The 144,179-nt window shown below is 40.6% G+C and overlaps 3 protein-coding genes across 6 annotated transcripts; 2 read left to right on the top strand and 1 right to left on the bottom strand.

The window, feature by feature from the left end:
• The first annotated feature begins 32,156 nt into the window (after nucleotides 1–32,156).
• GPCPD1 (glycerophosphocholine phosphodiesterase 1) lies at nucleotides 32,157–93,428 on the top strand. Of its 4 annotated transcripts, none has more exons than XM_082600686.1 (20): nucleotides 32,157–32,291; nucleotides 38,105–38,181; nucleotides 41,419–41,515; nucleotides 46,043–46,127; nucleotides 52,117–52,192; nucleotides 54,066–54,107; nucleotides 56,111–56,234; nucleotides 59,579–59,810; nucleotides 62,175–62,337; nucleotides 62,648–62,780; nucleotides 63,548–63,602; nucleotides 68,036–68,128; nucleotides 71,983–72,060; nucleotides 72,764–72,803; nucleotides 74,464–74,525; nucleotides 76,940–77,005; nucleotides 78,253–78,389; nucleotides 78,860–78,995; nucleotides 79,648–79,808; nucleotides 92,220–93,428. In XM_082600686.1, the coding sequence occupies exons 2-20, from the start codon at nucleotides 38,133–38,135 to the stop codon at nucleotides 92,407–92,409; spliced, it is 2,019 nt and encodes a 672-aa protein (XP_082456812.1). In that variant the 5' UTR covers nucleotides 32,157–32,291; nucleotides 38,105–38,132; the 3' UTR covers nucleotides 92,410–93,428. The 4 variants fall into 4 exon arrangements, with proteins under 4 accessions (XP_082456812.1, XP_082456813.1, XP_082456814.1 ...); XM_082600687.1 differs by lacking the exon at nucleotides 32,157–32,291 and adding an exon at nucleotides 32,334–32,479; XM_082600688.1 differs by lacking the exons at nucleotides 32,157–32,291; nucleotides 38,105–38,181; nucleotides 46,043–46,127; nucleotides 52,117–52,192 and having other exon boundaries at nucleotides 41,436–41,515.
• Nucleotides 93,429–124,503: 31,075 nt separating this feature from the next.
• Nucleotides 124,504–126,845, bottom strand: LOC309816774 (cytohesin-3-like; the record flags this gene model as incomplete). Its single annotated transcript, XM_082644547.1, has 6 exons — nucleotides 124,504–125,121; nucleotides 125,270–125,424; nucleotides 125,551–125,622; nucleotides 125,723–125,949; nucleotides 126,499–126,670; nucleotides 126,777–126,845. The coding sequence occupies 6 exons, from the start codon at nucleotides 126,843–126,845 to the stop codon at nucleotides 125,049–125,051; spliced, it is 768 nt and encodes a 255-aa protein (XP_082500673.1). The 3' UTR covers nucleotides 124,504–125,048.
• A 2,147-nt stretch (nucleotides 126,846–128,992) lies between these two features.
• LOC309816773 (ubiquitin carboxyl-terminal hydrolase 42-like) lies at nucleotides 128,993–138,255 on the top strand (the record flags this gene model as incomplete). The annotated part of the gene is made up of 5 exons (XM_082644546.1): nucleotides 128,993–129,022; nucleotides 133,450–133,590; nucleotides 137,032–137,757; nucleotides 137,877–137,971; nucleotides 138,177–138,255. 5 exons carry the CDS (start codon nucleotides 128,993–128,995, stop codon nucleotides 138,253–138,255), a joined length of 1,071 nt encoding a protein of 356 aa, XP_082500672.1.
• Nucleotides 138,256–144,179: the final 5,924 nt, after the last annotated feature.

Below are 144,179 nucleotides of genomic sequence, written 5' to 3'. Positions count from 1 at the left end.
TGGGAGGATCTACAAGTTCCTGCCTATACGCAGAGCTCTTCGGATGTGCCATCTTGGAGATGGATCTTTCAGCCCCAGCCAAGCCTTCAGAAGACCACTGCCCCAGACAGCATCTTGCTGCAGCCCTCTATGAGACCTGGAGTCAGAACCATTCAGCTAAGCTGCTTCTAAGTTACCCACCCACAAAACTGTGGTATAAAATTGTTTTGCAACACTAAGTTTTGAGTTTATGTAGGAATAGATAACTAACACATCACTGAAACTGAATTACTGACAAGAGTTCCACAACCTTCCAGAAAAGTTTACATATTCTAAAGAGGATAGTTTAAAACCCAAATCTATAATTGATAACTTTCAGACAACAGAAAAAGTGCAATGAAAGACTCAAGGCAAGGAAAAAGGAGAGAAGGTAATTTTCTGGGCATATGTATGTTTGGGGATATAGGAGAGGGCAGAAGATACTAATATATAGTTAAGTAGGTCCTGATAACCTGCTTTTAGATCAAACCTCTAATAAAACCTGTACTTCTTGTCAGAGCTTCTTTCCTTCCTTCCCTTTAAAAAAATATTTCATTGAAGTAGATTATCATGGTAGATTAAACATAGTCTTTTCTAGGGAAGCCAGCTACCATGTAAGGTGTCTGACTACCCTTAGACCACCATGCTGGGAGGAAGCTCAAGCTATCTATCTGGAGAAGCACTTGAAAAGACAGAGGTGCCTGAGCTGTTCAGTCGTCCCAGCTAAGGTGCCAGACAAGCGAGTAGAGAAGTCATCTCGGATATCTGGTCCAGTCATCCTTTCAGCCAACTCCAGCCCCAGCTGCCAACTGACTGCAACTGCATGAGAAACTCTGAGCAAGAACCTCCAAGCTGAGCCCAGTCAGCCTACAGAACTAGAGAGATAATAAAATGGTTGTTTTAAGCCACCAAATTTTGGAATGGTTTGTTCCGCAGCAAAAATAATTAGAACACTGAAAGAGGAAATTGATCAGAGAACACTAGGAATGCCTGTTTATGCTGGTGATCATTAGTTTATAATGATGCCATTTGTCTGGCTGTGTTACTTTCTCTAGCTCAGCTTCTTAGTTTCAGGAAGAGGGAATGGATAGTAGCACTTATGCAAGATGATGATGATAATGATGGTAAAGATGATGATGATTTAGTGACTAAAACAACAATTTATTATTATCTTCTAGAATTTTGGGCCTGACGTGCTCAGCAGGGCAGTTCTTACTTGGAGTGTCTCAGATGGTGGCAGTCAGAGGGCTTCTTTTTCTACCCAATCTCTCCACATGGCTAGCTTGGGCTTCCTCACAGCATAGTGTTTCAGGGTACTCAGATTTCTTACATAGCAGCTAGCATCCCTCAGAGCAAACATTCTATGAGACACAGGCAGAAGCTGCAAAGCTTTGCAAGATTACTATTTTGCCAATGGCATGAAGAGACATTAAACACCGAAGGACTGATAAATGGGCATATAACAAGACTCGGTTTGATTTTAAAAGGAGAAAAGGAGTCCAGAACATGGAGCTCTGGTGCCCAAAGACTTGTTGTCTAGAGCCAGTGTTGCCCAAAGAATTAAGTTATTAAAAAAAAAAGTACACACTGCTATATTTTAAAAATAAATAAAACTGTGCTGAAAGTAAAAAAAAAAAATTAATAAATAAAATAAAATCTTACAAGATTTACAGGAAAAAAAAAAAAGCTAGTCACAGACCATTAGCATTTCTCTTCTGAACTCTTGGTCACCTTGTTTTATCCACACTTCTGTGTCTTCTATTATAGTTACTTGAGCACTTGAGTTATCCCAGCTATGACATGGTGACATCCAATAGGACAAAGCCCATCTTATTCTTTTGAACATCATAGTAGCTTCATGCCTTATGCTTTAAACAGGTCTTCAACAAAAGTTTGTAGTGCTGCTAGGTATTTGGTCTTTAAGAAGAAACATCAACATCCTCTTGTTAATATTTCTCTTGATCATGAAGCAGAATGCTGGAAGCTTTCAAAACAACTAAAGATATGCTTTTCATCACTGTCGTTGGTCACTATGATGACTTTTCTTAGTCAGGTTAACCTCCTCAGTCCTGAGGTAGCTCTTGACTTTGGTGCAGGCTTTTAATGGAAAATACTTCAGACTCGGATGTAAAGTATACCATTTAATAATGAAAATGCTTATTCTTCAGGGAGGTAGGGAAAGGCAGGATGATTTTTATCAATATGAGCCTTTGGCAGGGCCTCTGGCTGGCAACAGGATGGCACCTGAGAGGTTAGAGAAGGAATTTTGGAGCTAAGTGTCCCTAGGCTTATCAAGTGCATATTTCTACTGGATAGTCAAGAATAAGGGGGGTTATTATCAGAACATGCATGGACATGCTATTGAGAGAGTCCATAGGACCAAAATTTATTTTCTTGACTTGTACCACCCACTATTTTGAGGGTGTTCTACTTGGAGAACAAAGTGTGAGATTTATTGTCTAGTGTTTCTGTAGAAGCAGTCTCAGTGTTGGCAAATAAGTTACAAACTCCACAACAACCACTCCCAAATGATTAAAACAGGCCTAAACCTGTCCTATCTGGCAAGTAGCTACAATTTCACAAAACAAAAGTGAGAAAAGTAAATTCAGACCAAGCCCAAGATTTCATCCCATGCCTGTGTTGACTGGGCATAAAATAAGTACTACAGATACCTACAGAGCTGGATTTTTAATCTCACTAAATACCCAGAAACTCAGAAAAGATTTGGAGCAGAAACAATCAAATGTAAATACCCTACCACATCCACCAAGAGCTTAGGGGTAGGGAAAACTGGCTTTCATTTCATTAAAAAGGTAAAAGACAAAAGTTATTTTCTACACACCTTGAAAAAAGTTTTCATAGATAACTTATCTTGAAAACCAAATCAACCATAATTCTATAATCTCAGATAAAATAAATGTGTAGGATATTTTGTGAATCTCTCATTCAACTCAGAAAACTTTGTTTTTTGTCATTTAAAGAACACTTTAAAGAGGTACCAATATGTCTCTTCCATATGTAGTTTTTAGTAGCTTTTAATCCTTTTGTTATTGAAAAAAGTGGCATTGTGAAATTAAAACAGGTAGATTTTTATGGTGTGGGGAAGGAAAAATAATTTTCCCTCTACCCTTCTACATTCTTGGTTGAGACATCCCCTGTAATAAAAGAGAGATTAAGAGGAGAAAAACAGATTTAATTTAACTTTGTACATAGGGGGAACCCAAAGGTAAGAGACCTTCCGACAGTCAGGCTATTCAGGTTTACATGCCATCCTGAGCTAAGGAGAAGGACGTAGGGGTCTGGGACTTCAAAAGGGAAGAAAACAATTCACAGAAATATGGGAAGAGCAAAGGTTTGGTAAACCACCATCCATGCATTTAAGTCTATTTTTAAATTTTTTCTTCCAGTTTTATTGAGATATATTTGACATACAGCACTGTATAAGTTTAAGGTGGACAGCATAATGATTTGTCACACATACATCATGAAGTGATTATCACAATAAGTTTAGTGAACACCCATTATCTCATATAGATAAAAAATCAATGAAATAGAATTTTCCTGTGATGAGAACTCTTAGAATTCACTTTTAACTTTCATGTATAACGTACAGCAATGTTAATTATATTTTCATGATGTACATTATATCCCTAGTACTTATTTATCTTCTAACTGGAAGTTTGTACCTTTGACTGCCTTCATCCAATTCCCTCTCCCCCCAACCCCACCTCTGGTAACCACAAAGCTGATCTCTTTTTCTATGAGTTTGTTTGTTTTTGAAGTATAATTGACCTAAAACATTATGTTACACAACATAGTGATTTGGTATTTCTATACATTTCAAACTGATGACCACTGTAAGTCTAGTTATGTCTGTTACTATACAAAGATCTTACACAATTATTGACGATATTCCCCATACTGTACATTTCATACTTGTGACTTACTTATTTTGCAGCTTGAATTTTGTACGCTTAATCTCCCTCACCTATTTCTTTCTTCTCCTCTCACCCCTTTCGTCTGGCAACCACCTGTTTGAATTCTGTATCTATAACTCTGTTTCTATTTTGTTTTATTTTTTAGATTCCACATTAAGTGACACTCATACATTATTTGTCTTTCTCTGTCTGACGTATTTCACTTAGCATAATACCTTCTAGGTCCATCCATATTGTCACAAATGGCAAGACTTCATTCTTTTTCATCTCTGAGTAATATTCCTGTGTGTGTGTGTGTGTGTGTGTGTGTGTGTGTATCACATCTTCTTTATCCATTCATCTGTTGATGGGCATTTAGGTTGCTTCCATATCTTGCCTATTATGAATAATGCTACAATGAGCTATCTTTTCTCATTTTCATTTTCTTCAGATAAATACCCAGGAGTGGAATTGATGGATCATTATGGTAGTTCTAGTTTTAATTTTTTGAAGAATCTCCATACTGTTTCCCATAGTGGCTGCACTAATTTATATTCCCACCAACAGTGCATGAGGGTACCCTTTTCTCCATATCCTTGCAAACACTTGTTATCTCTTGTCTTTTTATAATAGCCATTCTGACAGGTGTGAGATGATATCCCATAGTGACTTTGATTTTCATTTCCTTGAATGCAAGGAAAGGAAGTGATGCTGAGCATCTTTCCATATGCCTGTATGTTTTCTTTGGAAAAAATATTTATTCAGATCCTCTGCTCATTTTTTAATCAGGTTGGTTGTTTTTTCTATTAATTTTTTTGTTTTTAAATTTGTATGAGTTCTTATGTATTTTGAATATTAACCACTAATCAAACATAAAGTTTGCAAATATCTTCTCCCATTCAGTAGGCAGCCTCTTCATTTTGTTTAGTTTCCTTAGCTGTGCAAAGGCTTTCCAGTTTTATGTAGTCCCATTTGTTTATTTTTGCTTTGTTTCCCTTGCCTGAGGAGACATATCCAAAAACTATTACTAAGACCAGTGTCAAAGAGTGTTCTTCCTATGTCTTCTTCTAGAAGTTTATTGTTTCAGGTCTTATATTTAAGTATTTAATCCATTTCAAATTTATTTTTGTGCATGGTGTGAGAGATTAGTCCAGTTTGATTCTTTTTCATGTAGCTGTCCAGTTTTCCCAACAACATTTATTGAACAAGATGTCTTTTCCCCATTGTATATTCTTGCCTCCTTTGTCATAGATTAATTGCCCAAATAAGTGTGAGTTCATTTCTGGGCTATCTATTCTGTTCCATTCATCTATGTATCTGTTTTTGTGCTGGTACCATACTGTTTTAGTTGCTGTAGCTTTGTAGTATAGTTCCAAGTTGGGGAGCATGATATCTCCAGCTTTCTTCTTCTTTCTCAAGATTGTTTGGCTATTCTGGATCTTTTGTGTTTCCATACAAATTTTAAATTATTTGTTATAGTTCTGTGAAAAATGCCCTTGGTATTTTGATAGGAATTGCACTGAATCTGTAGATTGCCTTGGGTAGTGTGTTCATTTTGACAATATTAATTCTTTCATTCCATGAGCACAGTATATCTTTCCAACTGTTTGTGTCATCTTCAATTTCTTTCATCAGTGCCTTAGAGTTTTCTGAGTAGAGGTCTTTTACCTCCTTAGTTAGATTTATTCCTAGGTATTTTATTCTTTTTGATGTGATAGTAACTGGAATTATTTTCTTTATTTCTCTTTCTGATAGCTCATTGTTAGTGTACAGAAATGAAACAGTCAGGATCTAATAAAAGAAAAAATGCAACAGATTTCTGTGTATTAATTTTGTGTCTTGCAACTTTACCAAATTTAATGATGAGTTCTAGTAGTCATTTGGTGGCATTTTTAGGTTTTTTTATGTGTAGTATAATGTCATCTGCAAATAGTCACAGTTTTACTTCTTCCTTTCCAATTTTGATTTCTTTTGTTTATTTTTCTTGTCTGCAGTGGCTAGAACTTCCAATACTATGTTGAATAAAAGTGGTGAGAATGGGCATCCTTGTGTTTTTCCTGATCTTAGAGGAAATGCTTTTAGCTTTTCACCATTGAGTGTGATGTTGGCTCTGGGCTTATCATATATGGCCTTTATTGTGTTGAGGCTTGTTTCCTCTATACCCACTTTCTTGAGGGTTTTTATCATAAATGGATGTTGAATTTTGTCAAAAGTTTTTGTGCATCTATTGAGATTATCATATGATTTTTTATTCTTCAATTTGTTAATGTGGTGTATCACATTGATTGGCAGTTATTAAACTATCCTTGCATCCCTAGGATAAATCCCACTTGATAATGGTTTATTCTCCTTTTAATGTATTGTTGGATTCAATTTGTGAATATTTTGTTGAAAATTGTTGCATCTATATTCATCAGTGATATTGGCCTATCTTTTTTTGTGATATCTTTGTCTGATTTTGATATCAGGGCAATGCTGGCATTTAGAATGAGTTCAGAAGCATTCCTTCCTCTGCAGTTTTTTGGAAGTTTGAGAAGGATAGGTGCTAACTCTTTTCTAAATGTTTGGTAGAATTCACTTGTAGAGTCATCTGGTCCTGGAATTTTGTTTGTTGGGCTTTTCTTTTTTTTTTCTAATTCAGTTTCTTTACTGGTCATATTTTTTATTTCTTCATGGTTCAGTCTTGGGAGATTGTACATTTCTAGGAATTTGTCTATTTCTTCTAGGTTGTCTATTTTATTGGCATACAATTGTTTGTAGTATTCAATGTAGTATTTCATTGTTGATTTTATTGATTTGGACCCCCTATCATTTTTTTCTTGATGAGTCTGGATAAAAGTTTATCAATTTTGTTTATATTTTCAAAGAAGCAGATCTTTGTTTCATTGCTCTTTTCTATTGCTTTTTAAGTCTCTATTTCATTTATTTCTGCTCTGATCTTTATGATTTCTTTCCTTTTACTAATTTTGGGTTTTGTTTGTTCTTCTTTTTCTAGTTCCTTTAGGTATAAGGATAGGTTGTTTATTTGAGATGTTTCTTGTTTCCTGACGTAGGCTTGTATCACAATAAACTTCCCCCTTAGAACCTCTTATGTTGCATCCCATTGATTTTGAATAGTTGTATTTTTATTTTCATTTGTCTCAGGTATTTTAAAATTTCTTCTTTGATTTAGTCAGTGATCCATTTTGTAGTTTAGTAGCATATTGTTTAGCCTCCACATGTTTGTGTTCTTTGCAGTTTTTTTTCCTGTAGTTGATTTCTAGTATCATAGCATTGTGGTCAGAAATGATGCTTGATATGATTTCAGTTTTCTTAAATTTACCTAGACTTGTTTTGTGGCCTAAGATGTAACCTATCCTGGAGAATGTTCTATGGGCACTTGAAAAGAATTATATATACATATATATAAAATCTCCATCTAGGCCAGTGTTTTACTGTTTCCTTATTGGTTTTCTGTCTGAATGATCTGTCCATTGATGTAAGTGGGGTGTTAAAGTCAGCTACTATTATTGTGTTACTGTCAATTTCTCCCTTTTTGTCTGTTAATATTTGCTTTATGTATTTAGATGCCCCTATGTTGGGTGCATATATATTTACAATTGTTATATCTTCTTGGATTGATCCTTTGATCATTATGTAATGTCCTTCTTTGTCTCTTGTCACAGTCTTTGTTTTAAAAGTCTATTTTGTCTGGTACAAGTATTGCTACCCCAGTGTTCTTTTCATTTCCATTTGTATAGAATACTGTCTTCCATCCTCTCACTTTCAGTTCTTGTGTGTCTTTAGATCTGAAGTGAGTCTTGTAGGCAGGTCTTGTTTTTTATCCATTCAGATACTCTATGAGTCTTCTGATTGGAACATTAATTCATCATTTACATTTAAAGTAATTATTGATGAGTATGTACTTATTGTTCTGTGAACTATTTGGGGATTCTTTTTTTTTTTCCTTCTTCTTTTGTTCTCTTCCCTTGTGATTTGATGACTATCTTTTTTTTTTTTTTTTTTTTCCTGCACTGCGCAGCATGTGGAACTTCCTCGGCCAGGGATCAAACCTTTGCCCCCTGCAGTGAAATTGTGGAGTCTTAACCACTGGACCACCAGGGAAGTCCTTGATGACTATCTTTAGTGTTATGTTTGGATTCCTTTCTCTTTTTGTGTGTGTATCTACTATAGATTTTTGGTTTGTGGTTACCATGAGGTTTATATATAACAATCTCTATGTATACATGATTATTTTAAGTTGCTAATCTCTGAGTTCAAATGCATTTTAACAAGACTGCATTTTTACTTTCCCCTTCCACATTTACTGTTTTTGACCTAATATTTTATATTTTTTTTGTTTTGTGTATCCCTTAACTACTTATTGAGAATACAGATGATTTATTCCTTTTGTCTTTTAACCTTCCTACTAACTTTATATGTGTATGATTTACTACATTTACTGTATATTTGCCTTTACCAGTGAGATTTTTTTCCTTTCATAATGTTCATATTTCTAGCTGTAGCCCTTTCTTTTTTGCTTAGAGAGGCCTTTTAACTTTTCTTTTAAAGCTGGTTTGGTGGTGCTGAACTCTTTTAGCTTTTGCTTGTCTGTAAAAATATTGATCTCTCCATCAAATCTGAATGAAATCTTTGCCAAGTATAGTAGTCTTGCTTGTAGATTTTTCCCTTTTATCACTTTAAATACACCATGCTAGTCCCTTCTGACCAGCAGAGTTTCTGCTGAAAAGTCAAGTGCTTCTGGGGGTTTTTTAGATTTAAAAAAATATATTTATTTATTTATTTGGTTGAGCTGGGTCTTAGTTGCAGCAGGCAGGCTCCTTAGTTGTGGCTCACTGGCTCCTTAGTTGCAGCAGGTGGACTCCTTAGATGTGGCTCACAGGCTCCTTAGTTTTGGCATGTGAACTCTTGGTTGTTGCAAGTTCCCTGACCAGGGAATCTGGGCCCTCTGCATTGGGAGCATGGAGTCTTATCCACTGCACCACCAGGGAAGTCCCTCCCTTGCTGGCTTTTAATATTCCCTCTTCATTTTTAAATTTGCCATTTTAATTACCATGTGCCTTGTTGTGTTCCTATTTGGGTTAATCCTGTATGGAACTGTCTGTGATCCCTGGACCTGGATGTGTGTGTCCTTTCTCAGGTTAGGAAAGTTTTCAGCTATTATGTCTTCAGATATGTTCTCTGCCATTTTTTCTCTCTCATCTCCTTCTGGGACCCCTATAATGTGAATGTTAGTATGCTTGATCTTGTCCCAGGGGTCTTTTAAACAGTCCTTATTTCATTTTATTCTCTTTTCTGTTTTCTGTTCAGCTTGAGTGGTTTCCACTACTCTGTCTTCCAGCTCACTGATCTGTTCCTCTGTATCATCCAATCTACTGCTGATTCCTTCCAATGTATTTTTTTATTTCAGTTACTGTATTTTTCATCTCTGTCTGGACCTTCTTTATATTTTGTAACTCTTTGTTAAAAATTTCTAACTTCTCACTCTGTTCATCCAATCTTCTTCTGAATTCTTTCAGCATCTTTAGAATCATTACATTGAACTCTTTATTGAGTAGATTGCTTATCACCACTTCCCTTTGTTCTTCTTCTTGGGTTTTATCTTGTTCCTTCATTTAGAACATATTCCTCTGTTGTCTCATTTTGCCTAATTTGCTGTTTTTATTTCTATGTATTTGAGAAGTTGGTTACATTTCCCATCCTTGGAGACACCTTATGCATCTCTGTAGCACACTCCCCTCTAGTCACTAGAGCTGTATGCTCTAGGGGTGCCTCTTATGTGGACAGCATAGATCCTTTTGTTGGGGTGGGTTTACTTTTGTGGGTGGCCTGGTAATTGTGACTGGCCCTTGGTCTGATTGGTTGGCAGGTCCCGCCTTCTGCGGGGGCTGCCAAACACTGGTGGGCAGGGCTGGGTTATGAGACAGTTGGTTGCAGAGCCCGGGGGTGGGGGCGTGTCCTGGGGCTAGTGCTGGCCCACTGGTGGGCAGAGCCAAGTTCTGGGGTGGGTGGTTGTCGGACTGGGTTTCTGGATCTAGTGTCAGCCTGCTGGTGGGCAGGGCTGGTTCCTGGGGGCACTGACTGAGAGGTCAAAGTTTTCCCAGAGCTGGTATTGGCCTGCTAGTGGGTAGGCTTGGTCCTGATAGGGCAGGCCGTGGGGCTGCTGTTGTCATGGTGAGTGTGGACGGGTCCTCGGGCTAGTGCCAGCCCACTGTGAGCAGAGCTAGGTTCTGGGTTCTCTGCTTAGAGGGCTCAGGGGTTCTGGAGCTTGTGCCAGCCTGCTGGTGGTCAGGGCCAATTCCCAGGGACTCCTGGGGCTAGTGCCAGCTCACTGGTGTATAAGTCTAGTCTCAGGGCTAGCTCCAACCCACTGGTGGGCAGAGCTGGGTCCCAGGATCTCTGGATGCTGGGCCCTAGGTATTCTGAAATTGATGTATTTATTCACTGGTGCATGGGGCCTGGGGCTGGTGCATGCCCACTGGTGGGTGATACTGGTTCCAGGGCTAGTTCTGGTCCACTGCTGGGTGGAGCTGGGTCCTGGGATCTCTAACTCTAGGGCCCTGGGTGTCCAAGAGTTGGTATTGGCCAAGTGGTTCATGGGACAGGGTCCCAATGGCTGGCTGAAGGATCCTGGGGGAGTGCCAAGGATAGTGCCAGAGGACTGGTGTGTGGAGCTGGGTCCTGGACCCTCTGGTACACAGGGCCAGGTCCTGGGGTGCTTGTGGTTTCAGGGGGTCTTAAAGCAACCAACCTACATTAATGGGTTAATGGGTGGGTAGTGCTGTGTCCCTGTCCAGCTATCTGCTTGACCTAAGGCATCCCAGTACTGGTGCTGACAAGTTGGTGCATGGGGTTGTGTCCAGATACTAATAAGCTAGAGGGAGGATTCCAAAATGGTGTTTCTCAGCACCAGTGTCCTTTTGGTAGAAAGAGTTCCCAACAATGACTGCCACCTGTGTTCATGTCCCCAATGTGAGTTCCAGTGTGAACTCCAGAAGGCATGTGCTCCAATATCAGCAGGTGGGTCTGACCCAGGTCCTTTCAAATTATTGTTTATGACCTGGGTTTCAGAGTGTGTGAGTTTTGTGTGTGCCTTTAAGATGGAGTCTCTATTTCCATAGCCCTCTGGCTCTTCTAAAAGTAAGCCCTGCTGGTCTTCAAAGCCAAATATTCTGGGGACTTGTCTTCCCTGTTCAGGACTCCTAGGCCCAATGAGGGACTTAGACCTCTCACTCCTTGGGGAGAACCTCTGCAATTATAATTATCCCTCCATTTGTGGGTCACCCACCCAGGGTTATGGGTCTTGACTATACGATGCCTCTGCTCTCCTACCTGTCTCATTGTGGTTCCTTCTTTAAATCTTTAGTGTTAGAAGATCTTTTCTGTTAGTCTTCTGGTCTTTCTTATCAATAGCTGCTCTATAAATAGTTATAAGTTTGGTGTGCTCATGGAAGGAAGGACGCTCAAGGTCTTCCCACTCTGCCATCTTGGCCGCTCTCTACAGTTAAGTCTTTATGATGAAAAAATGAAAAAGTTATGTTTGGTAATAACACTCTTCCTGGTACAGGCTCTCTATCTAAAGTCTTTTACGCAATTAAGGAAAGGTATAAAGCTGTTCTTGAGTCTGCTGGGCCTTGATTGCCTTCAGATCGAAATAATCCATATGCCAAAGTGGCATATTTTGGAGTGGCCTGCCCTGAACCACATCAATGGCAAAAAGCACAAAGCAGATAAATACCTCTGGAAGCTGAATATCCTCATTAATTAAAATGAATCTTAATAGTTATGAACTAAATATTCAAATAAAACTTCACCTAATTAGCTTTCCATTTGTTTGATCAATAATATTTTTAATACATCACATTGCAATTGTTTAGATTCTAAGCTATGGTTATACATTTTTTTACTGTATATAAAATCTTATATTTTCTTTTTTTATTAAAGTATAGTTGATTTACAATATTATCTTAGTCTCAAGTGTATAACATAGAAATTTTTTATAGATTATACTCTCTTTAAAGTTATCTTTAAATATTGGCTATATTCCCTATGCTGTACAATATATCCTTGTAGCTTATTTGTTTTATCATAGTAGTTTGTACCTTTTATCCTCTACCCTTATCTTGCCCCCCATCATCCCTCTCTTTTCCGGTAACTACTAGTTTGTTCTCTATATCTGTGAGTCTGTTGTTATTTTGTTATATTCACTCATTTGTTTTATATTTTAGATTCTGCATATAAGTGATCACATACAGTATTTGTCTTTCTCTGTACAACTTATTTCATTAAGCATAATGCCCTCCTGGTCCATCTGTGTTGTTGCAAATAGTAAATTTTCAATTTTTTTTATGGCTGAGTAGTATTCCATTTTGTGTGTATATATGTATACCACATCTTCTTTATCCATTCATCTGTTAATGGGCACTTAGATTGCATCCATATCTTGGCTGTTGTAAATAATGCTGCTATGAACATTGCGTAGCATATATCTTTCCAAATTAGTGTTTTGATTATACATATTTAATGCAAATTGCTATCCTTTTTAGCAACTGAGATTGTAAATAGGAGGACATTTTCCCCAAATAAGCAAGATGTATGGGATCTGCAAGCTCATATCAAAGATTTGTGTAGGGGCTTCCCTGGTGGTGCAGTGGTTGAGAGTCCGCCTGCTGATGCAGGGGACGCAGGTTCGTGCCCCGGTCCGGGAAGATCCCACATGCCACAGAGCGGTTGGGCCCATGAGCTATGGCTGCTGAGCCTGCATGTCTGGAGCCTGTGCTCTGCAACGGGAGAGGCCACAACAGTGAGAGGCCCGCGTACTACAAAAAAAAAAAAAAAAGATTTGTGTAGGTAAAAATGACATGGTATAATTTAGTTCACCCTAATTTCTACTTGACTTGGGAAATTTATAGAATTTATCTCTGAATTTGTGACTTCTGCATCCAGCTTTTACAATTTTTTTTTTTTGGTGGGGGAGGGAGAGCACACAACCCACTTGCTTCCAACATCTTTGATGGGTTGTAAATATTATTTTCTCTGCTTACTAGCTATAGGAATAACATAAGAAGTTAGGTGATTTATCTAAGCTCTCCACAAATGTAATGTGGGAAAAAGTAAATGAAATTGGAAGCAAAGATATTAAATACAGTCCTAATATTTGTTATTTACCTTCTGTGTAAATATTTTCCCACATTTTGTTTGCTTTCATGAGTCATTATGCTAAGGTAACTGCATAACAGTGGGGTGTGAATTATCAGTTAGTCTCTGCCTGCAGGGAGGAAATTTAAACTCAGTATTGCAGCACCAGGTCATGTGCAGTGACTAATTGTTTTGTTTAAGAAATGACCCTACTTTTTTAAGTGCATGTAATTTTTGATAACTTGTCTTGGTTTCGCCTTCAAGTTTGGTTAATGTTCTACCATCTATTGACAGAACTCCTGAAAATATATGAACTAACCCAAGAGCATCAGATGAGAGATGGATCACAGATGCCAAAAGCCTGCAGAATGATGTATTCTTTGAGCATTGATCCACTGTGTCTAGACTGTGGTGAGCCCTGCTGATCAAAGAGTACTTGCTACTCAAAGAGACTGGTAACATCAGCATCCCGTGGGAGCTTGTTAGAAATTCAGAATCTCAGACCCCAGACCTGCTGAATTAGAATCTGCACTTTAACAAGATCCCCAGTGATTCAAGGGTAAGTTAAAGTTTGAGAGACACTCACTGCTCTAGGTCCTAGATTCTAGGGCATTCCATAATTATATTTGATTTCTGCAAATTATCCAGGTGACCCATGACAACCCTCTCTCTCTCCCTTCCACTCACTTCTCTTTTGTTCTCTCCATCTCTTCTTCTTCTACCTCTCTCTCCTCCATCTTCTTTTCCTCCTCTTCCTTCTTCTCTTCCTCCTCCCTCTTCTCCTCCTCCCTCTCTTTCTCTCTCTTCCCCCTGCCACCCCCATCTTCTTTCTCCTCTTTCTCTCATCTATAGAATATATGCTAGGAAAATAGAGACTTTTAACTCACGCATAAATATGCATATACACAAAACCAAATAACTCAGCTTACATGGAACATGAATCTGTAAAGGAGCTGAGACTGGGTCTTGGAACAGTGGTGAAGAATGTGGGGTTATAGTTCTTACCCCTGAGTTTGAGATGCTCTCTCTTCAGTGCAACAGAGTGAGGATGGAGAATGACAGGTGGAAGCCAGAAAGTGTGGGGTTTGCCTCCCTTCTTTCCCAGCCCTGAGGTAGAAAAAAAGTGGGCTTCAGGCTGGACTCTTACAACTAGCCTCCTGTTTGCCTTTCCTGAGACAGGAGATAGGTGGGCTCCAGGTTGGGCATTTACAATCAGCCTCCTGTTTGCTCTCCGAAATGGAAGTAACAACAGAAACAGGGTAAATAGCCAGCCTTTGTCTCCTATGGACATCTTAAGATAGCAGTCATGGCAAGAACAAAGAGGGGCAAAACCTTGTTTGAATAAAGGATCAAGGGATCTCTACTTCCCCCCTCCTTGAGGCAAGGGAGACACTACACATGTACAGAAAGGCTCCCTGGGGGTCAAAAGTCAGGGGACAATGCCAGGCCATAGTGAGTCTTGTTTCCCCCCAGACGCCTTCATGTCAAGATCCATCTTGGCTGAGAGGTGCGTGTGCACCTAAGGGGAGGGTCCTGAGACAAATTAGCAGGGGGTGGGTGCATGGGGGGAAACAAAATGATTGGCCAGAAGGAAGACAAAGACCCGGAAAAGTGCCTCTTTATAAAGGATTTAAACTTCCTAAAGGCACAACTCTCTCTCAGGGTTAACCCATGCGTCTTTCCACACGTACACTGTTTTTCCAATAAATTTTTACTTTTCTCATTACTTTCTGCCTCCTCGCCTGAATTCTTTCCCGACAAGCCGGGAAAGGACTGGGGGTTTAGGCCCTGGCCGGTGGCCTCCGTGGTCTAGCAGTTAGGACTCCCTGTCCAGGAACTAAGATCTTGCTTCCAGCTACTTCTCACTGCTGCTTTCTGCAAGCTGCCGCTTACTGCTGCATGCGTCTAAAATCAGCCTGAGGTCGGTCACTGAGGTCTCATCACTTACTCAAGCTTTTGAAGAGGAGGCTAGACATTGTGACTCTTCCCCCTTGCTTTCTTTTGTTACCATTTTATTTTGAAATAATTTCAAACATAAGGGAAATTGTAAAAATGATTCAAAGGACTCCTATACATCCTTTATTCAGATTCACTATTTTTAACATTTTGCCACATTTGCATGCTCTCTCTCTTTCCACACACATACACATATATGCAAATGATTATTATCTGAACCATTTGTTAGCAGGCTGAATCCATCATGCCTCTTACCTTTTTATACTTCCATGTATATTTCCTAAGAACAGGGAGATTCTCTTCAATTTGGCTTAAATAAAATTTTTCATTTGTTTCCTACATGGACTGATTAATTTTTTTGTCAACACTACATATGGGAGCCCCACAAAGATATGAGACTCAAAGAAGTGACCAGAGCAGGACTACCTTTTAGACAAAGAAACAACAAATTTGTGAAGAATTGACAAGACAAAGGGGTTTGGGCTTGGGTAGTAAATCGGTGAAGAAGTAACATTTTTTTTTAATATAGGCTTTCAGCCCTAAATTCCCTATCTCTGCTGATAAGGATGCCATCTACCCTCCTGATAGAGGGAAGGCGTCTTTCACAGGGGAGATTCATCTCTTGCTTTCAGGGGGATAAAGAAGGGTCAGAGTCTCCTCCTTGCACCACCGTTTCTCAAGTACCTTTAATTCAAAATAAAGCGGCATATTTTGGGGTGCATATACTATTATATTTGCATGGTGGAAATACTGTATAATGTCCTCAGTTATGCATCTCATCCCAACTCAACATTCAGTCATGTTGCACAGGTAGATGAAAAATGGCCATGGAGAGAGTATTTGTACCATGGAAACTGGCGAACGCTACAAATTGGAATTTTTTTTGGAGAGTCAACTGTTAAAGCACTGACTTATATATTCTTTATTGGCTTTTCTCCCTCCCCTGTCCCCTTCCCCCTCCCTCACAATACTTTCTGAGATCACCTTGCAAATAAGCCATTCGCACACAATTCTTTGTCTCAGAGAAATGCAAACTAAATCAGTAGGAAAGAAAAATCAGGTGATTCCAAGCTGACACTGCTGTTGGAACAATGAGCTATAGTCAGGGAGGCTGGCCTCTTAGCACAGAGCTGGCCACTGAATATCCACCCTTATAGATGAGTGCAGTTTCTAAGCAGCAAAGAACTGTCATGAGCCCTATAGTCACTGCAAGGGAACCTGAAGTAACTCTCAGCCTGGTGAAAATTTATATGAAATGAGACATTTTTGGGGAAAGAAGCTGATGTGGAATTCATCAGAGAAAGGAATTGAATCTCATACTCAGCAAAGCTTGTGGATGTTGTGTGTTTGAACCTCACGGGCTTCAGTGTGCTTTAGGTCAGTGCTTATCAGACTTTTAGAAATTTTGATCTAACAAAGTAAATTTTAAAAAATTCTGGATCTAGACATAGGATTGCCACTTTTTCATTTTGCCCCAAAGAGAACTTTATAAAATGAAACAAAGTCCGTTATTTTAAAGGATGTTTTAACCTTTAAAAAATAGATATAAATGTCATTCATCATAGGATATGTTTTTATGAGATAAACTTGGCTTCATGAAGAACTAATGACATTTCCTTTGCATTTCTCACTTTTCTTGTGGCTGGTAAACATGTCTTCAGGAATCATTACCCATTCCACATGGACTCTGGGGCAATCTCTCTTCTCATCAAGGTTCTGATGGTTTACAGTATAGAAAAAGAAAGTCTCTCAAGTGAACAAAAACAAAGGAGGGGGGACTTCCCTGGTGGCGCCGTGGTTAAGAATCTGCCTGCCAATGCAGGAGACACGTGTTCAAGCCCTGGTCCGGGAAGATCCCACACGACACGGAGCAACTAAGCCCATGAGCCACAACTACTGACCCCGCGTTCCACGGCTACTGAAGCCCGCATGCCTAGAGCCCGTGCTCCACAACAAGAGAAGCCACTGCAATGGGAAGCATGTGCACTGCAATGAAGAGTAGCCCCCACTCGCCGCAACTAGAGAAAGCCAGCGTGCAGCAACAAAGACCCAACACAGCCAAAAATAAATAAGTAAATAAAAAAACCAAAACAAAACCAAAGGAGGGAATGAATGAGTTAATGGAAGGGATGCAGTGGAGGCCATACTGTCCATCTTTCAGAGATTGTTTCCTTTGTTTCCTTCTTTATATCTGTTCTGCCTGTGTCTTCCTCTTCCCATTGCCTTCCCCTGTTGACTCATCTCGACTTGGCCTGGTTATTTACAAACTCCTGGCCTATAGAGCACTCACTGAGGACTTCCTTCTTAGTATCTGTTATTGGATAAACTGTGTCCCACAGAAAGATATGTTCAAGTCCAATCCCTGTATCTCTGAACATGACCTTATTTGGAAATAGGGGCTTTGCAGATACATCCAACCTAAGATGAGGTCATTAGGGTGGGAAATCCAATATGACTGATGTCCTTAGAAGAGGAGAAGAAATACAGAGAGGGAAGACAATGTAAAGACAGACACACAGGGTTAGGATGATGGCAGCAGAGATTGGAGTAATGCATCTACAAGTTAAAGAATGCCAAGGATTGGGACTTCCCTGGTGGTCCAGTGGCTAAGACTCCACACTCCCACTGCAGGGGGCCTGGGTTCGATCCCTGGTCAGGGAAGTAAATCCCACGTGCTGCAACTAAAGATCCCATATGCCGCAACTGAAAAAAAAAAAAAAAGATCCCGCATGCCGTATCTAAAGATCCTGCATGCCTCAACGAAGATCCAGCACGCGGTAATGAAGATCTCGTGTGTCACAACTAAGACCTGACACAGCCAAAAAAAAAAAAAAGAAAAGAAAAGAATGGCAAGGATTGCTGGCAACACCAGAAGCTAAGAGAAAGTCATGGAACAGATTCTCTCCTAGTACCTTTAGAGGGAGCATGGCTCTGCTGGCACCTTGATTTTGCACTTCTGACCTCCAGAACTGTGACAGAATAAATTTCTGTTGTTTTAAGTCACTAAGTTTGTGGTACTTTGTTACAGTAGACCTAGGAAACGTGTGGCATCCTAACTGAAGTTGCTGAGAGAAGCTTCCCTCTGATTGGGTGCCTTACCCTAGTCCAGTCAGAGGCCAGCCTAGCTTTGCCTCCCAGCCTAGGTAACTATGAGTGGGACACTTTGACCTACATGTCTAATACAGGAAAGCTGGCAGGACCCATGGGAGAAAGGCCAGTGAAGTTGGCCATTGCTGGATGACATAGAGGGGGAAGCAGGACTTACCTTCAGTAACCCCTTGGGTTGAAGCTTGAGTTTCAGGAGGGCACAGTGAACTCCAACAGAAAGTTTCCCATTTCTTCAGCCATGATAAAGTCGTCTCATTATTTTATCCTGGAGGAAAGGGAAGCTTTCTGGGGTCGAACACCAACCACTGAAATAATGTTGACCAATACTGCCTTATTTTGACAAAATATCTCAGTTTCTCCATGCCAACCATTCTTGCAAGATATGGTTCTACAGAGGAAGAAACACTGGTTAATGAGCTAACTACTAACTACCACAAGACACAAGTATGCCAAACAAAATGGGTTATTCATAAAATTATTAATCTGGGCCCTTTATGGTAGTAATAAACAGGATAGAGATTTAAAAAACCCAAAAAAACCCACATCAACACCCAAAGATGTGTCTGGCATATTGTGTTTTCCTAATCAGATAGAAACAGCTGAAATGGGAAAAATCACTGTCTGGGGATTTTTTGCCTTTCTTGGAATTCCTTCACACTGCAGCTGGGAAAATAGGCCTCATGAGTTGCAAGTCCAAGTTATGAATCATTCCCCCTACATAAATAAATAAACCCTGAATTTGAGCCAGACCAGTAACTCCATTTTCTTTCAATCTGGGAGCTGTGGTGTGCTGGTAAATACCCCAAAACCAGTTCTCCTGGAAGAAAGGCCCTGATTTGCAGCCTTTGCTGGTTTCAGACTCCCACCATGGCTGATTTCAAGTCACCAACCTGAAGACAGTGAACTTGACGTTGGGAGATGTGTACCACCTACACACAACTAGCTCCTGCACAGGATTCCTTAGGGGCTTGTTTAATAGTTGTACCTGACATCTTTAGAGAACTTAAAATAATTTGTTTTCTTTCCTTTTTTTAAAAAAGTATTTATTTATTTATTTTGGCTGCGCCAGGTCTTAGTTGCAGCACATGGGATCTTTTAGTTGTGGCATGTGGACTCTTAGTTGCAGCATGCATGCAGGATCTAGTTCCCTTTCCAGGGATCAAACCCAGTACCCCTGCATTGGGAGCGTGGAGTCTTACCCACTGGACCACCAGGAAACTCCCAGAATTTGTTTTCTTTATACCAGGTGTCTCACATAAGAACTCCTTCACAGTTGTCATTCTTTTTAAATTCTTATACTTGATGAGGTAGATACTATCTTAGTTTTATAGGCTATAAAATTGAAAGCCTAAGAGAATGAGTGGTTTGTATAAAGTCATGTAGTGGAGCTGAACTAGGCAAGTTAGTTAACCTCAGTGGCTTTTGTTTCCTTTTCTGCAATGTGGGTTAATAATAGTACCTCAAACACGGTTGGGAGGATTTTCTAAGATGATGCATGTAAAATTCTTAGCACATTGCCTGCTGTGCAGTCATTCTCTATTTCAAATGCAATAAATATTCAGTGTGGAACATTAAAAAGTACCAATATGCAAAAAAGAAGAAAATTTAAAATACTTCTCACTGTTAACAATCTTGGTGCAGAATTTTGGTTCTGGCTTAATATGATTTATGAAGGGCAATCCAGGCATACAAAATACTTTTTCAATAATGAACATTTGAGCAATTATTAAGTGCAATTCTGTTTGGATCATGATGGAATCTTAAGTTGCATATGAATGTATGCAAATTACTTCTAAAAATAAATTAGAGCAAGAACAATAATGTCATTGTCACTCTGAGTATGATATGATGTTCTCTCTGGAGTAGGAGTCCTAAGAAATAACATGAAGCCAAGGTCCAGGGCATGTAATAACTATGGATGGGACATCCATGGGTGCACATGGTGGCTGTAAATTATATCCCTGGTGAATGCTGCAAGAAAGATGGGGAGAGAACTGAGTCAGACAGATTCACAGTTAGGGAGAGCTAATGTGTTTCTTCCAAGCCGAGTCATTTGTAAGAGCTCCCTGGAGCACTGTGTTGGAAAGGATAGTGGAGCCTCTCCTCTGGGGGTGGGGGCGGGGAGTGGGTGCAGGGGGGCTGTGGGATATTTTCAAATCACAGTTCTCTTCCTGATTTGACTGAGGATTTTCAGTGGATTTTAGGGGAAACAAGAAATGATTTTTTTTTTTTTTTTTTTTTTGGCTGCACCGCAGCAGCATGAGGAACTTCCCAACCAGGGATCTAACCCGTGCCCACTGCAGTGGAAGTGTGGAGTCTTAACCACTGGACTGCCAAGGAAGTCCAGAAAGTGATACCTTTTTTTGTACTGATAATTTCACAATTTTTTTTGTGTTCAAAACAAATTTCTTGGGACTTCCCTGGCTGTCCAGTGGTTAGGACTCTGTGCTCTCACTGCTGAGGGCATGGGTTCAATCCCTGTTTGGGGAACTAAGATCCCGCAAGCCATGTGGTGTGGCCAAAAAACAAATCAAAACAAATTTCTTGTTTTATCTGTGTTACCACAATTTGTTTCTGTAATTCAGTAGAAGATGAGCTGGAGTTTACTTTGCTTGTTTATTTCTTTTCTGTTGTTCTCAGGCATGATTTAAAAATTGACACATATTCACATAGAATATTTGAAAAACTGAGAAACACACAAAAAAGCAACAACCTCACATATTTCCACTACCTTTTTGTACATTCACTCAGCCTTTTAAAAGTAGTATACCAAAAATATATTTCTATAAACACATATATACATACATCAACAAATACTTTTATTAAAAAGTGGGCTCATACTATATAACCTACCACTTGCTTTTTTTACTTAACAATAAACTATGAGGAACTTCCCTGGTGGTGCAGTGGTTAAGAATCCGCCTGCCAACGCAGGGGACACTGTTTCGATCCCTGGTCCAGGAAGATGCCACATGCCGCGGAGCAACTAAGCCCGTGTGCCACAACTACTGAGCCTGTGCTCTAGAGCCTGCGAGCCACAACTACTGAAGCCCGCACACCTAGAGCCTGTGCTCCACAATGAGAGAAGCCACCGCAGTGAGAAGCCCGCACACCGCAACGAAGAGTAGCCCCTGCTCGCCGCAACTAGAGAAAGCCCTCACGCAGCAACAAAGACCCAAACGCAGCCAAATAAATAAATAAACAAAAAACCACAATAAACTGCGGACATCTTTTTAAGTGGGTACATAAGGAATAATCAAATGCTTTTCGTGGCTGTTTATTTCTCATGTAAATAAATGAGCATTGTTTGTGTAACCATTGCCCAACATCCCATTGAGGGATGTTTACTTTGTTTCTACTTTTTAAATTTTTGTTTGTTTGTTTGTTTTTGTGGATTTGTGTGTGTGTGTGTGTGTGACAATTTCAAGCTATGTTACATGAATCCTGTTGGTATATCTTTATGTGCCTGTAAATATATATTTCTAGAAATATAAATTCTGGGTTGGTAGCTATGCACACAAATTTTTCACAGCTATGATTCAAATACTCTCCAAGAGTGTTATCAATGAACACCCTTAGCATTAATGTGCCAGATTATTCATTTTCTCACATCCTTCCAAAACTGGGTGTTATAAATTCTTACTTCTATTATTGATAAGTTCCATGGTTTCTCCTTGTTAAGGATTCTTGGAAACCCAGGAGGCTGAAGGTCACAGAACTAGATGTGGTGGAATGGATTGCTCTGTTGGCTGCTAGGAGAGTTTTGGCTTTAGAGTCAAAGAGGGCCATTCTGGGGTCTGGGCAGGAAGAGACTCATGCTTGCCCTTAGACCAAAGGATTACACAGAGTGTAAGCCTGTGGTGGCATAGTAAGATGGCAGACCCCTTCATTTTGGCTCAGGGCAGCATCCTTTCTACTAGAAACAGGATGAGGAGGGGTTGCATCTCTAAGAATAATTTAGGGCCAAATTTAAAAAGTCATGTGAGATTAAAGATGTGTGATTCTGAAATCCCTTCAAACTCTACTAAGGATTAGATGGCCCTTCAGGTGGCTGAGTCTAATTACAAGAAAGAGTGGACTTTAGAAGTCAATTATTTATTTACTCAGGCAACAGAAGTTTCAAGTCCATTTGATAGGCATCGTTCTAGACACTGGGCTTCCAAATAGAATAAGGTAAGATTCAGTAAATTCAAGGAGTTTACAAATTAGTTGGGGAGGTTGGGGGAGACTGAAAACCAAAAGCTATACCAAGCAAGGTGTGGTTGACATTTGCCTATGCAAATTTACCCACATAAATTTTTGTCACACCCACAAAAAAAATAACTAAGATGAAAGCAGGAGGAAAGAAAAGGCTTGTAAGGAAAGGCTTCCAAGATAAGGTGCAGATAACTTGATGGCTTCTTGGAGCTAATTTTACAGTGGTTCAAGTGGGTGGGGATGGGCAGAGGAGAAGGCTTCTCTGGAGCAGATCTTCTCAAACTTTGTGTTCAGTGAACCCCTAGTAATCTTGTTAAAATGCAGATTCTGGTTCAGCAGGTCTGGGGTGGGGCCTCGAGACTCAGCAGTTCTAGCATGCTCCCAGGAAACATCAGTGCTGCTGGTTCAAGGACCACACTTAGAATGGCAAATTTCTAGGCTGAGGTGGCCCTAAATCCTTTGGTATAAGTGGGAGGGAAGGGGGTGGCTTGTATCAGAGATAAAGCTTTAGTGTTAGGTAGGATCCAGCTAATTGTGGAGAGCCATTGGGATACTAAAAAGGGGAGTGCTTAATTGGGGGTGGTGGTGAAATCTAATCCAGAGAGGCAGAGTATGAGAATACATCTCCTACCCTTTCCCTTTCTTTGTCTTCTCCTCCCCCTCTTCCTCCTCATCTTGCATTTAAGTCATAAAAGTGGAGAATTACATGAAGCAAGCAAAGAGGAAGGTTCCTCTGTTTTGAAGACAAACAGAAATTTCTGGCTATTACAGAATTCTTAGGTCTCTGAATTCCTTAACATTTCCAAGATGAGTTTTAATCTCCTACAAAAGGAATTTTGGCTGTTTGCCTTATACAGTGGGTGCCTGCTTTGGCATTAATGTTACTGAACTCATATTCGGCTGTTCACTGCTTGAAAGCCAGTATGCAAGAGACAACTTGTCAAGAGACAAGTGTTGGTTGGAAAGGAAAGTTTGCTTTATTCAGGGGGCTAGCAACCTGGGGAGAAGGCAGACTCATGTCCAAGAACCAACTCTGAAGATTCTGGTTGACCATGCAAGTTTCTTAAAGGGAGAAATGGGAAGTTAATCATTTAGGGAAGGTGTCAAGAGTCTTTTTATCTTCCACTGTGTGCAGAGTTTCTTCTGATTGGTTAGTGGTGAGGTAACAGGGTGGTGTTCCAGGAATCTTGTGCTCAGCCTGAAGTTACCATCCTCCACCTGGGTGGGGCCCTTAGTTCCTACAGAAGAACTCAAAGATATATTGTTATGTATATTCCTTAAGGAGGAACCAGGAACCTGCCCCATCCCTGCACTATTGTTTCTTGATTGCCCTTCCTTTGTTCCTGCACTCCCTCCCTTAAATGGACACAGGACTTCCCTGGACACAGGTTCAAGCCCTGGTCCAGGAAGATCCCACGTGCCACTGAGCAACTAAGCCCGTGCACCACAACTACTGAGCCCACGTGCCACAACTACTGAAGCCCGTGTGCCTAGAGCCCATTCTCTGCAGTACGAGAAGCCACCGCAATGACAAGCCCACGCACCACAACGAAGAGTAGTCCCCACTCGCCGTAGCTAGAGAAAGCCCGCATACAGCAGTGAAGACCCAATGCAGCCATAAATAAATAAATAAATAAATAAATAAAATTTAAAAAGGGACATGGAAAGGATTTGTACCTGGGAGTACCCCACAGGGTCCTGCTCAATTCTATGATTTGAAACATGAATTGGTGACTTGACAGTGGATTCTCTGGACAGGGATCTGGGATCTAAAAAAAATAATCACTTATTTTAATAAGTTTTATGAGACCATGATGCCATTTTCTTAAAGAACCTTTCTGTAATAATTACCCAACTGGGAACTTCTCTCCCCAAATCCAGTAAAATAAACACCTCTAAAACCAACTAATTAGTTTTATTTACTAATGCTCATTTCTGTAGTTGGCTGGGTAATAAAATAATTTGGGAGATGATTTCCATTTCTGACAGACTTTGGTTGACTCCACACATTATAACTGAGTCCTCTAACCATGAATCATAGATATAATATTTGTGTTAAAGGTCATTTATTCAGATTTTTAAAAAAATGCCTGGTAGTTAACTAAATCTGGTGAAAAAAAGATGGCCTCAGAATTCTACCATCATTTTCATAGGTCCTTGGGGTTTTCTTCTTTTCCTTAGGAAAATATTTTGATTACTTTTATTTTTCTTATTATGTTTTGATTTATTTTTGATGTCTTAGCATTTTTATGTATAATCACATTAATTGATTGCATGGCCATGTTGATGAATTCCAAGAGGATGATCTCCACCCTCTCTCCGTGCCCCGTGGGTTGGGATTTACATTTGTTCTTTTAGCAGGAAAATGCAGTAAGGAGCATAGCTATGGCATCCGGCTATTTTCATAAAAGGAAAATAAGGAAAATAAGGCTCTGTTTAACCCAGCAGGACTAGGATAATCAGTAGTTTGTTTTGTTTTGTTGTTTGTTTGTTTTGTTGCCCTGGAACCCAGACTCCAGGCCTATCTGGGCCAGGCAGGACATATGACATGTCTGATTAGTACAGTGGGTGAGTAAAAGGGAGTTGGCTCCGTGTTGGTTTAGGGTGTGCATTCAAAATTAAATTTAAAAAAATCACTATATATCTACAGTTGTGGGTCAAATATATCATATGACTAAATGTCATTACTGGTAACTGGACACAGTGATATGGTTGCATGGGGAGGCCATGCTATGGAACATGTAGCAGTGAGTTCCTACTTCTCCAATGGGTACACGTGACATTGTTTATTATTAAATATTGACATCTGCATTGACAAACTACTTAATATTTTTTCCTGAACTTTTCAGTTATTCCTACAAGCACGTTTATACCTGCTATGTGCCAGGCACTATGCTGGGATCAATAATTCTTGCTCTTGAAGGCCTGATTACAGGAGGGCAAAACAGAAATGTAACAGGTAAAAGCAATGAAGTGTGAGTTCTCAGGCTTGTTTTCATTTTATAGGTAAAATAACAAAGGTATGGTGCGAGACAGCACAACAGAGAGTAGAATCATCTCCTCTAAATCACTCACATAATGAATGAACCACCAATGCCAAGGACCTCTGCCTTCCTGACTCCAGCGCCAGCATTCTTTGGCCTGTTGCCAGCCTGAAGTGAGCATCTGGGCTTGTGAGCCTGGTGTGCGGTAGCAGTACTCCTAGTGTTCTTTTGTTCAGAGTAAGAACATGCCCTGAAAACAGCAGCTCATTCTGTGGAGAGTCATCAATATTTTCACTAAAATGGTGAAATGATGATAGCCAGTCAAACGTGGAACAATTTGAGCAGTAAAGGGAACTCCTTTGGGGAATTCATTTTAGTGCCAAATGCACAAGACTGAGAGTCATTTGGAAAGACAAAAAATAGTAATAAGTGGAACAGGCTGAGGACAAAATGTTCAGTGCTTTCTGATCTAACTTTTTTTGTGTGTATGAAAAAAATTGAGGGACTTCCCTGGTGGCGCAGTGGTTAGGAGTCTGCCTGCCAATGCAGGGGATGCGGGTTCAAGCCCTGGTGCGCGAAGATCCCACATGCCGCAGAGGAATTAGGCCCGCGTGCCACAACTACTGAGGCCCACACGCCTAGAGCCCATGCTCCGCAACGGGAGATGCCACTGCAATGAGAAGCCCGCACACCGCAACAAAGACCCAACGCAGCCAGAAAATAAATGAATAAATAATTTTTTAAAAAATGGAAATACAGTGTTAGTTCAGATGTAATACATAGTGATTTGACATTTGCATACATTATGAAATGATCACCATAATAAATCTAGTAACCATCATCCCCATACAAAGTTATTACAGTATTATTGACCATATTCCTTATACTATACATTAATATCCCCATGACATATTTATTTTATAACTTGAAGTTTGTACTTCTTAATTCCCTTCACCTATTTCATCCCCACCCTCTCCCCTTCTGAATCTGTGAGTCTGTTTTTGTTTTTGTTTCCTTAGTTTTTTAGATTCCACGTATAAGTGAGGTCATATGGTATTTGTCTTTCTCTGTCTGACTTATTTCACTTAGCATATTACCCTCCAGGTCCATCCATGTTGCCGCAAATGGCAAGATTTCTTTTTTCTGTTTTTAAATGGCTGAGTAATATTCTGTTACCACATCATCTTTATCTGTTCCTCTTTTTTTAATTTTATTTATTTACTTTTATTTTTGGCTATGTTGGGTCTTCTTTGCTGTGCATAGGCTTTCTCTAGTTGTGGCGAGTGGGGGCTACTCTTCATTGCGGTGCACAAGCTTCTCATTGCAGTGGCTTCTCTTGTTGGGAAGCATGGGCTCTAGGTGTGCGGGCTTCAGTAGTTGTGGCATGCAGGCTCCATAGTTGTGGCTCACAGGCTCTAGAGCGCAGGCTCACTAGTTGTGGCACGTGGGCTTAGTTGCTCCATGGCATGTGGGATCTTCCCGGGCCAGGGCTTGAATGTGTGTCTCCTGCATTGGCAGGCAGATTCTTAACCACTGTGCCACCAGGGAAGCCCCTGTCTGTCCCTCTCTCGAAGAATGCTTAGGTTGCTTCCATATCTTGGCTATTGTAAATAATGCTGCTATGAACATAGGAGTGCATGTATCTTTTTGAATTAGTATTTTTTGTTTTCTTCAGGTAAATACCTAGAAGTGGAATTGCTGGATCATATGGTAGTTCTATTTTTAATTTTTGAGAAACCTCCATACTGTTTTACACCAACTTACATTCCCACCAATAGTGCACAATGGTTTCCCTCTTTCCATATCCTAGCCAAGATTTACCTCTTGTCTTTTTGATAATAGCCATTCTGACAGGTGTGATGCACTATCTCATTGTGGTTTTGCATTTCCCTGATGATTAGTGATGTTGAACATCTTTTCATGTGTCTGTTGGCCATCTGTATGTCTTCTTTGGAAAAATGTCTAGTCATGTCTTCTTCCTGCTATTTAATCGGGTTGTCTGTTTGTTTTGTTTTGATGTTGAGTCATATGAGTTCTTTATGTATTTCAGATATTAACCCCTTATCAGATATATCATTTACAAATATCTTCTCCCAGTCAGTAGGTGGCCTTTTTTGTTGATAGTTTCCTTTACTGTGCAAAAACTCTTTAGTGTGATGTAGTCCTGTTTGTTTATTCTTGCTTTTGTTTCCCTTGCCTGAGGAGATAGATCAAAAAAATATTGCTAAGACATATGTCAGAGGTACTGCCTATTTTCTTCTAGGAGTTTTGTGGTTTCAATCTGATGTAACTTTTGCTACTGAGTTTTACAAGGTATTAACTCCTAAAGAGTCCATAGGACAGAGGACTTCCAGAATTACAATTATGTTAAATTACGTTACACATGGTAATTTTTCTTTAGAGATTGCTTCATTATATCCAGTTTTACCAATATGCTAGTCACTTACAAACCGTACTTCACTACTCAGGATGTTTCTGTAGCATGCTACAGTAGCTAAACATGAAAATTTGAACTAATCCTTGAATGGGGCTGCTGGTCCACAGATGACTTATTTATGGATGAAAAGTTAATTTAGTCAAAATCGAATGAAAGACTTTCCCAGTCATTCATGAAAAAATGGTTATTCTACTGTCCCTTTTTGTGGAGGAGACTCTGTATAGTAATTGACAAATCTTTCTAGATTATTCTTCCATTAAATTAAAAAAATTTTTTTGAAGCTCTCCCTTTTTGATTACATACATTTAAAATATGGATAAGGAAAGTTAATGGGTAAATAACTATCTATCTAAACAATTAGCTAAATTGCCACAATTCTGTGAGTTAGGGTGGACATTACCTTATTTCATCCATTGTACCGTCCCCTTTTTAAAATATAACCTCTCAAATCACTGATGGCCAGGCAGCAGCCCTGACATAGTTGTCATGCCTTAGACACACTTGAATGCAGTTGTTTTCCCTGAAGACCATTTGTAGATGGAGTAGGTGTCCAGGCTATTATCTGTAGACCTTTGTTGATAACTTCTCTTAGGATAAAAAATAACAATGGCATCAAAACTTGCCCAATGGCTATCAGTGGTTTACATCCTAGAGATAATATCTGAGCACTTAGAAAAATGTTTTGTCACTAATATATTGTTTAGAAAACAAGGGCATTACAATTATTTATGGTTGAACTATAAATGTGAAGAAGTTTGAAAAATACCTAAACCATTTATTTCACTTATATTTTCCTTCTCGTATATATGCACAAGAATAATATGTAATAAAATTTATGTCTAAATAGGTATAAAAGAGCCAGGTGGTGGCTGTGGGCCAAGATCTTTGTTGACAGGACAGTACCCAACTATCTTGTGGCAATGTGAAAGCAGCCACAGGCAAAAAAAAAAAAAAAAAAAAAGGTACAAAAGAACACTTTCAGTAAGTAAAATGAAACATTATAAAATATAAGTATTTTGGCATAGTTTAAAGGGCAGCACTTTTTGATTCTTAGTATTGTCTTACAAATCAACTTTTTAGGTTTGATGAAATTGGTAGTTCTTTCATAGAGTAGAGGCACAGGGAAAGTCTAGGAGGGACACAGGCATTAGGTAGCAGCAGGTATTGTGTGCTGGGTGCTGGGTGCCTTCTCAAACTTCATTTGAAATAACCTATGGTACTTAAATTTCCACTTCATTGATGAAAAAACAGGTCAAGGAAGGCATTTTGAGCTCCCCATTTGAATCTTTCCCACTACAGACATTTTGATCTAATGGTACAGTTGAGAGCTTGGAAAGTATACACCACAAAAGCTGCAGCCAATTTGAAATTGGTTTAAAGGTTCACATTTGCAGCACTTAAATTTCTTTGGAAATCAGCAATTTCCTTGGTTTCCTCCATGTAGAGTTGATCTCATATGAAAGAAAAATTAACAGCAAAAATGAACTATAACAATTGTGTCACTTATATGATGAATAAGTGGCACCTCCTATAACGGGAATTGCTCATGGACTCATATAGAGGGAATGAAAGGCATGGACCTTACCTTCGAGGAACAGGGCCACTGGTGAGGTGAATGAAACACAAAATTGATAGCCTTTTGAGTCTGTAAAAAGATTCTGACAGTACAGCAATTGTGAAGTATCTCAGGAGAATACTCATAATATTTTCATGGGTTGATCAAGAGATAAGTACAAATGATCAGTCTTTTATCCAACTCATAATGAGTATTTCTGGGAGAAGACTCAGCACAAAACAAAGCTGTTTAAAATCGCCAAAATGTGCTTTAATGTAAATATTGTTGGAGGAACCAATACTTTGTGACAAAAATATAGGCTTGCAAAAAACTAGACTTGGTAAAATAAGGGCCACAAAAGTAAACTCACAATGGTAGAAGCTATAGCTGGTTAAAAAAAAAAAAGAAAATGATACCAACATAAAGCATTTTTTTTGCAGTAAAATTTACATGAAAAAAACTGAACCCAGTGCTTCCCTGGTCGCGCAGTGGTTGAGAGTCTGCCTGCCGATGCAGGGGATGCGGGTTCGTGCCCCGGTCCAGGAGGATCCCACATGCCGCGGAGTGGCTGGGCCCGTGAGCCATGGCCGCCGAGCCTGCGCGTCCGGAGCCTGTGCTCCGCAACGGGAGAGGCCACAACAGTGAGAGGCCCGCGTACTGCAAAAAAAAAAAAAAAATATATATATATATATATATATATATATATATATATATATATATACCTGAACCCAATACAAATAATTTCAATAAAATAAAAATGGAGCAAACTACCAACAACTTAACTCTACCTTCTAGAAAATTTAAGTAAGAAAGTAAATGGGTTTAATAGAGTTTTCTCCAGAATAAAGCCTCAAAATTCAATAGTGGTAAAAATTTTTCCAAAGACATATTTAATCACAGATAGTGAGGGGTAGGATTTACGTTCAAGTCTGGGACCTAAGTCTAGAGGTTTTTCCACCAATGCCACTCACCTTTAAAAAAATGAAGGTATAAAGTGAGATCATGCAGCTGATTTTAGACAAACGAGATAACATGTTTCATTATTTAATCAAATAAGATAATGTAAAATATTTTTAAATGAGGTAAGATCCAATTTAATCTCATTAAACATTTCTCGGAATAGTTATAACATTCCACAGAGGTAGGAGGAAGGAATTTATTGTTTATATTTTACTCCAATATCTCAATCAGAACAGGGTATACATGATATAATCTAAACTATATTGCATTATTAAAGAGTTTTAAAGTAAGGCTGTGTAAAGTGGCAGCTCCAGGAGTCCCTTCTTCCCCTGCATGGGTCCAGGTTTCTCTGTTCTCATTTTTTCAATTATCCAATGCTGCTGGCTTGTTTTATATCTTCTAGAAATTCCTCAGTTTCTGGCCCACTGATAGCAACTTTCAAATATGTGTAATTCTTCTGCTATTTCAATAGGATTTGGGGAAGGAGCATGGATTAGATCATCAACTTGGACTATAAACATTAGGCAAATAATAGCTTGATTAAATGGTGATTATAGGAAAATAAAGATCTACTATAAACATTTAAAATAAGCAAACTCATGTGAAAGAAATTCATCACTGAAGTGTGACTAACAGCAGAAGAATGAAATCAACTCCAAGCTCTTATGAAATGTACAACAGACTTTATAGTACATAATTGGGAGGAATTTTTAATTCCTTAAGAAATTTGGGATTAAAACGAGTGCCATCAAGAAACCATTGCATTCTGTGCCTCGCACAAAGCAGGCACTTAGTAATTATTTATTAACTGAATGGATAACAGACATGCTCTGGGATCTAATCCAAGCTCAAATATCAAATTCCGTCATGAACAATCCGATTTATAAAACTAGAAGCTGTCTAAAAGCTAGAGCTTATCTAACTCAAACGCCTTTTCAATAGGACCACAACTTGCTGCTCGAGCTATCTCTTAGAGTCCTTCAACATCTCTTTTTAAATTTTCAGTATCTCACTCGATTTAAAGGAAATCTGATAACAATTTTCTATTACGGGTGAACCAGCGGTTAACCTTGATGCTGGAAAGTAACAGTTTAATTTGGGTGAGTAGCAAATGCTGATTAATTTTTTTGGAACCGTCAAAGGAGAGAACATCTCTTGCCTTTTTTTTTTTCTTGGTATGGCCAATTTTTTTTTCCAGAAAATAAATGACTACAACTTTTGCAGAGTGGTTCTTTCTAGCTTCCAGAAAGCTTCCTTCAAACTTTACGTACAAATAACCTGGGGATCTTGTTAAACGCAATTCCAATAGGCAGGTATGAGAGGGTCCCCAGAGAGCAAATCTGATAGCCTTCAGGTGATACTGCCGGTCCGAACACCATGCTTTGCTTAGCAGAGGTATAAACTCTCAACCATCTTAGGTCACCTAATTCTCCTTCTTAACGCTAAAGATTTGATCCAAGTGTGCTTGTTATTTTGTAACGAAAGAAAGTTTCCACAGAACGTCAGGCCTGTTAATTTCCCTTGTTTTCCAATGGGAAAAAAACGCAGTTCAGGATCGCAGCTCCACCTTCCATCCTAGGTTGTCCTAAGACGGCTTAGGGGACCAAGGTAGGCATCTATGAACCCAGGCCAGGTCTCTGCGGCGGCTCCCACCCAGCAGAAAAACCCAGCACCGGGTACCGCGGGGAGGCCCGACCGCCCTCGGCCACGGACGCAGGCCCTTTCCAGGAACGCGCGGGCCCGCCCCCTGCACGCGGCCGCCCATTGGCCCGACGGCGCCGGGCGTGACGTCAGGCCCCGCCCCACCACTTCTCCGGCCCCGCCCCGCGGAGTGGCCTGGCGGTTTGGTCTGGAGCAGCTGAAACCGGTTTGAGCGGAGCTGCTTCCTGCCGCTCGGCGCCGCGGTTGGCCGCCTGGGGGAGCGCTGGCGAGGCGCGGACGGCGGGCGCCCGGCACCTCGGCCCGCGGCACTGCTTCTCGGGCGCGGCGTCGGTGGCGGCGCGTACCCGCGGACCCGGCAGGTGAGGCGGGAGGCCGGGGGGCCGGGCGCGCGGTGCGGGGGCAGTGGCGGCCGCTCACGTGGCTGCCGAGTTGTCAGGGCGACCCGGCTGGGGGACGCGGGCGGAGCGCGGGGCGAGGCATGGGCAGGGTCCCCCAGCCCGGGCGGGCTCTGCCCGTCGGGGAAACAGCGGCCTGGACGTTCGCCCCGGTAAGTCGGTGGGTGACACATGTTTATTGTATTTATCCTTTGCTGCCGCGATTCCTCTGGGCTGCTGGTGCTTCGTTCCCCTCCGAAAATTTTGCAGCGTTTTCGATATACGAGAATGCATAAACCGTAGGACCACCATGAGTATTCAAAGAAACAAGTCTCGCTCACCACCACTCTCTGGCTTTATCCTTAAGTAATTCATAGTGTTTTGACAACTGCTTATTTTCTGAAATTGCCTAACCAAGTAGTCTAGGGTGTGCTTGTATAATTCAGTTATTCCAAGAAACCGAAGTGCCTTAGTCTCTTAGGAAAAGGTTCCAGGAACAGTCATCAGTGCCCTTGATACAATTTTAAGACAGTTTCCCCTTCTTATAAAGCTCTACTTTTTCCAAAGCTCTTCAAATTGCCTTGATGACTTCTGGGAGAAAGCCTTCATCAGTTAGGTGCTTCATCGGCCCCCTCTTATCCCACTGCCCGGTTATAAAGGAAATTAGGCGTGAATTCAGCCACGAATTGTAGAGAAATCTTTCACCATTGAGGCAGCTGCCTAGTCTGTAACACGTAGAGGAACTGATAAAACGAAGCAGGATGTTTGGACTTGATGTTTTCTTCATACTCTTCTTTAGCCCTTCCTATTTCTGCCCAGTTCCTATCCACTACTCCCCCCGCCCCCCGCCTTGTGTGTCTTGCTACGTTTCTGACAGTTGTGACTTAGCTAAGAAATAAATACAAATTATCAGTCCTTTTTCCAACTCCTAACATTCTGGATACAAATAACACAAGATAAAACAAACAGGTAAAACTACACGGTGGTTCAGTGGTTCTCAACTTCACTAGGGAGAACCAATATTCTAGACAAAATAAGATTAGGAAAGTTGGACTCCAATAATGACCACAAAGGAAATCTCAGTGGCAGAGTGACTAAAATTTGATATGTACAAAAAGGAAGCTGATGAATCAAATCTTTGTGTATAACTTAACCAGGAAAAATAAATGAAATGCATATGAAAATAATATCAAGATGAAATGGAAAAAATTTGGAAGTTTTATGGCATTGTTTAGAAAGGTGATTAAAGAATTAACCGGCTTAATGAAATCTCCAGAACTGCTTTCTTAATAAAAATCCATTCATGTCTGTGTACATTTGATTAAAATACTGGCTCAGAATATACTGGGGTCTGAATAGTGGGGTCATAATGATCCTCCAACAGGATGAGCAGGAATTAACTCAGGAAAATACAGGCATTTCATATATTGTTTTCCTGTAGTCAGTTGGAGCCTAGGAAAGAGCAAGGAGAATTGGAAACAGCTTTTTTCTTTGAAAAAGTATTTGAAGGAAAACAGTGAAATTTTTTTGGCTAGAAAAAAACCACATTTTAGCTGAAAATATCTGTGACTTCAGTTTAGCTCTAAAGTAAATGTTCCTGTACCTTTGTTTGCTTAAATCTCCCTTTTGTTCCCCAAGCTGGCAAACCAGTAAAGGAATGTGTTGGGATAGTTTGTTTGACAAAAAGAATAGAGTAAAACTTATTTCAGGTAGTGTAAACTCTGAAATATTTTTTAAATGTAAATTACAATGTCACTTTGCAAATTACCTGAGTCCTTAAAAAAGTTAAAGTGTAAAATGCTACTCAAAGTCCCAGATGAGAATGCTGTTTAATGCTTATCTTCAAAAAGTACAAAGTGGAGGCTATGTTTAAGAACCAGACCAAACCAAAAACCTGCCTCAGAAAGTCTGTAAGTGAGGTTATAGGTGAATTGGTTAATTACATGTGCAGTCAGCTCATGTATGTAAAAATGACTAGCATTTTTCATCTTATTCTTGTTGTATGTATATCTAGAAGACCTCCCCCGTCCAAGGTGAGATTTTCTTTGCTTGTTTGGAAGAAGAGGAAGTGTTGGTTGTATACATTTTTCGTTCCACAACAGAACAGTATTTTACTTTGGTTGGTAGCAGGGTGCCAAAATTGTACGCTTCAGTTCTGCACCAGAATTTTGGCCTCTGTCCACGATCAAGTAAACTGCTGTAGGAGCAGCTCTGCAGGCTCTTACTTGGTACGGTATTAAATTTGGGCAAGGGCGGGGGGAATGGAAATTAACCAGATTATATGACTTAAGGCAATCCAAGTTGGAGATGATGCTTTGTTGACACCTGGGGAGGCTGGGGGGGGGTAATTTTGTGCTTGTGTATGTAGCTTTGGTGTAGTAAATACTGGATACTGCAGCTGGTTCAGTCAAGTTACTATAGCCACTTTCACAAGCAACCTTAAGAATGAGAAGCTCAGTTTTAATCAGTTGATTTACTTTTCATTAAATTTACATGTTTCACATTTAACACAGTAGAAATTTAGAGATAATTTTGTACTAGGTGTTGATTTTAATACATAGGAATAATTACATCTGATTTCCCTAAAATTGGTTAAAATATTTACTTAAAATTGATCAACAAATAACTGAACACCAACTTTTAATTATGTAGATAAGATTGTTCTTAGTAACTGGCAGTAAACACTGGGTGAAAGTACAGGTTATATGTTGAGATGGTGGTTGGTTATTCAGCAATTTGCTGGATGATGGGGCTTTTTGCTATGTCTCAAAATTAATTCAGTAACTTAAAAAGCCAAGCTTTTTTGCTAGCCTTAAGGTTTCTTCTTGATACGATTGATACAGATAAATTAAATGTAAGATATAGATAAATGTAAGATTTTAGTACTTCAATGAATCATTTGATTTATTAGGAAAGGAAATAGTCTTATTATCTTAGGGTTATACTCAGATTCATATCAGATGTCATATTAAAAGACAACTATTAAGATATTTGGGTTAAATAGGTAAAAGGTGAGGTAACAATCTAGAGCTAATTTTAGATTTGGAACATTCTTTGGCCATGCTACAACTGGATGTATATGCTTTAAATAGATCATGTTTACTCTTAGACACAGAAAGTAGATTAAGGTATCAAGGACAGGTGTTTTTTCCTCCAGTGTGGAATCTTGGGTTTTCTAACTGAAGTGGTAGAGTTGCCAGATACGGAATTCTTTAGCCAAGTGACATGAAACCACATTGACTGGTGTTCTTGCTTAGTATATATACTGTATTTACATTTTGTAATTGATGTAGGTGGGATGATGCATAGTTTATAGCTAACATTGGCTATAAACTATGATCCTCATTGCAGCTCCCCTGTGGTTAGATATTAGAGATTCCTCATCCTCAGCCCTCTTGATATTTGGAGCTGGACAATTATTTGTGGAGAGCTGTTCTGTGTATTGTATGGTGTAGAGCATCACTCCTGGCTTCTACCCACTAGATGCCAGGAGCATCACCCACAGTTGTGGCAACCAAAAATGTCTCCTGACATTGCCAGATGTCCTTTAGAGGACAAAGTTGCCTCCAGTGGCAACTGCTGCTATCGATCTGTCTGCCTTGACTTGGAAGCGTGGTTAAGTGTGGGTATTAGTGTTCATTAAATGACCATTGCAGAGTTGTGCGTGTGTTCACAGGGAGGGGAACATACTGAAAATGGAAGAAAGAATAGCTAGGAAAGGTGCTTGAGGATTTTTTTTTTTGAATAAAATAATGTGCAAATGAAGATAAGCAATTTCAGTTGGTAAATTAAAGGAAATGATGTAAAGACATCATTGGAATTATTTTAGGAACATTGATGGATTGGGGGTACAAAAGTTTTTTTGGAGGTGTTGGAGAAGTTATGTACAATATGATGTGGCCTTGTGTGGAGTATGTGTTCTTTCTATATTTAAATTCTATAAACTGCGTGAGAATTGATGTACATTAAAATTGTTAAAAAATTTCCTATCTTGGGACTTCCTTGCTGGTCCAGTGGTTAGGACTCCGTGCTTCCACTACAGGGGACATGGGATTCCATCCTGGGTGGGAGAACTAAGTTCCCGCCTGCTGCGGCAATCAATCAATCAATTAAAAACAATTTTAAATTTCCTATCTTAAGTACTTAAATTAAGGGATAGTAAGGTGAATAGGTTGGTTAGGCTGGGAAAAACAGTGAAGAAATGAAAAGTAAGCTGGAGAGAAAATGTGGATAAGGAATAAAGGACATCAAAGACTTCAGGATTTAGATTTCTATAAGTAATGGAAGTGATTCCAAGCCAGGGATGTGAGGGATATTCTAATTGACATAAAATGTATTGTTGGGAAGCGATCGAGAAGCCAAAATATAAGTAGGAAACTTAGGGTTTTTAATGAAGTTTAAACTTAGAAAGAAAGGCATGTATGTAAGATCAATTAAAATCTACAGGTTTGGGCTTCCCTGGTGGCGCAGTGGTTGAGAGTCCGCCTGCCGATGCAGGGGACACGGGTTCATGCCCCAGTCCAGGAAGATCCCACATGCCGCGGAGCGGCTAGGCCCGTGAGCCATGGCCGCTGAGCCTGCGCGTCCGGAGCCTGTGCTCCGCAACAGGAGAGGCCACAACAGTGAGAGGCCCGCGTACCGCAAAAAGAAAAAAAAAAAAAAAAAAAAAAATCTACAGGTTTTGGTAATGTTGGCTTGGCCAAAAGTTCATTCGGTTAATGAATATGTTGTTCAATAAAGTTCTTGGTGAAAATGAAAAATGGCAGACTTCCTGCTGGCGCAGTGGTTAAGAATCCTGCCAGTGCAGGAGACATGGGTTCGAGCCCTGGTCCGGGAAGATCCCACATGCCGCAGAGCAGCTAAGCCTGTGTGCTACAACTACTGAGGCTGCTCTGTAGAGCCCGTGAGCCACAACTACTGAAGCCCGCACGCCTAGAGCCCGTGCTCCTCAACAAGAGAAGCCACCTCAGTGAGAAGCCTGCACACCGCAGCGAAGAGTAGCCCCCGCTCCCAGCAACTAGAGAAAGCCCGCCCACAGCAATGAAGACCCAATGCAGCCAAAAATAACTATATTAAAAAAAAAAAAAAAAGGCTACTTAAAACCGAACGAACTTTTTGGCCAACCCAATAGATTACAGAGTTGAGACTCTAAATTCAAGTCTGCAGAACTACAGTAATGATGGGCCTGTGGTTAATAAAGAGAAACTTGAAAAGAGTGATTTTTGAGGGGGAAGGGGTTTTTGTTATTGTTTTTTTTAAGCCATTGGTTAGGTCACTTAGAAGCAGGTTCTCAAACTTGTTTCAGAACTTAACTAGTTTGTTTCAGTGGGTGGTACTTAAGTTCTTTGGTTGTTTTCTTGTTATTAAAATTGGAACCTTCTTAATTGAAGTAGAAATGCTCTCTTGAGCCAAGTTTTTTTCTGTCTCTAGTTGTTGGTGTGTGTGTTTCCCTCCACTATAAACATGAGCCTGGTCAGGAAAGATAGGTTGAGTTCAGAACAGCTGCTTATTAGAGAAGGTATATGACAAGATAATCTTGAATTCTTAAAAAAAGTTTGGACACGCTTGTTTTGCAGATTTTTCTGGTCCATACATTCTTACAGAATAGGTTTGTAACACTAGGTCCGAAAACTTGCTAGGTACTTCCTAAATAATTCAGTCTCTATATATAAGATCTCTGAAATCTTTTGCTCACAGTTGAGATTCATTTTTATTTTTGTGTTTTTTAACTTGTTTCTTGGTGGTAGCTATCTAGAGCTGATATTCATGTACTATAAATGACATCTTTTTCTTTCTAGCACGACATCCTAAAATAAATCCATCAGAATGACACCTTCTCAGGTTACCTTTGAAATAAGAGGAGCTCTTTTACCAGGTATTGTAAAACTTTACTTTTAAACATTAAAAAATAATAATAAATGAGCGTTTTTCTTATCTGGATTATCTTAAATATAGAGTTGTTACTAGAGTGAGCCTAATTATTAGATGAAAGTATCTTTAGGACATGCCTGATAACAGAAATGTGCTCAGAGCATAACAACTTCAAGAAAAAAAAGCTTCCCAAATAGTAAGTGTCTTAGTCTCATGTTTTCCAGGAAAGCTGTGAATTTTGAACAGGACAGATAATTGAACTGTGATTTTTTTTTTTTTTTTTTTTTGGCTGTACTGCACAGCTTGTGGTATCTTAGTCCCCTGACTAGGGATTGAACCTGGGCCCTCGGCAGTGAGTGTGGAGTCCTAACCACTGGACCGCCAGGGAATTCTCTGAGGTATGATTTTTAAGTCATGAAAATGAAGGAAATTTTTCTAGTGTTGAGAAGTTGGTGAAATATTTGGCGAAGGTAAATTTGTTCCTTACTTGTACATCTATTTTTTTTAAGCTTTATTATATCTTTTGCTGTCTACTGAAGCAGTGTGAAATAATTTTAGTGTAAGGTAACATATCAAAACAGTATCACACCTTGCTACTTACCTGGTGGTCCAGTGGTTAAGACTCCTCCCTTCTGCTACAGGGGACACGGGTTCGATCCCTGGTTGGGGAACGAAGATTCCACATGCCGCACAGTGCGGCCCCAAAAAACAAAAAAAAAACCCCAAAAACAAACAGTATCACACCTGGGTTAAAAATTCCTTGTTTAATACACTCTGGCTATGCTGACCAGTTCCTCAAATCCTTTGTATTCCTTTCCTCCTTTGGGGCTTTCTCAAATTGTTTCCTTTGTTTAGATCTGTGCCCCACCGCCCCACCCCAACTCTCCTTATCCCAACTTCCCGTATTCGACTAGGTTAAGGTCCCTGTGAAATTCAAGGTTCTTTTTTGTAGTACCTCTTAATGAGTTTTATGGAGTTATTTGAGTAATTTTTCTTGTGGACAGATTGTAAGCTCTATGAAAAAAAATGTGACTTTATCTTATTCATGCTGAATTCCTGTACCTAGCACAGTGCCTGGCTCAGAACAGGGGTAAGTATGTGTTCGAAAAATGAATGAATGATTCATTCTGTATGTCAGGCATCTTTGATACAGCATCCATCACAGCACCTGATGGTGTGTGTTGGTCCAAGTTCAGATTCTTAGGCAAGATGATTTTGTACAGCTCCACCTCTGGGCAACATTCTGCAGATTGAAGATTGCTAGTCAGTTGATGGGGTTGCTCCCTTGGGTCTAGTACTCACCTCTTGTCCTGTGTGTAACCTCTTCTGTGGAGAGGAGACTGCAGACCTATATCATACTTTTGTGCATAGGCAGTTTAAGCTAGAAGGAGCTGGCCACATCAGGCAAATGTGGTGACCACAGAATTAGCCACAGAAGGGTCAGCTTGACAAGGTGGAACTCCTTCTCAAGGACTAGTGGCAGATGTGAATGTAGGTGTATCTGTAGGTGGGAAGGAAAGGAGGTAGAGGGACAGGGAGGGGATGTTGGGGTGGATTCTCACCTCCCCCCCACCCCAGATCTCATGTCACCTTGATTTCCTCCCCAAAGCAAGGAGGAAGTGTTCTCTGCTGAAAGTGGAGAGGCTGCAGAGAGAAGTGAAGTAAGAGGGAACAAGTAAAAAGAATGTGTGGGGGTGCTGTTTGCAGATTCCTTTAGTTAGCATTCATGTCTTTATAATCTTCTATACATGAAATCCAATTAAAGAAATAGGTCTGTTCTGGTAAAAAGTTTCCCTTTTTTCCTCATAGAAGCCATATGCAAAGGCAATCAGCAGAAAGACAGAGTAACATTGCAGGAGGGAATTAGTAAAATGCAGGAGCACTTATGTAGAAGGAAAGTAACCACAGATTGTCCAAGTTTCACTTTTTCCATGTGGGATAACATGTTCTTTCCAGAGCAGAGAGTAGCTGCTATCTTGTATGGGGATAAGAAATAACTGACTCCATGAGAAAGGTTAATGAGACTCTCCTTTACAAAGGAAGTGTAACTGGCCTGAAGCAGTGATTTGATGGTAATCTGTACTTTGAGCTAGGAGCCACTGCGTATGCTGTACATATGCAGAGCAACATATATGATCTTGAGAATAAATATTTGTGCCTTGTATTTAGCAATAGTGTTTATCTTTTTTTAATACGAAGAGGTAGTGATAACCTAAGTTAATTGCAAAAAAAAAATCTGGTTACTTTAAAGGATTGGTGAATATTTTAACGTGAAATCTTTATACATAACCACCGTATGCTTTTACAGACATGTATTTAGAACCCTGAAAACTCCTGAATGGCTACCACATTTGGGATTTTAGTTAAGTTTTAGACAGTCCAAGCATATAAAATGCCATGCAGGTGGCTAAAACCAATTAGAACTGTAGTCTTACTATAGTAGTGTCCAGAGCTTGGAAACCAAGCTACTCTCAGAGTGTGGAGGAGTTTGTCCTGAAGTTTGTTCATTTGGGCTCAGTTCCTTGTTTTTTTCTTTAAGGATTTTAATTATAGTAATTCAGAATGTGTTGATATATAAGTTAAAGATATCTGCATACTTATATTCAAGAAGTTGTAGACTTTTGCTAAATATATGGAATTTAGCAAATATAGGTGATGGCTATATGTTGGTTTGTGTGTTGATGACAAGTGTTCAGATGAAGTGTGACAGTCTTTATTTTAGTAAGGAATATGAGATTTTTGGCTAGTTTTTCACTAGTCTTTGATCTGGAGACTTTTTTTTCTTTGTTTGTTGTTGTTACATTGCTCATGTCCCATTGATAATTTTCTTGATCTTTAGCTTCTTGGTAGCTACTGTTTGAGTTCCTGGAAAATATCAGGTACTGGTTCTGTAGGATACTTATATGCTCCTTTAAATTGGAAGCTGCCTTGAAGGCAAGGACTGCCGTTTGATCCCCTTGTCTTCTTGGTGCTCACTATTGGCTCAGTAAGTAGTTGAAACAGGAAGAAAAGTCTGTCCCTATATACCCTTCCTTTTCTCTGCCTTTGGTTCTGCAGAGGTGGGTCAGGTTAATAACGTAGGTGCTAGTGTGAGTGGCACCTGGGTCCAAACCCATTTCTCCACTGAAGCTCTTCCATCTCCACTGAAAAGGGACCTGCATCCCATTAAATTAGTGCAGTTTCCTAAAACTAAAATGAGATGTTCCTACTTAACCCACTATAACTCGTTATGTTTCTTTAGGAGAGGTTTTTGCAATATGTGGAAGCTCTGATGCTTTGGGAAACTGGAATCCTCAAAATGCCGTGACTCTTCTTCCAGAGAACGAGACAGGTGAAAGGTAAGCATGGGCATGTCATAATATTGAATAATTATGACATTCAGATTATAAACTTGGGGGTTTCTAAGATACCTTGGTATATTTTTCTTTTAATTTTTATCAAACTTATCACGTATGTATAAAGAGTGAAATCATTTTACAAAGTTTGCTGTGAAAAAACAAGTTCCTCTGTTTCTCAATTTCCACCTCGCAAAAAGTCATTTTCAACTCTTGGCTGTTGGCTGGTTCTTTTGATGCTTAATACCATATTTCTAAACAGGCTTATATTGTTATTTCTTAGTTTAAAAAACTTTTTAAGGCATTTTTTGGCTTCTCAGTACTATTCTTGATAAAAGATCTAATTTTTGCTTTAGCTTATGAAATAATTTTCTTGAGACATATATTCTTTTAAAAGTAGCAGAGGGTGGAACACGTCCTTAGAAATTTTAGCTAATGTAATGAAATGAGTTTACTACTGACATTAAATACAGCACTAAACTTATTAGCATGGGCGTGTTGGTGCATTGGAGTGGGGAGAAGAGGATCTGGGTGCCAGTTTCAGTTCCGCAGTTAGCTGTGATCTTGGGCAGATCTCATATCTCTAAGCCTATCTGCATGGTAAAGGGGTTAGGATAGAATCAGTGTTGTCAACAAAGGTGGTCCTTCTCTGTGTGGGTATTTCGAAGTGTTATGGATTGTCAAGATGTATGCATGGGGGTAGAGGAAAGATGAGATTCTAAATAGTATACAAATACATGCAGTGCCCCCAGGGAGAAACATCAGAGTAGCTGATTGTTAAGCACTGCTACTAAAAATGTGGCCTGTGGACTCAGTGCTAGACAAAAAACATTTTTTTATCAGTGCACAATGTGAGAAATACAAAAATTGAGAGCAAGCATTTAGAAATGTTTATGGCAGTTTGACATTGCTGGGATACCCATGCATGTCATGGACTTATCTCATTGAACTGGGTACATCATAGACCAGAAGTATTGGTCATGGGACAAGTAGGTAACACAAGTAAACAGAAACTGGTCCTTCACAGCAGACAGTTTGAGGAGCACTGATGGCAAAGCAGAGGGAAATAACAAGGAAAGTAAAACAATACCATAATGTACGCTCAGGAAAAGAAAACAAAAAGCATACATAGAACACCTGTTCCTCTATTTATCATTAGTGTGACACATTTTCTCAGCCAATTCTCATCTGTTTTTATAAGTTAAGTTCTGTTGACAAATGATATTGGGATCACAGAAAAACGAGATGTTTATTCTCTTCTAGTGGCTATTTTTTCCTTGATTTGTGGATTAGTCACTCCTGTCTGAAGTGAAACCACATGTCTTTCTAAACTTGTTTACCTCTGCTCTGAACTCTTGAGCTGCCCTGTTACCTGTCTTAAGTCCATTCTAGCCAACCTGGTCAAAGTGATGTGAACAGAATGAGAACAATTAACGTCTTAATTTTAAGGAAGCAGCCATTTTGACATCGCTGTACAATGAAGTATCATTGATTCATATATGGCAGATAAACAGTGCTTCACAAAGAGAAAGGACGTAGATGACACAGTTGATATAAGTAGTTGAAACAAGATGATACAAAAGGTGAACAAATCTGTTTGCCTGTATACAACAGTCTCGTGGGGGTTTTTGGTTGGTTGGTTTGTTTTTGACAGCGTGCTGGATCTTAGTTCCCGGACCAGGGATTGAACCCTTCCCCCTACAGTGGAAGCGCAGAGTCCTAACCACTGGACCACCAGGAAGTTCCTCAGGCTTGAGCTTTAGAACTCTGTTTCTTTGGGATTTCAGTGTACTCTGCATTTAAGTCCGCTGTTCCTCCTTTTCAGAGTCTCTTAAGTCTCTCTGTACCTACAGGTTTGTGGTGACAAGAGCTCTGTTGGAATTTTTTTCTTACAAACAATTTGAAGGTTGTGGTGTTATTTCCTAATAATGCAGAAAGTGTGGGTCACTTATGATTTTATTTGCCATCCTTGGAGATCTTATGGTATTTTTGTGGGGAGGATATGAGGGCAATTCAAAATCAGACAGGTGCACTAAACCTTCTCACTGCCCCTCTTTCCTGGTTTTTCTTGAGTTTCATCAGGTTACGTTCATTCTTGACGTCACTGAACAGTTCTGGTACATTCTTCTTTTAAGTAATTTTATTTATTTATTCATTCATTCATTCATTCATGACTGCGTTGGGTCTTTGTTGCTGCACTCGGGCTTTCTCTCTAGTTGCACTGAGCCGGAGCTACTCTTTGTTGCGGTGCGGTGGCTTCTCTTGTGGAGCGCAGGCTCTAGGCCCGTGGGTTCAGCAGTTGTGGCTCGCGGGCTCTAGAGCGCAGGCTCAGTAATTGTGGCGCACAGGCTTAGTTGCTCCGCGGCACGTGGGATCTTCCCGGACCAGGGATTGAACCCGTGTCCCCTGCCTTGGCAGGAGGATTCTTAACCACTGTTCCACCAGGGAAGTCCCTATGGTTCATTTATAACTTTGCTATATTTGCTTAGGGAAGTAAAGTAAAAAGACTCATTTTATTGCTCTCACCATCTGATCTTTTCATTTGGTGATTCTTAACCAGGGGATCACATTGGAATCACTTTAAAAAATGATTTAAAAAGCACTTTAACTGGTTTAAAGCACTTTAAAAGGGGGCTTTTAAACAAATGCCTAGACCCTGCTCCTGTAAGACTGATAAATAGTGCACGAGAGAGGGGCCCCAGCACATTTTTGAAGCTTCCCACTAATTCTGCTGTGCACATCTGGGGCTAGTTTCACATACTCTGGCTGGTTTTATGGGTGAAATAATACTGGAAATTTGCCTTTTTTTTTGGGGGGGGGTAGCAGAGATGGGAAATAAATTTCATCTCAGAGTTGGTAGAATCTGCCTGGAGCCCTGTGTTGAAAAGGATTCTGAGGCTTATCAGGGAGAAGTAGTCAGGACACATGTTCCGAGCATTTAGGCTGTCCTTGTTGTGCAGCAGTGTTTCTCAACCAATCACATATGTCCAGTTTATCAAACTCCACCCCAGACCTATGAAACCAGAGTTTCCTAGGGTGGAGCCAGGGCATATGTATTTTTTTATTACCAGGTTAATCTGATTGTTGAAGTTAGGACCAGGGGTGACAGCTGGTTGTGGATATTTTGTTAGAAACCAGAATTGAGTCAGAGTGAGGATAATGCCCTAAGTCCGTCTTGGCAGAGCCAGGTGGGGAGCAGTGCTAGCCATCTGGTATCATGGAAGAATATTTGGAGCTGCCGTTTAGCCACTGAACTATTCATGCTGAATTAACGTTTGGGTAATGGTCTATGACATGGGCTCTCAAACTTGTGTTCATCATCAGAGTCACCTGGACGCTTGTTAAATTACAGAGTGCTTGGGCCCTCCCCCAGAGTTTCTAATTCAATAGGTCTAGATGTGGCCTGAGATTTTTTTTTTTGATTTATTTTTGGCTGTATTAGGTTTTCATTGCTGCACACAGGCTTTCTTTAGTTGCGTTGAGTGGGAGCTACTCTTCGTTGCGGTTCTTATTGCGGTGGCTTCTCTTGCTGTGGAGCATGGGCTCTAGGCGCGTGAGCTTCAGTAGTTGTGGCATGCAGGCTCAGTAGTTGTGGCATGTGGGCTCTAGAGCACAGGCTCAGTAGTTGTGGCACATGGACTTAGTTATTTCGCTGCATGTGGGATCTTCCCAGACCAGGGCTCGAACCCGTGTCCCCTGCATTGGTAGGCGGATTCTTAACCCCTGTGCAACCAGGGAAGCCCTGGACTGAGATTTTGCATTTCTAACAAGCTCCCAGTTGATACTGATGGTCCTGGGACCACACTTTGCATACCATTGGCCTATGATTTGAAGCTAAAAATCAGTTATAATCATGAATTGTAGTGAATTCTTTCACTGTTGAGTCTAAGCTTTAGAATTAGCATTAGAATATGTAGAATGACATAGTTCAGAAGATGTTGAGTAAGATACAAGTACAAGTAAGATACAGACACTGATTGCTTGGCTAGGGAAATAGCCAGAGGCTGGGCAGGACAGAATAAGGGACAGTTGGGAACAGGCATTTAAGTTTGTGGCCTTGGCCTCAAAGCCTCTTAGCAGCCATGTAACATCCCTAGCTAAGTGGAAAGCGAGAGGAGATTCAGAGGTCTGCACTGCTTGCCTTTTCTGTTTGGAATACTACTTCTCCTGCTTCTTTGTATGGCTCATCATTTAGGTCTCAGCTCAGACAGTTCTTTCTTGTTGAGGTCTCCCTCCAAAACTTCTTGTCACCTCAGAAAGGTCAGCTAACCCTTCCTATGTATGCTGTTGGCTTATATATTTGTCTATCCACATAAGCAAGCAATCTCCGTGAAGATGGATTTCTTTCTGCCTTATTCATCACTGTGTTCCCAGTACCTGGTTCAGATTAGGCCTGGAGTAAAAGTTTGTGTAGGAATAAATAAATGGTATTGGTCACAGACCTTACTTGAGGGATTTTATGAATTAATGAAGACTTTATGCATTTTAGTTTGATACTGATGCTGCTGCTTTAATTCTTTTTTCTCACAGCATGTTATGGAAAGCAACCATTGTACTTAGTAGAGGAGTATCAGTTCAGTACCGCTACTTCAAAGGGTGCTTTTTAGAACCAAAGGTATGTTTTCTTTATCTAGTTTCCAGTTTCTTTACAAGACTTCTTTCAAAAGCAACTAACTTAAGTTTGGAAACATTAAAAGTAAAATGAGTTTGTTTAGATCAAATAAGGAAAAAAGAACTCTAGATTAATAATATTTTAGTACCAAAAAAAAAAAAGGAAGTAGCCTCTTCAGAGGCAAATAGTGTGTGCAATGGAATTTTTAAAAGACTAATAGTAAGTATGTTCTGCAATATTCTTATCATGAAATTGGTTTTAATGATAAGTGTTCTTGATAGGTGTGCATTTTGTATAACTTTTGTAAACTAGTTAGTAACCAGTAGTAAGGGTTTTTCTTTTTGTTTCATTTTTTTAATTCGTCTGTGGTAAAGATATATTTAGAGGTGTATATAGCCAGCTTTAAGTGAGTAACTTTGAAAAAATTATTTCAGTGCAGCCATCTCTTAGTGGCTGCATTAACTCCTATCAAAACTGAAGTCATTCCTTTTAGATTTTTTTCAGTGATAGTGTTGATAGACCAGGATCTTTTCTGAAGGCCTTTGGAATATCAGTTAGATCTAAATCTGCTTGCTCACTAAGATTTATTTATTATTTTGGGAACGTTTTCATATTTAGAAAAAAAAGTTGATTCTTTATTTTAAAGATACTTATTTGCTGAAAGGATTCTTTTCCTTCAGATTTTTACCTTTGAGCACACTTTGGGCTGCATGTGAACAAGGGCTTAGGCAGGAGTCTAGGAAGCAAACATGGATTAGATCTTTTTAAAAATGTATTTCCCTTTGGGGTCCTTGAATACTTGTTACGTGTAAAAAAAAAAAAAATGCAAGCAGCCACTGTTACCTCAGTCTCTTAGCCACCATTATAAAAAAGAGAAAAACTGACAAACCCACTTCAGCTGTCTTTTGCACCTATTACGTTTCTTATTCCAAGAATATATTGTGAATATACTCAGTAATTAAAATTAAATTACATTATAGTTGATCATTATGTTGGCTTATCTTGACAATAGTCTCACTTTAATGACTAAGGAAAAGGTCATTTATTTGGCATAGGGGTTGTGCATTGTGGCAGAGTTCTTTAGGATAAAGTGAACATTTGTGCAGAGTTATGTAGATCACAGCACTCATGACTTTGAAAGCATATTTGAGGATCCTGGTATGTGAAATTAACTAAATTTTACTTACGGGGGCATTTGGACAAAATCCTAATGAGTCCTTTGGGCGTAGTTTCCTAAAGTAAGACTATTGTCAACACAGGTCAAATTAAGCCAACCTACAGTATTTTCTCTTTTCATTGAAAATGTAACCAAAAGCAGCAAATCCGTCCAAAATGCCTTTTCCAAAACATTGGCACGAAGTCTGCTTACAGTAAGAAACAAGTTTTCCCCCTTGTAATACTTGCAAAAGTTTACAGTATGTGTTGGTGAGTGTGTTTCTTTAAGTAGGTGCTCTGTATCGTGTACACATGTACCGTGTGATGCAGGGGCTGCCATGGTAAGTATGTTTTTCATGGAATAGAGTAAATAGCCACATAAAATCCCATGCATATGGCTAGAGGTTTTTTTTTTTTCCCACACGCCAGCTTAAAGTGACACTTCTTTTTAAAGTTGGTGGCGCTTTTTAAATGAATCATAATTTTTAATAGAAGTAATTAGAAACTTTGTCTCAATTGTGCATTGTCAAATGATAGAACTAATGTGCAAGGAATCTTAAATCGTGAAATGACGTAAATTATTGGAGTATATATTTTATGAATATAAAGAATGATTGGAAAGCAAAATGATTATGAAAGCATTGAAAAACTGACATGGGTAATAAGGTTACTTTTACTGGGTCAAAAGTTTTAGGTTATCCAAGCAGTTGTAGAACCTAAGCTAAAAATCTTGTGATCTTGTCACTTGACCTTCAGAATTCAGCTTCCTCATCTATAAAATGAAGGGTTTGAACTATAGATTTCTTACATCCCTTCCATTGCTAAAATTTTTCTATAAATAAAAGTTTACCATTCATAGTTTCTCTTCCGTAATTTGCTCTTTCTGGCATACTCCTTTTAGTTTAGAAGTTAAAGTCTTGAAGTCCTTTTTCTCTTTAATTTCTCACAGCTGTATGTTCTTATACTTAGTAGAATTAGAATAAGGTGTTAATATATTAAATTCTAAAATAATTTTTTACAGGTGACAAATATTATCTTATTTAAGCATAGCAAACAAAGGTAGTAGATATTCCTGGAATGGAAGCATTGCTGTGAGTCTGCAGATAACCCATTAATTTCACATCTTCACCAAAGATAATTTTTGAATTAATGTGTAATTTAAACATTTTTTAATCCATGTTCACCCCTTTTTATTTGTGGCTGGAATTAGGGGTTGTTGTCTCATACTGAGATGTTAGCCACTTTTTAATTATACTGTCTTTGAAATTTTTCATTCATTTCAGTGAAATAGCTAATTTTTCAGTAACATCTGCTTTTAATTTTTACAGGTGTTAACATTCACTCATAATTAGATTCATTACAAATTCTTTTACCTTGTTCTTAATGTCCCTTGATTTTTATTAAATCCTTTAACAAAAGAATCAATCATCTGGTAGGCAGACAATTGTTTATTTTCATAATAGCCCAGGTTGTCATTTTGTACAATGGTTTCTTAATAAAATTCTTCTGGATGCTAAATACCCTCAGCTGTTAACTGTGAATTTGAACCATCTCAGAGATGTATGTCGGCCTAGCCTTCTTTGCTTTACTCACTCCTAAGTGACCGTTTTTCTTCCTGGTCTTATTAAAAATAGTGATTTTTAACTAACTGGTTCTGGCCTCTGACATAGATTAAAAATTCAGAGCATTTCACATGGGCTTTTTTTTTTTTTCCATTTTTTTCAAAATCATAGAAAGGAAACTGAAATTTTTACAGTTTACGCTTAACAGTTTTTATGATATTTGAAAGCAGTGATATTCCATGATATTGATAGTTTTGCTTGGTGGTCTGTTAAAAACCCCAGGCTACCTCTTATATAATCTTGTTTCTTTTTCTCAGTGCTTGATATAGCTGAGCGATGTCAATCAATAACTGTTTAAGAAAGCAGTCATTATGACTTTTTTGTAGAAACAGGTTTTTTGTATTTTTGTTAACATGCATGTTTGAGAAACATTCCAGCAATCATCTGATTTAATACATGCTAAAATGTGAAATAACTCTACCAGTCCTGTTAGTGGAGTACTGTCTTGGACTGATATTGTTACTTTTGTCTCCAAAGAGCCATTTTCCACTTGACTCCAAAGTGCTTAAAATTGTGGCAGTCTTTTACAGAATGGAACTCTTGTTTTTTTCCTAAGATCTTGAAGAATGACTTACTGCATTTAACATATTAAAAAGGATTGCATGTTTTGGAATCGTTACTAAGATCTTTAATTTCCCAGTGCTCAGGTGTTAAGGTTTTTTTTTGTTTTAAAGAACATTGGTAAGCTAAAATTTAAGATTACCTACCAAAGTTTAATAAACTAGTCCTAACAATTTTGGAAATTCAGTGTGTTTTAAAACTTGCTTCATTTGTCAATATTATAACATTTTATGTACCAACCATGAATTTGTAGTGTGAACGCCAGTAGACACAATTATAAGCCATCTGTTGAATTGGCCCTTTGGACTGCTCCTCAAGTCTCCATTCTGTTCAAGCCTAGTTTGCTTTATGCTATGATTAGTGGGTTTGTAAACAGTTAGGGGTGGTGTTTTAAAAATTACTACTAAAATATGTTCCCTCTCAAGTGTTTAATCCACAGGGCTATTCTTACATGATTAAGTATAGATACTGTAATCAACACTTTTTGTGAAATTCCCCTGATACCTGAATTAAAACAAAAAGTTAGGGCTTCCCTGGTGGCGCAGTTGTTGAGAGTCCGCCTGCCGATGCAGGGGACACGGGTTCGTGCCCCGGTCCGGGAAGATCCCACATGCCGCGGAGCGGCTGGGCCCGTGAGCCATGGCCGCTGAGCCTGCGCGTCCAGAGCCTGTGCTCCGCCACGGGAGAGGCCACAGCAGTGAGAGGCCCGCGTACAGCAAAAAAAAAAAAAAAAAAAAAAAAAAGTTAAAACAAAAACAAAACCTCTCCTTTCTTCTACCCACTTTTAATCCCTGCTGATGTTTACTATTATGTTCATGGCACCCTTTCAAGTCACATTTGATTAGTAACTTTTATAAGAATATAGATCTACACCACTTTTGTAGCAAAAAGGATTTTTTTTTTTTGAGGGGAGTGCAGGGGACATGGGAGGGGTGGAAGAAGGGAATAGATTAGTTATTTCTGGTTGCCCATTACTGCTAAGAAACATTCCTATTTTTATTGTATACAGTTGCATCTTTTGAGGGTTAGAAACTTTGATGTGTGAAAACAAATTCAAAAAAGTGACAGCAAAAAGTTGTAGTAAAAAACATCTAGCAGATGCAGGATCAGATGTTTCTTGTTTTTTTAGCATAATTCACCATATTTTAAGATTAGCACTTTCACATTTACATTTTTTAAAACGTCTACACAGTTTATTATCAATTCACAAGTGAACCCTTATAACAAGGATGTATTCAGCTAGAGAAAATGAGTTCCTGTATTATCCCAGGATTAAGGAATTTAATGTATACCTAATGCAATTTTAGTTTTCAAACTTCAAAAGTTTACAAGTTTTAAAAAAAGATTTTAACCTCTGGTTATTTTAAGTGACAGAATTATCTCTTGCCTAATTTGTAACATACTTATTTGTTATCATTTGACACATTTATTATTAAATAAAATCAATATTGAAATCCTATAAAATGTTATAGAAGAGTATTTAATGCTATCTACAGATGTAATAAAGAGAGAAGCTTATCTGTTCCAGACTTAAGAGTATATATATGCCTAGACAAGGGTTGAAAGATACGTGAAAATATTGATAGTGATTATCCCTAAGTAGTGTGGTAATGGGTGATTTTTGTTTCTTTTTGCTTCTCTGTATTTTACTAAATTTCTTCTTCAGAAAAAAAAATACCTTGTAAGGATATAGTTTGAAATTTTTCTTTTAAAATATGTATTTAAGGATTGTATTTTGGCACATAAGTTTAATTAGACAAGTTTAGGGTTTTTTGTTTTAAATACTTCAAGGAAAGTGAGGAAACACTTCATATACTTTAGTACTTTAGGAACACACAAGGGAATCCTTGTGATAGTTCATTCTTGCTTTTAAATTGCTGTAGACATTATCAACAATACATAAAGCTTTATTTTCTTTTTTAGTAAGAATTTGATAACAGAAGACAGTATTAAAATTTTTCACACTGAATTTATAAACTTTAAGGCATTAAGAGTAAAAACTGGATGTTCATTCTCCTTTAATCAAACTTGTTCTTTAGATTTACCCACGCATGTATCCTTTCCTAAAGGAAAGGGCTTCCTGTGCTCCTTAGAAACACTGGTTACTAAGATAGGAGAATCTGATATTCTTCCTGTTACCTACTTACTAGTTAAATATATGTAATGAAGAACTTTATTATGCCCTCTAGTTCCTTGAGTAACTTGTGATAATTGATCTTGAAGTATTCTACTCAGTTCTCAGTTTAGGCTTTTTCCGAACACTTGAGGAGTTACTTCAATCTTCCAGTAATTCTTCATTGACTTCCGACATACCAAACATAAAGTATATTTGCTGTTAACTTTAACTTATGACAGAGTATCAGTTAAAGATTACAACTGAGTGTTGTAGGCAGGTTTAAGAATGGGTTTGAAATGGTTTTATTTGCCAGTTCATCTTATTTTTGTTTACTGCTTCACCCTCATTTTCTTCCAGGATTCATCATGTTTTTTGACCTGGTACATTCCTGATTTTTCGCATATAATATTGATATTAACAAGATGAATCTCTTGGTTTCATAATTAGTATAAGACTTAGGCCACAAACATCTAATGGCATCATGGGTAGAAAATAAGATACAAGAAATTATTGCAGACGTTTAACTTTTAAATTGCAGACTATCGGTGGTCCATGTCAAGTCATAGTTCACAAGTGGGAGACTCATCTACAACCACGATCAATAACCCCTTTAGGTATGGGCATTAACTGCATCTGTTTGAGGCATATGCATAAAGTTACTAATATGCTGCACAATGGCTTAGTGGGATTTAATAAATATTTATTTTAAAGTTTAAGGTCAATGCATTGTCAGTACTACAAGTTTCACTTAGCATATCATGGGTCTTACTTTCAAAACTAAACAGTTCTTAATTGCCTTTCTTCATAAACTTTATTAGAAATGCTTACCTGGTTATTTTTTATTTCTTGAGTTAGATGGGTTTATTGTGGAATATATATTTACATTGGAGTAGTTACAGAAGTTTATAAAATAGCATTTTTTTAACTGAGCATCCATCCGTGGCTTTGATATTACTTGCTCAGAGAACTTAGAACATTTGAGGAAAGAATTAATCCAAAACAATGATTCTTACATTTTTAACTTTGAATAGTAATAGAATAAGTTATTCTGTTTGTGTGTGTTTTTTAAACTAGTAAATACTTGAATAAACTTGTATGAATGAATTCAGATTTCTTGGTTGTAGCAGACATTTTCCCCCAATACCCTGCTGGCTATGTTAAAGTTTCTATTCAGATAATTTTTGTTTGTTTGTTTGTTTAAACGTTCTTTAGTTTTCTTGTGCCTAAAAATGGCATTTCTCTTCATACAAGTATTTTTGAATCTCCTTTTCCATACTGAGATTAAAATTTGAAGTTCTTTTCACATACATTAAATTACCTACTTGGTTTCACCTATAAATTGACTTAGTTCTGAAAACTCTATTTTAGTTTCCAGAGAAAATTAGAATTTAAAGAATAAATGGCTTGTTAGTTACTAGCTTAGATTAGAAAGTAGTGAGAGATTCTGCTTTACCCTATGTATAGCAAGGACACATCTCGTTTAAACAGCTATCTCATTCCATCCTCTTTATTGGATTTTCTTTTTGTATATACATTTTTGTAATACATTTTTGATAGTATATTTAGAATTTTTATGTAGTGTACTTTAGAATTAAAAGAGTGCCATACTGAGGTTGGAAATTATTAGGAATTGAATATTTTAAAAATTGCATTTTGAAGCATCTTGCAGTTAAATATATTTTCTTATTTTGAGAAAGTAGGATGATTTTGTTTCAGGTCTTTTTAATAAATGTATTTTATACTTTTGGAAAATATAACTTCTGAACTTGAGAGCTGCGTGAAATATACCAGAGAATCTTTATTGGGAACTGTCACACTTATTTTAACAAATTCAGATTTATGTTTAAAGTAAACTGGGAAAGGAAATAGCAGGGAAGATAATTAGTATTTTACTCAGAGGGTGGGGCTTAACAGCTTTTCTCATTTAGTTGAAATTTCTGTTAGGAGGCAATGTGCAAACACTTACTTTTTGGTAATTCCTCATAGCTCTATATATACAGGTAAGTTTATGCTGTTTAAAAAGCTTTTAGCTGGCTATAGAGAATAGTTGGGGTTTGAGGAGCATTATATTTTAGGTAAGTTCAGAATACGCACTACGTAAGAATAAGCATTTTAATTGTGCCAAGATCTTTGGTTTGAAAAATCAACCAGGAGATATTGTTGTCCAGCAGCTTGTCAGTCTCATTCATTGGTTGGTATAAACATTTGTCCCAGTGCCTCTAGAGCCCCTCTCTGAGGAGTTTTCTTTCTCTTCCTTACAACATTGTGAATAATCACCATGAATATAAGAACCATTACTGTTTGATAGCCTCCTTAAAAGGGATTTCTTTATTGAGGGCTACAATAAATATGCTTATTCACTTTGGGCTGCTTTTAAATTCTAAATTAATTTTTTAAAAAATCCTTAAGGTAGGTAATTTCTCAATTGTTCATTCTGTATATACATCATGAATTTTAACTAGATTTTCTATTTTCCTTCAATTTTAGAAAGTGAAATTATTATTGACGATGGACAATTTGGAATCCACAGTAAGTGAGACTGAGTTTTGAAAATTTTTATTCACATGGTTGAGATGTTACCTTACATTTCATTAGAAACAGCACAGGGAAATATGACAGAGTATGATATTGAAAATAGAGACTAGAAGACTAGATCCAAAAAACAAATGCATTCTGTTAAATAATAGTTTCCAGTATAATTATTATTATTTTGGGCCATGCCACGTGGCTTGTGGGATCTTAGTTCCCGAATCAGGGGGATTGAACCCACACCCCCTGTAGTGGAAGCGCAGAGTCCTAACCGCTGGACCACCAGGGAATTCCTTCCAGTATACTTCTTATGCTTTAAAATTTTATTTATTTTTTAGTTTTTATTTGGCTGGTGACTTTAGGTATATGAATTAATATAATTAATTTAAAAGTATTGTACTTAACTGTTACTATATCATGACTTAACACTACTGTGTTTGAAAATGATGTTAATTGTCCTCAACATTTAAAGTGTGAAATGTTACTCATAAGCTACGTTTGTGCATTCTGTGTTTGTATGTGCATTTATAGTAAAATCAAGACTAAGTAGCAGAATGTTCTAGTAATTGTGGCTGAGTATTTTAACAATTAATTTACAGTGGAATATGCATTCATACACTTTCTGCATCAGTAAATACTTTATCCTAAGGATTCAAGTTTTTTCTTCAGTGACTGGAATTCTCACAGTGTATCAGCATTATCATGCTAAACTGCATTTTCATTTTAGATATTGTACTGTAGGAGCCAAAAGGTGTAAAGGGGGTGGACAGAACGTGTGCTCGCATTGACTGTGAACCAGAGATAATTGCTCGTAACCAGTTTGCGTTCCTGTTGAGTACAGGAAGGAATAGGGCCTGAATGTTTTGGTTGTGGTTTTACTAAGTACATATGTTTAGCCACTTTAGAAATGTACATGCTTTTGCAGTATTTGAGCAGGAATTTCACTTATTTTTCTTGATTTTGTTTGGGATTATTTCTATAACGTCATAAGGTCGTCTAACATACCCGAATAGTTTCATTTAGCGTTTTAGAGACGACACAAAATTTATGCTACATGTTTTGGAGAGCTTTTTCAATGGAGAAGTTGTTTTTTCATTTCTTCAACTGTAATGATGACATTAAATCCTTCTATTATATGTTAGTTACTATGCATGGTTATAAACACATGGCATTTCTTTCGTCATCTGTTGCTGTTGTCGTCATCTTCCTAAATTCAGCTTTAGCTGGCCTTCAGGATAGAAAGCCATTTTTCCAACTCTGTCCATTTCTGAAAACAGTTTAAAATTAAGAGATGGTAGTGGTTACTCTTCATGTATGAAATTTGATAGTTATGAAATCATAGCTAAGGAAAAAAGTTTCTTGATTTTTTGATTTTTTGAAGTCCTCTTGATGAAGAACTTAGGTCCAAAACAGTTGTCAGCTCCCTGGTAGTTATGCAAATGTTATTACCTGTGTTAGTAAGAAACTTCAGGTTAAACACTGCTCACACTGTTATCACAGTCATCTGTTTATCTGTGGCAGAATGTGCAAATGGAGAATACATTTGTTTTGTCACTGTCACCTCCTTTCTCCACTGCCAACACTAGTGGAATGACTAGTTGCAGCTGAATATGTCCTGTGAAGCTTTGGAAGCGTAGTAGTGATCCACTGCCAGTGGAACAAACGCTAGGTTAGAAGCCGTCTTGGAATATGTATTCTTTCTGAGACAGATTTGCATTACTTCAATAGCATATTCAACAAGAGTATTTTAATTTACTTTAGTGCTAAAGCTTGGCTAGTTGTTAACGTTCATTTAACTTTTCCCGCCTACTTGATATAAAAGTTCTTTGTCAGTGACAAGTAAGACTACTTATATATTTGCTTTGGAGAGAAATACCAGTGATAGCTAACCTGAGTATATTAAACTGTGAATGTGAACTGGAATTGTCAATATACATTGTACTTATTGGATTGGCTTTAAAAGTGTGTATATTAATTACTGTTCTTCATATTTACTTTGCCAGATGGTGTTGAGACTCTGGATTCTGGATGGCTGACGTGTCAGACTGAAATCAGATTACGTTTGCATTATTCTGAGAAACCTCCTGTCTCAATAACCAAGAAAAAATTAAAAAAATCTAGATTTAGGTATGACCATGTGTATTTGTTACTTAGGCTATTTATTTTCACTAATGCTGTACATTTCTGATCCATCTGGTTATATCCTTTATGTGTATAAACTAAGAAAATAGCACACAGATAATGTCAGATTTTCTAATAAATGCAGTGTCTTGTGAGAGTGAACTGCTTCCCTGCCTGAAGATGGCTACAGTTAAATGTACTTATGTTAGTCTTAATCTCCAAATTGGAAACCAGAAAATTTTGTTTTTACTTAGGTAAGTGACTTCTAGGCTTATGTATCTTTGTAGTTTCTACCATTTAAAATTTCTTAGTGTAGCAATAAATATTTTGTTTTAAAATTGACGTAACAAAATGATTTTGTGCTAAATGAGGGGAGAATGGCATGAACAAAGAAAAATGATTGTTGGAAATATACTTCAGTGTCCTAAATTTCCTGGTGGCTTGAAAACGGGAAACTTTTTCGTTAAGGAGGTCACAGTTACCATAGCAGTTCCAGATTAGTTTAATTTTAATCTTAATTTAAGAAGACTTAGATGTCAAGCTTTGTATAAATAACAAAATAGTAAGTAACTTAATTTTTCTGTAACGTCACCATGTATATCTTTGAGTGAACTGATTTCTCAACGACGGAGGCAGCCCTATCATTTGAATTTTTTAACTTTGGGACTGAGAGTTCTAAGTCTTGATACGTTATGTAGCTTTTTCTGACAAAATGTCAGGGCTGGGTTGAAAGGGCCATTTTCAGTAACTGAAGTAATTAATAGTAATACTTATTATCTTCAGAATGAAATTGATAATGATGTTGCAGTTTGTAAATCCATAAATGTGTTACAATAACTGCTGAAAATATTATAGTACTTACCTATACCGATAATAAAATACATAAGGGAAAGGGTGGGTAACACTTCACAGTCCTTTCCATTGGCTATTCTGTGAGTAAAGAGTGTTGGGTGTACCTTGCCTCTGTTCATTAACTTTTCTAGGCCTCTGCTTTGCTTCTGAAAAACCTAGGTAATTGGACCACGTGGCTGATCTGCAAGATCCGTTTGATCGCAGAGATTCTCTAACCAGTTAGTCATAAATAACTGAATATTTTATTTACATGTTAAAAGAAGCACATAAATTGTGTTAACTGCTGTAAAGTGTTTTATTAGCATAAGACCTTGAAATAAAGGTAGCAGTAGAAGATAAAGCCTTGGTTGGTTGGGCTTATTAGGATTTTTTTTTTCTTTGACTGTAATTAAGAAATTAATAGAGGGAATTCCCTGGCAGTCCAGTGGTTAGGACTCTGTGCTTCCACTGCAGGGAGAACAGGTTCGATCCTTGGTTGGGGAACTAAGATCCTGCATGCCGCGGTGTGGCCAAAAAAAAAAAAAAAATTAATAGATAATTAATGGGGTTCTGATTGGATTGTACATGCATACTGAGTCCTGTACTGTTCTTGTTTATATAGTAATTGAGTGTTTGTATATATTATTGTATTGCTTAGGCTTACACTGGAAGATTTTTATAACCATACTTAGTTGGGCTCTACAAATTAAGTGACTGATTCCTACTGAAATAATTGCACATAGCTAGAAACCGATGTTTGTTTTGACCATCTTTTTTCCCCCAAATTCATATTATTGATAGGTTAAGCCTTCATTGGCTAGAAAATAAATTTATCTGCAGGTTTATCAGGACTTTTAAAAACTTAGCAACAGCATTTAAATTTTAAATAAAACACTAGACATGATGTTTTATCTCATTACCACCACGTTTTCAACAACACAAGTTTCTCTTTCGCTTGATTCCACCAGAACTTGGAAAGCAATGTTACTTACTATAAACTGTAACATTTATATAGCTATTTGAGTAAAACCTTTAATATTTAGTTCATTTAGAACTAAATTCTTTCATAGATCCCTTTAAACTTGATTTTTTTTGGGGGGGGGATAGATGCACATTGCTATTTGTAGATTAGCCTTTTTTTTTTTTTTTTTTTTGGCTGCGGTATGTGGGATTCTAGTTCCCTGACCAGGGATCAAACCCCTGCCCACTGTGTTGGGAGCATGGAATCTTAACCACTGGACCACCAGGGAAGTCCCTAGAATAGCCATTTTTAATCTTCCATTCCTTCCTTGTTTGTTCATTACTATCCACTTGTGGTCGCTTTTCATATGTCCTGGTAGAGAATGTTTGTTCCTTCAGGCTTACCAACAAAAGCAGTTGTTCAGAACTGTTCCTAAGAGTTTGGAGAGAAGAGATGATCATTTTTGTTTGGATTATTAAAGTGGTGCTACTTTTGGTTTTACAGTATGATTACAAAACATTATTACTAATTGAATAACCTGTGTTCATATCCCCTCTGGAAGGTTTCAGAGTGTGTGCCTATGAGGCAAGTCTGCACAGTGGTTGAAGGCAGCAACGTCATTCGGAGAGAGCAGGCCTCACTGATACAGCTCTGTTACTTGTATTATTAAGTGGATCTCATTTAAATCTAGAAGGAAAAGTTTTCCTAGCGCAGCTGTATTCTATACAGTAACGTTGCTTCTACATCACTGGTATTAAAGTTGTTTAATCTATGTACATTCCAGTTGGTGCAAGAAATATTCTAGAATTGAGTTGACTGTTTGGCATTACAAGTGCTCTGTGCAACTAATCGCTTCTCATTGGGAGTAAACTAGTCTCTGTGACCCAATAGCTTGGGTAACTTGTCTTTTGTTTTCATTGCTGTGGAGTCTATAAGAGTTTTAGACTCTTGGTTTATTTTTTTTTTCATTTGTTTCATTAAAAAGGTACATACATATAAATATACACACATAAAAACCACAAACGCATGCAAATATATATATTTAATACAATAGTTTTCTTTAATGATGTACTGTTCACAAAGTACGTGGACTCACTGTGGAGAGGAGAAGAAAGAGGAAATTTAAAAATTTACAACTACCAACTCAAACAGCCTTTTAATGCACACTAACAGAACATGGTTCAAATTTGTACTTGTTTTATATATATATTTGTGAAACTTCTCATAAGAAATTGAGATAGCCAATTATAAATGGATAATAGTAAATGCCCTTTTAGATTCTTTTAAAAAACCTAAAGAATTAATGAAAACAGCCTTAGGCATAATGAGCATTTATCTCATTTTAATACTTTGCAGAAATGTGTGGGGATAAAAACATCACTATTTTATAAAATATAACTAATGCCTTAACCTGTAGCATGTGTAGTCTGTGTAATATTTTTATTTGAGGGTTTAGCATATACAAGGAGCATTTTAAAATTTAATGTTTTGGTAACATTTATATGGATTTTCCTTCTTTTTCACTTTTTGCATTTCATTATTTTTTCCTTTTATGTAGGGTAAAGCTGACACTAGAGGGTCTGGAGGAAGATGACGATGATAGGCTATCTCCCACTGTTCTTCACAAAATGTCCAATAGTCTGGAGATATCCTTAATAAGCGACAATGAGTTCAAATGCAGGCATTCACAGCCAGAGTGTGGGTATGGCTTACAGCCTGATCGTTGGACAGAGTATAGTATACAGACAATGGAACCAGATAACCTGGAACTAATATTTGATTTTTTTGAGGTGAGTGTATTTCACTGAGGGGGGTGAGAGACAATGCAGAGAAGAGCTTATTTTTACATATGTTTTGATTTTTATCATAGTTTAATTTGTGTAAATGCATGATTCATACAACTTTTTAGATGTTTACTCCTCTATACATGTTAGCAGATTTTAAAAACGCAAGAGTTGACAGATTCAGGTACTATTAAAATTATAATTGAGAACTTCAGAATTGATGTTTTCAATAATTTTTCTTTGTCTTTAATTTTTGTCAATTTGATTACTATGTGTCTCAGCGTGCTTCTCCTTGGGTTTATCCTGCCTGGGACTCTCTGTGCTTCTTGGACTTGGATGGCTATTTCCTCTCCCATGTTAGGGAAGTTTTCCACTATAATCTCTTCAGATATTTTCTCGGCTCCTTTCTTTCTCTCTTCCCTTTCTGGGACCCTGATAATGTGAATGGTGGTGCATTTAATGTTGTCCTAGAGGACTCCTGGGCTGTCTTCATTTCTTTTCATTCGTTTTTCTTTATTCTGTTCCACAACAGTGAATTCCACCATTCTGTCTTCCAGGTCACTTATCCGTTCTTCTGCCTCAGTTATTCTGCTATCGATTCCTTCTAGTGTATTTTTCATTTTAGTTATTGTATTGTTCATCTCTGTTTGTTTGTTCTTTAATCTTCTAGGTGTTTGCTCTTTAATTCTTCTAGGTCTTTATTAAACATTTCTTGCATGTTGTCGATATTTGCCTCCATTCTTTTTTCGAGGTCCTGGATCATCTTCACTATCATTATTCTGAATTCTTTTTCTGGAAGGTTTCCTGTCTCCACTTCATTTAGTTGTTTTTCTGGGGTTTTATATTGTTCCTTCATCTGGTACATAGTCCTCTGCCTTTTCATTTTGTCTGTCTTTCTGTGAATGGGGTTTTCATTCCACAAGCTGCAGAATTCAGAATTGATGGGGTTTTTTTTGTTTGTTTTTTTTTTGCGGTACGCGGGCCTCTCACTGTTGTGGCCTCTCCCGTTGCGGAGCACAGGCTCTGGACGCGCAGGCTCAGCGGCCATGGCTCACGGGCCCAGCCGCTCCACGGCATGTGGGATCTTCCCGGATCGGGGCACGAACCTGTGTCCCCTGCATCGGCAGGCGGACTCTCAACCACTGTGCCACCAGGGAAGCCCTAGAATTGATGTTTTAAATCAAGACCAGATGTCTTGATGTCTGTGTCTATTCTAAATATAAATGAATTGTATCCAGAGGGGCTTCCAAGGATAGAGGGAAGGGCAGGCTGTGTAACTCTTGGTGGCAAACTGATGTAACGGGCATGATTGAGTCCTTTATGACTGAAGTCTGTGGTTTATTGAAGCATTTTATAAGAATTCATTGTAACAGTGGACCCATTTTTGCAGCTTTACTTGATATTATAAATATGTAAGAAAAAATAGTTGCTTTTAAAGTTGTGCCAGGTTCTTCAGAATCTGTGCTGCCAACTTCCCAGAGCTGCTTGTGCCACTTCACACTAGAGCTCTCTGCTCATGGGCGGTTCAGCTGCTCCTCACGAATAACACTGTGTCCTCCCCTGAGGCCCTGGCTCTTTGGTGTTTCCACTCTTATTTCCACTAGATTAGAGTTTAGATTTCTGAGAGTAGGGAATATTCCTTGCCCAACAGTAGCACCTAGCCACTGTTTCTTAAAATAGCAAAATTCAGGATGGATTAGAATCCAGTAAGTAACACTTATAATAAGTTATAACCTTATACTTAGATCTTGTCTAACTAATAAGATCTATGAGACTTTTATTCTAAAAATATGAGGTTTTGGTTGAACATTTCCTTGTTCTTTTAGTACCTACCTCTTAATCTTTCGAGCAGCCTAACTTCCCTTTCATTTGGTTAGCAGTTTTGGAAATACAAATTTATTCATAGACTAGGCGGATGCAATATGCTGTATAATCTCAAAGTTGAGTATTCAGTGTCCTATCCCTCTGTGTCATCTGTGCAGATGCATTTTTAAAGAATAAAATATACATTAAAAGTCACTACAGGTATATCTTAGTCTTGGAATGTAAAAGTACTTAGAAAGTTTCAGTCTGAGCTTTATATTTGCCTAATACATGTTAGAGGATCAGAAGTGCACATCAACAGTTTTGATCAATAAAGTAACACATAAAATCTTAAATATACGATATACTAAATATCTTTATATACTAAAAGAAAATGTGTTACTCATTACAACAAAGCTATCTAAATTACCTGAATATAAATTTGGTTGTGTTTCTTACTGATCTTCCTCCATAGATTCTGAGTTGATTTTAAAGGGTGTCTTTTGATCTTTAAATGGAAAATACTGAAGTATAAGAATTTGGGTTATTCTTAACCTCATTTTTCAGGAAGATCTCAGTGAACACATAGTTCAGGGCGACGCTCTTCCTGGACATGTGGGTACAGCATGCCTCTTATCATCCACCATTGCAGAGAGTGGGAAGAGTGCTGGAATCCTTACTCTTCCCATCATGAGCAGAAATTCCAGAAAAACAATAGGCAAAGTGAGAGGTAAGCCTGGAGAAGCAGGGTGACCCTTTACAAATAAGCAGATTAAGTTAGGATTTTAATTAGTTTCAAATTGAGCTTTTGAGAATGGTAAAGAATTAACTTAATAAGTTGTTTTAGAATATGAACAAATACAATAACAATAAGGACATATCTAATTTTCTGGAAGCTTTAATTTGAATGTGTTTTGACTTGATTTCTTTCTATTTGATCGATTGATAAAGCTGTTTTGAGTGGTTTTTAAGTGTAATTGAGTTCGTCATAGCCTTTTTAATTGTCTTTATTTCCCTTCCCCCTTTTTTTCATATGAAAGTTGACTATATAATTATTAAGCCGTTACCAGGATATAATTGTGACATGAAATCTTCATTTTCCAAGTATTGGAAGCCAAGAACACCATTGGATGTTGGACATCGAGGTGCAGGAAATTCTACAACAACTGCTCAGTAGGTTGAATATTTGAGTAGTACTAGCATTTGGTAGCTCATGCTTGATAAGGTTAAATAGGTTTGACCAACTAAACGGTCAAACGATCCTTAAAATTATTACCCTGGGATTTAAATGTAATTTGGTAATTGGGGTTTCCAGTTCAAATTAATTAGAGACTAACTCTCTTGTAAGATTCTGGTCAGTCTTTTTAATATTCTGCTGAATTGACGAGAGAGTCATTAAAACTAGAAAGCCAGGAGGGGAGAGCTTGATGCAGTCAGCCTGATGACATCAGTGTGTCTGTGTTGTGGTCCTGACTTTCAGCATGTTGTTCTCTCAGAGTCTTACGTTTCCTCACCGGTTCTCAGTACAATTTCCATACTTTCACCCTGTTGGTATGTCTGCCTTTTTCCACCCTTCCCTGGTCTGCCAGTATCAAGTCACCTGAGGCTTCAATGCAGGGAGCAAGTTTCTCCACTACTTCATGCCCATTGCAAAGGATTGTTTTCCTTAACTGGTCACCTCACTTGGGGAGGTATGGGGTGGTATAGGATATGTCTGTATTCAGCTTGTAAATATCTAAAATTGTTAGAGCTTGATTTATGGGATGAATGCACACACCAACCAAGTGATGGTCACAGTCTTACTTTGGGGATGGCAGAGTTAGCCTCAAAATAGAGAATAAGTACTATGTCCATTGTTGAAAATGTAGTTGACATCTTTACTAAGTTTATCTTTTCTATAGTAACGATAACTGTATTTCTATATATTTACTTTCTTTCAGGCTTGCTAAAGTTCAAGAAAATACTATTGCCTCTTTAAGAAACGCTGCTAGTCATGTAAGTGAATCTCTCTTTCTTTAAACAACTTTGGACTGGTGGTCCAAAGGGAGAAAAGTAGAGAAATGTAGGTCTGGAGAGCCTCCTTCAGTCTCCATTAATAGGTTAAAAGGGAGACTTCATGCTTTTTCTGAATATATTTCTAAGTGATGATAAAGCATTTCTAGGCATTTTTATTTAGATTCATGGTGAAGATTGGAATAGAATAAACAATAGAATCCTAAGCATCCTCTTAAAAATTAATTAATTAATTAATTTGAAGTATAGTTGATGTATATTCTATAAATTACAGCTATACAATATATTAATTTACAATTTTTAAAGATTATTCTCCATTTATAGTTATTATAAAATATTTGCTGTATTCCCTGTGTTGTACAATATATCCTTGTAGCTTATTCTAAACCTAATAGTTTGTACCACTTAACCCCCTACCTCTTTATTGCCCCTCGTCCCATCTTCCCTCTCCACACTGGTAACCACTAATTTGTTCTCTATATCTGTGAGTCTGTTTCTTTTTTGTTATGTTCATTAGTTGTTATGTTCTTTAGATTCCACCTAAGTGATGTCAGTATTTGTCTTTCTCTGACTTATTTCACTTAGCATAATACCCTCCAAGTCCATCACACACACACACATACCTTCTTTATCCATTCACTTAGGTTGCTCCCATATCTTGGCAGTTGTACCTAATGTGCTGTGAACATTGGAGTGCATATGCCTTTTCGAATTAGTGTTTTTGTTTTCTTTGTATACTCCAGAGTGGAATTGCTGGATCATATAGTAGTTCTCTTTTTAATTTTTTGAAAAACCTCCATGCTGTTTGCCACAGTGCCTACACCAGTTTACATTCCCATCAGCAGTGTAGGAGGGCTCCCTTTTCTTTACATCCTTTCCAACATTTGTACTTGTGTTCTTTTTCATGATAGCCATTCTGACAGTTGTGAGGTGATAACTCATTGTAGTTTTGATTTGCATTTCCCTAATGATTAGTGATGCTGAGCATCTTTTTTTAAAAAAATACTTATTTATTTATTTGGTTGCACCAGGTCTTAGTTGCAATAGGCAGACTCCTTAGTTGTGGCATGCATATGGGTTCTAGTTCTCTGACCAGGGATCGAACCTGGGCCCCCTGCATTGGGAGCATGGAGTCTTATCCACTGCGTCACCAGGGAAGTCACTGAACATCTTTTCATGTGCCTGTTGGCCGTCTGCATTCCCTCTTTGGAAAAATGTCAGTTCATTTATTCTGCCAGTTTTTTACTTGGGTAGTTGTTTTTTTTTTTTTTTTTTTTGTGGTACGCGGACCTCTCACCGCCGTGGCCTCTCCCATCACGGAGCACAGACTCCGGACGCACAGGCTCAGCGCCCATGGCCCACGGGGCCAGCTGCTCCATGGCATGCGGGATCCTCCCAGACTGGGGCATGAACCCACGTCCCCTGCATCGGCAGGCGGACTCCCAACCACTGCACCACCAGGGAAGCCCGGTAGTTTGTTTTTTTGATGTTGAGTTGCATAAGCTTTTTATATATGTTGGATATTAATTCCTTATGAGTCATAATCACGTGCAAATATTTTCTCCCATTCAGTAGGTTCTCTTTTTGTTTCGTTGACGGTTTGCTTTGCTGTGCAAAAGCTTTTAAGTTTAATTCTGTCCCATTTGTTTGTTTTTTAAGCATCCTTTTTTTTGAGATAACATTTTAAGTGTTTGAGGCATGAAAAACATTCCCCATTAAGCACTGCATTTCATCAGTTGAATTACTATGCTCATTTAGATACTCACTTTGGAAATAATGTTTACAGAAGGATTTGATAGTGATTTTTTTTTTTTTCCTGCGGTATGCGGGCCTCTCACTGTTGTGGCCTCTCCTGTTGCGGAGCACAGGCTCCGGATGCACAGGCTCAACAGCCATGGCTTATGGGCCCAGCCGCTCCGCGGCATGTGGGATCTTCCTGGACCGGGGCATGAACCTGTGTCCCCTGTATCGGCAGGCGGACCCTCAACCACTGCGCCACCAGGGAAGCCCTGATAGTGATTTTATGTAACACTCTTTGAAGTCTGTCAGTTTGCATCCTGTATACCAACTTGATTATGTTGAATTTCTTAACTCCTTTTATATAATTATTCAGAGATAGTCCTTTTTTTTTTTTTTAGCTTTTAGTTTTTTCAGCACCTGAAACTTGACATTTTTAATCAAGAACCTGCGTTATTTCCCCCCACATTCCACTATACCTCAAGTTAAGCCTCATGTTCTCAAGTTAAACTAAGGGGAAAATGGAGGAACATCTCATTTTATTTTGGTTTTTTTCCAGTGTCCTCCACATGCCTTAAACTTAGCCTTTTTTAAAATAGTTCACCAAATAAATTTGATTTGTCATATGTTTAACTTTATCACTTATATGAGCAAACATCTATTCTAAAACATACTTTTTTCATATTTTAATATCTATAAAATTGGGTTAGTTTTACAGCTGTTTTAGCTTGTCATGGTTTGATTAGCATTGTTTTTTCTCCCTCTTAGTGGTATATAAAATAATGATGCATTTTGTATTTCATGACATATTTGATTATCATAATTATTTTAATGTTTAAAAATGTTAATAGTGGATAGTTCTATCTTTGTATTGAAAAGATATTAAATCGGTGAGTATGTTGTGCTGTAGGTCATTATTTGGAACCAGTTTTAGTTCATTGTAGCTAAGTAATCTAAGCGTAGCTTTATTAGCTGTCAACACATGAAGATCCCTGATAAAGAATTTTTAGGATCTCTGCTTTTTTGTTTGTTTGTTTGTTTGTTTGTTTTTTGTGGTACGCGGGCCTCTCACTGTTGTGGCCTCTCCCGTTGCGGAGCACAGGCTCCGGACACACAGGCCCAGTGGCCATGGCTCACGGGCCTAGCCGCTCCGCGGCATGTGGGATCTTCCCAGACCGGGGCACGAACCCGTGTCCCCTGCATCGGCAGGCGGACTGTCAACCACTGAGCCACCAGGGAAGCCCTAGGGTCTCTGCTTTTTGAGAGAGGATTTCATTAAGCCCTTTTCTTCTGTTGAAACCCTTTGTACTCTTATGGATCTTATGTTAGTTATGAAAGGCCAGTTTGATTTAATGTTAAAGACATCTTTGAAGAGATTCTGGTTATTATTGGCTTATTTCTTAAAGCTTGCTCACACATGAGTTTTTTCCTTTTTTTTAACTCTTGGCTGCGCTGCACGGCATGCGGGATTAGTTCCCTGACCAGGGATTGAACCTGCACCCCTGCAATGGAAGTGCGGAGTCTTAACCACTGGATTGCCAGGGAAGTCCCTTACACATGAATTTTTAGATCAAGTTTTACCTCTTAGTAAATTTATCTTTCTAAAGGATGGTGATCATGTAAAATTAAACTTTTAAACTGGAAAGCTGTAATTTCTTTTAATCATTGCAACTATTTAGGGGACATAGGGTTTGTTCTCTTTGGTAAAAATGATTTGTGTCATTGTCTTGTTGACAATAGAAGGAGCTAAGCTTATTTCCTGCTTCAGAAGTCATTGAGGAAGTAGGCTCCTTTGGTTCTAGTCTCTGATCCATATGTACTGAAAAGTTGAGCATCTTCCTTGACCTAAAGCCTAGAGTAAGGGATGGAAATGTGTCCATCCATTCTTATACAGCACTTCTCTGGGCCACAGACACATACAGAATCCTCAAACCTTGTATTCTTTGATCCCAGCTGGCTTTCTTTTAGTGAATGCACAAATTTGTATGTCAGTTTATGTTCTCAGCCTTATTTGGATTAATTCATATGTCATGATGGATCTGACTTAAGTCGAACTTGTGTCCACCTTTCTTCTGTTTAGGCTTCTATTAGGAAATTTGGCATGTGCATCATTCTTGTTGCCCATTTTGCTTTCTCTTTCTTTTCAGCAGAAGTTATCGTTTCCTCTTTAATCTGATTATTGAGGTTTTATTAAGAAAGGTTGTAAAGTGTACTACTCAAGTGCACCAAGGAACAGAGCTAAGAGACTGAAGCTTATTCTTGTTCCCACCTCCCCGTTGAGGTTCCCCTGTCCATCTGAGGTGTGTAAGGGCAGTGAGGTGTGAGGTAGCCATGCCCCAGGTGCCATTTCTGCTAATAGCAGTAGCAGAGGTGACACTGGTGGAGGCTGTCCACTGCCACAGAAGGGCCCCAGGGTGTGTTCGAGTAGGATCAGAACCCATTTTTTTTGCCAGGAAAAAATTGCTGTGCTATTGCAAAAAAGAAATTATAATTGTTTTAAAAGAAGAAATTACCTTTTAGGAAAAGCTTGAAGTACAGCATTAAATAATTCATGAAGTTTTGTGTGTACAAGTCTGTAATTTTATGGTGAACAATAAATTTCTCATGTTCTTACAGTTTTAGATGTATCGTGGGCCAGATAATATTTTTCAAATACTTGTTTCTTTTATTTCTGTCAGGGTGCAGCCTTTGTAGAATTTGATGTACATCTTTCAAAAGATTTTGTGCCTGTAGTGTATCATGATCTGACCTGTTGCTTGACTATGAAAAAGGTATGTAGAAATTCCTTTATTTTAAACTCTTACAGTTAGACAATAGGTTTTAAAACTAGGAAGCTTTGTATACACATACTATGCCATTTTACATAAGGGACATGAGCATCTGTAGATTTTGGTATCTGTGAGGAGTCCTGGAACCAATCCCCTGCAGATACTGATGGATGACTATATATTTAATTATTTATTTAGTAGAGTTGGTTAGTTCATTTTCTTAGGGATTTACTGCCAATTCTTTCCTCTCTCAAGCTCCTTCCTACAACATCAAGACAGAGGGAGGAGTCAGGAATTAATTTTCTAGAGTATTTTCTCTGTATGGCTGAATTTTCCTTTTTTTATGTTATTTAACAAAAAGGATATTACACGTGATTTCTGTATCATTCTGCCACTGTCCCTCTGTTGAGGTAGGAAAGGAAGCTATCAGAGTGTTTGTTGTCAGGCTCCTTTCTATTTTTGCTTCAAGCTTTTTCTCAAGTTAATAGGCTTATATGATTTGACTAGTGGGAAGAGCCATAGTGAAAAATAAAATTGGAGAAGTGCTTCGGAGCCAGAGAGTGGAGAGCCTCAGGGGTTTAGACTTAGGAGCTAGGGACTTCTTTTGAAAGACTTTTGAGCCAAGTAGGGAAATGTTTAGAAGTAAACTTTCAGATGAATGTTTTGATACCTGATGTAAGGACAACTTAAGAGGACAGAGACTAGAGACAAGGGGGATGGAAATGTGGGCCAAAACTTAAGACAAGCCTGAACTGGAGTAGAGACGGTGAGAATGGAAAAGAGGGCATGACAGAGGAGAAAGTCCAGAAGGAGATTTGAAAAAGCATATAATTTCTTTAAAATTATAATTACTGTTGTACAGAAATAACTGTAATAATTATATAGTATCTGGACTTCAGTATACAAGTTAACCAAGTGATTTCTCAGGGACTTAAACTAGGAGGGTCCTTTAAAACCCTTTTCTTTGGCATTTTCTTTAGAACTGTGTTGGGTAGCATTTTCCATTGTGTTGATCTAAAGTTAAGGCTGGGAAAACTCAGCTACATGTGGGAAAATGGATTAGAACATTCTCTAACACCATATATAAGAATAAACTCAAATTGGATTAAAGACCTAAATGTAAGACCAGATACTATAAAACTCTTAGAGGAAAGCATAGGCAGAATGTTTGACATAAATTGCAGCAATATTTTTTTGGATCTATGTCCTAGAGTAATGGAAATAAAAACAAACAAATGGGACCTAATTAAACTTTAAAGCTCTTGCACAGCAAAGGAAACCATAAACAAAACAAAAAGACAACCTACTGACTGGGAGAAAATACTTGCAAATGATGCTACTGACAAGGGATTAATTTCCAGAATATACAAAGAGCTCATACAGCTTAATATCAAAAAAACAAACATCCCGATCAAAAAGTGGGCAGAAGAGCTAAATAGACATTTCTCCAAAGAAGATATACAGATGGCCAACAGGCACATGAAAAGATGCTCAGTATCTCTAATTGTTAGAGAAATGCAAATCAAAACTGCAATGAGGTTATCACCTCACACCAATCAGAATGGCCATCATCAAAAAGTCTAAAAATAATAAATGCTGGAGAGAGTATGGAGAAAAGGGAACCTTCCTAAACTGTTGGTGGGAAGTAAATTGGTGCAGCCAGTATGGAGGTTCCTCAAAAAACTAAAAAATTGAGTTACTATATGCTCCTGCAATCCCACTCCTGGGATTTCTGGAGAAAACTATAATTCGAAAAAATACATGCACCCCAGTGTTCATTGTAGCACTCTGCACAATAGCCAAGACATGGCTAAATGTCCATTGACAGATGAATGGATACAGATGAATGTGTAAAGATATGCACACATACAATGGAATACTACTCAGTCATAAAAAAGAATAAAATAATGCCATTTATAGTGACTTGAATGGACCTTGAGATTATCATACTAATTGAAGTAAGTTAGAAAAATAAAGACAAATACCATCTGATATCATTTACATGTATAATCTAAAATATGACACAAATGAACTTATTTCCAAAACAGAAACAGACTTAAAAAACAAAGTTATGGTTACCAAAGGGGAAAAGGGGTGGTTGAGGTATAAATCAAGAGTTTGGAATTAGCAGATACAAACTACTATATATAAAATAGATAAACAACAAGGTCCTATTATTGTACAGCATAGGGAACAGTATTCAATATCTTATAACCTGTAATGGAAAAGAATCTGAAAAGGAATAGATATATAATTACTTATATATATACACACACATATATAAAAGGTATATCTGAATCACTTTTCTGTACACCTGAAAGTAACACAATATTGTAAATTAAGTATACTTCAAGATAAATAAAGTTTGATTTGCTAACATGTACCAGACGCTGCATGGTGTAGTATGCAAGGCACCTATGAGAAGGCACCTAGCTCTGCCTGCTAGTGGATTCTAAACAGTCATATCAGTTTGGATTATTATCATTTATAGAAAAGGACCCTTCCCTTTCTGTGAAAGGGTATTAGGAGAAGGAAGGAAGGTGATGTGCCTATTTGTTTAAATTTATTTATTTGTTTGTTTAAATTTATTTATTTTTGGGGGGCCACACTGTGTGGCTTGTGGGATCTTAGTTCCCCGACCAGGGATTCAACCTGGGCCCTTGGCAGTGGAGAGCACTGAGTCCTAACCACTGGACCTCCCGGGAATTCCCGAGATGCACCTATTTAGCTGACAGAAGTAGAATTACTTAATAGAATTGGGGCAGGTTGTTTTTGCTGTGGGGAAATGTTAATTCAAAGCAAAATGAGAAGGAATGGAGTGGTGAAGGAACTCACTAACCAAGATTGAGATTAATGTCTCTAGCTGTAATTTCTAAAAATCCATGAGGGCTAATTGAAGAGTATAGCTGATCCCCAGTTTTCACCAGACTTTGTCCTGCTCTTAAGTTGAACCTGGTTCAGTTAATTGCGGAATGAAAGCAATGAATTATATATTTTTTAGTATTAATTTTTAAGTTGGTATTTTCCTTAGAAAACCAATTTATGTTCATTTGTAAAATTATAAATAGTTCAGAAGATTATGAAATGAAAAGTAAATCTTCCTTTACTTTTTCTCCTTGGTGGTACTCCCTTCTCTTAATAGTTTCTTGGGTGTCCTTCCAGAAGAAATTTACACGTATATAGCCTCATACTATATATACATGAATGAATATAAATGTAACGGATTTTAATATATTTGTTGGATTGATGATTTATTGGTGGTACATTCACTCATTTTCTTAAGATAGAAGTGCCTGAACAGTGTGACATTTGATATGATATTAAAATCTAATAAAACAGATTTGCTCCTTGGGAAAGCATTTATAATAGATTAGGGTTCCTATTAAATATTACTACTTACAGCTAACCAGACGATTTTTTCATGACAGTTGATTTCTGTGGCTATTTTTAATCAAACTTCAGTCTAAAAGGTTTAGAGACTTACTGATAGAAACTAATCCTTACTTAGATCCTGCATGCCTGTTGATTTCCTAGTCATGTAGCATGGATATATGTCAAATAAAATGTATACAGCATGACAGGAAATAGGGGAAATGACTGACTTGTGGCTTGGTTCTCAGTGTGTCTTTACTGCTACAGCTTCTTCCCAGCTGTTTTCTTCCAGGCACTCCCACCTACATTAAAAACAAAAGCCAGAACTTAAGAGCTGGGAGGTGGTGTTTGGTAGCAAGGGCTCCCCTTCGTGGGCTCACTGTGGCCACCAAACTGTTATTCTCATCAGTAAATTGAGATGTTAGGCCAGTTTAGAGTAAACATTCAGTAATAACGTGGGGCCCAATTTTCTCTCTCTCTTTTAGAAATTTGATGCTGATCCAGTTGAATTATTTGAAATTCCAGTAAAAGAATTAACCTTTGACCAACTCCAGTTGTTAAAGGTAGTAATAATAGTGTAAAATGTAAATTATATTTTAGTTTTAGGACTATTTGTACTTGTTTGTATATAGTAATGTTCTCTTTGTGCATGGGGATGACTAGATATATACAGCATGTACTGAGTCTGTGCTTTGGTTTTCTGTTCTGTTAGGAAGAATGGGTTCGTGCTCATCCATCTTCTTTAACAGTTTCTATGGACCCCATCTTTTTTTTTTTTGCTTTTTTTGAAGGAGATAGGCTATAAGTCTTTATAGGCCATAGGGGCTAGCCATAATATTAGGTTGTCTCTGGTCTGCTTTAGCTCTTTTTTATTTTATACTTGGCCTTCTATGCTATTGTTGATTTTTATAACTATGCTATCTAAGATCCTCCTGTATTTTACTATGTAATTTTACATGATCCCTCTTCTTATTCTCATTAGATACCTAAATTATTGGTTGATTGAGTATAAACAGTTTCCTAACCTAATAATTTTTATATTCTCCCCTACTTGGGTATTTGATCATGATCTTATGCATATGTATGTAAATATAAAATAAGTACAGTGGTAAGTGGTTATTCTTACTAAACTGATGATTCTACATTTTATAATTTCTCCTAACTTGCTAGCTTTTCAAGTTATAGTTCTATTAACCATATCTTCATAAACTAAGGCCTTTTCTTCTGATTACATTTTGTGTGTGTGTGTGTGTGTGTGTTTTCTAGCTCACTCATGTGACTGCACTAAAATCTAAAGAACTGAAAGGTATGTACCAATGTGAAAACACTGTTTTCATTTCATAATTAGCATTATGAATTTCCTTATCCATTTTAACTTACTCTTGGTGACCTTAATATAATACTGGGTTATATAAATGTAATTTTATAGACATGAAGGCTTTATATGTATTAATTGTCAAATGCATACATGTCATGTATAGTAAGCATGATTTTTCACTTTTATGAATTTTCTTAGCTTGATGATCAAAAATTCTTTATAATTTTGTACCTATCCATTCTTTTTTTTTTTTAATTAATTAATTTGGGTCTTAGTTGCAGCTGGTGGGCTCCTTAGTTGCAGCTCGCTGGCTCCTTAGTTGTGGCATGTGGGCTCCTAAGTTGTAGCAGGTGGGCTCCTTAGTTGTGGCACGCAGGCTCCTTAGTGTGGCATGCGAACTATTAGTTGCAGCATGCATGTGGGATCTAGTTCCCTGACCAGGGATCGAACCTGGGCCCCCTGCATTGGGAGCACGGAGTCTTAACCACTGTGCCACCAGGGAGGTCCCTCTTTCCAGACATTCTTAAGCATTACAAAGTACAGAATGTATCAAGTATAGAATCTGGCTCCAGAGCCAGGAGTTTGAAACCAGCTCTAGCATTTACCAACTGTGACCTCGGTTACTTTATTTAACCCCTCTGTGCCTCAGTTTCCTCAAAGCTTGTCCTACCCACAAAATCCCTTTGTAATTCCACTTTACTTTCTACTTCCACAGAATTTAATAGTCTGTGACATTCATTTTAGCCTTGGTGTGTCCTTTTTTTAACCCTTTATTTTTCTGTATGTCCTGTCTCTTCCACCAGGATGTAAACCTCTCAAGGGTGGGGGAAATGTTTTTATATTCCCTGAAACATTTACTGTACTCTGGTTATAGTAGGTACTCATTAGATGTTAATCTGCAGTTAGGGTAACAGGATAGTTGGAATGTCTTTATGAAGAAATTAGTGAGGTGCCAAAAACTCCAAAGATTATTCTCAGAGCATAAATATGACTTTACAAGCTTGTAAATAGTTCATAACTATTAATAGTAAAATCAATTTTACCTTTAATTTATTTGACTGGAAAATTTTACATGATTTAGTTTTTGAATTTGTAATGCACTAGGGTTGGTTATTTTTGTTGTCATTTTTGTTTTGCTTTTTGTTTGTTCCTGGGTGATTTTTTTTTTAATCTTGATATAAAAATTTTTCTCTTTTGGAAAAAAATTCTTGTGTGCCTTGAGACATAATCAATTTTGGATTAAATGGTAATGGTACCTATAGATTCTCTTAATTTCTAACTTGATATCTCAAGTAGAAGTATTAACAAGATTACACAGCCCTTAATTTCATTGAGAAATAACAAATCACTGCTTGTGACTCCTTTCTTAAAATTATATTACAGTTTTTATAAGAAAATAATCACTGTTGAGGTCATAAACTGTGATGTTCCTACTAAATGTTGTAAACCAGTCTTCATAAAGGATGCTTATTTTGAAAATGGGGGTTTTAATGGTTAAAATTAACAAATACAGGAGCCTTCAAAAATACTATATATGAAAGGATCTCATAACTACTTCATCTTTTTTTTTTTGCCTTCAGAATTTAGGAAAAGGTCTTAGTGATAAAATGGCATTTATCTACTGAGTTTTTGTAATTTAAATTTTCAGAATCTGTGGTTGAGGAGGAAAATTCCTTTTCTGAAAATCAGCCATTTCCTTCTCTTAAGATGGTAAGTTCCTTAGGAAAACTAGGGCAGGCTATCATTATTCTGTTATATCTGAATAATTTATTTTGGTCTTTTAAATGGGCACTAAAAAGGCTGTGTAAAAGACAACATTAATGTAAACTTATGTTTGATGCTTTTTAGAGAAGATACATTCTTGTGAAGTGTGCCTATGGTGCCTTTTTTTTTTTTTTTTTGAGAAACTTATTTGCTCAAATGAATAAAATTCCTACCTCACTGGGTTAATTTGGTAAGAATAGGAAATTCACATATTTCTGTATATAAACAGGAAGGAAAGGGCACAGAAAAGGGGTTGGGGAGTGTGACGATGGGAGAGGCATTTTTACAATGTGTAAGGCTGGTCCTTAGCTTTTAGAGAGAAATTCCCCAACCAAAGAAAATAAGTACCCTGGTTACTTAAAATGAAATACAGATTTCAAGTATTCACTCTGAAAATGTGTAACAAAAACTGGCATGAACATTTAAAAACTAGACCCAAGTCATAGAGAAATTCCTTTGACAGCGTCAGGCAAGCCTGTGTGGATACCAGATACCTTCTTTGGTCATGCTGAGTCTCCTTTTCTTGCTGGCTCCATTTCCTAATTTTTTCTTTTCTCCACTGTCTTTTTCTGGTGATGTGTCAGGTACAATAGACTTCTTAGGCAAAAATAGGTAATTTCAGTTTATCATGATTATTCACCCTCCAAAAAGGATGCTGCAAGAGAGCCCCTAAAATAGGCATTGTCTTAGTGCATTTAGAGTGTGATTTGTATAAATTTTCAGATATTTATGAAGCCCAGCTGAGTCATTCCTTCTAGTCCAAAATTCTGAAATCGTTTGATTCTTAGAAATTCCATGATTTCTAGACTTGTGATTTCATAGAACAGAAAAACAGGCTTTTAAAAAATTGTTTATCAAAGGTTTGACAACTTTCGTTTAGCCAAATAAGTTAAACACACATTTATTCATTCACTTTGCCATCACTGTAATTTAATCAGAAAGTTTAAATCCAAAGAAAGGCCAAACACAATCTTAGTATAAAGGGGAATCCTTCTGCAAATTTGATGTATACCAATCTCAACAGTAATATACACTATTGTCCTTATTTTTCTGATTTTGCATTAGTCCAGTAAAATTGTGGCAGGTACGTTAACTAAATAAGGCTAAACGTATTGGAGAACAAAGTCAAAAAGCCCCTCAGGAGATTGAGTACAACCTGTTTTAGGTACTGTACTTTTCATGCAGCAGGGGCTAGATCCCAGGTCACCAGAGTCCCAGGCTGTGTTCTTACTCTGTTAGCATTCTTTTATTTGCTATTATAAAATTAAATACCATATATATTATACGTGCTAAGTGATTTCTACACTTTGAAATACTGACTAAACAAACTGGCTGATTGTAAGTTAATAACCAAGCTTCATATTTTAGATTGGATTTTCTAATTATGCTGCCCAAGTGGTGTTATTGCAAAGTGTGTAGATAATTTAGTTTTTATTTTTTAATAAATTTTATTTATTTTTGGCTGCATTGGGTCTTCGTTGCTGCGCGTGGGCTTTCTCTAGTTGCGACGAGCGGGGGCTACTCTTCATTGCGATGCGCAGGCTTCTCATTGCAGTGGCTTCTCTTGTTGCAGACCACAGGCTCTAGACGCATGGGCCTCAGTTGTGGCTCACAGGCTCTAGAGCGCAGGCTCAGTAGTTGTGGCGCACAGGCTTAGTTGCTCCGTGGCATGTGAGATCTTCCCAGACCAGGACTCGAACCCGTGTCCCCAGCATTGGCAGGCGGATTCTTAACCACTGCGCCACCAGGGAAGTCCAAAGTGTCTAGATAATTTAGATATATTGACACTATATTATTTGTTAATTTATATAGATATAGACTTATTTATTTATGAGCCTGTTTAATTTGGAGTTAACATCTTTCCAGGAGGTTATCACTGTGATGTTCATCACCACCTTCACAACAAGCTAGAAATCATGGTTTTTCATACAACCATATCTTAGTAAAGTAGACTGACATACCTGAATGCAATTCAGAAAACATGACAAATGTCTTTTTAAATTCATGAGGCTGCCTATCTTATTACTGCACACTTTAGCTGTTCAGTAGTGATGGTGAAAAGGATTTTAGGTCAGGATCATCTTTGCGGTTAGTAGTGATCGATTATCACAGATATTGCCTTTGCTATTTAATTTCTTTTGACTTTCTTATTCAACTTAATCATCAACCAGGTTGTCAGTTTGAGTATAAGAAAAGATAGTGGTTTTTGCTGAAGGCACAAAACACTTTATCCTTACTAGTGATATGTTTTCTTATAGTTTGCTTTTTGTAATTAATCCGTTTTTCTTTTTTCCTTCTTATTCTACCATTCATCTCACCAAAAATGAAACAAAATTTACCACCAACAAACACAACTCTAGGTTTTAGAGTCTTTGCCAGAAGATGTAGGGTTTAACATAGAAATAAAATGGATCTGCCAACAAAGGGTAAGTCATTTTCCATGTGGCACATTCTTCGTTCCTCCCTCACCCGTTTCTTTAAATGCATTCATTCCTATCTCTTTGTTTTAATGGAATAAATGAAACTGAAATCGTGGCTTCTTCCAGCAAGCACAGTGCTTGTTGGAACTTTGAAGTAAAGCATATCTTACACTTACACTAATATTTAAGTTCTTAAAAGTAGTGATGAATGTATTATAGTAGAAATTCTAATTTACATGTGTCTCATGTGCACATTAATATGGATGGTTTCTAGGCACACTTATAAAGTGAACAGTGAGAACTCTGGCCAGTCAAAACTTTATAACTCTGATTAGTTTTTGGGTTTTTTTTAACCCCCTGTCTCAATATGTACCTTAAATAAGTGCCTAAGCAGTTTTCTGTTAAGTGGCAGTAGCTAATAATAATTAATCAGGAAAAGAAATTTCTGCAGACATGTTTTAAATCACTCTGAAATTTAGTCATTCTTTTGTTCAATAATTATTGAAAAGCTGCTGTGGGCCAGGCATTTTCTGAGTTCTGTGCTTAAGTAGTGAAGAAAACAGAATAAAGCCTTGCCTTCCTGAAACTTAACAGTCTTCTATTCGAGGAAAACAACTTGGATGTATCAGATGGGGATATGTGTAAATGATTGGGGTGGGGGGACATTGGAAGTAGTTAATCCAGGCATCATGATTGGGCAATCCTGGTATTTGTTCTGGTCAGAATAATCTATAACTGCCCTTAAAGCATGTCTTCTATGTAGCTATTTATGATAAGCTCGTCCTGGCTAACATATAATATGTAAGTGCACAACCATCCTTTTTCTAGTAGGTGATTTTTAGTTTTCAGAACTTTTAGAATTATTGTAATGACTAATACTTAAAATTTTTAATATTTGGATATCAACAGGGCTCTTGGTATCTTAGTTATAATTAGAAAATTATTTTTATTACTTATTGAGTGCACTTGATATGCCTAAGACTCAAAGAATGAGATATTTTAAAGTCATGGTAGATTTCAAATTTCCAGAGTTTTAGTTTTTATTTTGTTAACCTTATTAAAGCAAAAGTCTTTTGATGTTATAATTGCTTTGTATATAAGTGTCTCTATACCTAATTATGATAATAATTCACACAGGCCTTTGCTTTCCTCATCTGTAAAATAAGAGTTGGACTAAATGTTCTCAAGAATTTTTCCTAGCACTGTGATTCTAAGGTATTTAATGACTTTTGTTTTCCTATTCTTCCATATAGGATGGAATATGGGATGGTAACTTATCAACATATTTTGACATGAATCTGTTTTTGGATATAATTTTAAAAACTGTCTTAGAAAATTCTGGGAAGAGGAGAATAGTATTTTCTTCATTTGATGCAGATATTTGCACAATGTGAGTAATTCAGTTTTTTTCTCCTATACGCTTAGACTGTGGCTAGGACTAAGGGCACAAAGATTGTAGTTGGAGGTGGGGAAGTTCCCAGACTTCACCCTTGATTTGTCTTCTCAGTCCCATTGTATATATTCTCTACTGGGATGCCCTCCACACCCGCTGGGTTATAGCACCTCATGCCTTGTGTTTCATTTTACAGATGTATAATATCCTCCTTACCAAATTGTAAGCCCTCAAGGGATTTCTTTGTGCCCATTTCTGAGAATATTTTAACTCTTGTATAGAATAATTTAAAATTTTCTTTTTTTTTTTGACTAAAAGGCAATACACGTTAATGGTGGTTATATCTCAGGAATGAGTATGCTTTTAAAATTTTGTTTCTTTATATTTTTAGTATTTCCTAAAATTTCAAAACAATATGTTATGGTTATCTCCCCAATGAAAAGTATTTTTTAAACTGTCTTTTTTAGGGTTCGGCAAAAGCAGAACAAATATCCCATATTATTTTTGACTCAGGGGAAATCTGATATTTACCCTGAACTCATGGACCTCAGATCTCGGACAACCCCCATTGCAATGAGCTTTGCACAGTTTGAAAATCTACTGGTAAGCTATAGTTGAATGTTTTAATATTTGTTTTTTAAAAATGTTTTAGAGCATTAGTCAATAAAGTTATATATTAATTTAACATCTAATTGGTTAGTTTTGACCTATGTATAATAAGCAGGTAGCTCTACTTAAAATGAGGATATTAAATCTCAGACTGAAAAGCAGTTAAATGACCACCACCAACAAAAATTTTCTTGCAGGCCTAGGTTAAGTAAGTTTTGTAGTTTAGTTTTCTGAGTGGGTTTTATGAATCATCTAAAATGGTTAGATTGTTGGGCTTCCCTGGTGGCGCAGTGGTTGAGAGTCCGCCTGCCGATGCAGGGGACACGGGTTCGTGCCTCGGTCTGGGAGGATCCCACATGCCGCGGAGCGGCTGGGCCCGTGAGCCATGGCCGTTGAGCCTGCGCATCCAGAGCCTGTGCCCCGCAACGGGAGAGGCCACAACAGTGAGAGGCCCACATACTGCAAAAAAATAAATAAATAAAAATAAAATGGTTAGATTGTAAACTTGTTTGATCGCATAAATTGTAAGAAAAAAATTCTAACATTTTCTTTCCCTGTCCATTCTGCTTTGCAGCAGGTTCTTATTATCTATTTTATACATATAATAAGTTTCTCTTTCATGAGTAACTTATCTTTCTTCTTTTAGGGGATAAATGCACATACTGAAGACCTTCTCAGAAACCCGTCCTATATTCAAGAGGCAAAAGCTAAGGGACTGGTCATATTCTGCTGGGGTGATGATACCAATGATCCTGAAAACAGAAAGAAATTAAAGGAATTTGGAGTTAATGGTCTGATTTATGATAGGTATTTGTTTTTCATGAAAAATTTTCATGGATTGTTAGAAAATAAGTAGTAGAATTATCTTAACATTTGTCAGTGGAATTTTTCAAATTTTGAAGTTATACCACAGTCACTTGGGAAGCTTTTATAAAAATTCAGATGACTGGGCCCTAACCCAGATGTATTGAGTCATATTGCAGGTGAAGGTGGCCACCCTAGACCTCTTCTCTGTCTACACCAACTTTCTTGGTGATCTCATCCAGTTCTGTGCCTTTTCCTACCTTTGTATATCCCCAACTCAAGCCTCTCCCCTGACCTCTAAACTTTTATATCCATCTATCAATGCCTATTCTTCCTATAGACTTCCTGATTTCAGTATAAATGACAACTTTCTTTCCAGTTTCTGAGGCCGAATCCCTGGAGTCGTTCATGATTCTGTTCTTTATCTCCTACCCAAATCCAGTCAGACAAAATCAGAATCCTGTTGATTCTGTCTTCGAAATATATCCTGAATCCTTTACTGTTGTCAGTCTCCACTAAGCCACATCGTTTCTCAGGTGGATTATGAAAGTCAACTGCTCACTGGGACTGCGTCCACCCATGCACCCTGCTGGCCATTATGGGGGCGGGCAGGACTGAAAACTGAAGTCAGATCATGTTACTGCTTAACCTTCCCCCCCATTCTGTGTCTCCTAGTGTAAAATCCCACATCCTTACAAGGCCCTATGTGAGGTGATCCTCACCCCCGCCCCCAATTGGCCTCCTGCTGTTTCTCTTCTGATAAAGATTTCAGGAAAGACTAAAATGTCACCTTCTTAGTAGGGCCTTCCCCGAATACCCTAATTCAAATCAAAACCTCTACTCACAGTGCACTTCCTGACTTTTCTCCATACATTTACCACCACCTGATATATCCATATACATACTATATTTTACTTATTTTCTCCCCAACCTCCTTTCCTACCCCACCCTCAACACACCCACACAAGCAGAAGCTCCATGAGGGCAAGACTTTGCCTGTTTTGTTCACTGCTGTATCACCAGAGGTTAGATGTAGACGCTCAAATATTTGTTGAACTAATCTTTTCTTTTTAAGCAAACTCCCTGGGTGTTTAGGATGTAAGTCTGAGATCTCAGAGAGATGAAGAGGTTGCTCAGTGTAAAGAAATTTTGGGTTAGAGGGAACGTCATTTGTTCTGCTGAGGGGATTAGTGGGCTTGCTAATACTTGAGCAGCATCATACAAAGAGTAAGTGATGAAATTGTTACCAGGCCTGCTTTAAAAAATATAGTCGTTGGATTTAGTTTATATTACTGTTTGTTCTATAAAGTTATATCACTTTCTTAATAAAGCTTTTCCCCACCCCAACTATTTTGTCTGAATTAGTCTGGTTTTAAAACTGCCACCCGGATAATGCCTGCCTTTTAAAGTGTTTGGTTAATACTGCTTTAAGTGGCATGATTCATAGCTCTTTTTAATAGACGTTTCCAACTTATTAAAGGAAAATTAAAATTTTTAAATTACAATTTGACAGAAGTGCTTTATTTAGCAAATTTGGGGGGAATATTTCTTTCTTTGAGGAGGAGGAAGGGATGATTGCAAATATTTTCAGGCAAGAAAAGTATATTGTGAGATTATACCAGGTACGGCAGTTGTAGGGTATACAAATTTTAGTTAGATCCTTCACTTAAAGGGCCTTACTTGGTTGTAGCCAAACACTGACCTTGCAGGGAGAACAGGAAGATACTAAGTGATACAAAAGGCCCTAAAGAAAGTGAGTTCTTCCTGGCTCAGGGTCAACAAGAATAATTTTAAAGAGGAAGGATTGAGATGGATTTGGGCGGGGGTGGTGGTTAAATCAGCTTTGACAGGATTTGCGTTTTAGGCAGAGGTGCAAGCAGGCACCAGGGCAGGACTGTGTTGAGGATGTGGAGGATGTTGAGGAGGCAGCCCAGCACTGGCCTCCTGTTCAGACCTGATGAGAGGAGAGGTGGACCGTGTTAGAGTCAAGTCAGTCTTTATTATCCTTGGAAGTTTTTTCTTCTTTTTTCAATTTTAGTCAAAGAACTACATATGTATATATAATCAACCACACTTATATATACGAACTACATATATGTGTGTTGTGTGTGTGTGTATATACTTCAGATAGTTCTATGAGACTAACAGTAAAAACCAACAGTCCTGGGAATTCCCTGGCGGTCTGTGGTTAGGACTCTGTGCTTTCACTGCTGAGGGCCTGGGTTCAGTCCCTCGTTCGGGAAGCTAAGATCCCACAAGCCGCGAGGTGCAACCAAAAAAAAAATTAAAAAAAACAAACTAGCAGTCCCTTACACCTATCCGTTTCATTGTCTCTAGCTGAATTCCTGTGCCCTAATTTTTTTTGGAACTATTTCTTGGTACTTAAGGTGCTTATTCTATTATTTTTTCATCATCAAATTTAGACCTATAGAAGGTTTGAATGATAGTGATTCAGAGCCTTTGTTTCATTTTACATGTGGGAGCATTGTGATGTGTTTTAGTTTATCAAAAACCAATTTGTTCTCTTTTACAAAGGCATTAACACAGATTTTACATTTAATCATGGTTTTGTGATATATTATCTCATAAGCTGCTATGCTTGATTTGCTGATATTTGGAATTTCTGCATTTGTAGTAATGAGTAAGGTGGCCTTTAATTTACCTTTATCAAATGGTTGTCTAATTTTGGCATGAGGATAATACTTGCCTCGTAGAGTAAATTGAGCAATGTTTCCTCTTTTTATACTGTGTCTGCTCGAATTATTTTTAAAAATTCAGTAACAGACACCCACATTTAAAGAACATTATTATTAGATTTGAACTCCCCTGTGTTCTCTCTAATTCTATGCCCCTACCTCCTCCCTCAGATATAACTGATAAGCAAGCAATCACTCTCTTTTAAAAGTTTTTAAATTCTTATATCTATCGCTAAACAATATAACATTTAGTTTTTCATGGCTGTAAGCTTTATTTGTACTCTTTTCCTACTTGTTATATTCTTAAAATCAATCCATTTGTTACGTTTAGCTGTAATTTATTCATCTTCGTGGCTTTATGATTCTACCACAATTTATTCTACTATTGGAGAACACTGAGGTGGTTGCCAGGTTTTTGCTATTACAGTGTTTGCTGTAAACATCGTTGACCAGCTCTCCTATGGTACGTGTATAAGTTTCTTTAGGGCAGTGACAAACCTTTTGATCCCCAAACCAGTTAGAAATGCATTTCACATTGCGGTCCAGTGCACGCATAGATATGTATATCTACAAGTGTGTACCTGAAACTAAATTAAGAAGATAATGCCCCTTGAATATTTTATTTATATGTGTGTGCTTTTTAAATGATTGTGCCACTGGTTCACACCTATTTCAATGCTTTTCTTAACTTTCTGAACTGATTTTGTGACCCACTAGATCTCTAGCTCAGCATGACAAGGCATCCGTCCGTGGATCAGGCATTGGAAGTACAGCAGGAATATGGGTACATGGAGTGGGCTGTTCTGTGCTCACTGGAGCCTCCTACCAGTTCTCAGGAGTAGGCCACCCATAATAAACCTGTCAGGTAGAGTGGACACTGAACCAACACATGTTAAGTGGCTCAGGGCACTCTGTCCGTAGGTTTCAAAGCTGGTAGGATGGGCAGGGGCCCTCCTGGAGTGATAGCCCTGAGCATACCTGCCCACCCACGCAGGTTCCTCCGGTACATATTGTTTGACTTCTGTGGGCACAGCTGCCATGCTGAGCTACAGTTCTTGTGTCAGACCTTCTGTTTCCTGTAGTCCAAATCTTTTTTTCTTGCTTTACTGTCATTTTTCTGGAACACATCCTTCAGTATTTTCTTGAGAAAGGATGGAAAGTAAATGTTTTTGAGGTCTTCTGTGTCTGGAAGTATTGTGGCCAGGCATAAAATTCCATGTTAGAAATCATTTTCCTTTAGACTTTTAAAATCATTTCTCCATCATCTTCACAATTCCATTGTGCTGTTAAGGAATGTGAAACTATGTTGATTCCTACTCTCTCACATGTGATTTCTTTGTTTCTTCTCTGTAAGTTTGGAGAGTTTTCTCTTGTTCCCAGTGTTCTAAACTTTCATAGAGATGGTCTTGTGGGTCTGGTTTTACGCATCATGCTGGACACTTGGTAGCCCTTTTAGTCTATTGATACATGTCCTTGAAGATGTGGAATAGTTAGTGAATTATTTCTTTGATTTTTATTTCTTCCATTTTTCTGAGTTTGTTTTTTTTTTTCTTTATAGAATGCTTTTGTTGTATATTATACACTCTTGGACGAGACTTAAAATTCTTATCTTTTCTCATATTTTCTATCTTTGTCTTTTCCACTTTCAAAGATTTCCTCAACCTTATCTTCCACTCATCCTATTGAGTTTTTCATATCTGCTATTGTGTTTTGAATTTTCAAGAACTGTCTTTTTTCCTCTGGTTTCTCTTTTTTCTATATATAGTTTAAAAATCCTGTTCTTATTTGATGAAAGTGACACTATTTGTCTGAAGGCATTAAGGAACTTTTTTAAAAAAAATTTTCTTTTGCTTACTATCTTACCGGTTAGAAGCTTCCTCAGATATTTAGAGATTCTTGGCTGCTTCTTACGATAAGGAATTAAGATCTAAAAAGCTTGTTGGAAGCTCTGAGCATGTGAATAGGGCTTATGGGGTTTTACTATGGGGTGATCTGGGTGACCTGTTTGGTCATACATCTGTCAGTAGATTAAAAAACTGCTTTTTGACTGGTCAGATTCCTCGTAGAAGAGGCTATAATATATTCTGCTTAGAGGATACAGGTCTGGTTTCTTGGAGTCAAGTGTGGGAAGAGAGATAGGGGAAGGAGGGCATGTCTCTGTATTTAGCATGTGTTGTATTTGTACCATCTCTAATATCCCTGATGCTGATGGCCATTTTATAAAATGCCCCAAACTCTCTAACCTGGTCTTGTCCTCCATTCCAGATTTCCTGTTTAATTCTGGAAATAAACTTCGACCAAGTGGGGTAAGAGCAGCCTCTGCAGCAGGGAGTAAGAGGAAGGGAACCACTTGCTGCTGCTCAAGCCTTCATCCCGTCCTCCTCCTTTGAGCCCCTTCCTACCCCCTCAAGTTCTACAGAAGTTTGGGGCTGCTTTTAACTCACCCTTTTCATGTTTTCAACTACTGGCTTGTGGTTTGACCTATCCATTCTGCTAACTGAATCACTTTGTTATTACTTAATCCATCTGTTTTCTAGCTTCCAAAATTCTGTTGTACTGTCTCTTTGGTTCTTCTCACGTTCAGTGAATTTTCTTTTAATACCTTTATTTTATTTTTAACAGAATATAGGGGGTGAACTTAGATGCTTTTGTTCCGTCTGATAACCTTGACCCAGAGGTCACTTTTCATTCTCTTAAGTATGTCTTTAACAGAAAGTCTTTTAGAATAGTCAAATATTAATAGAATCAATACTTTAAAAACCTTGTTTAAGGAATTCTTCCCTACTGTGAGGTCATAAAGCGTTAGTGCCTCACATAAGTTGTCTGGCTTTCACATTGAAAGCATGAAAGACCTTCCTTTCTCTGCTGATAGGCAATGCTAATGCTGCCATTGTCACTTGGGGCTTTTTCTGGACTCTCAACTCTAGGTACATCTGCCAGTACTGCATAGCTTTAGGATAATTTTCACACTGGTGAGCAGTCTTTTATTTTATTTTACTTTATTTTATTATTATTTTTTTGGCGGCGCCACATGGCATGCAGGGTCTTAGTTGCCCAACCAAGGATGAAACCCGTGCCCACTGCAGTGGAAGCTTGGAGTCTTTTTTTGAGTCGGGTGGGTATTTTATTGATTTATTTCCTTATTAGTTATCTATTTTATACATATTAGTGAATATATGTAAATCTCAATCTACCAATTCACCCCCCTCCACCCTGCTTTACCCCCTTGGTGTCCATACGTTTGTTCTCTCCATCTGTGTCTCTATTTCTGCCCTGAAAACAGGTTCATCTGTACCATTTTTCTAGATTTCACATATATGCATTAATATACGATATTTGTTTTTCTCTTTCTGACTTAACTTCATTCTGTATGACAGTCTCAAGGTCCATCCACGTCTCTACAAATGACCCAATTTCGTTCCTTTTTATGTCTGAATAATATTCCATTGTACATATGTGCCACATTTTCTTTACCCGTTCATCTGTCGATGGACACTTAGGTTGCTTCCTTGTCCTGGCTATTGTAAATAGAGCTGCAATGAACATTGGGGTGCATGGTTTTTTTTGAATTATGGTTTTCTCAGGGTATATGCCCAGTAGTAGGATTGCTGGGTCATATGATAGTTCTATCTTTAGTTTTTTTAAGGAACCGCCATACTGTTCTCCATAGTGGCTGTATCAATTTACATTTCCACCAACAGTGCAAGAGGGTTCCCTTTTCTCCACACCCTCTCCAGCATTTATTTGTAGATTTTTTGATGATGGCCATTCTGACTGGTGTGAGGTGATACAGCATTGTAGTTTTAATTTGCATTTCTCTAATTATTAGTCACGTTGCGCATCCTTTCATGTGTTTGTTGGCAATCTGTATATCTTCTTTGGAGAAATGTCTGTTTAGGTCTTCTGCCCATTTTTGGATTGGGTTGTTTTTTTTTTATATTGAGCTGCATAAGCTGCTTGTAAATCTTGGAGATTAAGCCTTTGTCACTTGCTTCATTTGCAAATATTTTCTTCCATTCTGAGGGTTGTTTCTTTCTGGTTTCCTTTGCTGTGCAAAAGCTTTGAAGTTTCATTAAGTCCCATTTGTTTATTTTGTTTTTATTTCCATTTCTCTAGGAGGTGGGTCAAAAAGTGTCTTGCTGTGATTTATGTCATAGAGTGTTCTGCCTATGTTTTCCTTTAAGAGTTTGATAGTGTCTGGCCTTACATTTAGGTCTTTATTCCATTTTCAGTTTATTTTTGTGTGTGGTGTTAGGGAGTGTTCTAATTTCATTCTTTTACATGCAGCTGTCCACTTTTCCCAGCACCACTTATTGAAGACACTGTCTTTTCTCCATTGTATATCCTTGCCTCCTTTGTCATAGATTAGTTGACCATAGGTGTGTGGGTTTACCTCTGGGCCTTCTATCCCATTCCATTGATATATATTTCTCTTTTTGTGCCAGTACCATATTGTCTTGATTACTGTAGCTTTGTAGTATAGTCTAAAGTCAGGGAGTCTGATTCCTCCAGCTCCATTTTTTCCCCTCAAGATTGCTTTGGCTATTCGGGATCTTTTGTGTCTCCATACAGATTTTAAGATTTTTTGTTCTAGTTCTGTAGAAAATGCCACTGGTAATTTGATAGGGATTGTACTGAATCTGGATTTCTTTGGGTAGTATAGTCATTTTCACAATATTGATTCTTCCAATCCAAGAACATTGTATATCTTACCATCTGTTTGTGTTGTCTTTGATTTCTTTCATCAGTGTCATATAGTTTTCTGAGTGTAGGTCTTTTGCCTCCTTAAGTAGATTTATTCCTAGGTATTTTATTCTTTTTGTTGTAGTGGTGAATGGGATTGTTTCCTTAATTTCTCTTCCTGATTTTTCATCATTAGTGTATAGGAATGCAAGAGATTTCTGTACATTAATTTTGTATCCTGCTACTTTAACAAATTCGTTGATTAGCCCTAGTAGTTTTCTGGTGACATCTTTAGGATTTTCTGTGTATAGTGTCATGTCATCTGCAAACAGTGACAGTTTTACTTCTTCTTTTCCAATTTGTATTCCTTTTATTTTGTTTTCTTCTCTGATTGCCATGGCTAGGAATTCCAAAACTGTGTTCAATAAAAGTCGCAAGAGTGGACATCCTTGTCTTGTTCCTGATCTTAGAGGAGATGCTTTCAGTTTTTCACCATTGAGAATGATGTTTGCTATGGGTTTGTCATATATGGCCTTTATTATGTTGAGGTAGGTTCCCTCTATGCCCACTTTCTGGAGAGTTTTTATCATAAATGGGTATTGAATTTTGCAAAAGCCTTTCCTGCATCTATTGAGAGTATCATATGGTTTTCACTCTTCAATTTGTTAATATGGTGTATCACATTGATTGATTTGCATATATTGAAGAATCCTTGCATCCCTGGGATAAATCCCACTTGATCATGGTGCATGATCCTTTTAATGTTTTGTTAGATTCTGTTTGCTAGTATTTTGTTGAGGATTTTTGCATCTATATTTATCAGTGATATTGGTCTGTAGTTTTCTTTTTTTTTTTTTTTTTTGTCTGATTTTGCTATCAGGGTGATGGTGGCCTCGTAGAATGAGTTTGGGAGTGTTCCTTCCTCTGCAGTTTTTTGGAAGAGTTTGAGAAGGATGGGTGTTAGCTCTTCTCTAAATGTTTGATAGAAGCCATCTGGTCCTGGACTTGTGTTTCTTGGAAGATTTTTAATCACACTTTCAGTTTCATTACTTGTGATTGGTCTGTTCATATTTTCTATTTCTTCCTGGTTCAGTGTTGGAAAGTTATACCTTTCTAAGAATTTGTCCATTTCTTCCAGGTTGTCAGTTTTATTGGCATATAGTTGTTTGTAGTAGTCTCATGGTGCTTTTTATTTCTGTGGTGTCCATTGTAACTTCTCCTTTTTCATTTCTAATTTTATTTATTTGAGTCCTCTTCCTCTTGATGAGTCTGGCTAAAGGTTTATCAAGTTTGTTTTATCTTCTCAAAGAACCAGCTTTTAGTTTTATTAATCTTTGCTTTTTTTTTTTTTTTTTTGCGGTACGTGGGCCTCTCACTGTTGTGGCCTCTCCCGTTGCGGAGCACAGGCTCCGGATGCACAGGCCCAGCCGCTCCATGGCATGTGGGATCTTCCCGGACCGGGGCACGAACCCGTGTCCCCTGCATCGGCAGGCGGACTCTCAAGCACTGCGCCACCAGGGAAGCCCTTTGCTGTTGTTTTGTTTCTATTTCATTTATTTCTGCTCTGATCTTAATGATTTCTTTCCTTCTACTAACTATGGGTTTTGTTTGTTCTTCTTTCTCTAGTTCCTTTAGGTGTAATGTTAGATTGTTTATTTGAGATTTTTCTCTCGTTTCTTTTTTTTTTTTTACAACTTTATTGGAGTATAATTGCTTCACAATGTTGTGTTAGTTTCTGCTTTATAACAGAGTGAATCAGTTATACATATACATCTGTTCCCATATCCCTTCCCTATTGTGTCTCCCTCCCTCCCACCCTTCCTGTCCCACCTTGAGGTAGGATGTATTGCTATAAACTTCCCTCTTAGAACTGCTTTTGCTGCATCCCATAGGTTTTGCATCATCGTGTTTTCGTTTTCATTTGTCTCTAGGTATTTTTTGATTTCCTCTTTGATTTCTTCAGTGATCTCTTGTTTATTTACTAGTATTTAGCCTCTGTGTGTTTATGGTTTTTACATATTTTTCCCTCTAATTGATTTCTAATCTCATAGTGTTGTGGTCGGAAAAGATGCTTGATATGATTTCAGTTTTCTTAAATTTACCGAGACGTGATTTGTGACCGAAGATGTGATCTATCCTTTAGAATGTTCCATGTGCACTTGAAATAAAAGTGTAATCTACTGTTTTCAGATGGAATGTCCTATAAATATCAATTAAATCTATCTGGTCTCTTGTGTTTCTTTATTAATTTTCTGTCTGGATGATCTATCCATTGGTGTAAGTGAGGTGTTAAAGTCCCCCACTATTACTGTGTTACTGTCGATTTCCTCTTTTATAGCTGTTAGCAGTTCCCTTATGTATTGAGGTGCTCCTATGTTGGGTGCATATATATTTATAATTGTTATATCTTCTTTTTGGATTGATCCCTAGATCATTATGTAGTGTCCTTCCTTGTCTCTTGTAACATTCTTTATTTTAAAGTCTATTTTATCTGATATGAGTATTGCTCCTCCAGCTTTCTTTTGATTTTCATTTGCATGGAATATCTTTTTCCATCCCCTCACTTTCAGTCTGTACATGTCCCTAGGTCTGAAGTGGGTCTCCTGTAGGCAGCATATATATGGGTCTTGTTTTTGTATCCATCCAGCAAGCCTGTGTCTTTTGCTTGGAGCATTTAATCCATTTATATTTAAGGTAATTATCGATATGTATATTCCTATTACCATTTTCTTAATTGTCATGGGTTTGTTTTTGTAGGTCCTTTGCTTCTCTTGTGTTTCCCACTTAGAGAAGTTCCTTTAGCCTTAGTTGTAGAGCTGGTTTGGTGGTGCTGAATTCTCTTAGCTTTTGCTTGTCTGTAAAGCTTTTGATTTCTCTGTCGAATCTGAATTAGATCCTTGCTGGGTAATCTTGCTGGTAGGTTCTTCCCTTTTATCACTTTAAACATATCTTGGCACTCCCTTCTGGCTTCCAGAGTTTCTGCTGAGAAATCAGCTGTTAACCTTATGGGAGTTCCCTTGTATGTTATTTGTCAGTTTCCCCTTGTTGCTTTTAATAATTTTTCTTTGTCTTTAATTTTTGTCAATTTGATTACTATGTGTCTTGGCATGTTTCCCCTTGGGTTTATCCTGCCTGGGACTCTCTGGGCTTCCTGGACTTGGGAGGCTGTTTCCTTTCCCATGTTAGGGATGTTTTTGACTATAATCTCTTCAAATATTTTCTCGGGTCCTTTCTCTTTCTCTTCTCCTTTTGGGACCCCTATAATAAGAATGTTGGTGTGTTTAATGTTGTCCCAGAGGTTTCTTAGGCTGTCTTCGCTTATTATTCTTTATTCTGTTCCGCGGCAGTGAATTCCATCCTTAGGTCTTCTAGGTCACTTATCCGTTCTTCTGCCTTAGTTATTCTGGTATTGATTCCTTCTAGTGTATTTTTCATTTCAGTTACTGTATTCATCTGTTTGTTTGTTCTTTAATTCTTCTAGGTCTTTGTTAAACATTTCTTGCATCTTCTCAATCTTTGCCTGCATTCTTTTTCTGAGGTCCTGGATCATCTTCACTATCATTATTCTGAATTATTTTTCTGGACAGTTGCCTGTCTCCACTTCATTAAATTGTTTTTTGGGGGTTTTATCCTGTTCCTTCAACTGAGACATAGTCCTCTGCCTTTTCATTTTGTCTTTCTTTGATAGTGGTTTTTCTTCCACAGGCTGCAGGACTGTAATTCTTCTTCTGCTGTCTGCCCTCTTGTGGGTGAGGCTATCTAAGAGGCTTGTGCAAGCTTCCTGAGGGGAGGGACTGGTGAGCTGGGTTTTGCTCTGGTGGGCAGAGCTCAGTAAAACTTTAATCCTCTTGTTTGCTGATGGGTAGGGCTGAGTTCCCTCTCTCCTGGTTGTTGCGCCTGAGTCAACCCAGCACTGGAGCCTACAGGCTCTTTGTTGTGGCTAATTGTGGGCTCTGTGAGGGCTCACACCAGTGAGTACTTCCCAGAACTTCTGCTCCCAGTATCCTGACCCTGTGGTGAGCCACAGCCACCCCCCCGCCTCTGCAGGAGACCCTCCAACTCTAGCAGGTGGGTCTGATTCAGTCTCCTGTGGGGTCACTGCTAGTTTCCCCTGGCTCCTTGTGCACACACTACTTTGTGTGTGCCCTCCAAGAGTGGAGTCTCTGTTTCCCCCAGTCCTGTCGAAGTCCTGCAGTCAAATCCCGCTGGCCCTCAAAGTCTGATTCTCAAGGGATTCCTTCTCCCATTGCCAGATCCCCAGGTTGGGAAACCTGACGTGGGGCTCAGAACCTTCACTCCAGTGGGTGGATTTCTGTGGTGTAATTGTTCAGTTTGTGAGTCGCCCACCCAGCGGTTATGGGATTTGATTTCATTCTGATGGAGCCCTTCCTCCCATCTCATTGCAGCTTCTCCTTTGTCTTTGGGATGTCTTTTTTGGTGAGTTCCAGTGTCTTCCTGTTGAGAATTGTTCAGCAGTTAGTTATGCTTCTGGTGCTGTCGCAAGAGAGAGTGAGCGCATGTCCTTCTCCTCCACCATCTTGAACCAATCCGGAAGCTTGGAGTGTTGACCACTGGGACTTCCAGGGAAGTCCCGAGCAGTACTTTTCATCTTGATCTTCAGTGCTTTGAAGTCAGAACTGGGTATGAATTCCAGCTCTACCGTGTAGTACCTTTCCATCTGTCAAATGAGGCATTGCTGATTGATTAACTTGGAGAGAAGAATCTCTAATTGGAGTTGAAGAATCACTAATAAGCTACAGGCTTCATATTCTATCAATTTATAATCAGCTCTTTTGCTTCAGGGGTACAAAAGGCAGTGATGCTATTCTGGATTATTGGCAAGACTGGGAAAAGAAATATTTTTGAATGGAACTGATGCTTATATCTTTTAAAGAAAAAAATAAAAGGACTCTGTAGTATAGGTGTTCTTCTAGGCATTCGGTAACCAAATTCTCCTGAAAAGGTTAAGTCAGACAGGTCCTAAGTAAACCGTAAAATTACCCTATTTTATGTTTTGTGTTTTATTTCATCACAGGATATATGATTGGATGCCTGAACAGCCAAATATATTCCAAGTGGAGCAGTTGGAACGTCTGAAGCAAGAATTGCCAGAGCTTAAGAGCTGTTTGTGTCCCACTGTTAGCCGCTTTGTCCCCTCGTCTTTTTGTGGGGAGCCTGACATCCATGTGGATGCCAACGGCATAGATAATGTGGAGAATGCTTAGTGTTTATTGGGCGGAGACCATTCGGGGCATGCATCGCTGTTCTGGGTATTCACTTTTTATCACTGAGCATTGTTTATCTATGCCTTTTAGGTTTTCAGTCCAGTGAAGCAATAATGAAGTATTTTAATATTTCACTACAGTTCTTGCTAGAATTTCAAGTATTCTATTTAAATCACTTGGCCAGGTATAATTACCAGTCAGTCTCTTTACAGTGAAAAAATTTATTGGTTGGTAAATATTTTAAACTAAATATGTAAGTTATGTTAAACAAATATTCATTAAAAACATAACACTTTGAAATTAACTATACAAATATCTCATATTTACACTTATTACAGCTTTTCATTTGATCAGGTCTGAAATATTTAGCACTCAAGGAACATGACTATGCATAATTATACCTGACCATGGGAAAAATAAGTACCTCAAATGCATGCATTTGCACTGGTGATTCCAACTGCACAAACCTTTGTGCCATCTGTGTATTTTTCACATGAATTGACATTCACACCATTTTCATTCAGTGTGAACCTTGAGGCTGCTGCCATTTCCCCACTTAACCAAACCAATGCCTGTGTAAATAGCCTAGAGGTGATCCTTGAAAACTTGTTTAATACATCTTTCAAAAGTTGTTTTGCATAAATATTAAAATTTCAAAAAGCTGCAGGGTAACTTAATGTATAAAATATTAGAAGTATGGATTGAAGACTTAGTACAGTAGATGATAATGTATAAATTCTGTTGAATGCATGCTGTTTGTTGTAAGCATGAGATAGTACACGTTTACTGTAAGTCCTTGCATCTGTGGTGCTAGGTGAGTGTGAGAAGGTGTCAAGGACTGAAAAATAATTTGTTGCCTAAAAAAAAAAAAAAAGGAAAAAAAGCCTATTTGTAGGCATTTTAAATATGCTTAAGTGTCTCTCACTACCTATTACACACCGTTGCTTTGTGTGTTTGTTTTGTATGTGTGTTGTACAGTAGTTAAATCTCTGCAGAAAAATAAATGTCCTGAATTCTTATATCGGTATTCTTTATTGGTTAATGAATATCATGCATGTAATTTATTTAGAAATGCAGAACATTCTATCTAATGTATATGCATGTTGTTAGGATTATACCAAGGTTTCTGTCATTAGAAGCAGATTGTTTTGGCATAACTGTAACTTATGAATGAATGTTGAATAAAATACACAGATTTATTTTCTTCATTATAAAATGAAATTTCAAGAAGGTGTTACTTCTGTAGCATTGGTTCTATATTATTATTACGAGAAATTGGAATTTAGTGTCTACCCTGCAAGGATGGCTTATTTGCATATACCTTTTATTGTTCCTCACTAGGCAGTTTATTCATGTATTGACATGATTTGGTAGTAGCTGAGAACCTGAAACTTGGATTATATATTTGTATCTTTTTATTTTTTTAAGCCAAGCAATGCAGCTTTGGTCAAATCTTAATTGTGTGAAGATAGGCTTTAAAAGCCTATGGTATTGTGTTTGTAACACTGATATTTAATGGAAAATAGTTTAGGAAATGGAGTCTTCTGCAGGGGTTTTATATACTTTTCTCATATTGAAAGAGATTTTCCAACACTTGATGTGAATTAGGCACTTTTAGAAAACGCCTGGAAAAGAATTACTTTTCTTGATCTGCAGACCTGGTACAGTACAATTACCATTACCTTACGGTAACTTGATTAGCCATATGTGTATTTCAAGTCGTGTTTGTTTGCTCCTCCCCTGTGCCTTTCCAGTTCCAGCTCCATTTTGAAGACCTGCAGATCATGAAAAAACAGGAAAGGAAGTGATGTGGGGGTCAGTTTCCTGAACTGTGTAATTCGCTGAGAAGAGCTTACAGCGATTGCTTATGACAAGGACAGAAGCTCACTGCTCGGCTTCTTTCCTGTCTCTTCCTGACCTGATAAACACCAGGGTTAGTGGATGATTAACTCATAGCGAGCAGTGGCTCTCGTTTTTACAGGACTAGGTCCTGGCTTCCATATCACTAGCTACTGCCCTGTATATTCTGCTCCAGCTACACTGTACCTGTGCTAGGCCCTAGCCACGCCATATTCCTACACTACTTCCTGTCTGTAGCCACGTGACCTCTGCCTGGAAGCCTTCTTTTTACTTGATACTTTCTCCCTGCCAAACTCATTTCTCCTTAAGCCATTCATTGACCTCTCTCCGCTGCACCCTTGCCAAAACTTAAGAAGGGATGCATCCACCTTTTCTACTCCATGGCCCGGTGTTCATTCCTTGATCATGCCATGTATCATAGTACATTTTAGGTAGACGTAGTTGAGGTTTGTCTCACCAGGCTGCAGGCTCTTCAGGGGCAGGGACCTTGTCTTACAAATTTTTATTTCCACAGTGCATGAAACATAGTAGAAACTAAACTTTGGAATTGTGGGGATAATTTGTATCAAATGTCTTTTTGAATTAAGAGATTAGTTATGTTTACTAAGAATGTAAAGTCTGAATTGGTTTACATTTGGCAGTTGGAACAGTTTATTGATGTCAGTTTTAAATGTAGAGGTCTAATGTTAAATTATTTTATATTTTCTGGAAACAGAGTGAAATGTTTGATAAAATGCTGCCACTGTTCTCTGATAATTCCACTGTCTGGAATTACGTACTGTAACCGACTGGATGTAAACGTGAGGAATACAGCTCATTGCTGTGTCAGTGGTGCCCGAGGGCAGCCACAGCCACCCGTGACCTCACTCCCATTGCTCCTTGTGACACTCGTCTTCCTTCTCCCCTCTGAAGCCCATGCTTAGGCCTACCTCAGCACCGCTTTCCTTGTCTTCCTTCTGCGTTCAGCTCAGGTGCCACCTCTTCCAAAAAACATTCCTCAGCTCATGATGCAAACAAGTACAGACAGCCTCTAAATCTTACCACTTTTATTTTCAGCCTTGGTTATAAACCCAGACAAGTTAACTGACTTAACCGGGTTGGGACTAGAACTGGGCTTTGTGACTCCTAAACCCGTGTTCTTATATGACGCTGCCTTCTGAATCTTCGTGGCATTCTTTAGCATATGCTTTCTTGTAGTCCCACTTTTTATGTGCCTGTTATATTTCCCTAATAAGATTGTAAGCCCCTTAAGGGCAAGGACTTCTTTGCATTTCTAGCACTACCATAGTGTTCGATACTTAGTTATGAACTAGATAAATAAATGGTGGTGAATACAATCCTAGTTTCCTAACTCAGATTGTTTCACAATATACATACGTTTTCACATGGTGTGCGTGGCCGTGTTGTCTGGAGTGTGTGTGCTTGCATGTGCATGTATGTTGGCATGTTTACACATGGAGTTCTCACTCCACCCGTTTCTTGGGGTCACATAGTTAAGGGGTCACAACCAATTTTCTACTCCATGCTGAATGGGGACAGTCACGGGAATAGGTGGCAGATAAGGTACAGTTTTCCCCCAGGCCTTGTCCCTTTCTAGGGCAGTATACCTAAATCCTGCAGCCGGTGGCCCTTAGGTGAAGCCGGTGCCGCCTCGGATAGAACTTGCGTGACCTGTGGGGGGCGCTGTTTCCTGAGTCTTGAGGGACCATCACTGTCCTTTGTGCCTTGACTCTCCACATCTTGACTGCATTTTGTTTTTCACATTATTCCTGGTTTGGTACTCTAGGTTGACAGTGGAGTCCTGTTAATTTAGATTTGGATACAAGTGATTTACTCCTTTATGTTTTAGGTTTGGATCATGTGCTTTTGGGGTAAAAAGCAAAGTATGCATATTAGAAATACTGCATGGGCTTCCCTGGTGGTGCAGTGGTTGAGAGTCCACCTGCCGATGCAGGGGACACGGGTTCGTACCCTGGTCTGGGAAGATCCCACATGCCGCGGAGCGGCTGGGCCCGTGAGCCATGGCCGCCGAGCCTGTGCGTTCAGAGCCTGTGCCCTGCAACGGGAGAGGCCACAACAGTGAGAGGACCACGTACCGCAAAAAAAAAAAAAAAAAAAATACTGCATTATTTGGTGTCCATGAGTGAAAATTTATTGAAATATAATCTCAGTGGGTTTATATAGTTTGAGAAATGGATGTGAAATGTTTAAAAAGTAAGAGAGCATATGATTAACATCACACGAGTATGTGTTGTAGGTAAGAAGGAGAGCTCATGGATTGGAACAGACTTCATGAGGCTCTCAAGCCCTTGCAGAATGGGGTGGAGGTCAGGAGTTGTGAAGCCAGTTTGGGGCACGGCCTTTGTAAATTCAGAGGCCAGGGTAGTATTGTGTTCAGAGAGGATCGAGGGGCCCTCCCAACAGTGGGAAGGATTTGGGGTGTCAGAGACTCTGCATCCTTGCAGGAGATAAAATTTTATTGGTGATTTTAAAGGAAAATGACATTAAGATGAAATGCGTTTTCAAATAATGAAGAAAGTAAGATTAGTACAGGAATAATAATAAAAGGAGAAGTACAGAGATTAATTTGTCTAGTCCTCCACTAAATTGATTCAAACATACGTCTACCTGTTTCCTCAGATAGAAAACAGAAATGCAGGTGGGATGGGTGAACTTCTGAAACTTACTTGGAAAGCCAAATTATATAATTTCACAGAAAGAAAACTAAAACCTAGTAAAAGTTCCATGGCTTCCCATGATTTCAAATGTGTCTCTCTGCAGCCCAGACCTCTCCTAAGCTCCAGATTGATATATCCAGCTGTCACCACTTCTCCACTTGGAGTTCTAATGGACATCTCACATTTAATGTACCTCAACAAAGCTCTTTTTCCCTGCTTTCACCAAACCTGCTCCCATCCCACCTCCTCTAGTGTTCTGTATCTCAGTAAGTGGCACCTAGGAGTCTTCCATGGTTTTCCTAGTGATTAGTATAACTTTTTTTTTTTTTTTTTTTTTTTTTGTGGTACGCGGGCCTCTCACTGTTGTGGCCTCTCCCGTTGCGGAGCACAGGCTCCAGACACGCAGGCCCAGCGGCCATGGCTAATGGGCCCAGCCACTCCAAGGCATGTGGGATCTTCCCAGACCAGGGCACGAACCCGTGTCCCCTGCATCGGCAGGTGGACTCCCAACCACTGCGCCACTGGGGAAGCCCTGATTAGTATAACTTTTAACTATGATATGTGATAGGTCAGTGGTCCATTTATCCTTTTTCAATTTTTAAAAAATTCACATATTTTGTTTAATAACACAAGAATCACCTTTTCAAGCCATCAAAGTCCCCTTGAGATCTTGATCAATGTTGGATTGATTTTCTAGATTAATGTGTGGGAAGGATTAGTATTTAAAAATATGACATCTAAATATTTAGAGCACAGGTGTGTTTCCATTCAGAATTTTTATGTCCTGTAAAATGAGTGTTTTCATTTAGGTGTTGTATACTTTTTAAAGTTTATTTTAAACACTACTTTCCTTAAATATGTTCTTCACCAATAATTAGCAGTTAATTTTTGTTTATCTTATCTAGCTACTTTGCTGAATTCAATTAGTCAAAATAGGTATTAAGTCTCTGGGATTTTCTAAATAAATTTTATCTGCAAATGCGTTTTTCTGATTTTAAGTAACAGCTCTTTATCTTGCCTTGTTTCATTAGCTAATAACAGTTGTAGGTATCCTTGTTTTTTTCCTGCCTATCATAGGAAGTAAGTATGATGGCTGCTGAAGTTTCTAGTAGGTGACCTTTATCAAGTTAAGAAATTTTCCTTTTCGTCTTAGTTTGCTAAAGGATCTCTTCCCCCCGCCCACCCTTGCCCCCCAAGGGATACGTTTTGAATTTATCCAGTGAGTTTTTGAAGACTTAGAATATAATTCTAGTTGTTATTTGTGAATTTTAATGTAGTGAATGATGCTAATATATTTTCTGAATTTGGATTACCTTTCAGTAACTTGTATAAATGTATTTGTGAACTTCTGATTTGCTAGTTTGTTTAGGATTTATTATCTACACATAAATGAGATTGACTTAGTTTTCTTATGCTATTATGTCTAGTTTAAGAGACCTTTGGGATAGCCTTATAAAATGAGTAAGCTCTTCAGGTTTTTCTATTTCGTCAAACAGTTTATATGTTGTGAGAGTCATCTATTCATTGAAAGTTTAGATAAACTCTCCTATAAAACTATGTGCATATTTTCAAGTGTTTTTTTACTGCCCTTACAGTTTCTTCTTTAGTTATTGCCTGTTCATTACTGCTCTTAAATTTAGTTTTAAAAATTCTACCTAATTTTGATTTATTTGTACCTTCTTGAGTTGAATCTACCTCAATATTAAATACAATGGAATAATAGAACTGATCTTAGACAAATATTGTTTTAATGGAAATGGAACAAGAACTTTATTTTTAAATTTTATTTATTTATTTATGGCTGCGTTGCGTCTTTGTTTCTGTGTGTGGGCTTCTCACTGCGGTGGCTTCTCTTGTTGCAGAGCATGGGCTCTAGGCATGCAGGCTTCAGTAGTTGTGGCTCACGGGCTCTAGAGTGCAGGCTCAGTAGTTGTGGTGCACGGGCTTAGTTGCTCCATGGCATGTGGGATCTTCCCAGACCAGGGCTCGAACCCGTGTCCCCTGAATTGGCAGGCAGATTCTTAACCACTGCACCACCAGGGAAGTCCCAAGAACTTTAATTTAAAAAAAAAGAAAGAAAAATATTTACTCCTAAGAGCTGATGTTTCTATAATAATGGAACTATGCACTATATATTGTATACACTATATAAAGTGTTAATCTTGTTTTTTAGTTTCTAACTAGTCTGCTTGCATTGAATTTCCTTATATTCATTAAAACATAACCAAAATCAAATATTTGTTGAGGGCTTGGGTAGTAGAATAAAGTTAGCTTCTGTTTTCAGTATGCTAATTATTTAGTTGAGGTAATATATATTTTTAAAAATGCAAAATTGTAGTAGTTGTCCAAGAGAGCAATTGAAGGAACGTCTCCAAGCTATATCCTAATGCTCATTTAGCGACATAAATCAGTCCTACCACCTCCACTTTAACTGGAATGGCTCTGCTTTGACCAATTTTATTTCTTCTAATAGAGATGTGATTTGAAGATGTGATTTGGCTAAAAGTATTTAAGACGCCTATTATACATGTAATTTGAGAGGTGTGTATGTTGCATTTTGGGTGATTTCCTCAGTGTTGTCTTCCAATTCACTCATTCACCCTTTCACTATATCCACTTACTCAGTTAATTGCATTTTAAATATTAAAACATTTTTCATTTGCAAGATTTCTAATTGATTTTTTATGTCCATCTGATGTTATTTCATTCCCTTCCATTTTTATTAAATAATTTAGAGTTCTTTTTTATTTTATTTTATTTTTATTTTTATTTTTTTGCGGTACGCAGGCCTCTCACTGTTGTGGCCTCTCCCGTTGTGGAGCACAGGCTCCGGATGCGCAGGCTCAGAGGCCATGGCTCAAAGGCCCAGCCACTCCATGGCATGTGGGATCTTCCCCGACTGGGGCATGAACCCACGTGCCCTGCATCGGCAGGCGGACTCTCAACCACTGCGCCACCAGGGAAGCCCTAGAGTTCTTTTTTAAATGGAAGTGTAACTTCCATTTAGCTCTTTGAACATTTTCAATCTATTTGATTATTTTATCCTTTTCTGGCTGTTCTGGAATGAACTCTCGTTCTGATTTTGATTTTATCGGCTTTTCCTTAGCTTTGAGTTTCCTCGTGCCTCATGTGTTTTGGAGTTTTGATATGCAAGATCATGTTTCTGTGTCTTTCCTTCCTTCTTCCAGTCTCTCTGCTGGTCTTGTGGCTGCCTCCCTTAGGGAATCCAAGACCTCAGTCTAGATCCAGGTATATCATGGCACCTGACAGTTAATGCCTGGAAGGACACTGGGGACATTGCACCCCACCCTAGTGTCACCCAGCAGCATCGTTTTGATTTCTGGTCCAAGGAGATTTATATATATATATTTTTTAATTTTCTCTTTTCTAGTTGCTTGCCTTGTATACTTATGTGTCTATGAGTCCAGGATATAAACAACAAGACGTTGCTTTGATGGCTTGTCAGAGAAGCTTGTCCCAGTGCTTTATACACATATACTTGCCTTCTGTCTTTTGAGTGCCCATCAGGGAATTATATCTGTGCTGCTCTATCCATTAAGGTAGCAGATCCCACACGCACACAGGAAATTTATTACCTAGTGCCAAAGATAGAAACCAGCTGCCCCCAAAAGGATTTGACTCCACTCTCACCTCAGAAACCTGCTTATTGAAACTTATAGCAAGTAACTTCCTTCCCAGCATCTCTAACCCCTTCCTCCCTTATGGCCCGTCACTTTCTATGCTAACTTTTCCTGTCTTCCCACCTCTCCCTGGTACTGAGAATCTTTGTTGCCCCTCTAAGCAGCTGATGATTAGAGAGGGGACAGCATCATCTAACTTGGGTTAGCCAATGAGTAACAACCAATGGCTGATTTTTTCTGTGGCTGATTCTAGTTATTGAGCTGTCAGAAACTTTCTTGAGAGTTGCAATTGGAGAGACTGAGGTCCTGCATGTCCTCAACTCCTGGAACCTGGACCTCTGATCATAGAGCCACACCCTATGGGTGGCTTCTAGAAATCCTTTGTTTACATGTATATAGAGAACTTTTTAAATCCAATTTCTTGCTTTGGTAGTGAGGAAACTCAAATACTCTAATTTCTGAGAACTAATAAAAGCCAAAATCAGCCTACATCAATTAGAGGTGGTAACAGTCTCTCTTTTTTAAATTAACTAAATTATTTTTTAAATTTGCATTGAAATATAGTTGTTACAATGTTGTGTTAGTTTCAGGTGTACAGCAAAGTGATTCAGTTATATATATATATATATATATATATATATATATATGGTACTTTTTAAGATTCTTTTCCATTATAAGTTATTAAAAGATACTGAGTATAGTTCCCTGTGCTATACAGTAGGTACTTGTTGGTTATCTGTTTTAGATATAGTAGTGTGTATATTTTAATCCAAATTTTTCATTTATCCCTCCCCCCCTCCCCCATAATAGTCTCCTGAAAATAGAAAACAGATTTTTCAAATCGTCAGGGGCCCGCCAATATGTCCATATTTAAATATTTAATACTTTTTATAACAGGTGAAATAGTTTCATAATAATCTCACCTAGTTAATATCCATAGGAAATGAGCTGAATGTATAAAGTCTCTGGGAAGAGTTACTAATCTGAAGGTGACAACAGTAAATGGCTGCTTCTACTAAAGACTAAGAAGAAAAGGTGTAAAGATTTGGAGGTAGGGTTTATATTGGCAGTTAAGAAGGTTTCCTATTATAAGTTATTGGATCTGAATAGGTAGCAGTTTTGTGGGGGGGATGTTGTTTTTGTTTTTTAATTAGTGTGCTACTCTGAGCTGAAATGGAAACAAATCTCATATGACCTGTAAGAGAATGAACAATGACTTTATTTTTATTTTGACCTTATGTGCGAGCCGTTTTCAGTTTTTAAGTTAAATATACACCTACCATACAACCAGCCATTCTGCTCCTAATTGTATACCCACAAGAAATGAAAGCCAATGTCTGTATAAAGACCTGCATGTGAATGTTCATAGCAACACATTTGTAAGAGTCCCAAACTGGAAACAACCTATATGTCCATTAACAATTGAATGGTTACCAAAAAAGGAGCAAACTATCAATACAACAGTGCAGAAGAATCTCAACAATAATTTTACTTAGTATAAAAGGCAAGACAAAAAAAGGATTTAATGCCATATGAGTTCATTTATAAAGAATTGTAGAAAATGAAAACTAATCTAGAGTAATAGCAGATCAGTGCTTGCTGAGGAATGGGGGTGAAGTGGGGAGGGTAGAATGAATTATAAAGGCATGAGGAAATTTGGGGGAGTGATGGATATGTTTAGTATCTTGATTGAAAATGCTTATTTGAAAAAATTTTTATTCTTTGTACTGCAGCTCCATCTGAATAAAACAAACTAGATGTGGTGTTTGGAAGATAAGCCAGATCTCACAAGAAAGGCTGTTAGAACTTATCCCCAGACTGGAACATGTTGCTGTAGGGTGGGAAATATATGTATATGGATCTCTCTCTCTCTCTCTCTCTCTCTCTCTCTCTCTCTCTCTCTCTCTCTCAATACTCTGACTCTCAAGAGTATCCATCGTGTCCATACAGGGAGATGGGGGTTACTCATGTTTGTCGGGCTGACTAGCCCACTTACAAGTGTCATTTGTCAGTGGTGGCAATCACAGAGGGCCTACACCTTTGTCCAAGATACCAACTTTTCTCCCCTATGGTTCCATTGATACCCTTGGGCAGAAAGAGCCCAGGGGATCCATACCTGGAAAGTAGGGGCCAGGGCACAAATCTGTAAAGTATCAGCCTATTGGGAGTTTTAAAAAGCACACTGAAAAAGGATTCAAATGCTATTCGGTGTTAGTTGAATGGAACCCATACTCCAGTTGCAAAAGTGAACATAACCTGGGGTGCATCATATGAAGGGAAGACAGTAGTAGAAATCAACTTGTAAGAACATGACTTTTTATTATTTCCAGAGTGACACATGTTCATTATTTTAAACATGGAAAATAGAGGTAAGCAAAAGTAACATAAATATTATCCAGAAGTCTACTACCCACATATTACCATTATTATTTTTTTCCCTGTATTTCACACTTTTATTTAAATGACAGCCAAATAATATTCAAATACCACATCACTATAATTTTCCGTACACACCTAATAAGGATCTTAGACTCACTGTCCATTTTTCGCATTCTCAATATTAGTAAATGAAAATATATTTCATTCACGTAAAAGAACATAGTTCACCTTACATTTTGTTTCCCTTGTATATTTTATCATCAGCTATTCTCCTTAATTCTGCCAGCAGATATGAAGCAATTTTTATCAAGGCCACTTTATCACACTGCTCTGAATGACCACAAGACTCTCCTAGAATTTTATATAATCACTGATTTTCATGCTTCCAAAATTCCCCTTCAACCATACTTCACTCTAAGTTCAATTAGTAAATGTACTTCAGACCATACATGGCATTACTCTCCTTAAAACTTTGCCACAGCTTCCATTGATCATAGAGTTACCTGTAGCCATGACCTTTAAGATCTCATATGACCCAGTCTCAGTGAATTTCTCCTTTACCTCTCACCATTTTTGCTTTGCTCCCAGTATTACAGTCTTTCTGGCAAACTTTCAGGAACTGTAATAATGCTAATTTTTTGATGATATCTATGTCCCCTTTTTTGTTGTACATTTTCTTTTTTTTTTTTTTGCTTTATAACAAATTTAATCAGTTATACATATACATATGTTCCCATATCCCCTCCCTTTTGCGTCTCCCTCCCACCCTCCCTATCCCACCCCTCCAGGCGGTCACAAAGCACCAAGCTGATCTCCCTGTGCTATGCGGCTGCTTCCCACTAGCTATCTACCTTACGTTTGGTAGGGTATATATGTCCATGCCGCTCTTTCACTTTGTCACAGCTTACCCTTCCCCCTCCCCATATCCTCAAGTCCATTCTCTAGTAGGTCTGTGTCTTTATTCCTGTCTTACCCCTATGTTCTTCATGACATTTTTTTTTCTTAAATTCCATATATATGTGTCAGCATACAGTATTTGTCTTTCTCTTTCTGACTTACTTCACTCTGTATGACAGACTCTAGGTCCATCCACCTCAGTACAAATAACTCAATTTCGTTTCTTTTTATGGCTGAGTAATATTCCATTGTATATATGTGCCACATCTTCTTTACCCATTCATCCGATGATGGACACTTAGGTTGTTTCCATCTCCAGGCTATTGTAAATAGGGCTGCTATGAACATTTTGGTACATGTCTCTTTTTGAATTATGGTTTTCTCAGGGTATATGCCCAGTAGTGGGATTGCTGGGTCATATGGTAGTTCTATTTGTCGTTTTTTGGGTTTGTTTATTTTTTTTATTTTTTGCTTTATAACAAATTAAATCAGTTATACATATACATATGTTCCCATATCCCCTCCCTTTTGCGTCTCCCTCCCACCCTCCCTATCCCACCCCTCCAGGTGGTCACAAAGCACCGAGCTGATCTCCCTGAGCTATGCGGCTGCTTCCCACTAGCTATCTACCTTACGTTTGGTAGTGTATATATGTCCATGCTGCTCTTTCACTTTGTCACAGCTTACCCTTCCCCCTCCCCATATCCTCAAGTCCATTCTCTAGTAGGTCTGTGTCTTTATTCCTGTCTTACCCCTATGTTCTTCATGACATTTTTTTCCTTAAATTCCATATATATGTGTCAGCATACAGTATTTGTCTTTCTCTTTCTGACTTACTTCACTCTGTATGACAGACTCTAGGTCCATCCACCTCATTACAAATAGCTCAATTTCATTTATTTTTATGGCTGAGTAATATTCCATTGTATATATGTGCCATATCTTCTTTACCCATTCATCCGATGATGGACACTTAGGTTGTTTCCATCTCCGGGCTATTGTAAATAGGGCTGCAATGAACATTTCGGTACATGACTCTTTTTGAATTATGGTTTCTCAGGGTATATGCCCAGTAGTGGGATTGCTGGGTCGTATGGTAGTTCTATTTGTAGTTTTTTAAGGAAACTCCATACTGTTCTCCACAGTGGCTGTATCAATTTACATTCCCACCAGCAGTGCAAGAGTGTTCCCTTTTCTCCACACCCTCTCCAGCATTTGTTGTCTGTAGATTTTCTGATGATGCCCATTTTAACTGTTGTGAGGTGATAACTCATTGTATTTGATTTGCATTTCTCTAATGATTAGTGATGTTGAGCATACTTTCATATGTTTGTTGGCAATCTATATCTTCTTTGGAGAAATGTCTATTTAAGTGCAGGAATTTCCAGGATGGCAGGGGTATTACCGGAGGACAATTTAATTGCAAAGTTCTCTGGGTGAAGGAGCATTAAATGCTGTGTGCATGTGCTGCCATCTGGTGTTTTTTGGTTTTAGTTTTTAGGGGTTTTTTTGCAGTACGCGGGCCTCTTCCCGGACGGGGGCACGAACCCGTGTCCCCTGCATTAGCAGGCAGACTCTCAACCACTGCGCCACCAGGGAAGCCCCATCTAGTGGTTTTTTGGGGAACATTTCTCTGTTGTGTTCTGGCGCTGTTAGCTCACTTGGTGAGGTCTACCCTTTCTGAGCATTGCATACTGCATACTACATACACATACATCTTACATAAACACCCATAACTCCACACACAAAAATTGTGCTCCACTAAGTGGGCCAGTTTGCCCATGAAGTTATTCACAGGTTGTTCTAAATGTAGGAGAACAGATGACAAGGCACATCTCTTCCAAAGAAGGAAAACCACATGTCCCTCCATAGGCCTAGGAGGCAGCCCTATTGAGTCTCTGTTTCCTAGGTGCTTTGGACTGAAGCAGATCTGGGAAACCTAAGGCCTTAGAGATGTAGTTCAATATTTACTAATTATAGACTGAAGTATTCAGTTCTGCTAGTGTGTCATCATTGTTCTTTCCCAGACTCCCAGCACACACCCTAACTCTGCCCCAGTCATGTACTCATTCTCTGGAAAGTCACAAACAATCCAAGTCTAAACTTCTGCAGTGTCTGCCCTCAAACTTCTCTGGACATTCACCCGCTGACGGACATCTAGATTGTGCTATTAGGTTGGGGCTATTATGAAAGAAGTTGCTATCAACATCTGTGTACATAAGCTCTCATTTCTTTTGGGTACCGTAGCTTTGTAGTAAAGTCTGAAGTCAGGGCATATGAACCTCCAGCTTTGTTCTTTTTTCTCAAGTTTGCTTTGGCTATTTGGGGTCTCTTGTTCCATATAAATTTTAGGATTATTTATTTTAGTTCTGTGAAAAATGTCATGGGTATTTTGATAAGGATTACATTAAATCTCTAGATTTCTTTGGGAAGTATGGTCATTTTAACACTATTAATTGTTCCAGTCCATGAACACAGGATAGCTTTCTATTTTTTTGTATCATCTTCAATTTCCTTCATCAATGTTTTATAGTTTTCAGAGTATAAGTTTTTCACCTCTCTTGTTAAGTTTATTCCTAGGTATTTTATTCTTTTTGATGTGATTTTAAATGAAATTGTTTTCTTGCTTTCTGTTTCTGATAGCTCATTACTAGTGTATAAAAAAGCAAAAGATTTCTGTATATTAATCTTTTATCCCGTGGCTTTACTGAATTCATTTATTAGTTCTAATAGTTTTTAGTTTACAGACTTTAGGGTTTTCTATGTATAGTACTGTGTTATCTGCAAATAGTGACAGTTTTACTTCTTCCCTTCCAATTTGAGTGCCTTTTATTTCTTCTTGTCTAATTGCTGGCTAGGAATTCCAACACTGTGTTAAATAGAAGTGGTGAGAGTGGGTATCCTTGTCTTGTTTCTAATTTTGAAGGAAAAGCTTTCACCTTTTCACATTGAGTATGATGTCAGCTTGGGTTTGTCATATATAATCTTCATTATATTGAGATATGTTCTCTCTATAACCACTTTGATGAGAGTTTCTTTTATCATGAATGGATATTGACTTTTCAAATGCTTTTTATGCATCTGTTGAGATGATCATGTGAGTTTATCCTTCCTTTTATTAATATGATGGATCACGTTGATTGATCTGCAGATATCAAACCATTCTTGCATCCCTGGAATAAATCCCACTTGATCGTGGTGCAAGATCCTTTTAATATATTGTCTAATTTGGTTTCCTAATGTTTTGTTGAGGATTTTTGTGTCTATATTTATCAGAGTTATTGACCTATCACTTCTTTTTTTTTTTGTAGTGTCTTTGGTTTTCATATCAGGGTAATGGTGGCCTCATAGAATGAATTTGGGAGTGCTCCCTCCTCTTCAGTTTTTTCTGGAATAGTTTGAGAAGAATAAACATTAGCTCTTCTCTATATGTTTGGTAAACTTTCTCTGTGAAGCCTTTCAGTCCTGGACTTCTGTTTGCTGGCAGGGTTTTTTTTAATTATTACTAATTCACTATCACTACTAGTGATTGGTCTCTTCAGATTGTCCATTTCTTCCAATTCAGTCTTGGAAGAGTGTATGTTTCTAGAAATTTATCCATTTCTTCTAGGCTGTCCAATTTGTTGGCATATAATTGTAGTAGTATTCTTTCATGATTTTTTCTTTCCCTGTGATGTTGGTTGTAATTTCTCCTCTTTAATTTCTTATTTTGTTTATTTGTGTTCTCTCTCTTTTTTTTCTTTTCTTTCTTTTTTTAAAATATGGAATGCTTCATGAATTTGCATGTCATCCTTGTGCAGTGGCCAAAGTGGTCTTAAATTACACATCAGACCAGTTGAACTTAATAGATATCTACAGAACATTCCATCCAAAACAGCAGAATACACATTCTTTTCAAATGCACATGGAAAATCATTCCAATTTTAGTATATGTGTTGCCAAAGCAAGTACTCTCTTTTTTTTTTTCTTAATGAGCCTTGCTAAAACTATCTTTTCAAAAGAACAGCTCTTTGTTTCATTGATATTTTCTTTTCTTTTCTTTTCTTTTTTTTTGGTCTCTATATTATTTATTTCCTCCCTTTTGCTGATTTTGGACTTTGTTTGTTCTTCTTTTTCTAATTCCTTTAGATAGCTGGTTAGGTTGTTTATTTGAGATTTTACTTGTTTCTTGAGGTAGGCCTATAAACTTCCCTCTTAGAATTGCTTTTGCTGAATCCCATAGATTTTGGAAAGTTGTGTTGTTATTTTCACTTGTCTCGAGGTATTTTCTGATTTCTTCATTGACCCATTGTTTTTGTTGTTGTTTTAGTAGCATGTTGTTTAATCTCCACATGTTTGTGTTTTCCCCATTTTTCTTCTTGTAATTGATTTCCAGTTTCATACTCTTGTGGTTGGAAAAACTGCTTGATATAATTTCTATCCCTTTAAATTTATTGGGACTTGTTTTGTGGCCTAGCATGTGATCTATCCTGGAGAATGTTCTATATGCATTTGAAAAGAATGTGTATTCTGCACTTTTTGATGGAATGTTCTATAGATATCTATTAAGTTCAACTGGTCTGATGTGTTATTTAAGACCACTCTTTCCTTATTCATTTCTATCTGGATGGTTTGTCCATTGATGTAAGTGGGGTATTAAAGTCCCCTATTTTTATTGTATTATTGTCAATTTCTCCCTTTATGTCTATTAATATTTGCTTTATATATTTAGGTGTCCGTATATTAGGTGCAAATATGTTAATGAATGTTATATCCTCTTCTTGTATTGATCTTTCAATCATTACACAATGTCCTTCTTTGTCTTTTGTTGTGTTTTAAAGTCTACTTTGTCTGATATGAGGATTGCTACCTTAGCTTTCTTGTCATTTTTATTTGCATGAAATTTTTTTTCCATCCCCCTCACTTTCAGTCTGTGTGTGTCTTTACCTCTGAGGTGAGTCTCTTGTAAGCAGCATATAGATGGGTCTTTTTTTTAAATTGAGATATAGTTGATGTACAATATTATATAGGTTACAAGTATACAACATAGTAATTCACAATTTTTAAAGGTTATACTCCATTTATAGTTATTATAAAATATTGGCTATATTTCCTACATTGTACAGTATAACCCTGCAGCTTATTTTTTACATAATATTTTGTACCTCTTAATTCCCTACCTCTGTCTTCCCCTCCCCTCTTCCCTCTCCCTACTGGTAAACACTAGTTTTTTCTCTACATTTGTGAGTCTATTTCATTTTTGTATTCACTAGTTTGCTTTATTTTTAGATTCCATATATAAGTGATATCATATAGTATTTGTTTTTCTCCAACTTATTTCATATAGCATAATACCCTCTAAGTCCATCCATGTTACAAATGGCAAAATTTCATTATTTTTTATGACTGAATAGTATTCCATTTAGTGTGTGTGTGTGTATGTATATCTTTATCTATATAATTTGTTGATGGACACTTGGATTGTTTTTATATCTTGGCAATTGTAAATAATGCTGTTATGAACACTGGTGTGCATGTATCTTTTCAAATTAACATTTTTGTTTTTTTCTAATATGTTCCCAGGAGTGGAATTTCTGGGTCATATTGTACTTCTATTTTTAGTGTTTTGAGGAAACTCCATACTGTTTTCACAGTGACTGCACCAATGAACATTCCCACCAACAGTGTACAAGGGTTCCCTTTTTTACACATTCTTGACAACATTTGTTATTTGTGTTCTTTTTGATGGTAGCAGTTCTGACAGGTGTGAGGTGATATCTTGTGGTTTTGATTTGCATTTCTCTAATGATTAGTGATGACGAGCATCATTTCATGTGTCTGTTGGCCATATGTATGTCTTCCTTGGAAAAATGTCTATTCAGGTCTTCTGATCATTTTAAAATTGGGTTGTTTGTTTTTTGCTGTTGAATTATATGAGCTGTTTGTATATTTTGGGTATTAACCCCTTATTGGTCATATCATTAGCAAATATTTTCTTCCATTTTGTAGGTTGTCTTTTTGTTTTGTCAATGGTTTCCTTTGCTGTGCAAAACTTTTAACTCTAATTAGGTCCAATTTGTTTATTTTTGCTTTTGTTTCCCTTGCTTTAGGAGGCAGATCCAAAAATATATTGCTATTATTTATGTCAAAGAATGTTCTGCCTATGTTTTCTTCTAGGAATTTTATGCTTTCTGATCTTAAATTTAGGTGTTTAATCTATTTGAGTTTATTTTTGTATATGGTGTTAGAGAATGTTCTAATTTCATTTTTTTACATGTCGCTGTCCAGTTTTTCCAGCACCACTTATTGAAGAGATTGTCTTTTCTCCATTGTATGTTCTTGCTTCCTTTGTCATAGATTAATTGGCCATAAGTGTGTGGGTTTATTTCTGGGCTCTCTATTCTGTTCCATTGATGTATGTGTCTATTTTTGTGCCAGTACTCAGTCTTGTTCTTTTAAATTTGATCAGCCACCCTAATCTTTGGATTGGAGCATTTAGTCCATTGGCATTTAAAGGGATTATTGATAGGTATGTACTTATTGCCATTTTGCTACTTGTTTTCTGGTTGTTTTTGTAGTTCTTCTCCTTTTCATTTTTTCCCTGTAGTTCGATGACTTTCTTTAGTGGTATGCTTGTGTTCCTCTGTCTCTAGTTTTTGTGTATCTATTGTAGGTTTTTGATTTGTAGTTACCATGGGGTTCATATATGTTGACTATATCTACTTGTTTTAAACTGATAATCATTTAAGTTCAAACACATTCTAAAAGATCTACATTTTTAATCCCCTTCTTCATGTTTTGTGTTTTTAATGTCATATTTTACTTCTTCATGTTTATCCCTTAACTGTTTATTGTAATTATAGTTGATTTTACAATTTTTATTTTTTAGTCTTTGTACTAGCTTATTCAAGTGGTTGATCCACAGCCTTTACTATATAGTTGCCTTTACTAGTGGGATTTCTCATTTCCTATAAATTCTTACTTCTTTTAGCCTTTTCCACTTAGAGAAGCCCCTATAACACTTCTTTTAGGGTCAGTTTAATATTGACAAACTATTTTAGTTTTTGCTTGTCTGAGGAATTCAGTGTCTCCCTTTCAATTCTGAATTATAATCTTTCTGGATACAGTATCTTAGATTGTATGTTTTTCCCTTTCAGCACTTAAAATATATCATGCCACTCCTTTCTGGCTACAAAGTTTCTACAGAAAAATCAGCTGATAGCCTTATGGGAATTCCATTGTATGTGACTCTTTGTTTTTCTTTTGTTGCCTTTAGAATTCTTTATCTTTAACTTTTGCTATTTTAATTTTGTTATGTCTTGGTGTGGGTCTCTTAGTTTCATCTTGTTTTGGACTCTTTGTTCTTACTGTACCTAGGTATCTGTTTCTTCAGGTTCAGGAAATTTTCAGTCAAAATTTCATCAAATAGATTTTTGACCCCTTTCTCTCATCTCCTGTGACCCCCTATAATGTGAATGTTAGTACACTTGATTTTATCCTAGAAGTCCCTTAAACTATTCTCATTTTTAAAATTTGTTTTTCTTCTTGCTGTTCTGATTAGATGATTTCCACTATTCTATATTCCAGATCACTTATGCATTCTTCTGTATCACCTCGTCTGCTGTTAATTCTTTCTACTGTATTTTTCATCCAAGTTATTGTATTCTTCAGCTCTGACTGGTTCTTTTTATATTGTCTAGTTCCTTGTTAAAATTTCCACTGTGCTCATCTGTTCTTTTCCCAAGTTAAGTTAGCATTCTTATTACTAATGCTTTGAACTCTTTATCTGGTAAATTATTTATCTCTGTATCATCAGCTGTTTTTTCAAGTTTTTTCCTTGTTCTTTCATTTGAAACAAATACCCTGTCTTCTCATTTTGTTTAACTTTCTCTGTCTCTATAAAATTAGGTGAAACAGTTACCAATTTTGGTCTTGAAGGGGTGTCTTTGTGTGAGAGTGTCCCTATGTAGTCTACAAGTGCCCAGTGGTTTTGGTGGGAGAGCTTGATGTGAAGTGAGCATGGGTTGCATTTTCCCCCAGAGTGTGTTGGCAGCTATCACCTTGGTGAGAGGTGGGGCTAGAGAAGGAGGAGCTAGAGCCAGAGCCAGGTGGGAGCCAGGGCTTCTCCTATGCTCAGCAGCATCACCACCCTATTGGGGGCAGGGGTGGGTTCCAAGGTATTGGAGCAGAAGCCCTGAGGGTCAGGCTTGAGCTAGTTCCATTCCCTCTAAGTGTACACTCTCCCCCCTTCCAGCAATAGCACCTTTGCCTAAGGGGGGAGCAGTGCTGGATCAAAAGGGGCAAGAGTGTGTGCCCACTGTGCATTGGGATGGTCCCAGAATTCCAGTCAGAACTTGGGACAGCTCCCTTTCCACCACCTCTGTGAGCACCAGCAATGGCCCCTTGCTCCACTCAGATGCGGTCCCTGCTCTGTCCCCTCCAGTCCCAGCTCTGTCCACTTGAACTGTGTACTCTCCTCAGCAATGGCAGCCACCCTAGCAGGGAGCTGTGCTGGAGCCAGAGTGCCTTGAACGGATGCTCATCATGGGCTGGGGACACACTGGGGTGGTGGCAGGAAACCAGCTAGAGCCCTGGGCAGTTTCATCTGTTTCTTGGGAGTAAGCAAGCAGGTGCATGAACTTCATGAGAAAAGTCTAGGTTTCTTACAGCCCTCCTCTAAGTCCCACTGGTTTTCAAACCAGCAAAGGGGACTCATCTTCTTTGTGTTGGACCCCAGGACTGGGGTTCCCAGTATGTGGTTCTAAATACTGACTCCCCAGGGAGGATTATCAAGCCTGTGTATTCCCCTTCCTCTTCTGTGTCTGCTGCTAGGGACTCAGGTCCTGGCTGATCACTTCTCCTCCCTTCCTACCCAACTCTGTGTGGGAGCCTTTTTCTTTTTCTTTTCTTCTTTTTCTTCTTTTCTTTTCTTTTTTTTTTTTTTTTGTACAGTCTTTATCTGGCTTTGGTGTGAGGGTGATACTGGCTTCCTATAATGAGTTGGGAAATGTTCACTCCTCTTATTCTATTTTGGAAGAGATTTTGTAGAGTTAATTTTAATTCTTTAAATGTTTGCTAGAATTCTCCAGTGAAACCATCTGGGTTGAAGATTTCTTTTTCAGGAGGTTAATTATAAATTTCTTTTTCAGGAGGTTAATTATAAATTCAATGCATTTAGTAGTTATGTGGCTATTCAAATTATCTATTTCAATTGGGTGAGTCGTGGTAGTTTGTGCTTTTGTAGTAGTAGTTGTTAAATTTATGTGTGTAGAGTTGCTTATAGTATTCCATTATTATCTTTTGATGTCTGCATGGTCTGTAGTGATGTAATAGGGGCAGGGCAGGTGCATGGCTGTTAGCGAGTGACCAGTAGAGGTCCCGCTAAGCCATTGTTAGTGTCACAGTGGGCCCCTCCCCCAAGCTAACAACCGTCAGGGAGCAACTGTTAGTGACCAAACGCTAGCAGTCCTGCTCAGCCATTGGTTGGAATCACAGTGGGCCCCTTACCCTCCCCTTCCTCTGTATAAAAGGAGCCTGAATTTGGATGAAGGGAAGATGTGTTACTGAGCCCAAGCTCACTCTTGTCCCCAAAACTATCTTGTCCCAGTCTGAATTCAGGCTTCTTTTATACAGAGGAGGGGGAGTGGAAGGGGCCCACTGCAGTGCCAACCAATGGCTCAGTGGGACCACTAATCATTGCTTGTTGACAGTTGCTCACTTGGGGGAGGGGCCCACTGTGACACTGACCAATGCCTGAGTGGGGATGCTACAGGTTGTGCCTGCCCCGCCCTTATTACAGATAGTTTTTTTGAGACACTAGTCTGCCATCTTCTCCGTCTGCTAACTTTCTGGCTAAAGTCATTAGTCCTTGCCCCAACAACTCGTCTGCCGATTTATTGGGCTGTCATGCAGTGAGAAGAGTGAGTCTGGGCTTGGTAACAGTTTTGGCAAAGCCAGCCAGGAGCCTTGCTGCTTGTGGCCAATTGCCCTGGCTGGAGAATTTGGGGGTGAGGCCCTAACAGCTGCCTGAACCACTTGTCCTGAGGCTCTTCCCTTCAAAATTCCCTGAAGTGGCACCGGCTGCCCCAGTGCTTGGCAGTTGGAGCAAGGAATCAACATTTGGGAGCCAATGGGCTCCATATATTAGGGTATTCAGCTTTTTCGTTAGGAGAAAAGCCAATTTGTTTTGCATTCGATTGGGGTACCCTGTTGGAGAGGGGAACTGTTGTTGGACTCTACCTGATTTGCGAACTTGTTTATTTGCTTTCGTTTTGCATTCATTCATGATGGGATCTGTGCTTTGGGTATTGGAATTTGTTTGTGTTTTTTGTGTTTTGCTGTTTTTGAATTTATAAATTTGGGAAATAATCCATATGTCCCTAAGGAAAGGCCTTTGGGACATATCTTAAACAAGTGGGCAAAATAGTGCCGTGGGCCTGTGACTAAGAAAGAGATGATATTCTATTGTAAGAGTGTGTGGTCCAAATATATTTTGGGATCAGGAGAGTGATGGACCTTGAATGGCTCACTTAATTATTATATGATCTTGAAATTAGAATTGTTTTGTGAAAGAGCAGGTTAAAATGAGATTCCAATATGTAGAAGCATTTATGCTATTGCATCAGGAGGAAAAGAAGTCAGAGGGCTGTTGTCTTATGGTACAGCAGTCTAAAGGGAAAACCTGTTCTACAAGAGGGAGAGGGAGAAAATGAGACTGAGGACATGTTGTTTCAAAACTTAAACCCCCCTCCAGCAAACCCAGCTCTCCCACTGGCTAAGCAGGCTGCATTGGCAGTTGTTCCAACTGCCCTCATGCCACCAATATATTCATTCCTTTCACCATCTCCTGTTTCCCCTACTTATGGGGATCAATTAGAAGTTTCTGTGTTAACCTCCAGGGCACAGGGGCCTAGTTTGGTGTCACCATCTAAGACCTGACAGGGCACCCAATTTGGACTGGGAACCACTTCCAGAGCAGGCCAATTTCCCTTGTGCCAATATCCTGTAAGAGGTCTTAATGCAGATGGCCAACCAGCTGGGTTTCTATGGGTGCACAAGCCATTCTCAATTTCAGATTGGTTTAATTATAAAAATCATAAACCTACTTACCAAGAGGACCCCCTCTGCATGACTGAACTTTTCACTTCTATCTTTGCCACTCAACATCCCTCTTGGGCAGACATTGTAATGGGTTGCCCAGTAATGGCACCCAGTGATGGCCACGTGCTAAGGGCTACTCACTACCCTGCTCTATTACACTGAGAGGCCTAGACAGCAATGGGTTTGTGAACCCTTAGAAGAGTTAAGGTTGCTCTTCGAAAAGGATAAGTATTGAGATTAAAATTTCATTGTAGAAGGAATTTCATCAGGTTCAAATAGTTGTAGATAAAGAAAGAATTGTATTACTTACTAAAAATTTTAAGGAATATTCCCAACACAAAGTTGATCAATTCCGTTTCACAATCATCCCCTCCTCACCCCTGTTCAGCAGGAAGTAGCCAGAAAGATCATCGCCCCTTTCCCCACAAGATTGTGAAATGGACATTGACAGTGGGGAATTGTAATAGGGGCGGGACAGGTGCATGGCTGTTAGTAAGCAACCAGGAGCAGTCCTGCTCAGCCAGTGGTTGGAGTTGCAGTGGACCCCTCCCCCAAGCAAGTGACCATTAGTGAGCTACCATTAGGGAGCAGCTGTTAGTGAGTAACTATTAACAGTCCTGCTCAGCCATTGGTTGGAATCACAGTGGGCCCCTCCTCCTCCCCTTCCTCTATATAAATGGAGCCCAAATTTGGACTGAGGGAAGATGGTTTTTCTGAGACACTAGTCTGCCATCTTCTCGGTCTGCTAGCTTTCTGATTAAAGTTGTTATTCCTTGCCACAACAACTCATCTCCCAATGTATTGGCCTGTCATGCGGTGAGCAGAACAAGCTTGGTAACAGTGATATCCTCTGTTTCACTCCAGTTTTAGAAATTTATGTATTATAATCTCTAAGAAATATTATCAGAGAGATATTAGTAGTCTTTATTTCCCTTTGTCACTCTTGCTAGAGGTCTGTCAATTTTACCAATCTTGTCAAAGAGCAAACTTTTTGCTCCATTGATCTTCTCTATTTTTATGTTTTCAATTTCATTGATTTCTGTTTTTAATTATTTCCTTCCTTGTGCTAGTTTTTGGTTTATTTTGCTCTTGTTTTCCTAGGTTCTTGAGGGAGTGATTAGGTAAATGATTTGAGATATTTTCTTTTCTCTAATGTAAACATTTAGTGCTGTAAATTCCCCTCTTAGCACCACTTTAACTGTGCCCCATAAATTTTGATATGTCGTGTTACCATTTTTATTTATTTCACTCTATTTAAAATTTTTTCCTTGAGACTTCCTTTTTGATCCATGGATTATTTAGAATGTATGGCTTAGTTTCCAAGTACTTTGGAGATCTTCTTGTTATTTGTTATGAATTTCTAGTTTGATAGCTGGGCAAATGTCTTTCATTCCCTTCTATGCCCTCCTGGACATTCCTAGCTCCCCTCCTGGTGTGCGGGTAGGTGTCACAATGGGACCTTCATGACATCACTGCCCCTACCCCATTTACTGTATTCTGGGAATTGCCTCCCAACCTGCCCCAGCCCAACTCCCAGTCTCAGAGGTACCAATCCAGCAACAGTGCTTCCCTTTCTCTAGCTCCTGTTTCCATCTTACCCCATCCCACCCCCATCTGTCCAGAGTGAAGTTGATTACACATCCCAAATTTGCAGAAGAAAAAAATAACTGAGGTCCAAAGAGTATAATATTGTCACAGGTTTATAGCCCAGATGCACAGATATGATGAGCAGGAACACAAAGAAATGGATCCTCCAGGAGAGTGCCAAGCCTTGAGGACTCAGACAAGGAAAGGAGAGGTACTGAAACCTGGGACTCTGGACTTGAGTATCAGGGTGGCAGTGACAGGGAACACAGGAAATCAGGGTCTCAGCAGCTTTGGGGGAACATGGGTGAGGTTTGACTGAGGGAGCCCATATATTCCTGGGTCCTTGGTGGCCAGCACTAGAACCAGCCTGAGGAAGATACACTGGAAGAGGTGGGGGGGGGGTGCTCTGTCTTTGGAAGACCTTGGTGCTTGATGGGGTTGTCCTGGAAGGGACCAGGCAGGTGGGGTGATGGTTGCTCTGGCTGTGTGAACAGAGTTCTGAGACTCCTCCTGCAGGGGACACCATCTGTGAGCCATCACTGGGTGATGGACAGGAAATAGGCTCCTTTCTTCTTCTTTTTTTTGGACCATGCCATCTGGCTTGTGGGATCTTAGTTCCCCACTAGGGAATGAAACTGAGCCCTTGGCAGTGAAAGTACAGAGTCCTAACCACTGGATTGCCAGGGAATTCCCAGAGGTTCCTTTCTATTATTTTCTATTTTTTACATCAAACTTATTCATTCAACATAGATTGAACAAATAACCTTTAAAAGGTTTTATTTCAGGAAATAGGCACTTCCTCCCCTGGCCTGTCCCCATTGCCTGCCCCCTTAGAAAGCCATTTTCTCCTGTTTGAGCTGAGCCACAAAGATACTCTCTCATATTCCCTCCCTCTCCCCACGCCCCAGCATGGCCAGCTCTAGTTCAAGGCATCCTGCTGTCTCCAGTCTGCTGTGTGTGAGCACTTAGATCTCACAGTTGCTACACTGCCATTCGTTCCAACATTTTGGGTCATAGTATCTTTGCTCTAAAGCAGTGTTTTCCTGGTGAGTGTTTTCAGTAAGCCTCGCTTTGCCTTTTCTTTCCACTTCCTTTTATAGTTTTTTATATTTCTCCCCAGCTGCTTTTTACTTATTTTTGAATGAGGTTTTTTCCGAGATTGGATTTTAGCAGGAAGTTCATCCAAAGGAGGATTGAATGCTGTGGCCTAAGTTCTCATAAATGACTAGAAGCCAAGGTTTTTGTGCGTGGGTGTTTTTCTCTGTTTGAAGACATAAGATGCAGTAGCTAACATGAAAAAACAAACAGAAAAATAACTAATTACAGAAGCTTTCCCAATGTAGCTATCCCTCAGCTCTGGAAACAGACCCTGTGTTAATTCTGCAGGCCCCATGCACCCTCCATGAGTCACAGTCTTGGAAACCACTATCTGGAATTTTATGGTTCTCAACTGATTGCCTTGTATATTTTTGAGTCTGTGAAGTATTCCAGTGCAATGTCTTTACCACAATTTATTTCTCCATTCTTCTGTTAACGTACACTTGGACTGTTTTCAGTTTTGCTTCTTTGAACAAGATTTACCTGTGTTCTGGGACACACATGCAAAGTTTTATCTAGTAGTGGAATTGCAGAGCCAAAGTTCACATTCAGCTTCATTGGATAAAGCCAAACTCTTTTCCAAACTCTTTTCCAGAGAATGAATTCCCTCTCTTCTACTTCCCAGCAAATACATTAATTTTTGCATTACTATTAATCCTTCACTTTTCATCCAGCTGACGGTGACAGGTAACTGTAAGTCTGTTCACAAGAAAAAGTCTCCCCTTCCTCCTCCATCAAAATGTTTTTAGTCAGGGCTTCTCTGGTGGCACAGTGGTTAGGAATCTGCTTGCCAATGCAGGAGACACGGGTTCGAGACCTGGTCCAAGAAGATCCCACATGCTGCAGAGCAAATAAGCCCATGCACCACAACTACTGAGCCTGTGCTCTAGAGCCTGCAGGCCACAACTACTGAGCCAGTGTGCCACAGCTACTGAAGCCTGCGTGCCTAGAGCCCATGCTCCGCAACGAGAAGCCACCGCAATGAGAAGCCTGTGCACCGCAGCAAAGAGTAGCTCCTGCTCACCGCAACCAGAGAAAGCCCGCATGCAGCAACAAAGACCCAATGCAGCCTAAATAAATAAATAAATAAATAAATAAATAAATAATTTAATTAATTTAAAAAAATGTTTTTAGTCATAGCAGTTTTCACCACCCAATATGACTCTCTACATATATTTATTGTTGTTTTCCCCTCCCTCTTGAAATGTAAGTTCCAGGAGACAGAGATTTCCTCCACCTTTTCAAAGTTGTTCTTCGGGTCTAGAACTGTGTAAGGCACATAGTCAGTGCTCAGTAAATAGTTGTTAAATGATTGAATAAATACATGAAATAAATCAGAGTTATTAAGATAAAAACACTAAAATATGTACAACCTTAAAATTAACATGGATGCTTCTGAAGAGACCCAACATCAAAAAGAAGTTTGCGTAATAACCTGGAAAGTGTTCTATTTCCCCCTCTCTCTCATATGGGCTGTGTTCTCTGTTTAGGACTCTTTTCTGGCCATGGATGGATAGTTTTTTGTCATCTGATTTTTTTCATCCCTCTCTATCCACTTTTCATTCCCTCTTCCATTCACAGGCAAACTTCTTGAGATGACAATAGCACATTTTGAACAGTTTTAGCCCAATCCTATCTGATCTCACAACCCACCACTCCATCCCAAGCCTGGTATCCCCATGGCTACCAAGTCTCCCATCCTCGTCTAACTCTTCACTTGTGGACAGGACCCCTGGACCTGCTACTCTGACCTTCTTGATCCCTCTTTGCCCTAGGCCTCAGTGGCACCACATTCCCAAAGCTCCAGCTTAACACATCGCTTTTCCACCACTGGATTCTATTCCCTCAATGTCTTTGTTTAGGATCCTGAGAGCAGAGCCTGGGTGCAGGACTTATGAACATGTGCCTCACTGTGGGCTCCCCGGAGAAACTATAAAGGAGTGAGCAGGTGGGGGTCCCTGCTTGTGGGTGCAGTGAAATCTAGCTTCCACCCGACCCTGGGGTGTTGGGATTGTGAATTGCATAGTCTGTCCTGTCTCCAGACTTTTTTCCCCATCACCCCAGGCAGGCCTTTGCCACAGGCCTTTGTCTTAGGCACTGGGGGAGGTGGCTGGCACAACTCCCTGGTCTGGCAGAAAGGAGGATTCAAGAATGATCCTTCAGAGGATGGAGGAGGGCTGATCCACTAAGCTAAGCCCCCTTAGTCCCTGTGGGGAGACACACTGACCAAGACTGATAAACAGGACATCAGAGGCTCTGGGAGGGCACAACGAACTCTCTTTTACATGAATTTATATGGGAATATCTCCAGGATCAGCCCTGGGTTTTCTCCTCACCTCCTTTTCTACTCTCCCACTCAACAAGCATGTCCCTGCCATGGCTTCAGTTGCCATCTCTACACTGGCCACTCCCCAGCATATTCCCCTAGTCTACGACCTGAACAGTGGCCTGCTCCTGACCATCTCCTCTTGGTTTATTGAGCATGTCAAACTCAACCTCTCAAATATCTGATGTGTAGTGTATGTGTGTGTGTGTGTGTGTGCGCGTGTGTGTGTATACATATTATATATATATATATATATATATATATATATATATATGCTTTTTTTCAATTTTTTTATGTGGACCTTTTTTAAAGTCTTTATTGAATCTGTTACAATATTGCTTCTGTTTTATTTTTTTGGCCGAGAGGCATGTGGGATCTTAGATCCCACACCAGGGATCGAACCCACAACCCCTGCATTGGAAGGCGACGTCTCAACCACTGGACTTCCAGGGAAGTCCCTATATAGGCTTTTTTAAGGTCTGTGAAAGGGCACAGTGGGCCCCGTTTGTGGCTGTATCTCAAGGTTGAGTGTAGTGGTTAAGTGCATGGTAGGCATTGAGCACATATGTGTACAGGGGGTGGTGGGGATGAGTGAAAGAGCTGAAAGGATGGAGAGGGAAAGCCAGGCCCCAGTGAAGGGAAAAACAAGCACCTGTGAGAGAGCAGTGTGTGGGCCTTCAGGGGGACTCAAGGAAGTCACTACAGGAAATGTGGTAAATGCATTGAAAAAAATCTCTTCAATTTGAGTGGGGTCTCTGGGATTAGAGATGGGACATCTATAGGGGGTTTAGGGAAAAAATGGAGCTTGGGATTTGGAATTGGGATGTGGTTGATAAGGAAGTAGGGGATTGAGAAGGATACATGGGGGGATTGGTGGAAGAATCTTTAGACTTTGGTGCAAGGAACCAGGCTGGGCTTCTTGAGAGATTTCAAGTGGGGAGGCGGTAGCAGGTGAGTGGGTTGTGGGATGAGGTCCTTGGGGAAAGGGCTGGAGCTGTGGCCCTCGAGTATAGCTGCTCCGTAGAGACCTGTGTCTATACGATAGCTGACAGAATTGCTATAAGTGGGTTACAAGAAAAAAGGGGGCTTGAGTGTTGGGGTTACAATTAGGAGCCAGTGAGGATAAGTTGCTGGACTGGAGGAGGAAGCGTGAGGCCCTGGTTCAGGGGAGGGTGAGGCTGAGACTTGGGATCTGTGTGTGGCAGCTACAGTGATGAGCCATCCTGATCTGCCCGGGCCCGGGCTGGTGTTAGCGCTGGAAGGCCCACATCATCGGAACCTCCCACAGCCCCAGGCAAACCAGGACACTTGGTGACCATAGTGGCAGCAGGTGTTCTGACGGGGGAGGTGCCAAGTGGAGCAGAAGGTTTCAACCACGTCCGCTTCTTGCAATAACCCGGGGGGCTTTAGAACTCCTGATATTCACTCAGCACCACAAAACAATTACCGCTGGAGCCGGGGAAGTGAGGTCCTGGTGGCAGTAACTTTGGGAGCAATCCCAGGTGGGCCTCATGTGCAGACAGGATGACAACCATGTGGCTACAGCAGGGTTCTAACCTTAAATTCCAGTCCAGAGACCCAAGGAAGTGAGCTTCTCATCAGTACTGCCAGTCAGCATGGGAGGGACTCTTCTGTGGAGCCGCCACCCTGCAGCCTTGTGAGAATCTCTGGGGGTTGTGATTTCAGAGGACCTGCTTGTTAGCAGAACACCCAACACCTGTCCCTCCTGGCACATTAATGATCATGGGCAGTGTGCCAGACAGAGCCCCATGGAGCTTTCAGAAAGGAGGGTGGTGGGGGTCTATGGCTCCACTTCAGTGTGCAGACACTGCAGGTTCTCGGGGGTCCCTAGGGACATGAACACGCAGCGGTATCAGCTGTGTCGTGTGTGTGTGTGTGTGTGTGTGTACCTCCAAAGACACATGGGCCTGGATACATCGTGCTCTCTCCCTGTGTGCACATAGGTGCAGAGCCCTGCCCACTCCAGACAGCAGGGCCAGGTCTCTCGGTTCAGAATATGGGGTCTTGGCCCTGAACGGAGGTGGGAGTTCTCCACTCTACTGGGTGTCACAGACCCACAGTAAAGAGACACTTCCCTCTTCACAGCAGTGCCCCCCAGGCACAGGGACCACTCTGGAGAGATTGACGAGCAGATGGCCTTCAGATTTCACCTACATCATTGGTCCTCCTGGGTCTCCAGCCTGCCCAACTTTGAACTGGAACTGACACAAAAGCTTTCCTGAGTCTGCCTGCTGGACTTCAGACTGGAAATACACCATCAGCTCTTGGCCTTCAAACTGAACCGGAAGATTGGCTCTCCTGGTCTTAAATCTGCTGGCCCAGACTGCAGATTTTGGACTCACCATCCTCCTAATCATGTGATCCAACTCCTTATAATAAATATCTCTCTCTTGTTTATATATATATATATATATATATATATATATATATATATAATATTCTGTTTCTCTGGTGAATATGCATTTTAACTTGAAAAATATGCATTGCTTTATATGCAGCATTAAATGCCGCTTCATCTATAAATAGCTCCTATTTGGACTCAGTCTGGTACCACATTAAACTGCTCAAAACTATTCCGTGATCCTGAAGACACTTGCTTGTCTGGGTCCAGGGTGGGCCAATTAACCCCCACATGTTAACGGGGGCTGGTGGGGCTGTGGAAGCCGCCGTCTCCCACCCAGCGACCCCCTTCCCTGCCTCCTGCCCTCCGTCTCTGGAGGAGAGCTCTTTGGCCAGAGTTGGGACTGATAATTCAAGCACTGAGCGCAGACAGTGGGGTGGGGAGGGGGATGGACGGGGGACCACGCTGAGGTCCAGGCAGCCGGGCCTGCACCCTACAGCCCCATCAGGTTAACACTGTCACACAAAACCTGGAGTTACACGATTTCACGTAACACTCCCGAGGGCAAGTGACACAGATTCTGAGCACCATGGCCTTCTGCATCGTTCCAGGCAAATAGCCATCAGGCGAGGCTCCTTCACAGGTGGCCAGAGGAACAGATTTCTTCCAGGTGTTTCCTTAAGCTCACTTCTCCCAGCCCCACCATGAGGCAAACCCGAAAGACAGAAAGCCCTGTATCCCCAGGGTCCTACCTGGGTCAGACAAAGGAGAGACCGGTTATTCCACACAAAATCGTGATGGAGCCCGCGCCCCAAGCAGCCCGGGTACAGGGCCAGCCCGAGGGAAGGGCGCTGCCGGGTCGTCGTCAGCAGTGCTTGGTCTGGTGGTCTGGGCAGCGTCTCTTTTCACGGAAGACTGGGGCCAGAGTTGCATATATGCCAGTCACGCGTTTCAGGGATGCTGACTTGCCTTTCTCAAAACTAGAGGTTCGAATCTGAGGTATCAGTACAGTAGCAAAGCCTAAAAGCTTGGAATGAACCAAAAAAATCAGTTGGATGCATGTTGGAGAGTCCTGGGTGCAGACCCCTGTGCAGTCTGGTGTGACTTAGCGCTACAAGGTCAGCTGCCCCGAGGCCAAGGCCCCACAGCCGTTCAGTCTCAGCATCGAGGCAGCTCCCGGGAACGGTTCCTTCTGCTCTTTACATCCCCGCGTAAGTGCGTACAGCCTGCGGTTGTCATTCTCGGACTCTGCTTTTGCACAGGAGAGGTGATGACCTCTCAAGTGTGCAAACGGAGGGAGTGCTTTCGCGGCTGGGACAGGGAAAGGAGGTGCTGCAGGGGAGAGACCCTCCACCGGAACAGCCCCTGGGGGCAAGGGGGTCCTGTGTAGTACATGCGGGGGTCCTGGCGGCGGAAATAAAGCTCCCAATAAAAAGGCATCTGTCACCAGCCGCGAATGTCCCAGCACCCAGTGCCTCTCGGCCGGCCCCCCTGTGCACCCTTGGGCCAGTTCTGCGACGTGCTGGGGCCCAGCTCCAGCCTGCCCTCAGCGCACAACTGAGCACCTCTCATTCAGCCACCAGCAACCTGACAACCTCCTGGTCGGCGATCTTCAGCAGTCCCACCACCAGTGCACATTTGGGGTTTTAAACTATTTACAGAAAAGCCTAAGCGCTCCGCTTCTTCATCCCCCCCGCCCCGCCTGCACTTTTCCCTCCCCATAACGGAAGATCAGATCTCTGAAAACATGGATAAGGTTATCCCTGTCTCCTTATATGTCAACTCATTTCATTAAGAAATCTGGTCAAATTATTATTCTAAGCATTCGTTTTGCCAACAAGTTTTAAGTAGTGAAGACAGTGGTCACAGCTGGTCTGAACCACGTGTTCAGCTGGACCACAGGACACTGCTGTCTGTGGGCGTCATAAACGGTCAAGCATGAGCACTTTCATGTGGTCCAACGTACACACTGTCTATCCTGGGGTTCAGAAGTTACAGGACAAACGCCCCAAACCGAAATTTATATTTTAACAATTCGCCTCTTTAGAAAGTATCTGTGGGACCACAAAGTCTGAGCTGAACGGTCCCAGAGGACTGGACTCCGCCCTGCCCCGCCCAGTGCTGGTCGTCAAGCACACGTGCGCCTCCCTCCACCAGGAGCTCCCCTGGGCGCCGCCCCCACACGGGCGGGGTGCCCCCCCAGCCCCCCGGGGGCTGCATACGTGTACACATGTAATTGTTCTCAGTGCACAGTATATTCTTGTGTCCAGAAGTTAAATTTATAGCTGCCATTCTAAAAATACTACTGTTAGAGAGTATCTTTCATTATAATTTGAGAATATAAAAAGGCATATAAAAGCTATAATCCTATATATCTGAGAAAAAAAACTCAGTAAAAAACTGGTAGCTTTTCCTTTCCTGTTATGATACAAAACAGCGGCTTCCAGAACGGCGAACAGCGCCACAAAGGAGCACGTGTGACCCCGCGTCTGCCACGCGGATTTTCGCGGCTGAACCACCAGGCGCAGCTGCTGGACGAGACTTCGAGAAGGATGCGCTCGGCGACGGGAGGGCGGCGGGAAGGGACGACGTGAGGCCCCTCGAGACCAGCGGGGGCCGCCGTCCCTGAGCAGCCAGGCCGGGGGTCCAGGGTGTCGCAGGGAGGCCCCTAGTCACTCTTTGCTGCGGGGTTTGAGTTTACTTTTACCTGCTGCTCAGGCCAGGAAAAAGCTCTATTTCTTATCTGCAATCCTCCTTTTCCTCGTGGCCAGCATGTCATAGAAAGGATCCCTGCTGATACTCGCTCTGGGGGAAAAATGAGAAAGAAACTCGGTTAGGCCAGGAGGGCCGGTCGTCTCCCGCGCGGCCCCGCCCCCTCTGCCCCCACCCCATATGACCCACCCACAGCCCCGGGCCCCGCCCTCCAGCCCCGCCCCCGCGGGCCCGGGCGCACCGGATGGACTTCATCCACTCCTCCTTCTCCTTGGGGCTGGGCGCCGAGATGCGGTGCACCACGTGGTTGCCCTCCACCACCCGGCCGTCCGCCTCCGTCTTACAGGCTTTGATGACCTGCCCTTTGTGGCTCGGGTTATAAAGCTCGAAACAGTTCTGGTGGAGACAGACACGACAGTCACCCGGCGCCGGGGGAAGGGAAGGGGAGGGGAGGGGAGGGGAGGGGAGGGGGGAGGGGAGGGGAGGGGGGAGGGGGGGCGGGCGGCAGGGAAGCTAGCTTACGGGTTTCCGCGGGTCTTCAACCTCCCGGATGCTCAGGTTCTCCAGCGGGATGATTCCCCGGGGCTCCTTATCCTGCGGGAGGAGAGCGCTCAGCCAGCCTCCCCCGGCACCCGCGGAGGGTCCTGCGACGCGACGCGGAGGACGGGCAGCCCCGCACTTGCCCTGCACTTACCGTCGTGTATTCAAAGTAATAGAGGCAGTTGTCGGTGAGGATGAACCAGCGCCGCTTGCAGGTCTTCACGCGCCCCCCTAAGAGCAGAGGGACCCCGTGAGTCAGGGCGGCGCGGGCCCTACACAAGTTAGTGCGCTTTTCAGAAATGCCACAGGGGCCGAGCTGGGTTTTAAGTTTCCTTCCTCGTGGAAAATGTTTCACATTCTGCCCCCCGATTCCGCCCGACACTCAGCCAAATGCTGGCCGTGCTGTGCTGCCTGGCCCGCCCCGCATGCACCCCGCCCGCCTGCGCGGCACCCAGATGAGCGCTTCCCAAACCTGCTTCCTGGAAGAGTTAGTCGTGACGAATGGTCTTACTTTCCCCACATGGAAATGTCAACAGGATGAAGTGAGCGCCGCTGCAGGTCTGTCCAGGACTCAATCCCGCTACGTCTGGGCCATCGTCACATTACTGAGGACTGCAGCTGGCCCTGGGATCCATCAAAATCGATCACGCCTTGGCCCGGGGAATTATTAGATTGAATTAATCTCTTAAGATCTGGGACACACACGTGTACACACACACACACACACACAGAGCTCATCTGCACTTACTCTCTTTACACTGTGGAAAAGAAAATCTTTTACCCTCAAATATACAGCAGAAACAAACTGGTTTCCATTTCTAGTTTTGCTCCTGATACAAAGTTTAAAAACAAAAACTGGAAGAGAAAACATGAGCCTGGTGACAGATGCCCACGATCCACGGGCACAAGGTAAGCAGCGGCTCCCCTGACCCACTTCTTCCCAGGGGATGTGCAGGCAGGCAAGACCCTCATGGCCAAGGGTCATAAACCCGGTCCCTGCTGTGAGGAGCTTGGGGAGCCCAGACAGGGACACGGGGGGACATGAAGGGACATGAAGGTCACCCTGAGGGCCGAGGCACGAGGGCCTGACGTTTGTGGAGATCTGAGGGGGGGGGAAGAGACACGCATGAGGACACCCAGCTGCAGGGAGGGAGCCCCGCCTGCAGATTCAGTGCCACTGAGGGGTCCTCAGGGACTGAGACCCTCACCCCTGCGTCACTGATGATACGTCTGTCCTCGTGACGGCCACAGGCAGGCTGGGTATACGGGGCGGCCATGCGGGGAGGCAGCCTCAGCCATGCCCTGAAGGAAGGTCCCCAGATTCCCCAGCCCCCCCATCTCGCTTCCCATCCCCGTCAGAAGGCTTCATCCCCCCAAAGCCTCCATCCCCTTGAGGCACCACCCAACCCGTGTCTCTCAGACCCATGGGCTGGGTTCTCACTCCCCGAACCCTGCGTGCAGGCTCATCAGGGCTCTCTGTTCCCTGGAAGGCCTCTCGGCTCTTCGTACCCGGGCTTCCACCCCAGTGCGCCCCAGTTCAGTGGCAAGTCTGGAGGAGCCCTCCGTGGTCCAGCTCTTGAGACCAGGGGAGCCTCTCGGGCCGGGGGCTGTGGGCATCAAGATGGAGGTGTGTGGTCTGCGTTGACCCCTGAGCCCAGCCCAGCCCTGGGCCCCTTTTCAGGGCGGCTGGTGGTGACACTCCTGGTCTCCGAGCCCCAGCAGGTTTTGATGCGGGAGACCGAGCGGCTCCGCTCATGCACGTGTTTGCGGCTGGACTTCAGGACGCGGGGACACACACACACCTATAGGAAGGAGCCTGGCAACACCTGACTAGTATAAGCACCCACTTTCTCTTTGTAAACACCCTGCTGTTGGCACGGCTGTTAGCAGACACGTGCTCTCGTGCACACTGCGCACGCCTCTTCTCCACGCCAGCCCCACTCTGACCGCACTCCTGTCTGCGTTAACACAACTGACTCATTCTCAAAACGTAGTGACTACGTGGTATTTACAGTACCAGCGTTAAGCGACATCACCAAGCTCTGCTCTGGCGGGGCACCCGGGCCTCCTCAAAGTGCAGTGTCCTCTAACTTTACGATGAGAAACCACCAAGCAAGGTCACACTGCGATCTCCATTCCTATCCCAGCACGTGCGTGGCCACAATTCTGGCTTCTCTGCCCGTGTGTCCAGGCCACGCAGGGGCCCATGGCTGCGTGTCCTCACTGAGTATAGGCGCTGCACCCAGGCCCAACCCAACGCGGCCTCCGCATCTGCTTCCTGCAGACAGACCGCCTCCTCGGTCCCTTGGGGACTGACACCCAGTGACCCTTCCCAGCAGCCTGGCCAGCGTCAGAACTGTTGGCAGAAGTCTGGAGTGCAGATGGGCCACCAGTGTGCTGGGATCCCCCTGGGGACGCTAACAGCCCTGAGAGCAGAGTGGCCTCGGGAGCCGAGGCTCCAGGTGTGAGCTGCGCCATCACCAGCTCTGTAGCCTTAACGAGGACACAAGCGCGTGGCCTCGGGAGCAGGGAAGCAGCAGACCCTGGGTGCCAGCCAGCCCTGCGGCTCGTGACGGTGCTCTGTGCACCGGCGCTGTGGCCCGCTTATCTGCTCAACCAGGTCACAGGCCTGTTGTCACTCATTTTGTTCAGTCTCCAGAGCCAGCCACATCCCCAATGGCACTGGGGCACACTGGCTGCCAGGCCCGCTAGTGCTGTCACCATCCCGAGGGGGGCACTTGCTGGCAACACAGCGACAGGAAGGGCCCAAGTACTCTTCTGGGCACCTTCCTCTGCCCTCACCCCAGGACCACAGGCTGCATGGGATCTCAAAGTCTGGTGCCTCTGGAAGGTTACTCAGGCATTCAAGTCCAAGGCTACAGTTCTGGGTTTTTAGGCAAAGATCCAGAACTCTTCCAAACCCTGGCACAGCCAGAGAAAGGTCAGAACAAGACCCCAAATCAGAACAGCTGACTGGTGTTGCGCACCCCTACGCCTGCCACACTGTCACACTGTCACCAGGCCCATGTTTATCCTCTCTCAGTTAAAGGCACAAAATCACCAGAACTCTGTAGGCCCCAGTGTTTGCACAGTGCCTGGATGATATGTCAGGTCTCTCAGGCTCCAATGTCACAGGAAGGTGGAAATCCCAATCCCGACCAGAGTAAAAACCCCCTACCAATTCCTAAAATTGCCCAGAAAATAAAAATGCTATTCTACTTGTTTGTCAGTGGTTATGAAGTCCTTAAAACGCTGCTGGACTCTACACGGGTGGTGCAAACATGCACCGCCCAGTAAGTGGGCGGCGGGTGATTTGCCGGTCCCGCGCTCAGGGCCTGAGGATGCGGAGGCGTGAGCTTGTTCCCCCTGGGCATCCCCACGCGCCTCCGGTCCCTCACTCCTCACCCAGCCCCGGGTGGGCGTCATGGCCACCGCACCCTGCAAGGAGGATGAGGTGACCCCAGCACGTCTGAAGCCACAAGGGCCAGATGGATGACAGCCAAGTCAGAGCTTCACACAAACCGACAGAGAGAAAGGAGAGGAAAGAGCAGCTGGGAAGGGGCAGGAAGCCACTGGGTACGTACCTCCTAATGCAGGACAAGCAGGGACCATGTTTTTTCTTCCTTCTTGATGTTCCAGGGTTCCTTTTTTTAAAAAAAAATTACTTCCTTTTTGTTTAGAGAACTTCCTTAAGTCATTCTTTTAGGGTAAGTCTACTGGTAACAAATTCTCCTTGTTTTGCTTCATCTGAGGATGTCTTAATTTCACCTTGATTCCTGAAGGACATTTTCACTGGGTATAGGATTCCGGGTCGACAGCCCTTTTCTTTCAGCAGTTGAAAATTATTCTGCTACTTCCTTTGTCTTCCATAGTTTTTGATGTGAAATCCATTGCCATTCAAATAGTTTTTCTCTTATAGGTAAGGTGTTTTTTTTTCACTACTTCCAAGATTTTTTCGATGTCTTTAGTTTTCATAAGTTTAATTATGATGTGTCTTGGCATAAATATCTTTGTTCTTTTTCCTGTTTGATGTTTGCTGTGCTTCTTGAATCTATAGAATCATATCTTTTGCCAAATTTGGGAAAATTTCAGCCTTCATTTCTTATAATGCTTTCAACCCAGCCTTCCCTCTCCTCTCCTTCTGGGATTCTGATAGCATGTGTTTAGATATTTTGTTAAAGTCCTGAAGGTCCCTGAGGCTGTGTTCATTTTTCTTTCCCAGTCTGTTCTTTCTGTATTGTTCAGAGTAGGTAATTTTTGTTCTGTGTTCATGTTTACTGATTCTTTCCTCTGTCAGTTCCATTCTTCTACTTAGCTCATCCACTGAGCTGCTTATTTCAATTACTGTGGTTTTCATTTCTAAAATTTCCATTTGGTTCTTTATATCTTCTATCTTTTGAGTTTTTCTATATTGTTTTATTTGTTTCTAGTATGTTCATAACTACCTGTTGAGGCATTTTTATCATGGCTGCTTTAAAACTTCTGTTAGATAATTCTAACATATCTCCTATCTTAGTGTTGGCATCTATTCATTCACTGTCTTTTTTCACTGAGTGAGAAACTCTTGGTGCTTAGTATGATGAGTGATGTTCAGTTGAAACCTGGACATTTTTGTGTTACGTTATAAGGTATTGGATCTTATCTAATATGTGTTTTAGCTGGCTTTCTCTGACACCATTCTGGCAAAGGAAGAAATATTAGGTGGAGATAGAAGTCCACGTTCCCCACGCAGTCTGTTGACACCCAGGGTGGGGTTTGGGGCTCCATGTTCTTCCTGGGTGGGGGTAGGAGTTTCTTCTCCCCACATGATGTCCACTGACACAGCAGTGGCTTTTTACCACTGGGTGATAGTGAAAGTCCTGATTCTGATGCTACCCACTGGGAAGTTCGAGGGTTGCTTCTTTCTTTTCTCTCTCTTTCTTCCTTTCTTTTTCTCACTCTCTCTCTCGAGGTATAATTGATTTACAATGTGATATGTTACAGGTGTACAGTATAGTGATTCACAATTTTTAAAGGTTATGCTCCATTTATGATTATTATAAAATACTGGCTATATTCCCTGTGTTGTATACTATATCCTTGTAGCTTATTTTATACATAATAGTTTGTACTTCTTAATCCCCTACTTCTATCATGCCCCTCCCCCTTCTCTATCCCCACTGATAATCACCAATTTGTTCTCTTCATCTGTGAATCTGTTACTTTTTTGTTATATTCACTAGTTTGTTGTATTTTTTAGATTTCACGTGTGTTGTCATACAGCATTTGTCTTTCTCTGTTTGATTTATTTAACTTAGCATAATATGGAGGGATGCTTCTTTATTACTGGGTTTGTGGGTGGAAATCCAGGCCCTTCATTTGATCTTCACTGACACTGTGGGACGGGGGTGTGGTTTCTTATCACTCAGCATGGATGAAAGTTCCCATTCTTAATTTACCTTTTCTAACACCACCCCAGTGGGTAGGTTGGGATGTAAGTGGAAGACTAGGCTCCTCACTTGGCCATGGGTAGGTGTGGCACCACAGTTTTTCTGTGTGTTTGACTAGGGTAAAGCAGTTTTTGTAAGTTTTCTGCCTTGCTAGGCTGCCTCTTTCCTGGTCCTTTGGCTAGAGATAGCAGGCTTTCATTGTGGCTTTGTTCCCTCCATTTGTTGGTGTTTCCAGGTCGGTGGCTTCTTCAGCTCCAAGTCCTGGAATATATGAAGCACAAAGAAATCCCAGGGAACTCACTGCCATGTCATTCCTTGGGTTCTGAAATTGCTAGCTTGTCTTTCACAGCTTTCTTATGTTTGCTTCATATACAATGTCCAGGATTTTTTGCTGTACTTAGTGGGAGGAGTAGGGAAAAGTACCGCTAATCCATCTTCCAAGAAGTGGAAAGTCTCATCTTTGGTTTTGAAAGATGTTTTCATGGGGTATGGAATTCTCTGTTGACATTTTTCTTTTAATACTTGACAGATGTTACTCCACTGTCTTCTGTCTTGCATTGTTTCTGACAAGAAGTCTGTTGTCAGTTTTACCTTTGTTCCTATATACATAATGTTTTATTTCTAACTGCTTTAAAATTTTTCTTTTTATCACTGTTTTAAGTAGTCTTTTGTTTGGGGTTTGGTGAGGTTGTTAGATCTGTAAATTTACTGTTTCAGATTTGTATACCTTTCAGTCATTTAAAAAAACTTCTATTGTTATAATTAACATAAAGTTAATTTCTTTAGTGTACAGTCCTATTAATTTTGGGGGGGTCAGTTTTACGAATTTTAATACAGATATAGGTTCATGTAAGTCAGAATACAGTCAGAATAAGTTAGAATACACCTCAGTCAGAATACACAACTGTTTCGTCACTCTAAAAAAACTTCCTTGTGCTATCCCTTTGTATACAATCATTATTTCTTAAAATATTTGTTCTGTATCTTCACCTTCAGACTCCAATTACATGTACATTAGGGTCAACTTGAAGTAGTCCCACAGGTCACTGACATGCTTAATTTTTGTTGTCATTTTGAGAGGTTTTTTTTTTTTAGGTTTGTGTGTGTATGTTTCATTACAGATAACTTCTGTTGCTAAGTCTTCAAGTTCACTAATCTTTTCTTCTTTTGTTTCTAATCTGTTATTAATTTCACCTGGTGTGTTTTTCATCTCAGAGATTCTACTTTTCCTCTGTAAAATAGATTTGGCTCTATTTCCATATCTCTCCTTAACATGCTCTTTTTTCTACCTCGAGCATAGAAATTATATATATTTTTTTAAGAAGTCTTTTTTAATGTCCTTATTTTTGAGTCTTATATCTGTGTTATTTTCAGGTCTGATTCTGTTTATTTGCTCCTTGATACTGGTCATTTCTGATCTTTCCGTGCCTCATCTTTGAGTATATAACTCAGTTGTACTCTTCAATTAGATTTTATGTTGTTGCGTGCTGGACTTTCTTTTTACTCCTATAAATATTTTTGAGCTTTATTCTGGGACACAGTTATGTTAATGGGAAATAGTCTAGGACTTTCCCAGTGGTGCAGTGGTTAGGAATCCACCTGCCAATGCAGGGGACATGGGTTTGAGCCCTGGTCCAGGAAGATCCCACATGCCACAGAACAACTAAGCCTGTGTGCCACAACTAGTGGGCCTGCGCTCTAGAGCCCGCGAGACACAACTACTGAGCCCACATGCTGCAACTACTGAGGCCCGCGTTCCTAGAGCTCGTGCTCCACAACAAGAGAAGCCACCGCAATGAGAAGCCGGTGCACTGCAAAAAAGAGCAGTCCCCACTCGCCACAACTAGAGAAAGCCCACGGGCAATAACAAAGACTCAACGCAGCCAAATAAATAAATAAATAAATAATTTTTTTTTTTTAAAAAGGAGGGTTTCCTTGGTGGCACAGTGGTTAAGTATCTGCCTGCCAATGCAGGGGACACAGGTTCATGCCCCGGTCTGGGAAGATCCCACATGCCGCGGAGTGGCTGGGCCCGTGAGCCATGGCTGCTGAGCCTGCACGTCTGGAGCCTGTGCTCCACAATGGGAGAGGCCACAACAGTGAGAGGCCCACGTACTGCAAAAAAAAAAAAAAAAAAAAAAAAAAAAAGACTGTCTGGACTCTCAAATCCAGAGTTGTGATTGTTACTGTCTCCTTTGATGGATTTGGAGAATTCACTTACTGTGGATCCTTATTTGTTTAAAGGAAATAAAGAATACAGTGGGATTGCATTAAACACACTTAGGTTCAGGTGTGCTCCAGGTTGATTCTGTCTTTTGAAATGAGGTTCAGTGTGCTGGTTTTCTGCCAGAACATAGGGCGCAGTGCTCTGGGGTCTCCTGTGCCCGTGCACATGGGATGACCTGCACCTTCAGAAATGACGTTCCTTTTTCCTCTTTCTATTCCTGTGTAGGATGTGAAATATCCTGAGTATCTTGATATTCGACCGTATATATCTCAGCCAAATGGAGAAACGATCATTTATGATTTGTATGCAGTACTGGTACACACTGGTTTTAATTGCCATGCTGGCCATTACTTCTGCTACATAAAAGTAAGCTCTGTGGATTTTGCTAATAGCTATTTTTACAATACACTGTAAGATAGCCCTGACATTTTGGGGAGGAAAGGTGGGCTTTTACAGTTAAAATGTGAAAGCCCATTTTTCTTACATCTCTGGATTGGTGTTCCCTATTTACCTAATTGTATCTAATATCTCTTTTATTGGCTGTTTTGCAGGCTAGCAATGGCTTCTGGTACCAAATGAATGACTCCATCGTATCTATCATCATATCTATTTTATGATTTTAGGCAGCCTCTCTGCTAATGGGTGGCATTGTGTTCCTGTCTTGCTAGTTGTTTGGCATAGGATGTCCAGCACTGTAGCTTGCTGGTCGTAGAGTGAAGCTGGGTGCTGGTGTTGAGATGGAGATCTCTGGAAGATTTTCACTGTTTGATATTATGTGGAGCTGGGAGGTCTCTTGTGGACCAGTGTCCTGAAGTTGGCTCTCCCACCTCAGAGGCACAGCACTGACTCCTGGCTGCAGCACCAAGAACCTTTCATCCACATGGCTCAGAATAAAAAGGAGAAAAAGTAGAAAGAAAGAATTAGTAGAAGTAGAAAGAAAGAAAGAAAGAAGGGAGGGAGGGAGGAAGGGAGGGAGAGAGGAAGGAGGAAAGGAAGGAAAAAAGGAAAGACGATAAAGTAAAATAAAATTAAGTATGATAAAATATAATAAAGTTATTAAAATAAAAAATAATTATTAAGAAAACAAAAATGGACAGATAGAACCCTGGGACAAATGGTGGAAGCAAAGCTATACAGACAAAATCTCACACAGAAGCATACACATACACACTCATAAAAAGAGGAAAAGGGGAAAAAATCATAAATCTTGCTCTCAAAGTCCACCTCCTCAATTTGGGATGATTCGTTGTCTAAAGGAGGGAAGGAAGGAAAGAAAGAAGGAAAGAAAGAAGATAAAGTAAAATAAAATAAAGTAAGATAGAATAAAATAGTTATTAAAATAAAAAATAATTATTAAGAAAAAAATTTTTTAAAAAAGGACAGACAGAACCCTAGGACAAATGGTGGAAGCAAAGCTGTACAGACAAAATCTCACACAGAAGCATACACATACACACAACAGGAGGAAAAGGGGAAAAAATCATAAATCGTGCTCTCAAAGCCCACCTCCTCAATTCGTTGTCTATTCAGGTATTCCACAGAGGCAGGGTACATCAAGTTGATTGTGGAGCTTTAATCCGCTGCTTCTGAGGCTGCTGGGAGAGATTTCCCTTTCTCTTCTTTGTTCTCACAGCTCCCGGGTCTCAGCTTTGGGTTTGCCCCGGCCTCTGCGTGTAGGTCGCCGGAGGGCGTCTGTTCTTCACTCAGACAGGACGGGGTTAAGGGAGGAGCCGCTTCGGCGACTCTGGCTCACTCAGGCCGGGGGGGACAGAGGGGCACGGAGTGCGGGGCGAGTCTGCGGCGGCAGAGGCCGGCGGGACGTTGCACCAGCCCGAGGCGCGCCGTGCGCTCTCCTGGGGAAGTTGTCCTTGGATCCTGGGACCCTGGCAGTGGCGGGCTGCACAGCCTTCCCGGAAGGGGGGCGTGGACAGTGACCTGCGCTCGCACACAGGCCTCTTGGCGGCGGCAGCAGCAGCCCCAGCATCCCACGCCCGTCTCTGGGGTCCGCGCTTTCAGCGGCGGCTCGCGCCCGTCTCTGGAGCTCCTTTAAGCGACGCTGTTAATCCCCTCTCCTCACGCACCAGGAAACAAAGAGGGAAGAAAAAGTCTCTTGCCTCTTCGGCAGTTCCAGACTTTTTCCCGGACTCCCTCCCGGCTAGCTGTGGCGCATTAGCTCCTTCAGGCTGTGTTCACGCCGCCAACCCCATCCTCTTCCTGCGCTCCGACCGAAGCCCGAGCCTCAGCTCCCAGCCCCGCCCGCCCTGGCGGGTGAGCAGACAAGCCTCTGGGGCTGGTGAGTGCCGCTCGGCACCGATCCTCTGTGCGGGAATCTCTCCGCTTTGCCCTCCGCACCCCTGTGGCTGTGCTCTCCTCCGAGACTCGGAAGCTTTCCCCCTCCGCCACCCGCAGTCCCCGCCCGCGAAGGGGCTTCCTAGTGTGTGGAAACCTTTCCTCCTTCACGGCTCCCTCCCACTGGTGCAGGTCCCGTCCCTATCCTTTTGTCTCTGTTTATTCTTTTTTCTTTTGTCCTGCCCAGGTACGTGGGGAGTTTCTTGCCTTTTGGGGGGTCTGAGGTCTTCTGCCAGCGCTCAGTAGGTGTTCTGTAGGAGTCGTTGGTGTAAGTCTATTTAAACGCTAGAGATTTTAGCTCCCACCTTGGACTTCCATTCACTTAATGGATTAAATATTTGGGGATTCTTGATTAATGCTGGCCTCCAGGAAAATGATGCTTTTACAAAAAGAACATTTTAGTCGTATCCGTTTCGCCCTTTCAGGAGTGTGGCATTTTCTCTCTGCCGTCCGGCCGGGTCTGATCACACTCCCTCATGGCTTCTCAGGGGGCATGGAAGGTATGCCTGGTTCGTGTGAAGCTCCGAGTCCTCAGTGGAGGCCTGGCTTCTGCTTGACGTAGGTGTTGAGATTGTGGACATGTTGGACTTGTTGGAATAGCCTGTATACACCTTGGAATAACCCTTTCACCTGTGCCATAGTGTCATAACAGCCTCCAGTTTGATAGGGAGTCACAGATTCAGTGCCTTAGGGAGATGGACAGGCAGCAGGTCCTGCCCTGGGCTCTGCCTGAGTGAGACCTCAGGACACGCTCAGCTGGAGAGCACATGCCCTGTGTGGAGGGGCCAGTGCTGTTGCTTTTTCAAGAGGTTTTTTTGTTTTTGTTTGTTTTTTTAACTATGAAGCTTTCCAGTGTTAAGATAGCAACTAATTCAGATATTTAAGAAAACATTTTGAAGACCAAACAGAATTTATCTGTGAGTCAGAATTCACCCATGACTACCAGTTTGAAACTTCTGGGTTATAGCAGCAGAAGTTGGGATCTGGAGCAAAATAACTGCTCGAGTAGGAGTCGGAGATGATGGGGGCAGGGATGGCTTAGTGTGTCTGTCCACGTGCCTGTCTCCCTCGCTCCCTTGGCCCGTGGGAGTTCCCCGTGGCTGGCACTTCCTTCTGCCCGGACTGCGGTGGGCTCCCAGGAAACCATCCAAGGAGAACCTGTGTGACTCCATGCCCATCTTTCTGTCAAATTGGAGCAGGAAGAATTTGGTCTGGGTGTTGTTCTCTGACAAAAAGAGTGGTCCCTGTTTATCAGAAATTCATTCTCAGAAAACTGTGCCCTGTGAAAGGTCTGTGGTGGACAGGCCCACAGGAGAGGGGGAGGGCTTTCTAGGTGCATGAAACTTGTTATTCACAAAAGAAAAAGATAACCAAAGTGGGAGAGGCCTATGGCCTCAGGTTTCTGAGTCTCCGACTGTTTCTGGAGCTCTCACCTGGCTGTGGTCTGCTTGTTTCCAGAACCCACCTCATCTAAACGGGACGGGACCCTTGAAGGAAACGCCGAGCAGCTCCATGTCAAGTCCTAACGGGAATTCCAGTGTCAGTAGGACTGGCCCTCTTAACGCCTCAACAGTTCTAACGCCAGTTCAGAACTCGTCGGTTAACAGGCCCTCAGTTATTCCAGAACATCCCAAGAAACAGAAAATCACGATCAGTGTTCACGACAAGTTACCTGTGCGCCCAGTTCAGTCTCAGCCTGCGCTTCCCAGCAGTTCCCTGGAGAGCCCTAACAAGCCTGCCCCCTCGTCTACCATCACCACTTCTTCTGCAACACAGTCCACCTCGAGTGCCGCCATGATGCCCGCGTCTGGTAAGGTAACAAAGCAGATCACCCTGAGGGCGTCCGGCCCTCAGCCTGTGATGAACGGCAGGTCCAGGCTGAGCTCCGGCGTGCTGGTCCCCTACGGCACCGAGTCGTCCGAAGAGTCCGACGAGGAGGCGAAGGGCCTCGGCAAGGAGAACGGTCTCGGCCCCGCCCAGAGCGCACGCGCCCCTGCTCCGGTGGCCCAAGATGGCGGGGCCTCTCCGCACGAGCTCCGAGAGCCCGTGGCTATAAACGGTGCTACCGGTACGGACGGCGACCCGGAAGAAAACGGCCTGCCCTCGGGTGCTGCCCCCGGCCACGGCCAGCCTGCTCTACACTCAGAAAACCCCTTTTCTAAGGCAAACGGTCTCCCTGGGAAGGTGAGCCCGCCTTGGGCGGGGCCGGGGAGGCCTTCGCTTCCGCCCTCGTGTCCGGCGGGTCACGTGGCTGGGTGTCAGGTGGCCCCCGGAGCTGAAATCTCTCTGTTTTTTTATGGTAGTTGATGCCTGCTTCTTTGCCACCTCTCCCAGAAGACAAAATCTTAGACACCTTCAAACTCGGCAGCAAAGGGAAAGGCTCCACAGATGAGATGAGGTAAGATACCGTCCCAAGGCCATGGGACGCGGGCCGGGGAGTCACAGCAGGGCCTGTGGGTGCGGCCGCTCGTGGAAGTCTCAGGGTGAACCTTTTGGACCCTGGAATGATTTGAATAACGATCTGTAGAGCTCGTTCATGGTCCTTTTAAGAAAGTAAACACGTACAGGGTCTGTTAGTCCAGCTGACGCCCCCCCTCCCGCAGCACCCCTCCTCTCTGGGGCTCCTCCTCAGCCCCTGGCTGGTCCTCCCGCCGGCACCGTCCCACTCAGCCCCCCGCGTGACAGGCACCTGAGGAGGTGTGAAGGGGTGGCGCAGGGCTTCTCGACTGTCCAGCAACGAAGACTTTCTTTTGCTCCCTTTAGAATTCTGAAGTTAAATTCCTAGTTAAGATAGTCTGTCTCCACACTTAAAAAAAAAAAAAAAGTCAGTGCATTGACCTCAGCGTCATGTAACGGGAGTAGAAGGAAGGGTCCGAAGGCAGTGGCGTGTCGCCATGTGAACAGCCCGGGAGACGGTGCCACCGCAGGACGCGGGGTGGGCCAGCAGCTCGGCGCCACGCACAGGTCACATCACGCATGTCAGCGCCGTGACGTCCTTCTGGTAGACGACTTATGGCCAAGCTCTGACCAACCTGAGATCAACACCCTAGTGGTGTCTGTGAAACGGCCAGTAATAGAGCCGGGGTTTTCACCCACGTGAACGTAGGGACATGGGCTGTTCTGTGGGACCGCTTGCCTCGCCCCCGCCCACTGGTGCTTCTGAGGCTCCCCCATCGTGGGGCTAACCCAAAATGCACCCCACGTTTCAGAAGGGCCCTGCGGGGGCCGTGCCCTCACCAAGAGCCACTGTTAGGGATGCTCACTTAGAAAAACGAGCAAAGAGCACGCACTCCCAGTCGGTCCTAAAAAGGGGGCACTTGAACATTCAGTCCCTGGCAGGATGGCTGTCCTCCTTTCTCTATCCTTGTCCGGCTTAGTTGGTCTTCAAATGTAACGTGCGTGAGAATTACGACAGGTGATTGTATAAGCAGTCAGTGCCCAGCTACGCACGTTTCCTAACCTCACGTGCGGCCTTGAACACGTCACTGCCACGCTGTAGATCACACGTGTCTTCTCTCTCCCAGATATTTTCCCGCTGCAAAGCGGGCCTGCTTTAGGGTTTTTCTTGCTTTCTGGCAGCTTTCATTAACTTCGAGACTCCATCAAAAGCAAGGCAGAGTTCTTTTACTACAGAAAGTGTTTCTAATGCCTCAGTGATTCCTCACAATTTGTAGGTAATTCAGGGAGCTCTTGGCTCTGTCTGGAGGTAGCTGCTCCAGCTCCGAGGCTCCAGGAATTAATTGGTGAGGGTGTGGCCAGTGCAGGAGGGGACTCACCAGCTGTCTAAGGAAGCCCACTGACGCCTGGCCCCGAGCACCACGCCACAGACAGCATCCCAGCTCTCAGGCCTGGCTTAGCGGTTTGTCTTCTAATTGATCCCTTGGCTCCCTAAAGGCAGTGATCACTTGTGTCCATCTCAGCCCCATCTAGAGCGGCTGGCATGGAAGGGCTGCATGCCCATGATGCATGGGTACCAAAGGGGAGAACTGTGAAGGGGGTGTGGAAGTTACAGGACCCGGGAGCCTTAACTTCAAAGGGCGGCGGGGTTGCCCCTGATGGAGTGTGCAGCCATCAGTCTCATGTGCTGGGAACACCGTGTTGATGGCTCACTTGTGCCGGGAGGTGGGGTCACGTATAGACTGGCCCCTCTCTTGCCAACGGAGGCAGTATGGAGTCCAACACCCGGGGTAAGTCTTTCTCAATGGCCTGCCTGCCGACTCTCTTTACAACTCATCCCTGCAAACCTCCTGTGCAATTATGCCCCAACCACCTGACTGAGGCTGGAAGTCAGCGGAATTTCAATGCCGAGGGCTTCTTCTTGGACTTGGCAGGCGGGGCCATGTGGAGCATCACCTACATGGGAATCAAGCGAGCAATGTCTCCTAGCCTTGGGCCACCTGAGGCCCTGCGAGGAGGGGTTCTGGGGACAGAATGTCTCCACTGCCACTAAAGAAACGTAGGACTGACAGAATGAAGGAATCCGGGAGGAGGCACTTTATGAGCCTATCTATTCGATATCAATCCACATTCCATGGGATGTGGATAGATTGAATGTTGCCTGGGGCTGAATTATTACAAAATATTCATGGCGCTCAACTTGTCTCCCAGCCTTAGCAAACACGGATCACAGACGTGTGATTTGCAGTTTGGGATTTAACTGAGTTCACAGGTTGGGGCCCCCAGGGCAGAGGTCACAGCACGTGGAGAAAAGATGCTGGGCGTGGGGTCCGGCGCTCGAGAGTCCAGAACCGCTGGGTCCCAGTGATGCTCACACGCCCTCTCTCTCAGCCTGGCTTCAGTCTGTGCTGCCAGGAACAAATATGCAAATTGGGAGGAAGCACCCTTACCTGCAGCTGGACCTGCAGCACCTTGACCACCTGGAAGAGGATTTGTCCTTGCTCTCCTTGGTGTATTCCTGCATGGGGAACCGCAGACACTGCTTCACGTTGCCACTTGAGGTGCTGACGGTCCTTGATTCCCTCAACACCTTGTCTGTGTTCTTGGATAGGAATGTGCTATCCACCAGGACCCCCAGAGTCTGGTCATGGTCCCTCCTTCCGGGGGCACAAGTGAACGTTCTCGTCCTCCCAGGGCTGGAGCTGTGGGTAGGGTGGGGTGACCATGGATGCCACTACAGGTCCAGAGATCTTACCCTGAGAACATCAGCCCAGCTGGATGAAGACAACTGTCAGCGTCACCTGGTGGGGCTCCCCCTGTCTTCCAAGGAACCCTGCCCATGAGAAGCCAGTTCAGGAGGCCCCCCCCCCGCCCCGCCAAGCCTCCTGCTCTTCTCCTCCTGGGTGGCTCTGTGGCTCCAGGGAGAGTGCTTAGAGCTGGCGGTCCTGCACCTACCCTATGAGCCTCTCCTCCCACTCCAGTTTCTGTGTCTCAGGCCTGTAAGATGTGGCTGTGAAGGGTGTGGCTGCCCTGAGGTCTCCTGCCCTGGCCCTGTTTCCAGTCTGCCCCCCCTCCTGTGGAGTTGGGTGCCCCAGCCCGGGGTTATCCCGCAAACCCAGAACTTTCAGCTACATCTATGCCCTGGTCTGGGGCCTCCTCGCTCCTGAGCCCTGGTGTGTGGTCACCTTCTGAGTCCATGCCCTGCAGGGAGGTCCCACTTTGTGATGTAATCCCACACCGGTGACCCTGTCTCGGTGAGGGTACCTCTCCCCTGTCAGCCACGGCCCGTGGTCCTGGCAACTCACACAGCAGACAAGCCCCTCCTGCTTCTGCCCTCGGGGTGGAGGGCCCACCCATGCCGTGACCCTGGCTTCCTAAGTGCCTGGCCTCTGACTCCCTCCTCTGGAGCCCCAGCACTGCCCTCTGCTGTCCCGTCCTCTGGGGAGCAGTGGCCACAGCCCACCCTGTGGCTCAGGTGTGCACCTTAGTGGGAGGGGGCGTGGGCACCCCTGGGCTCTTGGACGTTCCTGGAGGGACAGAGAGGTGGGCATTGGTCCCAGGATGTGAGGGTTGATGGACTCCTGATACTGGGCCATGTATGGGAAACCACAGCCCCGCTGCCTACATCCGGCTACTGGAACCATTGCTGGGTGGGAACCCTTCCTCCACGTTGTACTTAAACTGTCAGAGGTTTGGTTGTTTCTCATTTTTAGCTGCTACAGACAGTGCTGTAGTGGACAACACTTTTCCAATATCTTTGAAGAATTATGCAAGTATTTCTGTATAATAAAAGACAGAGAGAATTGATGCAAAAGCTTTACCCGAATTTAAATTTAGTATAAACGGCCGATTGCCGGTCACTTACTAGTACAGTTGACTCTTGAACAACGCAGGGGTGAGGGGCGCCGAGCCCCAGTGCAGTCGAAAATCCACGTGTAACATTTGACTCCCCCGAAACTTAAATGCTAATAGCCTACGTTTGACCAGAAGCCTTACCAATAAGGTGATTGACACATATTTTTCATATTTGATGTATCATATACTGTATTCTTGCAGTAAAGTAAGCCAGAGAAAAGAAAATGTTATTAAGAAAATCATGAAAAAGAGGAAATTCATTTACAGTCCATATATGTATTTATTGAAAACAATCCATTTATAAGTGGACCCGCCCAGTTCAAGTCTGCGTTGTTCTGAGGTCAACTCTAATGTATTCATGATTTTTGAATTTTGCTGCATATTAAAAGCACCAGGGAAGTTTAAGAGGTTCCCACCTTTCGTAAATATACAAATGCACTATGATATGAATAAAAGAAGCCTATTACGTTGACTTATAAACTAAAGAATTCTCAGCAATGTTGGAAAATGCTTATAAAAAAAAGTGATGCACAAGATGCAAAACACTAAATACTGGTGAATATCTTTATTGCCTGTCTTTCCCCACAAGAAATAAAACGGACTTTCAAAGGGTAGGGAATCCTTCCTGTCACGCATCATGACGCCCCCAGAGCCTGGAGCCAGTCTGAACACAGAGAGAACATGTCAATATTTGTGGACTGAGTGAGAAATGCTTTTGCTTTGATGAAAAAACATTCCTTTCTGACTTTTCTTTATATTGTTTCAAGTTTTCTATATTATATATGCATTACTTCAATAATTAGGAGAAAAAGGAAAATAACCTTAGCAACGGTATGATGGTATGTAAACAAAAACGGGGTTAGAGCAAAGGGCAGTTCCTGTGCTCATGGCAGAAGATGGAGGAGGAACCGGGCCTGAGGGCTGACAATTTGTCACCTCTAGGGATTTAGCCACACATGCCCCTCTGCCCCTGGGATCAGGAGGCCTCAGGCACCATAGCACAAGGTCTGACCCAGGGGAGACCCCGCTCTGGGGGCAGATTAAGCTCCAGAGCCCACAGTGGCTTCTTCCTTGGGCCTCCACGTGCCTCCTGGGATCGGGGCACCTGGTCCCCCTCCCAGTTCTGTCATGGCCGAGAATGTAAAGCAGACAGGCCTTCTCCTACGCTCAGTGGTTCCCACGACCCAGGGAAACAAGGGTGAGGGAGGGCCCTCGGGAGGGGAGCCCATGCAGGCTGGCAGGCGCCCGAGGCCCTACTGGGCCCCTCAGGCCGGGGTGTCATGGAGGGCAAACCCCAAGACCCAGCCTGGCAGATGCAGAGCCCGCTTTGAGGGTCATCAGTGCATGGAGTCCCCCACCCCCGTGTCCTCCAAGGCTGGGCTGATGGAGTAACCCCACCAGCTGCCCCTCAGCCCTTTCCCCATGAACTCCCAAGTTCAAAGCACCTGCTGGACTTTTGTCTGACTCTAAGGTGCATTTGAGGTTTTTGTTTGCTCGCCTTTTTTTTTCTTATGAACCCTAGTTGCCCACAGTCAGCTTAAACATCATCTGTCTTGGTTTGTGGCACTCCTGGCATTGGTCCATGCATAGCTGTATGACGCAATGGACACCCATGAATCCATCACCCAAGCCGAGAGCTGGAATGTTATCAGTCTCTGACATGTACCCCTCAGCTGCCCTGTGACCCCACTCTGGATTTTGTGCTTCTCATCCCTGCCTTTACTCAGAGCTTCATCACCAGTGTCTGCAACCCTGACATGTCCAGTTCTGCTGGGTTTTGTACTTTGGGAAAAGACGAGTATCCATCATGGCACATGCAGCCCTGGGACCTGGGCTGTCCACTCAAGGTTATGGTACGAACTGTTGCACACAGAAGCATCACTGTGGTCCTCAAGCCCTCCCTGGTTAAGACTAGCCCATCTGCACACTTTGCCCTGACTTCCCAGCCTCCCACTGCTGTGGGCCTGGCACATGGCTGGTTTCTACCTGTGCCGTGGAGGCGGAGTTGAAGGCGTCAGGACGAGGTGTGAAGATTCCTCCTACTGTCGGGTGGTCTCTCAAGGTGAGGGGTGCCCTGGGGGCACCTAGCCTGAGAACACGTGGTGTGGGAGCTCCTAGCGTCTGGCAACCTGGTCTGGGAACTATTAAAGGTCCAGCTGTTTGGAAACACCTAGTCGGGGCCCCAGAACAGGTGGAACAGACCTGTCCGCACTCCAGGGTGAGCCCAGCTGTGCTGATCTGAAGGGAAACCACACAGCCACGCCTCCAGGTCAGCCTCAGACCCATGACTTGATAATGGACTCTTGCTGTGACGCACTGCTGAGGTCAAGGGGGGTTTGTAGTGCAGCATTTCT

This window comes from Mesoplodon mirus, assembly GCF_964341445.2.
Source record: "Mesoplodon mirus genome assembly, chromosome: 15".
Classification (NCBI taxonomy): domain Eukaryota; kingdom Metazoa; phylum Chordata; class Mammalia; order Artiodactyla; family Ziphiidae; genus Mesoplodon; species Mesoplodon mirus.
This window is presented reverse-complemented; position numbering and strand designations above follow the sequence as displayed.

What these genes read in the sequence shown, in the direction of transcription:
- GPCPD1 (XM_082600686.1), top strand. Translation starts at nt 38,133, where the DNA reads ATGACACCTTCTCAGGTTACCTTTGAAATAAGAGGAGCTCTTTTACCA. An exon ending in CATTTCCTTCTCTTAAGATG is followed by an intron (nt 74,526 to 76,939) that starts GTAAGTTCCTTA and finishes ACACAACTCTAG; the next exon opens with GTTTTAGAGTCTTTGCCAGA. An exon ending in GATGCAGATATTTGCACAAT is followed by an intron (nt 78,390 to 78,859) that starts GTGAGTAATTCA and finishes TGTCTTTTTTAG; the next exon opens with GGTTCGGCAAAAGCAGAACA.